Source organism: Lutjanus erythropterus, chromosome 4 (assembly GCF_056507025.1).
Source record: "Lutjanus erythropterus isolate fLutEry1 chromosome 4, fLutEry1.hap2, whole genome shotgun sequence".
NCBI classification, from domain to species: domain Eukaryota; kingdom Metazoa; phylum Chordata; class Actinopteri; order Lutjaniformes; family Lutjanidae; genus Lutjanus; species Lutjanus erythropterus.
In genome coordinates, this window is record NC_139320.1 from 21,492,623 (window position 1) to 21,636,801 (window position 144,179).

A 144,179-nucleotide genomic window follows, 5' to 3' on the forward strand; every position below is an offset into this window, starting at 1 on the left:
AAAAAGAATGTTTCTTTTCCAATTTGAACATTGTTTATTTCATAAACATATGCAAAAATATTCAATAACATCAAGAAGTCACAATTCATTTTAAATTTTAAATTAAAAAGAATTATAAAAAGAATTTATATATATATATGTATGTATGTATGTATGTATGTATGTATGTATGGTCATATATATGTATGTATGTATGTATGTATGTATGTATGTATGGTCATATGTATGTACGTATGTATGTATGGTCATATGTATGTATGTATGCTCATATGCATGTATGCATGGTCATATTTATGTATGTATGCTCATATGTATGTATACATGGTCATATGTATGTATGTATTCTCATATGTATGTATGTATGTATGTATGTATGTATGGTCATATGTATGTATGTATATATGCTCATATGTATGTATGGTCATATGTATGTATGTATGTATGTATGTATGTATGGTCACATGTATGTATGTATGTATGCTCATATGTATGTATGTATGTATGTATGTATGTATGCATGGTCATATGTATGACCATATGTATGTATGTGTGTGTATATGTATGTATGGTCATATGAATGTATGCATGGTCATAAGTATGTATGGTCATATGTATGCATGTATGGTCATAAGTATGTATGTATGTATGTGTATGTATGTATGTATGATCATATGTATGTATGTATGTATGTATGTATGGTCATATCCCTCTATGGTACACATTATGATGCCAGTGAGGGAAATGTGTTTTTACGTCTCAAAATAGACTAAGTAAACATAATCTGAAGAAATTTTATTTTTATTTTTATTTTTGGAAGTTTTTGGGGTTCGTTGCCTGTAGGCAACATTGTACCATAATGGTGCATAAGTGAAAAAGAATGTTCCTTTTCCAATTTGAACATTGTTTATTTCATAAACATATGCAAAAATATTTAATAACATCAAGAAGTCACAATTCATTTTAAATTTTAAATTAAAAAGAATTATAAAAAGAATTTATATATGTATGTATGTATGTATGTATGTATGTATGTATGTATGTATGTATGGTCATATATATGTATGTATGTATGTATGGTCATATGTATGTATGTATGGTCATATGTATGTATGCATGGTCATATGTATGTATGTATGCTCATATGTATGTATGCATGGTCATATGTATGTATGTATTCTCATGTGTGTGTATGTATGTATGTATGTATGTATGGTCATATGTATGTATGTATATATGCTCATATGTATGTATGCTCATATGTATGTATGTATGTATGTATGTATGGTCACATGTATGAATGTATGCATGCTCGTATGTATGTATGTATGGATGTATGCATGTATGCTCATATGTATGTATGTATGTATGTATGCATGGTCATATGTATGACCATATGTATGTATGTATGTGTGTATGTATGTATGGTCATATGTATGTATGCATGGTCATATATATGTATGGTCATATGTATGTATATATGTATGTATGTATGTATGTATGTAATTATGTATGTATGTATGTATGTATGTATGCTCATATGTATGTATGTATGTATGTATATATGTATGTATGTATGCTCATATGTATGTATGTATGTATGTATGTATGGTCATATCCCTCTATGGTACACATTATGATGCCAGTGAGGGAAATGTGTTTTTATGTCTCAAAATAGACTAAATAAACATAATCTGAAGAAATTGTATTTTATTTTTTGAAGTTTTTGGGGTTCGTTGCCTGTAGGCAACATTGTACCATAATGGTGCATAAGTGAAAAAGAATGTTCCTTTTCCAATTTGAACATTGTTTATTTCATAAGCATATGCAAAAATATTCAATAATATCAAGAAGTCACAATTCATTTTAAATTTTAAATTAAAAAGAATTATAAAAAGAATTTATATATGTATGTATGTATGTATGTATGTATGTATGGTCATATATATGTATGTATGTATGTATGTATGTATGTGTGTATGTATGTATGGTCATATGAATGTATGCATGGTCATATGTATGACCATATGTATGTATGTATTCTCATATGTATGTATGTATGTATGTATGTATGTATGTATGGTCATATGTATGTATTTATATATGCTCATATGTATGTATGGTCATATGTATGACCATATGTATGTATGTATGTGTGTATGTATGTATGGTCATATGAATGTATGCATGGTCATATGTATGTATGGTCATATGTATGTATGCATGGTCATATATATGTATGGTCATATGTATGTATGTATGTATGTAATTATGTATGTATGTATGTATGTATGTATGCTCATATGTATGTATGTATGTATGTATATATGTATGTATGTATGCTCATATGTATGTATGTATGTATGTATGCATGTATGGTCATATGTATCTATGTATGTATGCTCATATGTATGTATGTACGTATGTATGTATGTATGTGTATGTATGTATGTACGGTCATATGTATGTATGTATGTATGTATGTATGTATGGTCATATCCCTCTATGGTACACATTATGATGCCAGTGAGGGAAATGTGTTTTTATGTCTCAAAATAGACTAAATAAACATAATCTGAAGAAATTTTATTTTTATTTTTATTTTTGGAAGTTTTTGGGGTTCGTTGCCTGTAGACAACATTGTACCATAATGGTGCATAAGTGAAAAAGAATGTTCCTTTTCCAATTTGAACATTGTTTATTTCATAAACATATGCAAAAATATTCAATAACATCAAGAAGTCACAATTCATTTTAAATTTTAAATTAAAAAGAATTATAAAAAGAATTTATATATATATGTATGTATGGTCATATATGTATGTATGTATGTATGTATGTATGTATGGTCATATGTATGTATGTATGTATGTATGTATGGTCATATGTATGTATGTATGCTCATATGCATGTATGCATGTTCATATTTATGTATGTATGCTCATATGTATGTATGCATGGTCATATGTATGTATGTATTCTCATATGTATGTATGTATGTATGTATGTATGTATGGTCATATGTATGTATGTATATATGCTCATATGTATGTATGGTCATATGTATGACCATATGTATGTATTTATGGTCACATGTATGTATGTATGCATGGTCATATGTATGTATGTATGTATGCATGTATGCTCATATGTATGTATGTATGTATGTATGTATGTATGTATGTATGCATGGTCATATGTATGACCATATGTATGTATGTATGTGTATATGTATGTATGGTCATATGAATGTCTGCATGGTCATATGTATGTATGGTCATATGTATGCATGTATGGTCATAAGTATGTATGTATGTATGTATGTATGCTCATATGTATGTATGTATGTATGCATGTATGGTCATATGTATCCATGTATGTATGCTCATATGTATGTATGCTCATATGTATGTATGTATGTATGTGTATGTATGTATGTACGGTCATATGTATGTATGTATGTATGTATGTATGTATGTATGGTCATATCCCTCTATGGTACACATTATGATGCCAGTGAGGGAAATGTGTTTTTATGTCTCAAAATAGACTAAATAAACGTAATCTGAAGAAATTTTATTTTTGTTTTTATTTTTTGAAGTTTTTGGGGTTCGTTGCCTGTAGGCAACATTGTACCATAATGGTGCATAAGTGAAAAAGAATGTTCCTTTTCCAATTTGAACATTGTTTATTTCATAAACATATGCAAAAATATTCAATAACATCAAGAAGTCATAATTCATTTTAAATTTTAAATTAAAAAGAATTTTAAAAAGAATTTAAAAAGTTTCTTGGCTAAATGTTGCCTGTAGGCAACATTGTACCATTTAGGAACAACCCATTGAAATAAATGTGTAAAGTATAAAACTTTAAACTACTTAAATCAACAAAGATAACCATTACTATACCATTAATGGTTCCCTATGGTTTTACCTCTTTTTTAAAGTATCGCATCATTTAAAGGGATGCATTGTGGAGATGTGACAGGGCAAAAATGGGTTTGTTGCCTGAGGGCAACATGGTACCATAGAGGGTTAAATTTTAAGTTCCTTTACAATTCAAGTTGACTACATTTTTAGATTTTCAGATTAGGATTTCACAAATAAAACAAGTTTATATAATATAGAGATGATAACAATTAATCAATGATCGAGTAATCTGTTATTAAGAATTGTCCTGTCCATTTTTCATATATGCCTTTGGTCCAGATCAGGAGTTGAACCCATGACTTTCTTGCAGCGAGTCAAAATTTCTAACCACTGCACCACTATACTGGTGAAATAATGTCTTTAAAGTACATTTTGCTGATAATATTTTTGTGCTTTTACTTGAGCCAGACCTTGAATCTAACATTCTTATTTGAGAGCATTCTTAATAGTCTTGCCACTTTTCCCCATCACTGCAATGTTGTGATGGGTTGTTAATGTCAATAATTTATGTATAACACTTTCACAACCTGCTCGCAGCCTGCCCATGTGAAATGTCACTAATCTCAATGTGATTTAACCAGCCTCAAATCAAGCAATGTAGGGGAAAGAGTGCAAAAAAAAAAGACTAATGCAGGTGATGTAAGTCAACAACTTAGCATTTCTGTACAAGTTGTACAAGTGTAGATTTTTAACAAAGGAGGAAAAATGGCGTTTCAGCTAGGTATTTATGCAGAAGGAAGTAAAGGAAGGCAAAAAACATCCTGTTTACTTCAAGGGCACACTGACAAATAAGAATAAAATGAAGGGATGTGATGACAACGCCAGGCAATGACAGATGTGAATCAGCTAAGGGGATGCACAATTCAGAATAAGTTAATACTTTTATAGATGATTTCTTAGGATCGCTTATGGCCACTTTTGCAACCCTGGCTGCTGGAGGAAGGAGAATTTCTCTGTGAAATGCACCTATTTCATTATAATTATTTTTTTCTTTATATTTTCATTTTGTTCTCGGTCTAGGTCAGGAACAACTGATGTTCCGTTAATACAGTGCAGAAACATTAATTAGCATAGTAAGGTCTCAGTGGACAGGCTTGTGTGTGTGCAGAACTGCCCTAAATGAGCAGCAGATTAGCAAGGGTGAAGGGAAAATTGCACGGCTGAAGCGTGGTGTCAAACACGTGAAAAAGCTCATGACAAACAGGTGAGATTTTTACGCTGTGTGTCTGTGTGCATGTGTTAGTGAGAGTGTGGGTGTGTGTCAAATGGTGAAACTGACTGTGAGGATCTGGTCAGGGTGCTATTGGGCTGTCGACACAGTAGCTGTGCTCACCAAATGACAGGATGACAGAAAAAGGTGTGTGTGTGTGTGTGTGAATATAAAAAAGCGCAAAGAAATAGAGAAAAATGACACAAGGACACACTTATTTACCGCATTTGTGTCAATTATTTCTTACCTGTATATATGAGAACGAGCTGTTAGGAATAAACAAAAAGTGTTTTTTTTTTCTCTTTTACGGCCAGGCTTGTTGAGTAACAAGTACATGTAATAGCATTACGTATTTTGGATACAAAAAAGGTAACTGTAATCCATTACAGTCCCAGGAAAAAATATGTAATTAGATTCCAGCTGCATTTAGTAAAATGTGGATACACATAATTCCAGTTAGCTAACTGACCTGTCAATACTAGTACTACTACTAGTACTAAGAAACTCAACATCTAATTTAAAGAAACATTTATAGGTATGACCAACCACTAGTGTTAGCTACACAGCCAAACTGCTAATAATAACTGCACAGAAATCCAGTTAGCTTGCTAATCTGCCAGTACTGCTGCTCCTGTTAACACTACTGAAAAACTGTAGGTTGTGATGCTGGTGACCAAGCTGTATTTCTGTTTACTTGAAGTTTGAGTGAGCTATATTACAACATATATGCATATTTAACAATTATGCATTATTACTAATATTAATCTCAACATGCACATAATAAAGGGGGGGAATGCTGGAAAAAAATAAACCAACAACAAACATAAAACATATTAGGCTTAACAATTTCAGCATATTTGGTAATCCAAAAGTAACATAATTGTATTGTAATACATTTAAAGTAACCTCCCAACCCTGTTTATGAGTCATATTTTCAAAAGAAGAATACTGGATTGTAAGATTTATGCAGCAGCAGCTAACACACTGATGTTTTTACTCTGCAACTGTTACATAAGCCTGCACGCACACAGACAGAGCCAATAATCACCTGATGCTTTTATCACCTCTGTTAATATTTGTAACCACTCCAAGGCTTCTCATTAAGGGCACACGCACAAAAGACGAGGAATAACTCAAACACACTAACATGCACAAGCACACAAAAGTGCATCAGCAGCACATTAAGTGTTCATACACACACGCACACACACCAGTCACATCTGACAGTCTTTGAAGTTGTCAAAGTGTTTTCCCTCTCCCTCTCATGATGTTTTATCTTTTTGTTTCCCCCTTCATCTGTGACACACTTGCATCTGTCAGTCACCCCGGTAACAAAGACACATTGTTACCGCAGCTCATTTAAAAAAGCATGTTGTCTGGTAAGACGGCTGCTCTTTCAGAAAATCAGAGAAAAACACATTGATCTATGGACAATGAGACATAAATGAGACTCTGTGAAAAGTTCTAGGCCACATTTATTTCACTGTGTAGAATTTAAAAAAATATATAGATGTTACTTAGAGGAACTGTGAAATTACGTGACGATCATGCCTGAACATTCATTTTTGGACACTATGGATGCCAGCCACATCTGGAACTATAGTTTTTTTTTGAGGCTGATACTGATATTGATATTTGAGAGTTTAAAACATCAGTTAATAGCCTCAGAGCCAGATGAACTGCAAGCTTAGGATTTATTTGCTCTGGCAGAAATGTCTGGCCTCTAATTCAGGCAAATTTCAACCTATCCTGGATCTGGTTGGTCCAATCATAATCGTTTATCTTCTCTCCAACTCCATTCCTAAAATTTGGAAAGCTGCCTATGTTCTCTCTCTACTTAAAGGTGGAGACCCTTCAGAGCTGAACAATTACTATCCAATCTCCGATCTCTCAGTCCTGGCTAAGATCTCCCATGTAAATTTACAGTTAAAACAGTTTTTAGCTGATAAAAATATTTTAAATGATTTTCAGTTGTGTTTTAGAAGTGACCATAGCACTATCACTGCTGCTACAATCGTGACAAATGATATCATTGGTTCATTGGACAGAAATCAGCATTGTGCCGCCTTATTTGTTGATCTTTCTAAGGGGTTTGATTCAGTTGACCACGGACTGCTACTGAACAAACTAAGATCTATTGGTTTCAGTGCTAAGGCTGTAAAAAGATTCTAAAATTATTTTATAGCTTATACTCTGTGTTTATGCAGAAAGCCACAAATCTGAATTTCTTGAGCTAACTAAAGGTGTCCCTCAGGAATCCATTCTGGGGACTATTTTGTTTTCTATTTTTATAAATGATCCGGATAAAGTCATTCAAAAATACATTTATGTGCTGATGATACAGTGATTTACACCCATGCTCCCTCCATAGCAGAGGAAGTGCAAGAACTTCAGACTGCATTCCAGTCTTTACAAACTGATCTGCTGATCTGCTGTTTATGGTCTTTTCAAAAGCTTGCTCACAGTTGCCTGGTGATTTCAGCATTTTCACATCTGAAGGGAAATCCATTGAAAGGGTTCCCTCGTACAAGTACTTGGGTATATGGATAGATGATAAGCTTTCATTTAATGTACACATTACTATTTTAATCAGGAAGCTTAAAGTGAAGATTGGTTTTTATTTTAGAAACAAATCTTGCTTTACTTTCAGTGCTAAGAAAAAACTTGTGGAAGCTACTCTTCTGTCTGTGATTGCTTACATTGACATATTGTATATGCATGCAGCCTTCTCCATCTTACGTAACCTTGATTCAGTGTACCATGCATCTTTGCAATTTATTACAAATGCAAAGTCACTCATTCACCACTGCATTCTTTATGATTTGGTAGGTTGGACATCACTGACCGTTCGTAGACAACAGCACTGGTATATTTTCCTCAGTAAAACAATGTTGGGCAAACTTCCAGCCAACCTCTGTAACCTTCTTTGTGTCAGCTCTGGTAGTTACCAGCTACGCTCCTCCAAGTGGTTACTTTTCAGTGTACCCCGGGTTTGGGGAAAACTGAATTTTCCTACTCTGCACAATGGGCTTAGAATAATCTACAGAAAAATCTTAGATTGGAAACACTCATATCCATTGATAAATTTAATGGCACCATAAAGAATGTGATGATGGAGACATGTACTTGTTTTTCTTGAGAGGCCCACTATGTTTAATAGCTGTTCTTGTTGTTTTATTGTAGATTTCTTTCTTTTGTTTGTTTAATTTGTTACATTTTAATATGTGTGATTGTAATTGGCTGCTACCTTGGCCAGGTCTCTCTTGTAAAAGAGATTCTGAATCTCAATGGGACTTCCTGGTTAAATAAAGGTAAAATAAATCAAATGAATCAAATATGGGGCAGGTCTGATACAATGACTGTCCAGGGGCGCGCAATCCATTCATTAAAAATTCTACAATGGCTGTGGAACTTATCCTGTTGACTCAACTATCTTGTCAGTATTAAATGATCTGGGTGGTGTATTTCCTCTAAAAGGAGAAAGAACGACACTTAAATCTTTTGTTAAATAAGGGGGGTTGACACGTTGTGTGTTGTTTGCTTGGTTGTAGGTCAGTCCAATTGCCTCCAGATGCATTTTGATCAGCGCAAAACTAAGAACAGCTTTTATACATCATGGCTATTCAACTTTTAAATCCTATTCATAATAAACTGACCTTTCACCACTTTTCCAAATATTCGTACTTCTTCAATTTCACTTCTTCATACAAATTAAAGCCAGCAATGCAGTTTAGTCTCAGCTTTTCAACAACCAGCATTTACACTGCAGTTTCTTCAGAAATTCCCTTCCCTAGATTTCAGACTAACTAGGATTACACATCGGTCTGATGATGCCAGGCTAATCCACTAATGATATATCATCCAATAGTACACCTGACATGGACAGACAATCTTGATATGATTCATAAAAATTGGTTCAGCGTGGCCAATTTATCACTGTAGCTTTAATGTCATCCTTATGCATACTGCCTGTAAATTGCTGTAAGAATAGCACATGCAGTTTTTTGTACATATTTTCCCTTCTCCTTAATTTTGTTGTGGTCTACCAACCTTTCTCACGCTGTCTCACCCTCTACAACCGAGGCAGGTCATTTTTTTGTCACAGGCTACAGGCTGCACTCATATTTATACCAATACCCAGCATGAAATGAGTATTTGGACCAAGACAATTCACTAATTCATGCATAAAGAAGCATTTCTTTCTCTTAAAAGTTTGAGCCAAACACATCCAAGTGTAACTAGATGTGAGATCTTCTTGATGTCTTAGAAGAAAGCCAGATTCGACTGCCCCGTGGTGTTGTCTGTTGAGGTAGTTTATGGATATTTTGACAGCAGAGAAAAAATGTTGGAAAAAAAAAAGCCTCTTCACAACAACGCAATCAAACAGAATCTGATGATGATAATGTCAGAGGGCATTCATAATCAAGTTTATTTCTCCAGCAAGATTAGGGATGTAATAAAAGACATAATAATGATAATAATACCAGAAAGACAGATTTTAAAAGAACTTGATTGTTTCAGTGTTTTCTTCTCTCTATGATTTCTTCCGAAGGCAGTGTTGTGACTTCAGTTTAAATCCAGGAAGAATGCCTAGTCAGATCACCGGCGCAATTAGTCCTGCTGGCACTCGTGGGTGGCTGGCTTTGTTTTTGGAGTCAAAACAGAGAACTTTTTTCCCTTCAAAATCACATATTACCTGAAGACAGGGGCTGGAATGAATCGTCACAAATCTAAACTTTTTGGACGCAATCCCAGAAACACGCAAAGACACACACCCGCATACGCCGTTCAGCAGTAAACCCCCTCTGTACATCGCTACCCGTGGAGTGCCGATTACAGTGGAAATCAATTTGAGGTGCCCATGGCTAAATTGATATCATTACGTTTACTGCAGGTTGAATAATGGATGACTGTATCATTATATGGGGAAGTAATGGGACGAGACAAAGCACAGGTAGACAGCTCGCCGCAGGTGAGAGCTATAATTAGTGTCTAGTTCCTGGCACGCCCGCACACACGCACACCCATACACATACAGATGTATGCACATGTGCAACTGCGGGATCACACAGGTGCCAACTCGTAGTGAAAAATGGTAATGCACTGAAAAATTTAAGCTGCATTTAGTAATTCCACTTTAGTTATCGTTCCTCTGTTGGTTACGGGCGTGCTGCAGGGAATTAATCACAGCATCGTGAATTTCTTGGATCAAAGCTTTTGCAATTATCAGCACACACTTCTTGAGATGTTGCATGTGTTCCGTTCCACTGGTCATTAATTCTCGCTGTTTGCTATTTTATCATGAGCACCTGTCCACTCATTTTGCACAGCAGTTGGTTGCCTACTGGTGCTCCTGTGTGGTGAAATAAGGGCCAGAGTAATTTCATAAAATTGCTCGCTCTGCAGGTGATATGTTTAGGACACGGATTAGGTTATTATTTCTTTCCTCCACAAATAGTATTCATAATTAAAAAAATATATATATTAAAATGTATTAAGCGCAACATGCAAGTTGAGTGAACTGAAACTTTTTTATGTAAAAAAAGAAAATATACAAGTTTGCAATCTACAAAGACAGAACCGCATAAAGGCATTTTGAGCAATTCCCACAAAAAGCTGCGTGAATAGGGTGTCGTAATTACAATGTTAATTTGAATTATGGTAGCTGAAACTAACATTTGTTTATTCTAGTTACTCTCCAAAAGTGACATTACTACTTTTTTTTTTTTTTTTTTAATAAATGAATAAATACATTAGAGGATCAGTGTTTAGGATTTAGTGGCATCTAGAGGTAAGGTTGTGGATTGCAAACAACTCCTCACCCTCCCTTTCCAAGCATGTAGGAGAAACTACAAAGCTGCTGAACTCATGGAAAATGTGAAAGGCCCTATCTAAATCAAGTGTTTGGTTTCTCTTGTGGGCGACTGTAGAAACATGGCAATTTAACATGGCCACCTCCACGGAAAAGGACCTACGGCTTTGTAGATATAAACAGCTTGATCAGTAACAAAAACACAATTGTTATTTTCAGGTGATTATACATGAATGAAAACATATATGATTACTATATTCCATTTCTGTCATATTCTGTCAATAGATCCCCCTAAATCTTACATACTGGACCTTTAATACAATAATATTTGAGAGAGGATTTAAAGGGGCTCTGTAGAGTTTTTTTTTGAAAACAAAAGAGATGTTTTCATTCACTGTCACTCACCAAAACACACTGTCTATCTTTGAGGTCAAGCAAACATATTGATTCCTCATACGATCTGTGCAAAGCCAAACATTCATAATCCTGTATTGTTTACATCAATGTTTGCAGTCTTCTTCTTTCCCGTCTCTGTTGCTGCAGTCCTGCTTTTCTAGTCATATTACCGCTACATGCAAATACCTGGAACAGTGTGAATCCATTGGAGAGAATGTCTATTCACGTCACCCACGTACATGTACATGTAAAAGCAAATACACGTGAGTCCTCATGTCCACGCATGTGACAAACAAAACAGAGAGCCTCTCAGAACCAAAGAACGCTTCTAGATGTTTATAACTCTGCAGGAAAACTTAAATATCATGTGACAAAACACTTTTCGGTATTGAGCACTTTCATAATTTGTAGTTCTGTACTGAAGGTATTGAAACACAAAACACAAATGAGTTACCATTCAAAGTTATTTATTGAAAAACATTATGTTGTGTTAATTATTAGAAAAACATCTCTGCCTGTACTCAGTGTAGTGTAATGTTACTGAAGGTTTCATGGTACAGAAACATAAAAAAGAGCTTGTGACATGCAACAAAAATAATAATAATAATAATAATATATATTTAATGGTAGGCTCATCAAGATGTGTGGCAGTACATTAATATGATTTCATATTCAAAAAAACATTGCATTAACTTTACATCATAATTTATGGCAAAGGACCATTATGTACAGGTACTTTAATTATTAACCAGCAAAAGACAAAAACTGTCCTCTGTTGATCAGGCGCCGGTCCTCCATGTGATGCTAAAATTCTGATCCACAGGAACAGACTTTGAAGTAGCATCTATAATCAGCTTCTGTTGATACAAAAAAGAAAGATTTATGTAGTTTCTTTAAGTGTGCACATCCCGTGTTGTAAAACCAGATTATGTCCTGTGTTTTCTTAATTAAATATTGCACAGAAACAGAATTTCGGCCTACACATTATCGGAAGCATCATATGTTTTGTTTGAAAAGCTCATCTTAATTTATGATGTATAATTAGTTCTTGGTGATTTCCGTCTTTTCTTAAAATTACATTTTTCCCTTTTATTGTGATTATGTCAGATAATTGGTTTTCAGATTCCTCAGTTAATTTTGTTTGTCTCTAATTATCCTTTAGCTTATATAGTATTTTGCTAAATAATGTTTTATATATTAGTTTATATATTTTCAAATCCATTGTGTCAGCATACGGCTTCTTGATCTCCTCTGTCACATCTGTTTTTTTTGTTGTTGTTGTTGTTGTTGTTGCTGTAAATAAGAAATCAATGTCCAGATTGGTGATGATTTGGTGATTTTAATTTACAGTTTGTCTATACTGTTCCCACATCCTAAGGCTGACAAGTTCGGTGAAATGGCGACTCTGTGTTGTAATGCCAGACAAATGAGTCTGAGTTTGAATTCTTTGAGACTGCAGGAGCCCCCCCCCCCTTCAACTTCCTTTGTCACAGCCACCTCGATTACTTTGTAGTTTGGAGGGAAGATTGGCTGGTTTGTATCATTTATTCAGAGAACAGGCCTTTTCAATTTTGTGTAAAGATTTGTTGATTTTGAATGGTTATTTATTTATTCCACTAAAGCATGCACAATGTGGCATTGTTGCCTTTGCTGTTGCCTTCTCTTGTGACAAAGAGAAACAGTGAAAGCTAAAGAACATTTTTTGTGGATTTACAATTTTGGAGACTATTATCTGCTGAATAATAAACATCTGTATGATGTATTTAAATACATGCATGTAAACATGTAATTAAGTAAAAGATGTAACTTTATTTTTTATGCATAGTTATGAAAAGGGTGCCTTTTTTACTTCAGCACCCGTCAATGTCTATGCACATCCCTGCTATATACTGTACATAATACAATATATGTCCAAGGCATTCCTCATAAACTAAACTCCCAGTAACTCTGCCCAAGATAAGCAAGTACACTCTTAGAAATAAAGGTGCTAACTAGAAATTTAAACGGTTCTTGGGCTTGTCCCCATAGGAGAGAACTTTGGTTCCTGGTTGAACCTTTTAATAAGGTTCCATTTGGAAATCTTTCAGTGAGTTCTACCCAGAAGTCAACATTAAGGGTGTGTAAGGTTTCACCCACAACCCGCTATGAAAGGTTCAAATGGAGAACCCTTCTATGGTACAATGGTTCCACCCAGAACCCTCTCTGGGGAATGTATGCAGGATCTTTCCCAAGGGTTTGATCTAGAACCCGAACTCTGTGCTCTTCCATGAAAGTTTTTATATTCCAAGGGTTTTATCTAGAACCCACCCAGGGGTTTCTACCAAGAACCCTTTTATATTTCAAAGGTTTTATCTAGAGCCCACACAGGTGGTTTCACTGTCAATTATTTTATATTCCAAGTATTTTATCTAGAACCCGTCCACTTTTATAGTATGGTACTTTCCTTGAGGAAAGTGTTCTTCAAGTATTTCAATAATCCCTTAAGAACGCTTTCTTCTGAAAAGGGTTCTTAATGGAACCCTTAGTCTCTCAGAACCTCAGCCCTTTGGGAAAAACCAGTTTGGAACCCTTATTTCTGAGAGTGTATATGGATAAATGGAAAGATGGAGCTTAAGTTGACTAAATGTAATAAATGTATGAGCATGTGCACAACGTTCCTCCTGTTCTGCTCCATGCCTTGTATCCGATTCAAAGGAAAATAATCCCATTTTGTTTATGCCTTATAAACAGCATGGGACCCCAGTAAAGTTAAACCAGCCTGAGTTTATACAAGTGATGAGGTATTATATATGACAGTATGAAGAGGCCTATACATGTTCAGAATAAAAAGACAGAAATATGTAGCTCTCCCACCTCACTGTATTCAAATGACACAGTGCCAGCTGCTTACTGCTTCTTTCAAGTTGTTACCCTATCAGACAATACTTAAGGAGATGAATGGATTGTCTCACACTGAAAAACCACTTATTACCATGCACATACTGTGTCATCCTCATTCCCTCTTTCTCCTTCCTCTCTGCCCTTCTTCCTTCCCCCCGCCCATCTTTCACTCTCCCCGTTTTATCTCTTTCACCTCTCTATTCCTCTCTCCATCTGTTTTCTGTGATGCATTCTCTCCCTCTCCGCCGCGCTCTGTCCTTCCTTCCCTCCTTTCCAAAGATGGACTGTCTTTCTGTCTTTTCATTATTCTCCACCCATCCTCGCATCCCCAACACACACACACACACACACACACACACACACACACACACACACACACACACTCTCAAAATCCCTCTGTCATTCTGACTTTCTTCATCTGCAATTCTTGCCGTCTCTCCCTGCTTCTCCCTGTCCGTCTTCTCCAAGAACAGTATAAATCAAAGGCTTCCGGGCTTTTTCACCTACGATTATTTATGGAGCTGCTGTAGCTATCATTTTCATGCTCCCGATAAGTGCACTGAGTACAGTACACAACCTCGACAGGAATAGTTTATCACAAGCTAAATGAGGAGAGGGCAACAACACATGCTATCTTCTTAAACTTGGCCTAGTCTTTCCTTTTTCTTCTGCTTCACTCACTCGTAGTGGTAAACTTCCATATCACCCATCCTGCACCTTATAAAACACCTCTACATCCTCCTTGCCCTCTTCTTCCACATGATATATATCCTTCTTTTTTCCAGTTTATGACCTAAACTCTTCTTCCTTACTCATATTTGCATTTGTACATTTCTGGATTCTTAACTGTCTTCTCACCTTGTGAATAAAGAACTTGTATGACTTCAACTAAATACTGTTTTGGTGTCCTTGTGTGGAAAAAAAATGAATCTTTTCAAGCTCTAACTGAACAGTGTAGTTGACCTTGACCCTCTACAGAGGAGACTCCAGGGTTCAGCGTTACTGTTTTTCTTCTCTTGCCCGGTCATGCAAGTGGGCTGGAAATCTAATTGCCCAAAATAAACTTTCACTTGCCCTTGAACAAAATATTTTATTTATTAGCGGTCAAATAACAACATCAACAAATGTTAATTGTTATGTTTAATCTAAGGCTGCAACCTTTTTAAAATACCAGGAAACAGTGAAAATCCCTGTTTTTGTAAGTCCAAGGTGATGTCTTTAAATGTTGTTTTGTCGGTTCAAAAAGATATTCGGTTTAAAATGACAGTTACAGTTCACAGTACACGGTGGGAACTGACCCTTCCTAAGTCCCGCCCCTTTTTGTTCTGTGCTCTGATAACAGTTGCAAACTTGGTACCTCAGTCAACTTTCTGCTTTTCCTGTAAAAGCGATATAATGGGTGAAAGCTTAAGCTAGCTAATATTTGCAAAACGCTGGTTAAAAACTTGCTAACGATTGATGCAGATTAGCTAGATAGTTGGTGTTTAGCTCACATGAGTTAACTTAAGATGTGATGTGTGATGTATGTTTTTTTTTTTAATGACAAGCCTAGCACATGGCAAATCTAAGGAAACAGGGAAGGAAAGAGTTTACCGATGAACCAGGCTTACTCAACTGTCATTGGACCACACAGAGAAAATGGGTGGGACTTAGGAAGGGTCAGTTTCCTTCAATGTAAAGAACTGACAAAATGCCAGTGTTCAATTTTCACACTAGCCACCAAAAACTGTGGCACTGCAAGCCACTTTGGACAATTTGGACAAATGAATCACCATGTATCAAGCTCTGTAACAGGCCATACGTTTTTGGCTTCGTGTTCACAACTCCTCATGATTCACTGTCACATTTCTTTCCGCTCAACCACTGGAGCGAGATGATGGAGCAAGCGAGAGGAAGAAGTGACAATCATTTTACATGAGCAGCTTTAAACCCGCCGTCCTGACTCAAGTCCTCAGCACTGTGTTCATTACAAAACAAAAGTGTCAGGGGGGGAAAATGCAGAGTTGATTACAGCTATTAGATGACAAAGTGCGGCACAGCAGGGGTTGGGCTGTGAACCTGTGTTTTTTTATTGTTGTTGTAGTGACAGTTTTTGACTGGCAGGGAAATGCTCAGTCAACTCGAAAGCTAGGGTGTGTTTATGAATTGTGTGCATGCGGTGATGAAAGAGGCTCACTGAGCTATGATATGAATGTGCAAAGTGAACTATTAAATGCAATGACACTGATTGTATGCATGTTAGACAGTGATTAATATGTTTGTTTTGAGGTTATTAGAGCAGAAATTTAGCTGAGTGCATTTGTGGGATGCAGCGGAATATGCACGCTTGTATACACATTAGCTAATATTGTTCCATTACCATCGAAGTTTCCTGTCCCTGCTAGCAGATGCCTCCGTCTAGTATTTATGTTCTTAATGATCAGTGAATAAGACTTTGCAGAAAAAAAAAAAACTTGTTATTGAATAACAATGTCTACGGTTGATTTTAAGCAAATGCTGTGAGGCATTTCACAGTGAATTGGGAAACTGGAAACATTTTTCAGTTTTCTATTAATGTTTTTCTGTGGCTTTAAAGCTGCACTACGATGCAGACTGTTTCATGGAAAATGAAATAAAACATGAATAAATAGGATATACCACACATTATTGGTTTCTGTCTGCAACTATGTGCACAAAATAACACCCTTTTGCCAAAAAACTGGCATTTCATTTATGTTAAGAGCTTTTGTGGTCATAGACCATTTCCTGCATTTGATGACATTAGCCAGCAATCTGCCGAATTGCGTTTATCATTTTCACAATGGCAGAAAGCTTTAAAAACACAAAATTCCAAGCCTATTTAAAAACTGAGAGGTAGGCTGGCCCTATTTTAGCTATTGTCACTTGTAATGTATTACACATACACATCTAGATAACTACAAACCCCAATTCCAAAAAAGTTGGGATGCTGTGGAAAAGATAAATAAAGCCAAATACAAAAATTTGCAAGTCCTTTCCGACTTGTATTCGGTTGAATACACCCATTCTGAATGTGATGCCTGAATCGCATTAAAAAAAATTGGTACGGGGGCAAAAAAAAAACTGGCAAATTTGTGGAATGCTCAAAAACATTCGACAGGTCAACAGGATAATTGATAACGTGATATATATATATTGATAACGTATCATGACTGGTTATTAATCCTCGCAAGGGTTAGTCAGTAACAAGCAGCACTAGCAAAGATGGGGCGAGGTTCACCACTTTGTGAAAAACTGCTTGGACAAAAAGTCTAACAGTCTCTTCAACGCACAATTGCAAGGGATATCAGGATGCTAGGGCATCAAATTCTGAACGAGTGTATATTTACAAAAAAACAAACAAATTAGTTTGAAGATTAAATATCTTGTCCTTGTACTGTGTTCAGTTGAATATATGTCAACTGGTTTGTATAATAACTACATTTACTATGGTAACTAAATGGTGAACGTCCAAAAACTCTCCTGACCTGAGTCTCAAGGTCGTGCTGCGGGGTCAGCGGATGCGCGGTTCCAGACGTGTCTGTTAGGGTCACCTCTGTGACCTTAACACTGCCTGCACCCCAAATCTCTACCACGCCCAGGGTCAACCGGTCAGCAGCAGCGAGGTTACCGTTGACGACCTGATTGGACAGTTTGTTCTGGAAGTGAAAGAGTAGGAGACAAAAGGGTGAAACAAGGAAACAAGGGTTATTAGAAATAGCAAAAATGTAATACAAAGATGCTCTTGATTCATATTAAGTAGTATCTCCTCTATTCTGTACTTCATCCCTACTGAGGAAGATTGTTTGAGTATCCTTCTCCATGTCATTAGTTTTATATCCACTGTATTATAGTTCTTACACTGCACTTTGCTTTTAGCAGCCCCTTAAAAAACTGAAGAAGAGTAAAATGTTCTCATTTTGTAGAAATGGCCTCGGACTGAAGGTCCAACACATATGGAGCTACAGGAGCACACACAAACACAAACACAAACACACACACGCACACACACACATCTACATTCAGATAGCCATCCAAAATGGCATACGATCTGCTAATCTGCCAGGCAGCACTGGCCTCATTGCCCAACTTATCCTCATCTTCTCACATCTGCCTGTTCACACATACACCCACACACGCGCGCGCACGCACACACAAGTACATTCAAACACAAAAAAACACACACACTTGCGCTCTCTTCCTCGCTCTCTCCCCCTTTGGCTGTCAGACAGTGTGCCTGTTTTATCGCTGTGTGAAATTGCTTTGGAATGAGCCTGATGGTAGGCAGAGGACAGCCACAGATGTTTGGCCATGGCTGCCGTATGTGGGGATGTGTGTACTGTAGATGTGTGCGTATGCGTATGTGTGTATGTTTGCGATTAAACGTGTGGTCATTAATGTGTGTCTGTTTGTGATTGTGCGCCTTTGCTTGGCTAAGAAGCTAATAGGGCTGGGTTAGTCCCATTAGTCCCAGTGATTAGGGAATGTCTGTCATGTCGGACTCAAAATGTGATCAAGCTGTGGCCTGGTAAACACTCGGTTTTCACTGAACTTGGCCAAAAACTTAGGCACATGCTACACAAACTCTTAAGGTACCACTTTCGCGCACATGCGCAATGTCAGCAGAGGTGCAAACACAGGTATGACTTCCTATTTTGTTGTCCGTCTTATGTATCTATTGTTTTTTAATTGATTAGTAATGACTTGACCCCACATAAAAGAGAATGTGCCAAGGTCAGTGGGGTGATGCAGCTGAGGGTTTATTGATGGAGATGCATTGTGAAGTTTTGGAAATAAACAGGCCTTGGTTGCACTTTATTTTACAGGACACTAATAAGATGTAGCAAGCTGTACTTTGTATGAAATTTGACAAAAACTAGAAATGACATGTTGTTTATTGGATAATAGTTTAATCCTAATTAGACACTAACAAGGTTTACTTTGTATCAAAATAGACAAAAACTATATTCTTTAGTGGACAGTATTAGGCCCTAGTATTAGACACTTATCAGACTTTTTTGGAGGGTAATTTTGAATATATCACAACAGAACTGCACTGTAAACTGAAGTGGAAGGTCTCTCTATTTATCCTATAATAATGTCAAAAAAGGCTGTTTGCAATTGTGTCTAATTTGATACAAAGTATGGCTTGTATTATCTTATTGTTGTACTGTTAGGTGTCTGGGGAGTAATAAGGGTTTTGCTGTGTTTCTTTACTAATACAAACACTGTACAAAGTAATATTGTAGGGTAAACGTGACCAGTGATACTAATTAAGGTACCGTTCCATTTAGTGTAGCACAGCCTTTCTAGTCAGCCAAAACGCACAATAGCAGGTCTCTGTCTCTGTTTGACCTGAATGAAATAATATCATTGGTAACACATGTTTTTATCCCACTATTCCCTGTCAGAATGGCTGCTGTGAAAAAGGTCTATCACATCCTAATTTCTGCTGCTTAGACAAATGCAAGCACACAAAATGTTTGTGTCTGTATCTGGCAGACTATTGCACTGCAGTACTAAAGCATTTTGTTGAACCCTTTGCCATGCCCTAATACTAATTAATTAGATTTTTTTTAATGAAGGGAAGACATTCAGGGTATCATCAAATTATAAATTATGAGATGGAGAACATATCATTGATAATGCTGAATGATGGCTACAGATATTTGATCGATACTCACTGATCTGAGCAGAGTAGACAGGTGTACTTCGATACACTCTGGTCCGCATGCACATGTACGCAAGGATATTTTGATATTCCTATCTTAACTTTTTGTACTTTTTTTCACAGAGTGGGCTCATACAAGTGTTCTGCATCCGATTCAGCAAACACTCCTAACTTCAGATGACTGTGTAAATGATCCGCCTGTTAATATTTGAGCGTATTTTTCATGAGAATAGGAAATTTTCATTATTAACACTCCAATAATACGATATAAAAGTAGAGTAAAAATGAGAACTTTATGGGTTTGGAGATTGAAATGCTGATTTTGGAGATCCAAAGAAAGTCTATCATTTTAACAGCGTCAGCAGTTGAATTAAGGGACCTGCTAAAGCAAAGAAATAGGAAAAAAATGTGCAATTAAGTTGTACTATCACTTGGGTCGCGCCATAATAGGTGATGCTGCACTGTCGGTCATAAAAATATAAAAATGTATGTGAAGATACAACCAATAGGCTTGACAGTAGTCAATTTACATTAATGATGATATCCTTAGGCTATTTCAATATATTATACAACTGTAATTGAAACTGTAGAGTCACACAGGATAATATCAACATAATTATACTATGATAATTAGGAATTGTAATTTGTATAGGATTTTCATATACAATATACAATGCATTGGTGAAAAACTGTCAGTGTAGCTGCACATGACAGATTTGGACCTTGTAAATTGTGTTTGTACATAAGAGAACATTCAGAAATTCAAGAAAATTGGTGACTGCAGCCAAGCAGTTCTCGTAAACCACTTGTACACACCACTTGAGAATGAATCTGTTTTGTACGAGGTGTTCTTGCATGAGGCCCCCTTTCTGTATCAATCTGTACTGGGTGAAAGAGGCATGTGCAACATACGTGAGCGGGGATTCATTCATTTATTTATTTGTTTATTTGTCGTTTTGGAATCAGCGTCTGTGCTTTTGCCAACTAAAGCCACAAAATTGCTCTTTGTGCTTGTGTTTGTGATAAGAGGTTGTCTGAGCAGGCAGAAATGCAAGTGCAATTTTGTGCCAAAACAAGTACCAGAAACGCACTGTGATCTGCATAAACAGAAGCACAGCTGCTCCACTCCAACCACCTCGATGAGAGCATGTTCTTTAGCAGCCATGAAAACACTGAACAGGTGTGTGCACAAACAAAAGCCTTGCACCTGATGAAATGACACTGTGACTTCACTCGGACCATCGGCTTCTGGCACAAAACTAAAGGCTGTAGACTCATACAGTTATACTTGGAGTATCTGAGTTTGCTATTAAATTCTACTAATGCACTCGGCTACTTCTATCTATCCGTCTATCTACTCTCTTATTCCGCCTTCTTGAAATGGAAAATAACTCTGTAATGTCACTATGACTTGCACAAGACTTCTAAATCATATATCAAAAGCAATGATGAGAACAGGACAGTGAAACTGCAGTATACCCATAAAAAAGGGCTTCTACCAGGTGTTTCTGCAAATCCTCTCCACTACCTCATATTCAAGCTGCATGACAGACTGTTAAATTATTGTTAAAGCCTTTTAATATTCTGGTAAAAGGAATACTTCTGATTATTTGATGTGAGTGTCTGGCACGCCCTCAGTTAGGAGAAGCAGAGAGGGGCACCAGCGCAAAATTTATGCAATTTGCTGCTGTGGTCAGATTCAGCAGCAAAACGTAAATTAAGCCACCTAAAAAAAGGCCCACCTAAAAAACATCAATATGAAATTAAGTGTACGCTATATTTAGAATATTTTGACCAATTTACTTTCCTGTCAGACAGACAGAAAACAGCCGTTATATAAGTTAATATCTCTCTCTCCAAGCAAACCAAACTGCAAATGCAAAATCAGCCACTTTACCTCGCAGAACACTTGAGTTACTTTTGTACTTCTGCCTCATTCTGGTCTTAGTTCAGATCCCGCAGAGTTACTAACAACAAACTAACAGGTTGAGGCAGTGGTAGACCAGCAACTCCCAGATGCGTTCTGCCAGGTAAAAGTACTGATTTCATGTATGGAGTTTGGGTGCTTTTGAGAGAGCAATATTTGGATTATTGAGGACAGGTTCCAGACCGTCTAATTGCAAAGTGAAGCTGCGAAAGTATTCCAAATATAGCATGCACTTAAACTGATATTGATTTATACTGATAGTGTAAATTTTCCCGTTGTGGGACTAATAAAGGAATATCTTATCTAATTTCTTTTAGGTGGACCCTTTTGAAGTGGCTAAAATACCTTCTGTTGCTGACCGTGTCCACAGCAGATCATTGCTTAGCTTCTGTACTGCTGCTGCTCTTTGCCTCTCCAAACTGGGGGCGTGGCCACCATCTACCGTAGATCATACACTGACCATCAATGAGTACTTAATGCAACCCCACCTCAATTAATCTGGACTATCCCTTTAAAGTGAAATGAAAATGAATCTACTTTAAGATTATTATAATAGTGCCATTATTAAAGTTCTCCACAGTGTGAGCATTTGTACATCATTACTTTGATACAGTTGTCAGAAGAAGAGTTTTTATAAGTGAGAATTCAGCCAAAAGGTGTAAAAGCTACATTCAAATCACCACCTCAGTTATATACATAAATTCTGTGCTAATGGTTTTCAACTGTTAACCTTTGACAGCCGCCTACCACAGCCCCAACGCATGTCAAAGTACGGGCTTATTCTCCATCCTCACTGCATTAATGACAATAATGACGACAAAGGGAAAAAAAAAAGAGATGTGACATGTAGTTGGCCCTTGAACTCACCGATTTTGCTGTGAAGGAGGTCAGCAGATATTGCTTTTTCTCAACTGTGTCTGAGGAGAGAAAATAAGAGTGAATTACATACAGAGCAAGAAATGGAGACAATGTAAGGACAGCGAAAAAAAACAAAACACATGTGACTACCTGACTGAATGACAGAGGGACAGTGACATACGGAGGCTGTATTAATATATGAGCTTTCATATTGAGGAGAGGACTGAGTTCTTATTCATCTGACTGACTGGATGGACAAAACAACAAACACCTGATGAAGTGGATAAATGAGTCAGTCAGCTGGTGAAGGGTGACATTAATGAGTGAATGAAACACTGAGTAGCTGCATGAATAAATTAACAACTGACTAAAAGATGAGTGACTGGACAAGTTAATATCAGTGGTGGAGAAGTATTCACATCCTTTACTCAAGTAAAACCACTAATACCATCCTGTAAAGATACTCCGATAAAAGTACAAGTCCTGCACTGAAGGATTTTCCTGAATATACTGACATATTTTTACTTAAGTAATAACTCAAGTAAAAATACGTCAGGAAAATGTTAATTGAAGTATAAAAAAGCAAAATTACTCATGCAGAAAAATGTCCCCTGTGAATGTATTATGCTATTACAAATCATTACATGATTATTACTCATGCATTGAAAAGCATGATTTACTGCTGTAGTTGGTTGACGTGGAGCTAATTTTGAACTATTTTGCATATTAATGTAACCAGTGATTATTTTCATCATGAAATAATCTTCTGATTATTTTCTTCATTAAATGACTGATTGATTGTTCGGTTTGGATAAATTCTGAAAAAAGTAAGAAATGCCATCACATTTTGTTCATTTGTCACAAGAGCTCAAAGTCATGTTTTTTTTTTTCAAACAAATAGAATTATTAAAAATGAATTGAAATTATTAAAATATTTGAAATGAAAAGCAGGAAATCTTTAATGTATTATAGTTTTTTGCATGAAAAGACTTATAATAAACAAAATAATTCATTTTATGTCAATTTATTAATCGCCACTGGTGCACTCAGAGGTGGGGCGATCACCTGTGCACTTGTGTTCAAACAACACATCAAAAGTGCTGTCTTGGACGCCCCTGTTGGAGATAAACATGATAAAGTCCTCTCTAGGGTGTCCTTGGTGCTGTAAAACAGGGATAGGAACAGTTTCACCATAAATGCATCACAACTTTTGTTTTACCCTGCACCTCGACAGCCTGAGTCCGCTGCTGTTAACTGTCAAATTATTTCAACAGCACTTGCACAGTTTGATATGTTTTGTGTGCAAAAATCTGAATTTGCAAAGTAACTAAAGCTGCCAAAGAGTAGAAGTAGAAGTAGAAAGTAGTACACACAATTTGTACTTATCTACAGTGTTTGAGTTAATAAACTTAATTACATTTCCACCACTGATTAATGTTGTACAGAAGTGACTCATTAATAGACTCATCTACACACTGACTCATCACACAGTGTGACCTCAGCTTATTAAGATAGAAGAATTAGGCTAGTTTGGACATAGGACTGGTTAAATGAATGAGGGAATAACCAATGACTAATGCACAGATGAGTCAGTGTGACTGGCAGCAGAGTGAACAGCCAACCCTCTGAAGTGAAACTCAAACATGCAGAACTCCAGAAAAGCAGATAATACAGGTAAGCACAGTGAGAGGCAAAGCAAACAAGAAAGACATAGGGAGGCTACACTGCAGACAGACAGCGAGACGCAGAAGAGGGGAGCGAGCGAGCAGATAAAAGAGGAGTGATGGAGAGCATATCTCCAGGCAGCGACACGGGGAATTACTGTAATAGTTTCTGTCACTCCCCTTCTCTGTCATCCCCTGTTCTCTCTCTATCTCCCCCCTCTCTTCTTTGTCCCAACACAAACACGCCTTTCACAGAGGAGTGCATCTTCTCACAGGAGCACTTCAGAGACTGATTCTGTACATATATCAGTGTGTGAGTGTGTGTGTGAACAAGTGAGAAAGCGGAGAGACACTATGTTGTAGTCGTCTGTGTCTATCTGATGGAATCAATGAAGAAATTTATATTCAGTAGAAAATAGCTCCATCTGCTTTCTCATACTGTACATAAATTTCAGACATGCTGAGCTGAAGGCGTTCCTCTGGTTGCTTATTTCCTGATTCAAAAGCTGCTTCTGTCTCTAAATTGATTAAAATTCTGCCTGATGCCATTTAAAAACATCATGGTATCTTCATCCGTATATCACAAAATAAATTAAACCTTATGTTCAGTCATTTTTGTCTGAACACCAGTCCGGTAGACTTTTTTTTTGTGAATATATAATACAATAATAATAAAAATTTGTAATAAACTTACTCAGAATTGAAGGAAACACGCTTAGTTGAAATACTGGCTACAGCCATAGTGTTCTCCTTTGAAATTTTAATTTCAGGCCGGAATAAATGTTCTTGTTTATCCAATTCACCTTAATTAGAATTCAAATCAATGCCAAATGTTTGCTGGATGAGTTAGTGTCTGTTTATTCTTAGTCCTATGAAATCATTAATAATCTTTTATATGGAGCAAAGCTTTGCATTGACAGATAACTGATAGTTATAAACAGCTGATCAGCTTACAGTGTAGGACCAATGACTTGGGCAGGAGAAACAACTTGCTTCAACCGTAGATTGCATATTAAATAGTATTTCAACCTACTTAACATACCGTCCATGGCTCCAACTCACTATCTGGACTACAGTACTCATTTTTGGAATTGCAATTGTTACGTATTGCTTCTTTAATTGAACAAAAAATGAAAACACAAAAAGATTGTGAGTTTTAAATACTGTTAGCTGCTGTTGTTGGGACAACTGGATCATGGTAATTGGTCCAATTCTTTATAACATGAGCATATAATATGATGAAAAAGAGTCTACAGCCATGTTAGCATCTCTGTGAGGCTATACTTAGGCAGAGTGGTGCCTCATACTTTATGTTAGGGTAAGCATGCTAACATGCTTATAGTGACGCCATAATAAGTAACACTTCAGCAGTAAAATGTCTAAAACCCCCAAGACATACACTGCATATTGAGCTGTGTAATTAAATTGTTGCAAATGTTCACAACAATGGTCAAAGCCAGAAAACCTGTATTTATTCAAGGTAATGGTGAGTTTCTGACTAGTTGTTTCTAGCTAGTGACTATAATTTCTGGGGAAAGACGTAACACGTCAGATGCAAAAAAAAACTGAGGCTGACAGGAATGTCAACAGCTTTTGGTCATAAAGTTAATTGAACAAATAAAAAATCTGACCTGATGATTGAGCTGGAAGAAAAGTTAACAAGCTACCAAAGTTATTAGAGTTCATTGTTGTGAGGGACATTCATGTGAGTGCTAAATTTCATGGCAATCCACCATTAGCTGTTGAGCTATTCCAGTTTGGATCAAAGTGGTGGACCAACAAGTGACAGACTGACAATGCCCTTCAAAGAACCATGCCGCTAGCATGGCAAACAACCAAAAGTGCACTGAAATCACCGCCTGCAGTGCCTTTGTGCATGACAATCTGTCTACCATCTATGATTTTTAGCCTGCCTGAAATTTTAATTTATTATCACTAATATATGCTTTTATACCAGCAAAAGGATATTACCTGCATGAACTGACTATCAGGGATAATCAGTCCTTAAACACACAGGAAAGAAAATTGCATTTTTATACTATTCTCCATGTGAGTGCATGTGTGTAGGTGTTCAAAGGTGACCCTTTCACTTACCTATTCCTTCTCCATCGTCCCAGAAGAGCGATCCTTGAGCAGTGCCACTGTCGCTCAGGGCAACGATCAGTCCTAAAGGATTCTTCCGACTGAAACAAAACGGGTAGAGAGGGATATAGCATATTGCTAAAGGACAACATCTATTTATACCTGCTGCTGAGGACAAATACATTAACATTCCTGCTGGGGGCATCCACCTGATCTCAGTGCTGCTGGAACACTTATCACCCTCTAACCGTCTCTCCCTCTCATGATCACCACCTCTTTCTGTGACACACACTAACGATCATAGATGACATTCATTTTGTTGTGTGTCGGTCATACATGGCAAAGTCTTTGAAGAGCACTTTATATTAAGAGGTGTGCATACGACTGCCATGACACTGTCACAACCATGCCATGACCTGACCATGACCCTGTCATGAACAGGAGTTTTTATAAATGTTTATGACTACTGTCACCAGGTGTCATTCAGTCAATTATGTCATTTTAAATGCAAAGTTGATTATGCATTGATTACGCAGCACCTGATGAGAGCAGTCAGAAACATTTATAAAGACGCCTTCATGTACAATGTCAGGGTCATGGTCAGGTCATGACATGATTACGACAGTTTAATGACAACCTTATGCACGTCCTTTCAAATAAAGTGTTTCTAAGAACTCAAACACACAGAAAAATACACACATATGTATCCTCTGGCACTCGATCTGACTGCATAGGCATTAGGTGGAGACAGGAAACACACACACTTCACACCACACACACAAGGTGCTGACCTGTAGCTGTTTGCTGTCACGATGCGTCAGCCATGATGTGTGTGCACTTACCTGAAATGTGTGTTGCTCTCTGGTTTCTGCTTGGGTATGATATAATCTCCTCTGATATGAAGGTTAATATGGTTTAAGGGTGTGGGCATCGTCATCATTTGGCCGCGCACTCCAACTTCTTTGCCCTGATGGAAGCAGAAATAATTACATACTATTAAAGTACCAGAAATACTATAGGTAATGAAACTTTGATTCATTTTATTCAACAATTCCTTTGTGGGAAATTGGCATTTCTGCGCCAATAAATCACAAGGCACGTAGTAAAATATGTGACATCTATAAAGGCTACATCGGAAACATTTCAGTAATTTATTACACGCCAAAAGAATTCTTTGAAAACTTATTTCTTTCCCCAGTGTTCTCCACTTTGTCCTTGGTCCTGTCTCTGCCCCTCTCAGTTTGCTGAGAGGACAAGTTTAATGGAGGTAACCACTCCTCTGCACCATCCCACGCCCCAATGCGTACTGTTGTTTCTTGTGTTTTGTTTGGCTTTATGATGCTGTCTAACAGATGGGGAGTCCCCTAGCTAGAAAGAGACAGAGCGATTGGATGTTTGTTTTTGTCATCAAGGCGCCTTCTGCAGTTGTTGAGCTGCAACTCCTTAATGATGTTGTCAAAGATTTCTCTTGTTAATATTGTCATTTGGGCTTTTGTTGTAGTTTTAGTCTCTTTCCTTTTGAACCTGGACATATTTTCATATCCTATCTGCAACATAACATATTATTCACATGCATATTTTGTCATATTAGGAATATTATCAAAGTGCATCCATGTTATGCATACACTAATCAGCCAGACATTTTGTTACCTCTTCCAATAATAGACACTGTAGCTCTACTGTATTTTCAGTTCTATCTGCTGTTTTGTGACACCAGGTGAGCTTTACATTTGCCATTTACTTTTGTTAGAACTGCTCTAAATGTAAGTTGCCTTGAAGAAAAATAAGCACCACCTGTCTTTTGACCATAATGTGATGATGACAGAGCAAACCCCAGAACAAGAGGCTGCTTCTAGCAACAATCCGCGGTCACATCTGGCCACACTTTTTATATCGAAAACTTAACAAGACAGTTACTTGATGACGTGTTTGCTCTGCCTCCCAAAAATATTGAGATATTATTACTTACTTACTTAGTTACTTCCATAAGTCCTCCTTAGTTACTTTGCTGCACCTGTCAAGCTTTCCATTCTAGCACTGTATATATGGAATTTGATGGTTATAACGGTGACAGATTTACACTGAAATTGTTTGCAATTGTTGAAACACAAGGTCTTTGATTCCACAGAGAAGTAAACTGAAGCAGGCTTCTCATCTCTCACCGACAACTGTGGATTTTGTCAGCTAAAATGACGACTCTCGCAAGCAAATTTCATTAGTTTAGCTGGCTATTGTGAGCTACTGCTAATTCTTAAATTCCTTGAGTCAGCTGAGAAGTGTGTCTCCAGCAGTGCTGAGACAAGAACCCTGTAAAAGGGTTTGAAATATGAAAAGTTACTAAATATTAATGACAGAAAACTGGGCCAAAGCTAGCTTACATCCCAGCAAACACTGGTCAGATGGTGAAATCTGACATGTATACATATACAATACACAACAGAAATACACTCATTAACATGGGAAAAGGAAGCGCAGAGATTAGAGTAACCCAGCAGACCAGCATAACCGTGATTTTCTCATCAGGGATAAAAACTAAGCTAACCTGACTTACACCTGAAAGAGTGAGCAAGAGACAGATGCATAGTTGTCGGCCCGCCTTCAAACTGCTCCAGCCCACATCCTCCTCCTTAACGCCCCACATAACAAATTACAATCTACACCCTGAGAATAAGTCACGAGTTTGGTAAATGCAGTGGTATTTGGCTGGAAGCAACGTTACTGCAGCAGCTAGTAAGCCGGTGTTAGTCGGACATGCTAACACTAGCAGCTTATGTTAGAGCAGACAAAGACAAAGTTTAATCCATTCCTCACACATGTGCTCTTGTGTTTTAGGTTTTCGAACGACTGCAAAAAAGACGCCACCGTCTGAACACACGAGACACGGAGTATCGCTTGTCACACACCGCTTCAACATGTAGAGAAATACAAAGCTTGACAGGCGTACGGAGCCTTAGTTATGTGCTCCTTGAACTTTTACTTGAAGGTTTCTCACTTGAATCATTGGTAATAATCAAACTTTACTTTGTGTATCATTTTTCAGTACTCTACCCACCACTAGTCTTTCTAGTGGTTATGGACATGGACTTACCGTGTGGTAGTCATACCAGCGTGTTTTAGGAATATAGCCATCCACAAACGTGACTCCCTGTCAATCACAATGTCAGTTAATCAAAAGAAGTCCAAACAAATCATACAGAAATATAGGCAAAGGAGATGACTACATCTGATGTGACTGAAAAATTATATATGTGATATGTTTATATATAAACATCTATGATATGTTGTTTAAAGCATAATGATATAAGGAAAAGTGTAAAAGAAAAAAAAGCTGAAGAGTGTGTGTATGTGTGTGTATACCGGGTCGAGAGTAGGGGTGATGAGCAGGGCAGGTCCCCAGAGGAATTGCTTGTAGATATCCCATGTAGTTTTGTCATTCACAAACCTAGGAAACACCAGCACAGATGCCACTAAGCCTGACTGAAGAAATGAACGTCGCTGACGCTCTCTCCTGTGTCCTCAGCCCAGACGACTGTTCAAGTACTCATTCAGAATTCAATGGTTTGAAGATGCAAGCCAAATAACCCTGCCAGACTCACCCTGCCAGCTCCTTAAATACCATCTGTGACTTTAGAAGAGTCTCTTAAAATGAATAAATATGTCTTTTTTTTTCATACAGTTTCACACATTCACATCTGGGAGCTGCCAAGTATAGCCACAGTCATCTACGGTTGGCCTCTGAACAGTCTCACTGGAATTGAAACAGAAAAGTGCCTTGCTCAAGGGCTTCTTTATGGCAGCCGCTGTTGGAGGGAAGACACTTGTAATTTGTCCCAGCCTGTCAAGTTATTCAAATGAGCAGTAGCTAATAAGGGAGGCTTCGGTGGTAATATTTCAACAACTAGCTGAAAATTAGTTGTGCACTGAAACAGATTCATGCTAAAAACATCTTGAAGCACTTAAATGAAAGCTCTACCTAAACTGGTTTGTAGTCCAGCAACCACCTCATGTGATATTCTGCATCCTAATCAGACGTAATGTAGTATAAAATCAGTTTATCTTGGCAGTAAATCAAGGGAAACGATCCATCCTGGTACCAACTTAACGATCTGATGATGAAGTGATTACATGCAATGCTCAAGCCATGATGTTAGCAGAAAAAGATAAGAACGGTGTGTGTTGTGTGGTCTGTGCTTACTCATGCAAGAGCGGTCTGACCACTGTGCTTCCTTTGGTGTGAGCCTCGTACATCAGCGTGTACAAGTAGGGCAGGAGGGTGTAACGGATGTTCAAGACGTCCCGGGATGCCTCGGCGAAGGAAGCATCCCAAGCAACAGGATCTTGTCTCTGATGGAAAACAGTATTAAGACAGGTTAACCAAAATGAACAGCATTAAATATGTTATATATGTGTGTTGAAAGAGGATTTCGGCTTTTTGGAATTTGGAACTATCTATCAGACAGCACGTGTGAAGTGCTACAAAGATAACAGCCATTGATTTTTCTGGCCGGAATGACACCTCTTGCTGCCAGATTTCATCAGGTGTACCTTGCTAGCTAATTGAGTTAACGTTAGCTACAGCTACTTAATTCAAAATGTGATCTTCACACACTCGGTAGCTCAGTTGGTAGTGTGTTTTTTTCCCCATGTACTGTGGTGCGTCCTCTGCAGTGGCTATAGGTTTGACTCCTGCCTACAGCCCTTTGTTGCACACTCTCTCGTCCTCCTTCCTGTAATATCTTCAGCTGTTATATGAGTAAAAGGCATAAAAAGCCCAAAAGAATATTTTAAAAAGGAAAATGCACACATGATATTGAGCTGAAAGGGTAAAGTTGCATGTATCAGGCAAAAAGTCAGCATCCTCCCCAGTGATGGTCCATGTAGAATGGAATACTGAAACACGTTTCTTCTTTTAGTTTTTATTTTAGTCCGTGATTATTAAAAAGAAAAATGTAAGATCACACTGCAACCAAACAGCACCATGTTAGAAACATGATGCTAGTTATCTAATGTTTTGCTAACATTAGCTACCAGAAAATATGAGCCTAAACGTCACTTTTGCAGGAAAAGGAAAAAGTTGTCCGAGGTACCAAGTTTGCTTAACTGTTATTGAAGCACAGCGCAAAACTAGCTGGAATTAGGACGGGTCAACTGTTACCTTGCCCTGTAACTAACTATAATGGTTAACTGGGGTTACAGTCTTTATTTGATAGGTACAGCAGAAGATATGACAGGAAAGGGGGTAGAGAGAGGGGATGCAGCAAATGTGCTGTAGGTGGAAGTCGAACCGGTGGCCGCCGCAGAGGACTGATAGCCTCAGTACATGGGGTACATGGTCCACCCACTGAGCTACAGAGGCGCCCCACAATTCACATTTTTTTTTAAAAAAAAGCTCCCCTTTGTGACAGCTCTTCCTGGAGAGTTAAGGATAAGGCACTATCATGCTCTTTATTAGAGCCCCATGCACCCAGCTTGAGAAGCCTTCTGTAGTTACAATTGCTAAGCTATGATTGGACAACTGCTGCTTGAGGGAGATGTTCAGCTTATCAGGCGATCCTGTAGCTGACATACAGGTGGACAACCTGTTTTAGGGAATACAAAAAGCAAAAAGACGAAATACCTGTGCAACATCCACTGACTGAGATTGTTTATGTGTAGCTAGAGACAAGTGCTCAGTACTTGAGCAAACAGATTCACTGTTTCAATAGATACACACTTCAAAAGCTCTGTCTATGGTTCATTTCTCTCAGTTACAAGTACAGATACACACAGACGTGCAGGGGTATGCAGAAAAAAAGCCAGCGGAGGATGAATGTATTACTTTTAGATTTGCCTGCTGTGAAATAAATGTACATTTACACACAGCTGCGTTTTTCCTATCTTGTCATTGTGTTTGCAGCATTGACTCTCCCCTATTTGGATTTCACAACATGCTGAAAATGAACAACTAAAATATTACCATGCGCAGAGAGAGACTGACAGCATCGCTGGCTAGTTTGTAGCACACCAGAAATACTCAAATGGCCTGTGTGCATTTATAGGCTACTGATAAATGATGCCCAAACTACTCTGTCCCACACTGTACTGACATTTACCTCATTTTAATTGGCAACAAGTGTCCCCTTAAGAGACAAGGACAGAAAAAGAGGACACAGTGTACTGTCATTCTGTAGATATGGGCCAATCTAAATGTATTAGCTCATTTTCTGGAACTGTATTGAGGACAATAATAAGTCTGGTCATGTGTACACGTACACACACACACACACACACACACACACACACACACACACACACACACACACACAGAGGATCATGAAGATTTTCTTCTGAAGCGTGTCAACACCATATGCTCCTCCCTATGATACTGTGTGCTTATGTGTCTTGGTGTGTACTGAATTTGCATATAAATGTGTGTGTGTGTTTGGGGGAGAATCTGTTTGCATGTGTCTCCTGTCTCAATTTAAGAAAAAAAAAAATCACAAGATACTATCATAAAAATCATCACAGGGACCAATAAAATGACAGACATTTTCTTCCCAGCTGCAATTTAGCTGGGTCAGATTTGATAATAGTTATTAACTGTAGCCCAGTGGTTACTAAGTACAGCTCTAACAGCACATGATTGAATACAGAACATTTCCATTATCTTATGACCTTAGGAGTTTACCAGATTATCATTTAATTTTCTGAGGAAATTTACAAGATTGTAATTATCTGGAAACCCAGGAGTTCTTCTACCTGCCTCCCTTTTTAGTAACCCTCCTCTTGCACCCACATGCCTTACAATCAGATGTGTTCAACAGGAAGTAATTACCGTGGTAAGTTGCGTGTGTGTGTATGACAGAGATAGAAAGAGAGAGACTGATCAAATGAATGTGAATGAGTATGAGCCTGCTTTGCTTTTACAGTTGAAGGGGACAGATACAGTTCCAGTGCCTGACAGAACCCAACCTGGAGGAGACAAACTATCAGGTTTCAAGTGGTTTTGCTCCATAAAGCGTCAGGCTCAAGTCAGGTTTGTCTGTGTTAAAATGTAATTTATTAAGACATTCCTCTCTTATTTCCCCTCATCTCAATTCCAATCATGCATGTCATGAGTTGCAAGCACATACGCAATACCCAGTGGGAAGAAGGAAGAGAGACAGAACGAAGCACTGAATTAGCCTGGTGAGCTAATCATCAGTACTGGATGTCAGCTGCTAAATATGCAATGACTTGACTTCACAGCTAACAAGCTGTTCTGATTAGATAAAAAAAATCTACTTTTTCAAACTCAAATTTTAAGCATTTGGCAGTGTGTTCTTCATATGATGTCAGTTTTCCTTAAAATTAGATTTAAAAAAAAGTAGCAACATATCACCTTGTTTACAGTATCACAATATATTTAATCAGAACCCCTCTATTGTGATATGTATCGTATCGCCAGATTTTTGCCAAGAGAAAGATTTATTGTCCTCTGATAGAGGAAATTCGCTCTCACAGCCTATACACTCATGAGAAACACTTGAGGAACAACACAAAAACAGCCACAATAGTAGAGTACAGTGGACAGTACAGTACAGCCCTATCTAATATATGATTGGTTGATAAATGGCAACGGTGACAATCAGCGCCTTTCTGAAAAGTACAGAGATTTTAAATGAGAAGTGCTTGAAGCAGCTGCACAAAAAAGGCTGAGCGCTTTTTCTCTAACCAACCTCATGCTGCCGCATACGCTCTCTTCATTAGAAACAACTGAAAAAAAAACGCTCAGAAAAAAGACGCCAAGTGGACACTAAGGTCCTTAGACAGCTGACAAAGTCCAACAAAGGTCAGACGCTCAGTTTAGCGCTCAAAAAGCATTCAATCAAGACGGTCTACCCACTTTTGTAAAAAAGCTAGGAAGTCACAAACAGGATTTTCTCCCAAAAACGCGCTTTGTACTTTTTTAACATTCAGTCACACAAATCTTGCATGACTTGACACTTACACCACTGTCTGTTGGGCCCTCAAGGTAGACTTTTCATCTGCGGAAAACCAGAGGAGGGATTGATAAAGAGATGAGAGCAGGGAGTGCTGAAGACTGAGGAGCAGACAGAGAATCCATCTTATGAATTCTCCTAATTTATAGCCACATTTATAGGTGGCAAAAGGCCTTGTGACACACACTGATTGTAGACAGATATGTTCGTGCGTGCGCGCGCAGACTCGCGCTCGTGGGCCTCGAGGAAAAATGAGGTTATCTGGCTGTGTCAGCCCTTCTCATCTTTTCTCTTCTCTACTTGGTCTTCATTTATCTGTCTGAAATCTACTCCCTCAGCCCATCTCATAAACCTCTGAGTTTTTGTTTTGCATTGCAGAGCTCGCATCATAAAAAGAAAATATATTTAGACAAACAATATACCCCTTTGGGTGAATAACAATACACATGACTCGAATATGACTACACTGCTGAAATTGGCGGAGAATATATCCTGTTTAATTAATTTTGCATTGTTCTGACGTGACTGTGGACACTGCAGTATATTGCTGGTGCAGTGAAATTATCTCAAGGTCAACAGTGAAAGTTGTCTGAGGGCAAAGAGACACTAGGCGTGACGGAGCTCTGGGAATGACTCTGCAAAAACTCCACTCTCTCTGTCTCTCTCTCCACTGTCTCTGACCTTGTGTACCCTCCGGCCCGGTTTGTGGTGTTAATACTTTGTTGTCAAATGCCTTGTTAAGCAGACCGGAGGTTACAGTCACTAACCGTCTGATGATTGGGGATTTTATATGGGTGACTGCAAAAATAATACAGTTTTTACAGTAGACTACATAAATAGCTGACCTTGATTTCCTTTTTCCTCCCATCTCCCAGACTTGGCTTGAGTGTTTTTTTCCTCCTCCTCTCTCACATCCTTTTCTGACTTGATCGCAGGTGTTTCAAAATTGTTTATTCAGCCTCGTCCCAGCTCTCACATCCTTATCACTGCCCTGTGTCGCTACCATTTAACTTGCTAAATTGCCATCTTGTTTTATTCTCTGCCAATTTTATCCCTCATCATTTTTTTTTCTTTTTCTCTGTCTCACAGCCTATGAACGCCTCTTCCCTGTTCCTTTATCTGAAACTGCTTGTCAGTATTTCTGACTTCCTGATCTGCTTCTTCTTTTTACTTCTACACTCTTTGAAACAATGGTTCCAAAGGGGTTCCTCCTGAAGGGCTGTCGTTCCGCTCAGAACCATAAGGGTTAATAAGGATTCCATTAAGAACCCTGTCAATCCACGGAACCGTTTTTGAAAGGACTGTTTTAAAGAACTCTTTCGTTAAGGGTGGTTTTTACCATAATATAAATGTGGAGGTGGAGTCTAGATAGAACCCTTGGGATATAAAAAAAAATCGAAGTAAAACCTTTTGGGTAGATTCTAGATAAACCATTGGAATATAAAAGGGTTCTTAGAAAACCCCCCTGGGTGGTCTCTAGATAAAATCCTTGGAATATACAAAGTTTCTTGGTAGAATCTTTTTCTTAGCACCCTTAAAATCCCCAGACACGGATCTAGGTGAAACCTTTCACAGAGTTCTTAGTGTAACCCTTTATGTTGCATTTAAGGCACATCTCCAGTGGAATCTTTACAAAAGATTCTACCAGGAAACAAAGACGGTTCTCCTACGGGGACAAGGCGAAGAACCCTATAGGACTGTAGTAAGCACATTTATTTCTAAGAGTGCATTTGGTATAAATACCTTCAGTCCTGTCCCACTGATTCCGTCTCTATCCCTCTTACTTTTTTCTCTTCCTGACTTTGTCTCTTGCTCTCAAACTGTCATTTTGTGCCGCCCCCCCCTCTCCTGCCCTGTGTGTGTTTTTCCTATCAATTTTCTCCATGTTTAAACACCCATTTGCAAGCCATTATTAAATGATTGGAATCATGGGGTGTATGTGTGAGTGGAGTGGAGGTTAGGTGGTGTGCAGCGGTGCCCAGATCACCTTGAGAATTCAATTATATCCCTACTCCATGCCGTTAAAAAGCACAGGCACTGACACACACACACACACACACACACACATATCTGTGTCCTGTCTAGTATTGCAGACTCCAGTGCAGAGAAAGTTCGCCCGGTGGGATCGATCTCCGGACGGGCGTTATTGGATTTCTCAGATGTGTTCCAACGCTCTTAAAGGTCACCGCTAGAATGAATGCCACCGACACTACACCACCAAACAGGTCTATCTTTTTGTGTGTTTGTGTATGTCAGCTGCAGATTAAGAGAGAGATGGGTAGAGAAAGCAACATTTTTTTGCAAACAAAAGGAGTGGTGGTAAATCCCCTTGATTTCAGAGCACAAGAACATGCCAGGCAGATTTCTGGTCATCTCATAAGCAACAGTGAGAACCAGCCTGGTGTCATTTCAGGTCACTGAAATCAGCTCTCATACAGTTTGAAAGCATTTGTCCTCTGTTGCCAGGTTGTAAAGAAGAATATGTACATTTAGAATGAATTCAGAAACAATTGTGTTGCCTAATTTGCCTGCTATTCTAAATTATTACTCACTGGAAATATACTGTATCAACCTTTTTCATGGGATTGCTGGAATTTTTCCCCATTAGGGATGCAACAATATATTGAATATTGAAATATCGCAATAAAACAATGTCTCAAGAGGAGTGTGCCAATATATATTGTGATTTTACATGGCTAATCATTGTATTTTATTATTTTTATTTTATTTTACAAAAGCACTCTGCCTTACTGCTGTATTGTTTTTGCTGTGTAATTGTAATTCGAGAACTCACTGCCAGACAATTTGTGCTAATTTTTTGCACATGCCACTTTTATTCTATTTAATTAAAGAAGGAAAGCAGAAGCAATTTAAGTTAAAAGAAAAAAAAATATGTACACATCACATTTATTATTTAATAGATGACATATTTTCAAGTTGTCATTTTTTTTGTTTGTTTTTTTAATATTGTGATTAATATTGTATTGTGTTTTTTTTTATCATGGTATTACTGTACTGTGAGATTTTGGTATTGTTACATCTCTATCACCCATAAATTAAACTTGAAATGTGCAAGAGAAGTGAAAATCTCGCTGCCCACTGATCATCTGGGGATTTCTAAATGCAAGATAGTTGCTTGATCTGTGGTCAGAACGGCCACTAACAAACTTTTTTCAATGACATGCCTTACATATTCTTACCAGAAATCCTCTGCCCTCATTCTCCTCAGTAGTAAGCATGCGATGTGAAGGGGCCGCCCTTAAGACTTTAAATTGGTTTGGCAAAGGTGTTTTTTTTAATTCTCTAATTGTTTCCAACCAATTTTAGTAAGAAAAGCTGGCAGATTGTCCTCAGTCTCTACTGAGCGAAGCTTTCAGAGACTGACTCGTGAGTCTCTGTAGGTGCAGCTGTAGGCACTTCACTCATGAAATGGGAGTAAAATGCGTACATCATCTCAACTCCCAGCATAACAGTAAACCTAACAAAGATTTGTGGACTGGACCATGATTTTAATGATCACTTTGAGTTTAAAAAGTTGGCTTGAATACACAGAAGTAACAGTGGTTGAGTTATGGCTCCTGCTTGGCCAACGGCATGAAACAAACAAACCCAAATAAGAGCAAAAGTAAATAAGAAAAAACTGAATTTAAGTGGGTTTACAGGCCAGTACATCAGCTTTGTGCGTGTCTCCTGATTTGGCCTCACTCACCGGGTTACCCTTGCCGTTGTGGTTGCGTGAGTATGGATAGAAGGCACCCAGCTGCATCCAGCGAAGACACATCTCATAATCAGCCTTATTAAAGAACCCGCATATGTCTGCCCCGGTCTGAAAGAGAGAGACTGAGTGGAACTTTTGTTGCAAGCATCATGTTTCTGCATAGGTGACCCTGGGGCAGAGCTGAGGGCGTGCAAATGATTTACCATACAGGGATCGATAAGGTGTCCGGTTATAATTATTATTAGGAGGTGAGAGACCACAGAAGGACAGTATTTGAGGGACAGAGGAGAGGAGACAAAGAGACAAAGGGGCAAAAACAGGACAACACTGTAGAAAAGCTTATGTAAAGACTAATCAATTAATAACAAATGTATACGGGTCATGACAGACTAGCTTTAGGTCTCTCGGTTGGGGTGGGGCTCGTAACAACATGCTTCACATTGTATCTCAAGATGTCCTTTGATCAAAGGGTCTAGCAAACAAAATAACATCACTCAGGCTGCTGTAATCTACTTAGAGAGGACAAGGTCACATCAATGAGATTATGTCTTGTCAAAACCAAGATCAGATGATGATACTTACGTAAGGGATGCCAAACAGACTGAACTCCATCATGCCTGCAGAACAAAGGAAAACGGGGAGTTATGCCAAATTAAAGATTCCTTTTTTTTTTCTTTTCTACGTCGCTCTTTTTACAACCATGTGTGCATAAGTGTACAAGACCCTGTTACTATCAGATCACTGGTCACATTTCCATCATCACAAGTGTTGTTGTATCCAGAAAAGGATATTTACAGTATATATCTATATGTACCTATAATGGATTTGTGTAGCTGGTCCCAGCTGGCAAAGTTGTCTCCCAGCCAATGTCCAGCCCATTTTCCACTGGACGGATATGTGGACCTGGTCACCACTATGCCTCTTTTACCTGTCACTTCCAACAGGGCACTGCAGAGAGAGAGAAGAGACTCAGGGATTTGTCTTACCCATACTATACATACATAAACTAGCAACAACTAGAATGTAAAAGTGTCCCCTCCCTCTTAAACAAAGTATATTCATTTTAGAGGGGAATTAGCCAATTAATTCTGACGGTAAAAATCAGCACGGTGCTAAAATGAAACAATTCCTGAGCTAAAGCACCTGGGCTCGAGGCCCAGTGGTGTCGAGCATCCCCAGGCTCCTTCATAGCTAACTTTGCAATCTGGCCTCCCCGTGGTGAGAGGAAAATGTCACCGCAAGGACCAATGTAGTTTCACATTGGTGATTATTATCATAAAGATTTGATGAGACTGTATTTCTGTGGATAGCTGGAAGATACCAGTTATGCATCTCCTGTGGCTGATCTTCCTCCTACATGTGTTTGCAATGATAGTTCCTGCTCTTCCTCTTCTCCTTTTTCTTCACCTACATCTAATGTGACTGTCTTTAGATTATATGGCTTTGAGATTATTATGCCAATTTGTTTACTTCCAAATGTGATTTGGTCCAGTTTTTTTTTTTTTTTTGGATCATGCACATCTATCATATGTTGTTTCCTGTTTTTTTTCATTTTAATATAATGATAATATGCTGAAAAGAAAACCCAATTTTGAAGCTGTTTAAAAGATGCTGTTGGGTGATTTGTAAAAGTAAAATACAGTGGCAGCTTAAGTTAGCTAATATTAGCAAAATGCTATCTAACTAGTACGCTAACGATTCATGTTGATTAGCTAGCAAGTTAAATGTGCATTGTGCCAACATACGCTATCAGATCTAACTAGCTAGCTAAAGAATGATACCAGCTAGTGTTTTGCTAAGCTGAGATGTGACTATATGTCACTTTTACAGCCTAGCACATAGCATATGTCAGTAAGAAAGTTGACCAAAGTTGGGAACAGTCAATTATAAAGATTACCTGCCCTCTTACCATTCATGTCTGAACAGATACAGTACTGATACTATTACCTGAAATTAAGTACTCGCTATGTTTTAAATTGAGTTTCAAATTTAGTTGTAAAACAAAAAACTTCTCAATTTCGATCAATTTGCACATTTTGTTGTTTATATAGAACATTTTACATACTACATATAATAAATTCCCTGTTAATAGTACGCAACTGACAATTACTGATTTCATACAAAGGTATCGGACACACTAATAAATCTCACATACTGTTTTAGCGTACCAAACAGCATGTTGGTGAGCAATTTCAGACACAGCCAGAGGTTGAGTGTATAAATGAGATAGTAAAATGCTAAGTTTATGCCAATCAAGATTGCGGGAAAAGCCCAGTTATCTCCTTAACTTATAAAACTAGAAAATCAATCACCTAAGAATGACGCCTGAAGATGTTGATGCCTCACTTAAAGTCTTGTGGTCAATGGCGGGGTTAAACGTTGGTGCTGGCTGCAGTTGTGGTAACGTTAGCTGTTAGCTGCTGCCGGGGATTTGACTTTCAGACAATCAAACACGGCGCGCTCTTTAACTTTTAGACTGTTTGGTAAGATGTGTTGCCTTGACCAGCTTTGCATTTCACTTTACAAATTTGCAGCAAAAGTTGTCTCTGTTGCATTTTGAATAGTTTAACCACACTTGTGACCACTTTCGGCTCACCATTTGCCTGACTCTGATTTACGTAGATTGATTAACATTAATCGGTGCGCGGCAGTACCACTGTATTTTGGTCTGTACCCTTAAAAGTTTTGTACACAATCCTGCTCTTACAGGTGATATATTTACTTGCTGAGTAGGACTAATGCAAAGAAACATGCAGGCAGATAAACACACACATATACACCGACATATGAGTACATATTCACTTACTCATAGGTGGGTTTGGCGTGGGACCAGCCATAGAGGTTGTGGACATCATAGTGTTTGACCTTCTTTCCATCACTGAGTATCTGCTCGCTGTTCATGCACAGAGTCTTATGGTTTAAGCCAAGATGTTTAGACTCCAAGGCTTTTGGAAACATACAAAAAGCATTCAATTTTTTAAAGTCATTCTCTTAATGTTAGCATCATAGCTTAATAATCTATTTACAGCGTGAGGAGAACCAGGTAGAGAATTCTGTGTGTCTTACGTGGCATATAAGGAGGGTTCTCTAAGAGTGGATCACCAAGACAATTCCCTCCAACTGTGCCATGGACAAAACTGGCCGGCTCATTCATGTCCTTCAGATGAAGACATGGTAGTGAAAAGAAAATCATGCAGATTAAGGTTACTTTATAAATTGTATTTCTTTAAGGTTACTCACAATCCAGATGCCATCAAACTTCGTGGTGTTATGATAGAAATCCAGGATCTCTTGTTTCCACCACACTGCTGTCGAGTTACGGAAGAAGTCGGGGAATGCTGTGTATGCCCTGTATTTCTGGAAACGAGAATGTCAAACGATCAGAAAATGAAATGCTGAAAACTTAACATCCCAGCCAAGTCCAAAAGAGCTCGTGCTGTAGTTCCCTAATGATGGGCAACTTCAGGCCATGTCTGAGAATTTTTAAGCATATGTTCCAATATGTCAGAATTTATGAAGTGGTATGTGTCAGGGTGATGAATACAGTACCTCGACTTGGGAATCCCAGTCCAGGGATTCATTTACTATGACATGAGGGTAATCTGGCCAGACCTACCAAAAAAAAAAGAAAAAAGAGGCACAATTACGCCAGAACACATACAATGGTTTAGATCTCTCTTTATTACTACGCTACATACTTGTATATTTGTCCATTTGTTTGTTTTCTCATTCATTCCTTCTTACCTTCCCCCACACAATGTCATCACTGAGGTTTTCAGGCCATTTGATGAAGACGTCCGCTGCTAAACCTCTGTCAAAGGCGGGGTAATTGGTCTCATTGCCTGAGATGGCTGGATCCTGGAATTATAATACACATAACTCTTAGTATTTAATTGTAATTGTATTGAGAGTAGCTATTCAATAATTTAACATTCAGCCTTCACAGATTTAAGCTTTAAATATTTTTAGACATTTAAAAAAATTTATACAACCCTGATTTCAAAAAAATGTTCAAACAGCTTGTTGCAACGTGAAAGACTGCAAAGTAAAAGCACATTCAGAAAAGCTGCCAACTTCTCTGGGCCTGAGCTCATCTGAAATGGACTGATGCAAAGTGGAAAAGTGTGCTGTGTTTCCACATTTCAAACTGTTTTTGGAAATCTTGGACATCACGTCCTACATGCTAAGGAGGAAAGGGACCATTCGGAATACGTTATATGTACTGTAAAACAATAAAGTTTATCAGTTTGGACATTAAACAGATGTCTTTGCACCATATTTAATTGAATGCAAATCATTGCATTCTAGTTTTATTTATGTTTTACACAGTATCCCAACTGCTTTGGAAATACAGTTGTGATATGTACACCTTCCTTGTGGTTGCTGAGTGGTGTCGACTCATGTTATTGTATCAATAGTTTAAAATATAATGGCATTACCAGAATGAAGATGAACCTCATGCCTTCTCCCCTCATGCTGTCAACCAGAGCTGGCAGGTTTTTAAAGTCCTTGTCCAGAACAAAGTCCAGCTGACGTTCCATGTAGTCAATGTCTGCATACTGTACATCCTGCAGCAGACACCAGTCAAAGGTCAAATTAAGTGAAGGTAAACTGAGTTTATTTTATTCAAATATCAGAAACAAACAGTACTCAATCTAACACATAGCAGCAATTTAAACAGCACTATAGGTCTTCTATATTGTGTTACTTACATGACAAAGTGTTCTGGCTGAATGGCTAGGGTTCTATCAAGAATCATTTGCATCTGAAAAACCCTTTTTTGTTTATTAAAGGTTCTTTGTAAGACTAAGGGCCCTATCGTACATCTTTCTTCATTTTTTGCCATGTATCCTAGATAGCAAATGCACTTGCACCGGGTCTGTGTGGCTGTGGGTGGAAGGTCTAAACAAACGTGGCGTGGCCCGGCACGTGGAACTCCCTTGGTGGATTCTAGATAAAATCATTGGAATATAAAAGCATTTTCATTAGAACCCCCTGGGTGTGTTCTTGTCAGCCCCCTTACAAGGTGAAAAGGTTCTGGATAGAACCTCCAGAGAGGGTTCTGGATATAGTTTTTAGAACACAGGGGGGTTGAACCGTTCAGGTGATTCAAGGTAAAACCTGTCACAGATAATTCTAGGTGTGACCCTTCATGCTGGTATCTTGGTAGAGATCGCTGCAAGGGTTCCAAGTTGAACTTTAAGAAAAGGTTCTAACAGGAACCAAAAAGGGTTCTCATATGGGGAGAGTGTGAGAGAGTGTAACGAGACATAACCTTTTTATTATTTCAATTAATTCCTTTACCTCTCAGAATTTTTCAGCTTGTTAAGAGTTGGTACACTATGTGAACATAATTAAAGTTCGAATTAATGGATGACTGCTGTGAGAATATGAAAATGAAGTAATTATTATAAATAATTGCACATTTTGCTTCAATGATGCCAAATGCTGGGATTCTACTCACAGATATGAAAAGTTTGTTTTGACATATGGTATGCAGCACCTGAGATATGAGAGAAGCGAGGGTTTCATTCACTTCTGGATGTTATTGCTTACAGTGAGAACAAAACTTCATCTGCTTTGGTTGCCTGGTGAGTCTGTGGCGCTTTAAGGTTGGTTAGCCTGTAAAGCGAGCTGATGTGTAGTCTTTAGAAGTAGCTGCATTTTCTGCTTCTTTCATTCCAGTTAATGATGTAGGATTCTTTTTGGCTGGCGTCAGCTCCTTGCAGGTTAGGGCTTTGTGGAAGCGTATTCTGGGGATCACTTGATTATCAATGGAAATTCTTATATTCTGCTCCGCATGATGAAGAGAATGGGATTCTGTCCTGTTTTTACATGTGGAATATCTTTCCGTGGTCAAACACAGCGCTCTCACGGATGGTTTTTACTTTCTGTTTTGCTACGGCCTTGGTTCCTTATTCTGTTTGGCAAAAATGTTATTTAAATGCGAAGCCCACATTTGATTGTCAGAGAGGATTACTGCTTCTGGTACAAAACTGGACATGTCTAGAGGCTGTGAAACCTACAATGGAATGGATTTCAAATGAAATTAGTGGTCACATTTCATTAGACTAACCTGGATGGACCCAATGTAATCTGTGGAATCAGTGTCTCCATTTTGCTTCATCCCAATAACTTCTTTTATCTAATTTATTTTTATGTAGTTATTGTCTGCATGTGAATGCAGAGAATCATATTGTAAAATAAGGCTGGATGCTGCACTGGATTTCCCTCAGGCCGAGTGCATGTCCCTGTCCTGCACAACCTACAACCGAACCTACAATAGAAGCTATCAGATTGCATTTGTTCAGATATGGGCAGTAAAATGATTTCTTGTGTTGAGACACTGATTGAATGAAATCTGTTTGGGCCAAAGTAGGCATACATACTGGAATTTAACTGGATAAGGGCAGCACCATCACGGTGGATGGATAGATGATTTTATTTGGTACGATGTCACTTGAATCTAAATTTGGATGGGAACATTTGAGGTAAGGATGTTTTTTTGTAGTGGTTTTTATGCTGACAATATTCTTTGGTAACATTTTATTTGATGGAGTGTGCATAAGATTGTCATTACACTGTCATAACCATGCTATGGCACTTCTCATGAACATAAGGGAGCCTTTATGAATGAATGAATGAATTTATGACTGTTATCATTAAGTGTCATTTTTAATGCAAAGTTGTTTGAAATGTTGTTGTTCATTGTTATGTAATTGTCAAACTTAAAGAAACTGTTTAGCTTTAGCTTTAGCATTACATTATACTGTCATATGTTGCTGGTTTTGACACTGGCCGTCATGAGATCATTTTAAATGTGTCATGAATATTTGACTTCAAGAAATATGGTACATTTTGGATTTGTCATAAAGGTGTCTTTAAATTTTATTACTCCAATCTAAATGCTTTTGCAAAAGTGTCATGAAAAATTTCCTTGACTTCACCTCAAGTGAACCAGCTAATGAGGTGGCTAGCTTCTCTGCTATCTGAGCTAACTAGCTAATGGCAGCTATAAATAAGCCCACGTTACCAACAAGTGAACCAGCTAACTAATATTTGCTCATTAGGTAGCTCCGTAAGCTAAATCACCATGGAACTGCACTCTGTCATCAAACTGGCCTTATAACATTTAATGACATGTTCGTGACAAGTCCAAATGGTACCACTTCAGTTCAGGAAACTATTCATGACACAGTTACAACAGCATTTGACAGTATAACAAAACTAAATGACATGTTTATGACAGAAAATTAAATGATTGACCAAATGACACTTAATAAGAAATGTCAACCATTAATAAAGACAGCTTCATTTTCTTGACAGGTGTCATGACATGGTTATGATATTGTAGTGACAGTCTTATGCACACCCCTTCAAACCATTCTGTTATGTCACATAATTGTAATCAATGGCTGCTGCTGTCCTCATGTCCTCAAGTCTTTGCTGGGAACTTACATAGGGTATACCGGCAGCCTTCATGTCTCTGTATAGATCTGCTATCTCCTGGTCGTTTGCGTAACCATAGCGACAGAGCTGGAACCCAAGGGACCAGTAGGCAGGTAGGACAGGTCGTCCAATCAGCTGTTAAGAAGAAAAACAAACAAGGAAGTCAAAACAGTTCAGGACAGAAAAAAGTTGTTTTGGAGGAAATCGGGACAGTGTCCATAAAGTGTTTGTTTGACTGTTTGTGTGAGTGTGTGTGTGTGTGTGTGTGTGTGTGTGTGTGTGTGTGTGTGTGTGTGTGTGTGTGTGTGTTTAGATAGGCTAAATGAGAGAGCGCAATGAAGCGAGGAACTCCCAGCTGCTGCAGTCCATCAACAGCGGCCCAGGGCCAGACACAAAACACAGGCACACACACACACACACACACACACACACACACACACACACACACACACACACACACACACACACACAAACAGGAAGAAGACTCCAAGAAGACTTACCTCGGTGTACTCTTGCACCACCATTTCAGGCGTAGGTCCCAGGACCATGTAGAAATCCAGGATGCCTCCCAAAGTTCGGTATGTTATGGCTGGAGTGGGCTGGAAAGTCACATCTGGACACAAAGCGAGCATGACATTTACTATATGTCCATTAAAATCTCATATTCAGTGGCATATTTGTGTTTATGTTTACTAACTATGGCTGGGTCACACCGATGAGGATTCATTTTATAATCAAATCTTGGTTTGAACTTTACATTGTTAAACTGTTCACTAGCTTAAAATTTAGAAAGATTAAATTTAAACCAGTCTTAAAACCCTGGTTTAGTTTTTACTCTAAATCTAACTTATTTACTTTTGTTGCACCAAAAACCCCAATTTAAAATGTCATCCAGTAGAACCCAAATGAGTTTTACAATGTGTCTCTTCTTTTTTTCATTCCAGTTGATTATTCAGCCAACAAATTTTTCCCCAAGGAGAAGTTAGAGCATCTCTGCCGAGCCATCATGAGTAGGCTAACTAACTTTTTCAGATAACTAGCAAACAATGTAATATTCTGTCAGCTTTTTAGCTAGCTAGCAAACATTGTAGGCTAACATTTTGTTAACTATTTAGCTAGCTAGCAGACAATGCAATATTATGTTAAGGAATACAGTTTCCCTGCCTCTTTTATACTTACTAGCTGGGTCCCGACAGCACTCAAATTATTTTTTTTGTTTATTAAACTCTATTTTATATCTACTTACATCATTTAACCTGGATTGGACTGGACTGAGATTGCGAATTATAATTTCAAATCTGGATTCACACATAAACCTGTTTTTTCAAAGGTCTGGTTAGACGTAATATTATATAAAAATGAATCTTGGCTGGTGCAGTCCAGTCTTTGTGTGGCACATGCAAGTTTAAATACTTACAAAGTAAGCAAGCAAAGCAGGAAGAGAGGAAACAACTTTTATTCTACATAAGTATGTGCCTCTTATTGAAACTCCTACTTTCTGAAAATCTAAAATTTAAAACTGGTCGGAATATGTTAAAAAGAAAGTATTTCTGTCATTTTTTACAATGACAAAGACAGAGTTGATTTTGATCACTGCTCGGCATACTGTATTGTTAATAAGGTGTTGAAATAGCTTAGAAGGACATTGGCACATAATGAGCAACTCGGCTCTTTGTCATGCAAACTGAGAAGTGTATGCATATAGCAGTATGTATATGTGGGACACATGTCTGTGTTTTCAGTGTGTCTCACTGTTCAATATGCAAAAATACAAAATAAGTGGAGAGTAGTGGAATCTGCTCATTACACTGAGTTGGCTTTGTTTAAGATGTGCTCAAAACATGGAAAACGGCCGCACTGGTGCAGTAAATGCTCACTGCATACATGACTGAGTGTGATTGTGTGTGCATATGAGGGTGGTTGGTTGTATTTGCATATGCATTCAAATAACGGTCTATGGGCCAAATCCAGCCCTTTAATAACCTAAATCAGACCTTTTAATCAGTTATAAATATGAAAAAAGTATATCACTTGGATTTTATTTAAATAACCTGCAAACTTTCTACATTTTTGGTGTTAACGTTAAAAGATCATGTAGGCTAATTAGTCTATTTGTGTCTGCTGTAGAGCGCAGAGACACGTGTTATTATAAAAAGCTGTAATTCAGACTGTTTAAGCACAACAGTACAGCATTACTGTACGTAATGTTCCTTTTCAAGTTGTGAAAACTAAAGTGAAAAAAAAGGTTCATTGCTCTACACATTTCAATTCCCAACTTCACAAGTCAGACAAAGGAAATGTTAACGTCTGTCCCCTTGGCGATGTATCGGCAAATCATTTAATGACAAGCAATTGTGTGTGTTTCTCTTACCCATGGCGTTGCTGTTGAGCAGCAGCACACCGTGAGCATCAGTTGTGTCCTCAAGGCCCATATAGAATGGATGCACACCATAGCAATTCATCTTGTACTGCAGCATTGAGACAGAAAGAAAGGATTGTGTGAGAAGTTTGAGACGGGTGAATGTTGGTTAAAGAACTGGTCTGTTCTGTGGTTTGTACTAATGTTTGCTTGGGCACCACTTTGTTTATTCACGTTTCTGTGCACCTGACAGGGCATTTCTCATTTTATATATGGGTATGACAACAGCACTGCTACAACGGGCTTGCTTCCACTGCTGTCAGCATTCCCATAAGTAGGAGAAAACACTCCTACAATGATCATCTACGCAAATGAATGTGCACTGACTAAAACATGTATTTAAATAGATACTCTCTGTGTTAGTTATAGCACCAGATAGTGCTCCCAATTCCCCCCAAATTCCTATCTGACCTGAGTTTGAAATCATCAACAGAGAACTGGGATGTTATTTGGGGATTTGAGTTGCTGCTGGGTGCTATAATAAAATGAGAAAGTCCTAAATGTGGCATACAGAACATTAAAATTAATGATAAAATTGCAGCTTGGTGGTTACCAAACCCAGCATGGCAAATTATGAGCAGAGCAGTGCTTTTTGTGCTTTTTCAAAAATAGTTTATAATGCCGACAGTACTTAACCACTACTTAAATCAGCTTGTGTGTCATTTATCAGTGTTTCCCCTTTTTCTGTAACAATTTATCACATGATAACCAAAATCTGTCTTTTGCAGATGCAGTAATGTGCTTCAGTAGTCATGCATATGCTACCAGGCTTGGCTGTATCCCATTATAGTTATAGAAAAAAAGACATAAGCAGATCTGCTTAATTTTAAATCTGGATTTACTCATTTTAAATTTAGTTTTTCTATACTCTGATTAGAATTCATCTTAGAAGAAAGTAATCTTGGTTGGTGCAAACCGGTCTATGTGTGGCACTTGTCTGTTTTAGTACTTAAAGAGTAAAATATGTGTCAAAATAATGATATACTACCATGCACAGTGCACACACATTAGGCTGCAACACTTGACAAGCGTCTCACCACTCTGGTCCAAGTAAAACCATAGCTAACCTTACAGCCAATTCATTGTCTTGGCCTCTAGAGAAAAATGCTTCACTGGTTGTGAATTTCACCATTATTTTGTCCAGAAAACCAGAAAGGGAGAACAGCATCACAGTGCAAACAAAGTTCTCCCTTCAGCTATGAAAATGTTGTCATCATCTGAGGACTCATCATATTTTTTACAGGTAAGACCAACCACTAATGTTAGCCACATAGCCCAAATGTTAACTTAAGCTACACAGGACAACTGTTAACATTAGTTACACAGAACAACCGCTAATGTTAGCTACACAGAATTACAGTTAGCTAGCTAACCTATCAATACCGCAACATACTGAAAACTATTCTGGGATCGAAAGTGGTGATACTAGTGACCGGGGTGGTGTGTGGGTAAAAACACAAGCCCCAGCCAGAATAAGTTAACAGCAGTTTACTTGAAGTTTGCATGTCAAGGGTGACTAGCGTATTTAACCAAGTATTAGGCTAAACAAGTTCATCATATTTGGTATTGAAGCGATCAAAAAGTAACAGAAAGTAACCAAGTTACGTTACTTTAATATGGTGATAGTTGGATTGAGTTACTAACTACATTTTTTTTATCAAGTACTTAGTAATTGCAACGAAATACATTTTTTAAGTAACCCTCTCAACCCTGTCCGTAACAATATACTGTTGTAGTGAGAGGTGAGTTTCAGAGTGCAGACCTTATGAGTCTTTCCTCTGTAACTACTTTGAGGGTCCCACTGTTGTGTTCAGTGTTTAGATGAGGATAGAACAAGACAGACCGGGCTAAGAGGAACAGATAGAAAGGTGGCGGGGGACGGGAGATCTGCCACTTTCAGATGTCACCGTCCTGCAACGAAAACTCATGGGCACGTCACACTTCATCAGCCTCCTGCACTTCTGGTACATAAGAGGTTGTTAAACAGTAATGTAATGGCTCTGAGGATCGGCTCTGTCTCTGTGTCAGTTTTGTCGGGATGTGCGCTTTTCTTGCTGTACACGTGTGCGTCCTTGTGGCCCTGCTACATGGTGTGATGGCCTGACTCAAGAAAAAGAAAGGTCATTAGCTCGTCCACTAACAAAGAGTGACAGCGAGGGAGTGCATTCTTTCTGTCTCTCCCTGTCGACCTTTCTTCACTCATTCTTGCTACCTTTACATGGACTGCAATGGTCACACTATTGACACTGTTTAAAATATGCCTTGTAAAACTCCAGTGCCCTCTACGGTGCCCTTTTAGTATAGAAAACATGATAAAGTTTCCTCCAGAGCATCCTTCCAGTGGAAGGGCACCTGTGCAAGAGGAAAAATGTGGTAAAGTGCCCTTTATTTTTTTGCCCCCGCCCCTCAGACAACCTGAGTCAATCACTGCATATATTTTCGTATATTCTCCTTTGTATTACTTCTTTCCTGTTTCCTGTACATAGATATACTATGTGCTAGATTCATATATGCTGAAAGGAAACCAAAATTTTGACGATATTTAAAAGACGTTGCTGGGGACATTGTAAAAGTCACATATATTCACATCTTAAGTTAGCTAATGTTAGCAAAATGCTAGCGAATATACATCAATCATCAGCTAGCTAGTTAGCTAGTGTTTTGCTAACAGTAGCTAACTCTAGATGTGACCCTCTATGTTGCCTTTTCAGGAAAAATGAGAAAGTTTGCTGAGGCGAAGTACTAATTTTGCTCAGCGGAGCAAAAATATGTGGTACTTGGTAAGGGTTAGTTGCCTGAGTCTCCACCTTCACTAACAGACTAGCTTAGCTTAGCTTCGATATATGTAGCACAGGCAATGGAGAGTGACTCTGAGTCTGAGTGAATAGGGAACATAAATGAGTGGTAGGGACGGTGTAAATTTGCGCCAGAAAATTGATTTTTTAAAGATTTTCTGAGGCGCTCTGGAGAACTATTGGATATTCATTGTAAAAAAATAAGTGAGGTGCGATAAAGTGACTTAACACATAATTTACAAACTTAAAAAAAGTGGATTTAGTTTGTCTTTAAATAATGTGACCACAGTTAATGCTCTAAGTATTACTTTTACTATGATTAGTCTTACTATGACCTAATTTAGATTAAGCCAATCAAGGAAGTGTTTATGTGGTGAACTCCTATTTATAGTGTAGTCTTATCCGGTTTTATATTAGTATATCAAATGCTGTGTAAATACAGAGTTCAAGTCATCCTGCCTGCTCTATATTTTTTTCTCATTTCATCCTCTTTCCCTTTTCCCTCTTTTTTTTCTGACTCTAATTCCCTTGCTCTCCGAGGGGCCCCATAACATTAGTCTGAACCCTGTGGAGCTGTCTTGACAGCTCAGCAATTAGGCTTGATAATGCTGATGCAGGTGGAAACCTCATCCTGTCTGGCCTTGACACCGGTAGGGAAAACATGATGACACTCTATAAGCGCCGTTCTTATCAGCAGCATCGCATCAAAGTGACACAAATGTGAGTTTACATACATACTGTGCGGGAAGGTTGTTTACAAGTCACCTCTGCAGTCTCTGGAGGGTGTGACACTAAAGACATTCAGTGCAGAGTGCTCTCTAACATATGCCATAACAAGCAGAAAATTGGTTTTGATGGAATATTCCAATGCTTTAAAAGGAAAGGAGTGAACAATATTTGAGTCCAATGTCAAATTTTGTTCATGGAAACAGGTAGCAGTCAAACATCCCATCAAGCAGATGATATGCTCGAAAAATATGCATCAACAGTGATATAACTGCTTAACCCGATAAACCTGAGTGCAGTGCTCATGTTTTCACATGGGTGCATGTGTGTGAAGTTACAGCTGGTTCACACGTAAAGGTTCAGTTCCTCAAATTCCTGAAAATAAAAGTCCCCAATTGTTTTGTTATTTAAAAGCCAAATCAGGAAATGATGTTTTCATCAGAAGTAACTTAACACAACTCCTATCAGCTGAAAGAGAACATGAAACAATAAAATAAATCAGCCTGAAAGTGCAAACATCAACACAGGAGATAAACTAAACTTAAAACAACGGAGATTCAGTCAGAAGCTACAAAAGTACTGAACTGACACACACTGACTTTAAAAAATGAGATGTCAACTCGAGTAACTGCTCCACTCCGTTCACTGGTGAAGCACACAGAGACCTGACTGACCGCTCTGACACTGAGCTACAATGAAATGCAAATTTACGCATTAACAAGGTAAATAATTAAATATTTGGCTTCTGTCAAGCGGGGCACAATAGTAGGGGAAACACTGAATGTTCACCAGTGATTGTACCAAAACCACCCTTTTGCTCCAGGGTTCGACACAACCGACCCAAACGAAGTTGATGTGAACACGTTCTTCATGCGATACTTACGCCGGGTGGCTGGTCCTTGCTGAACATTCCCCAGGTGTGATAGTTGAGGTTGTGTTTATAGGTGGGATGCTCCGTCTCTCCAAAGCCGTAGACAAAGTCGGATGACAGCAGAGTAGACACTTGGATGAACTGGTTTGAGAATGTTAAACCTGGCACACCGGAGTCCCAACTGAGAAAAGTGACAGAGGATTAAATCAGTGAGAGATGGAAGGAAAGAGCGAGAGGGAATTATTGTCAAAGGGAGTTATTCAAAATATGTTTGACACAAATAAGCATAATAACCCATAGGAACTGCAGGCATCCCTTCAGCATACTTCATAAATTTTAATTAGCAAAAATTTCAACTGACACTTCTAAAAACACGGAGGCTTAACCACAAAATAATGTCACCGTGGCTTAAAGATATGCTTTGAAAAGACTCTCCGATGCTCGACTGCTTCATGTGACATCATCACGACTGCTGAACAAGAGGAAACTACTTTAGGCGCTGATACGCACGGCAACTTTCCTGAGCATATCTGATTGGGTAACAGTGCCAGAGGAGTTGACTCAGCACTGTTACTTTAAGTTCACTGGGGACAAAAAAAAAAGACTTTCCTGCCTGGAAATAGTTGAACAGAATTTTTATCCCATGTCTCACTTTATTGCTTGTTAATGGGAGCATCTATATTGCCGAAAATGGCCTGGTGAATCACTGTCCTACAGAGGCCAATTCAAGGGACAACGAGAAGGGGTTATATCGTGCTTGTGAAAACAAAATGTAGCATGGGATGGATATTCATTTACCTTAATGATAAGGACAGTTTATGATTTATTTATTTATTAAACCTTTCTTTTTTCTTTGTTTTTAAAAGCTGGGGTAGGCGATTCTGGAGAAACATAGTTGATTGAACACTGGTGATTGTCTCATTCCCGGGTCACCAAACACCGTCGTTTTGGCTTTCAAGCTGGCTCTGACGGATTCTTTTTGTTTATTAGGAGCGCTAGGAGGAGGAGGAGAGGAACCTTATTTTTCTCTCTTATTATCTGCCTTATGTTCTACTGTTAGGATCCTAATTAAAAATCACACTGACATTTAATAATAGTAATAAGACAAATTACTAAAAAATCTAGCCTTGGAAAAAAAAAAAAAATTATTGCAGGTGTTTCATTCCATATTTTTAGATAATATATTAAAAAGAAAAACAAACAATCTAATAGCATTTTTTATTCAGCTTTTTTTTTTTTTTTAACAAACTCCATTTTCCATAAGCCCTTCACCATCACAGGTTAAACTTCACATTTCAACAAAAGAGCAAGTCAGAGAGGAGCTGCTGTGATTTCAGACATCACTAACGTGAAGAGTTTTTAGAGATCACATTTAAAATGTTAAAATTATGGACAAAACAAAGCTATGATGACGTTAATACCTGTGTTGCAATTTTTTTTATGCTGACAAATGAATTAACTAAATGAATTAACTGTTAAAATCCAAACAATATTTAATACCAAGTTCTGTGGTGGATGCCAAATTGTCTTAGAATATGAACCAGTGAAAGATATCCTACGAAATAAAATAAATCAACATGAAACACTTACATCTTGTTTCCTGTGCTTTTCCTTATGACCTGGATTCCAAATGGATTATTGGTAAATTGGACCTTGTAAAGCCTCTTGCTCTCATCAGTCTCAGGTGCAGCAGGAACCGACAGCGGCACTGGAACCTCGTAACGATCTGTGGATGGGTCCCAGATCTGGACAGAGAGGGGATGTCAGTGTGTTAAGTGTATTTATATGTGCGTGTGTATATGTGAAGCAAGCAAGCAGGGCGGATGCATTGAAATAAAGACAAAGCATCAGAGAAAGACACTGAAGATGATATGCAAGGGAACGAGCCGTTACAAGCACAAACAAACACATACCTTGAACTGCAGCATGTCGCTGCGGTGGTAACGGATCTCAACGCGGAGTTTGTCGATGTCTGGAGAACCTGCACGGCCAGTGCTCGTGTACTTCTTGTTCCGACTGATATCAATGATCATGCCTGAGTTGTCTTCACTGGATCCTGTAACCGAGTATCCGTAGTCACGTGGGTAGAAGCACCATGGAACACGTTCTAAGTTGCTTGGCTGAATACGGAGAGAAAGGAAAGCGTATCAGAATTTTATAGCTGTTAAACAATAAACTTATGTATGATAATGAATAGTAATATGCGTATGTGTCATCCCTCACCATCCAGATGCAGCCTCTGGCTTTGCACTTAGCTTCATCTGCATTCTCCTCTGGATGGCAGTCAAAGCGATGCTTGTCCTCTGTCATCAGTTCCCACTGCACCACATAGGTCTCCCCCAGTGTCAAGGAGAGGCCTCGCAGGAATAGAACCTGAAGTGAAAGGGTGGAGAAAGGTGGGAGGAAGTAGTGATTATTAAATCCAAGGATGCCTGTGTGAGAACGTTCTTCCCAAGTCGCCTCAGAGTGAACAGCTTTCTTGTGCAAGTGAGCCAAGACATGCTTCCTTGAGACAGAACGTGTGCTTGACGTTGCGTGCGCGATCAATTAAGACACAGCTGTTAATTTCCCTCGCTGTTTCAACAGCCTCTGCCGGGAATTATGAGTCTTTCTCACAACAAATCTTGGGAAGCCCCCTTTCACTCCAGTCGCTACAGTCATCATCTGATACATCCTCAGCTGGTGAGGAGACTTCCGGGATCTTCATCAGTCATTTTGCTTCAGGGATTCTATTGTGTAAAATGCATCAATGCAGGACACACAAAAGCACACAAGAAGGCATATTTAGAAAGAAGAAAAGACCAGAGAGACTGAAAAGAAAGCAGGGGGCAGAGGGATAAATACAGAAAGTGAAGGGAGAGGAATCTGAGGAGGACGAGAAAGAAGGACAAGAAGGGGTAATAATTTATAACAACCATCATTAAAAATGGTAAATAAATTAAATAAATTAAAAAAATAGTTAATTATAGTTTGGCTAATATTTATTTTACTGTCAATCAATCAACGGTAATCATTTTAATCATATCATATTGTAACACTTCGTTAATGGGCAACAAGTGGTTTGTTAATCATCTATTAATATTATTTTGATGCTATTACAAAGTTGTGACTGATGATTATAATACCTCATCATATAATGCACATCAATAAGCATCGTTTGGGTGGTCCAACTATCAATTAACTATTTATTAATGATGAATATTGTAAAGTGGGACTGTGTAGGAAGCAATTTACACACACATTGTGAACCATATAGATGGCCGTGAAGTGGTTAAAAAAGCATAATCGAGTAACAACAACCACAAAAAAAAAAAGGTAATAAAACATATGGAGTCAATGTGACTCGTGTTGTTCTATTCAAGTGTATATGGAACTAATGATGTTTGGCGGCTGTGAGCTATATTCAAGGCCCAGTCGGACCAGGCATACAAAGACTGATGGACATGACAAGCCGGAGTTTAGGTTTAACAGCACATTTACCCTTCACCCCCAGGAAATGATTACCGCTGAGAGTCATTTGATAAATGCATGCTCGCGTGTGTGACCACAGAGACCTTGAGGACATACACAAGCTTAGCACGCAACCACACACACACAAACACGTATGCACACGTAAATATACACAAGTGCACAAAGCAAATCTTTCTAGTATTACTTAACTGAACTTCTTGGCACTTTATAGACTCTTGCCTTTTGCTCATAACCCTGGGCGCTTACTGTGGGATCATCGCTCTTAGTCATTCCTTCTCACTTATTCTGTCTGTCCTCTCACACGCACACACACAAACACACTCGTGCAAAGCTTTTATGATCCTCACCTAAGGTAAACTGTTATCATTTCTTACACTTAGAGGCTAACCTTGAAATGTACAGTAATGGTTTCACTCCCGGTTGTATTGAAACAGATGGCAGACGCCTACAAGAGTAGCCACTGTAAAACTCATTCACCCTGCATCTGTCCTGCATCAGTTCAGCAAGTTGCTCTGTGGAAATACTTGAAAATATGTGCGTGACTATGCACTGTAGTTCAGTTGTGCAATTTGGCATCCCCACATGTGGTTAAGTATATAATGCAGTGGGAATGCAAATTGTTTTGGGCCATTTGAAGGTAGTAAAACAAGCTTTAAACACAACACTGACACATATTATCACATTATGAAGTTGAAGTATGGCAAACCTTCTACACATTCAGCCGACATGGAGCAACATCAGCATTCATTTAGGGATGTACTAATTGTGAAATTCTGGGCCAATATCAATACCAGTGTTAAAAACAACAACCAAAACAATGAACTGAAAGATGTTCAGCTGAGGGGAACCGCAGAATCAAGAGATAATTCTGTGTGGGTTCATCACTACAAGCGAAGACGACACTTTACATTGTTCTTATTGTCAGTGTCATAGTGTAATTTCCCCTGGCATGAAAAAAAAAAAAGAAATTGCATTTCTGCATGAGGATGTCTGCGTGTTTACCTTCTTGTCTCCGTTGTAATGTATGTTGGCGTCTGGCACTGTGGTGGTAGAGCTTCCTTTAGTCACAGAGACGGACAACGGAGGTTGAGTCACACCGAGTACAGTAATGTTCTCAAACTTCAGGTTGTTCGGGTCCTTGTAACCAGCATGGGTCACCTGCATTTTCAGTACTCCCTATAAGGCAGAAGACACACAATTATGTATCTAATTTGAGCCCATTAAAGCTACTGCATATTCTCAAACTTAAAATGCTATTTTTTATTAATTTAATTTACATTCTGCTATAATATTGTTTTCTCTTATTGCTGTTTTGAATAGGCGACTGATGAAGCAACCAGCTTATAGACTCCCAAAACTCTCGTCCATCAGTCCAGCAGCCTTTCTGATTGATTTCTAGTCCGTAAGCCCACTCCCCTAGTGTAATGCTAACGTACACGAAGAGCATCACTGTCATACATTAAACATGCAAGGCAATCCTCAATGCGGAGAGTGAAGTGGGAACATGGGGTACTTGATCCAACAAAGCTTCAGCAGTGTAACATGGATCAATCATGCTTGTGGTTCTGCACTGGAAAAGTCTAAAGTCTCTGGTGGTTTTGAACTTTGAACTTGAGTTCAGATCAGAAAGAATATGTGGATTTAAAAGATGGTGTTGATGTGTGAGCTGGAAACTTACATAGACAGCAGAGAACTCGTAGTGGATGTAGTTTCCTGTTTTAACTGTGTCTGTAGAAAAGAAAGGGGAAAAAGTGGAAGCGTTATTACAGCAGTTTGACACAACTACTGAAGTAACTGAATGATAATGACTGATAGGGATTGAACTTTCCAAATGTAGAAAGTAACTGTGTATTAATATTTTGTTATTGTACTCAAGTCAAGTTTTTACGTTTTACTCTAAGGATGTAACAAGACCAATGTAAAAGACGAAAACAATGTAAAAGACATAAAAAGACAAGTTTGTTGCATGTATTCATTTCAACATTTCTCATCAATCCACTTGTTTCTTTCTTTATTTGAGCCTTTAGTGGATGTTCACATGCTTCATGTGCCTCACAATTTATTTGATAAGTCTGTTCCCTTTTTCAGTTTCAATTTTGCAATTTTGTCATTACAACACACAACTTTTTCACCCCAGCCAAGCACAAAATCCAGCCATCAGGCCATAGTTTAAGGTTCATTCATTTCTGTATTTATTTTCAGTATTTCCACTTTTTTCATGCTCAAATTGAACATGCACTTAAAAAAAAAAAAGTGGATGGAAACCCACCTACAGACTCGTGTGTTGCCTCACACTTCACAAGTTAGGGGCGTCAGTACAGTCCTTTCACACCACACACTGACACATTTGCACACAATACCTCTGGAATCTCCATCGTCCCAGAATAGCTCCCCAGCTGCCTGGAGTTTGTCATCGAGGGCAACGATCAAACCCATGGGATGACGACGACTAGAGACAGACACACAAACATATGCTAAAGTACAAACACCACACACGTACTTACATTTCAATAAATACATCTGTCCACGCGAATGAAAGAAATGAAACATTTCTGATTACATGCAGTCGAGTGAAAATGTGTTTGTTGAACACACATCACACGTAATTACTGTATGTGACAGCCTGTTAAAATCTTTCAACATAATTTTAAGTGGGAACTGTATGTGTGTATGTATGTGTGTGTACCTGTATGTGGTGGTGACATCTGGTCTCTGAGTGGGGAGGATCGCACCACCTCTGATGTGTAAACCAAGCTTCTCAGCTGGCAGATACATATTAATGTGTCTCTTGCGGTCTGCCAGTTGTTCCATCTGATTGGTAGACAACAGACCACATTAACTCACTTAAATTCCCCCATGCGATGTTTTGTGAGCAACAGAATCAGCGCACTGCCCGTTTCAAGGTCGGGACAGTGGTCATAATTTTGCACGAGCTTGGGCTGGAAAATACTGGCTTTGGGCTTGCGTGAAATTGCCGACTCTCCGATGCAGCTGGACTTTTTCTGAGGCCCCGCTGAGACTGAAGCAGAAACACTGGGAAAATCTGTGTTTGCCACTGCTGTAAATGCATCGGTTATTTGTCAGGGTGTGCAACCTTGTGGGTCCAAAGACGCTTTGCAATCAAACACAGCGAACACAGGATACGATACTGATTCTTGCGTTACGACAGGCAACTAAACCTAGAGATGTTGATGATGATTTTTGGCCTTCTAAACTATTAATTCCACTCATAGGAATATCAGATATTTGAATCTGATTGCATCAGCTGTTGCCAGTTTCGTTTCATAAGCTTACAGAATAAAGTCATCAAAAAATGCTTTGAAGGGTTGGTTTAAAAACAACTTTTTCTTCACTGTGGGTGACACAGTGGTATCCATGCAAACAGGCCTGGATTATGGTTTGTTTACTCTGGATGCTCTGCACACTTTTCATTTGGACCACTTTTTACTGAAAAAAATAGTTCCTAGGATATCAAACAACGAAGAAGCACAGGGATTTTTTATTGCAATATTACACACATGTGAGCTCAACAAATAAAAGTCTGGGCCATAGTAGAAAACCTAAGGGAGAATATCTTGCCTGATTTTTAATTAGATATAAATATTGCAGAGTATTAATTAGTATAACATATTTTACAAAGATATGCATACTTTTATTTTGGAAAATGAGAGATTAACCCTTTTTGGTTTCTGTTATTTTCTTAATTGGAGAATTTTAATCACTGATCAATGATGGATATCTTCTGAGCATGAGCCTTCATGGATATAGGTACACAATAATTTATGGACATATTCTGTTTTTTCTTTGTTGTTAGTGCAGTCTCAGAAAACACTTAAATAGTAACAAAACTCTTAAACCTTGAGCCACTTTCTTTAGCCGAATAAAAAAAAAAAAAACCGGGGAACAGGGAATCTGTGACATTACACACTCATTTTCAAATGTGCTAATACAAGCACATTTGTTTTTTTGTGTGTTTTTTTTTTGCTAACACTCTACGTAATGGTAGTTGTAGTTCTGATGGATGCAGAAGCTCCACCTGACTGCAGTCTCGAGCCCTCGACTGACGACCCCATGATAAACAGCACGGCAACAACTCTCAAGTTATGGCTGTTTCTGCAACACTGAGCGCCGTTCAGTCTCTCGGCCATGAGGCCACACAATGTGCTGCGATGCGATTAACATGGCAGTATTGGGGCTAAATTCAGCCTGAAACACATGTCCAAAATTGGACTACATTTGAACAGAACTGGGTGGACTAAACACAAGACAAATTTCAACATGTATTTTTGGACCAGATCGGATGGACTCATCACAGCCCAAATTTCAAAGGGTATTTTTGGACCAAATCAGGCCAACTAAACACAGCCCAACATCTATATTTGGGCATGATGGACCGACCAGATTTAACCCAAAATACAGTGTTAAAATGACGCCAGGTGCTTGATGGGGAATAGCGCTGATTTATGAAAAAAAAAACCAAACATGTTTATACATTGGTGCAGGTTAGGGCATAAAAAATATGTTGAAAAAAAAGAAACAAAGGAAAATCTCAGTGAATAAAATCAAACTCACATGGCTATACTAGTAAGGATAAGTGTGAAACTATGTATTTTTCTGATTTTGGTGAACTGATCCTTTAAATATAAGTTCTCGTTCAACTAACAAATATAGCCTTATTCTGAGCAACAGGCTTGACTGCATGGAAGTTTAGAAAATACTTAAGCAGAACGTTGAATGTGTTATTTTTGGTATTGCAATGATAAAATGTGAGACTGTGCAGGTCTGTGTACTCATTTAAGACGAGGAGACGAATTTCTCTCTGTCTCTGCCCCTACACTCGTTTCTCTCAGGGCCCAGATAGAGCACAGTTAATTTCTGATCCCCCGAGGACTGAGGACCAGCCTAAAACAATTTAAAACTCTCTTCTCTCCATCTCCTCTCACTCTCCTTCTACCTACTTCCTTCTCCACGTCCTGTTATTCTCTCTTGTGGTGCTCTAATTCTTTTTTTATCCCGTTTCCCTCCATTCCCATGGAGGTGTGTGTGTGTGTGTGTGTGTGTGTGTGTGTGTGTGTGTGTGTGCATGTACCATTTTATGCAGTACAGTAGAGTATGGGCAAGTGTGTGGGCTGGAGTTAGTGGAGCGTCTACAAGCAATTTCAGATCTTATCACCCCCTCATTGTCTGCCTTAAGGAGGTCTTCTCTAGCCTTGTCTTCTCTTCTTCTCCTCCTTATTCCTGCTGTCCAATCCTCCCTTCATCCCACTCCTCTATATACAGTAATCGCCATCCCCCGTTTCTTCTTCTCATCTTCTCTCTTGTCCCTGTTTTTCCCCTCTCTTTTCATCTCACGTTTCACTTTCCTGTCTGTTTTTCGCTTTTATCCCTCTGTTTTTGTTTTATTTCTTTCCTCTCTAACTTGTTTTTCATGGTCATTTTCACTACATCAATACCCCCCCCCCCCCTTCTCCTCCCTCCCCACCCTTCCATCCTCCTACCCAGATAATCACAGGGGACCAACCAGGACAAGGGGCCGGCGGCAAGACAGCCAATCTAATCGTTCATCTGATCAGTGGGCGCTTTACATCGCCACTGTGACGCCCAAATAAGGTCCCAAAGGAGCTCAACACCTCTTTTATCTCTCTGTCAGAGAGATAGTCTCTCTCCTCTCCTCCCTGTCCCCTCTTTCACTCTATCTTTGTCCTCGCTCTCGCTCTGTCTTATCGCTCTCGTCTCTCAGTCTCGAACAAAGAACTCCAGGCAAAGACTTTCATGTGATACATGTTCTTTGTGTACGTGTTATTTTCTGTTTATTATAAGCCCCCTTTGCAATCGGTTTTGTTAAGCACTACACATTTATGTTACCAATTAATTAGGTACACCTGCACAATCCAATGCATTCCAATACAATACCCCTGCAATTAATCCTGTTTAGCCTGTTTGTCGTCCCATTTTCCTGTTTATCATATTTATGAGGCTTATGATGTTCAGTTTCTTAAGACTGTATCAAAGAGATGTTGATTCAACTCTATGCTAATTTTTTATGCTTTGTGGTTTTGAATCGGATTGCATTATATTGAAAGCTGTTCATAATATTCTCACTCCTGTCTTCTGTCTGTATGTAAATTAGGGGAAGGAAAACATAAGAAACACCCATACTGTGCTGTCTAATTAAATTATGTATTGAATGTTCTCACACTGCCTATTAGAAAGAATTTCATGGCCATCATGAGATAGAAAAGAATGCTATCTATAGCATGTGCACTTCACATGGAGAACCATCAGCTTGGTACATGCCTTTTTGTTCTCAAGGAGAAAATATTTCAGCAACTATTTGAACTAGAGGACATGAAGTGTCCGCAATATCTGCCCCAAGTATACAGTATTAAAAGGTCCAGTGTGTAGGATTTAGTTGCTTCTAGTTGTGAGGTTGTTGATTACAAACACCTTGTTTCACCCTCCCCTTCTAAACATATAGGAGAACCTGCAGTTGCCATGAAATATACAAAAATGTGTATGCGTATCTAAAGCCAGTGTTTAATTTGTCTGTTCTGGACAACTCTAGAAACATGGCAGTTAAACATGGTGGCCTCCTGCTTTCTCTGTAGATATATCAGCTTATTCTAATGTAACAGAAGCACGGCAATTCCTCTTTTTTGGGTGATTTTACACTAATCTATTCTCTGAATAAATCCCACAAAATCATACCACACTGGACCTTTAATTTACAGGTATGCCAGCAACAATTTCACCAGATGCAATGATCATAATTGCAGTTATCACAGTACTGATCATTTCTGTTAAGACACATGTGAAGAGGAAGAAGTGAGCAGAATAGTCTTACCGTTTCGTAGTCATACCACACAGCGTCTGGGATATATGCGTTTACATGGTCCGTTCCCTGGAGAAAACAAGCACAAAATATGTCTTAATATGTGTGCACATATAAAGAACTATTTAAATCTTTAGGTTTTTTTGTATTACATTAGGTCTGCACAAGACCTGAAAGTCAGTGATGACGCATAACTTATTTATGTAAACTTATTTTTTAAATCATTCTATTATTTTGCAGTTTTCAGTTGTAATTTGGTTTAAGGCAAAAAAAAGTACTTGGTTAGGTTTTGGCAACAAATCTTCAAGGTTAAGGAAATAAAACTACTTGGTTAAGTTTAGGAAAAAAATAGTGTGATTCTTATATCCTGGGTGCAAGTAGCATTGTTGGCTCTGAATACCTGGGTGCTTGTGTCTATCATGCAAGGCTATATACACCTGGGTGTGAATAGTCACATTGACTATTCCACCCCTGGTGCAAATAGCATTGTTGGCTACTGATGCCTGGGTGCAAATAGGTTCTGCCTAAAAGAATCCACATTGCAATTATTCTGACAGACATTGCGATTGCAAAATTGGTCATGATGAGTGGGAATGACAATTTCGGCATCATAAATTTCATTTTAACAGCAACAACAAACTTAAAAACACAACAATGTGACTTTTGTTGGGGTTTGTACCAAACAAATACGTTTTCTTACATCTAGAAAACAAGATTTTTAGGCCAGAGCATCTCTGCAGCACGACAGTACTTCTTTAAAATGCTGTTTTGTCACACATTTTCTCTTTATCAAAAAATTGCAGCTTGTGTGATTTGGATATCGCAGTTGGCCATGTTGTGATTTCAAAAATATTTCAATTATTGTGCAACCCTAAAATACATTATATGCCTCTGACTTGTGGAGAAGACATCAATAGGTTTCAGCTTTGTGTTTTGTGTGAAAGCAAGCCTGTGTTTGATTTGTGTTTGCAGCCTGTAACACCTGCTTTAGCTCACTGCGCCAAGCCTGACACTTTAATCTTACAAGGCTAAACATGAGGAGAGACGCCACAATACACCTCAAAGGAAGCATAGATACGTCTTGCTGCTATAAATCACTGCGACTTAATAATAAATAAGAAGAAGATAAAATGTTTCCATCAAGGAGGGTTATTTTAAAAACTGCCTATCATCTGATATAAAGTTTCCACAAAGCCCTTGTGACATTTCAGACTACAGTGCTATGGTGCAACAGATGATGGGAAAGACAGCATCAAGCGACGACTGATAGGTGACACCCTTTGATGGCTTTAGGTGGTGGACAGACAGGAGCAATCAATAGAAGAGCGCCAAGCCTTTGATAGCGTTGTCACTTCCCTGCTCTTTCTGACAGGGCAGAACAGAGGGGGAGAGAGAGATAAACACAGAAAGAGCGAAAGAAAGAGCAAACCGCAGGTCCTTCTCAGAAACACGCCAAATTGTGAAATACACTATGTCAGCTGTGTAGGCCAAAGCCGTCTGTCAAACTCACACCAGCGGCGCCAACATCTTGCTCCCTTTCTCTTTCTCACTCTTCAGCAGCATGTCCTATTTTGTGGCCCCCTGGGGCCCATCAGCTTTATTCATTCATTCATTGTCTGCAACCGCTTTTATTGTTTTTTTGTAAATATACACTCTTTCTAAATTTGATACCTGCAAAACTTTTCAAAAAAGTTGGACTGAGGGCAACAAAAGACTGTAAGAAAGGCTTATCCTCAAAAGGCTTGTTGAAGCAAGGGATGAGGTTCGCCCAAAAACTCCATGGGAAAATGGTCCCACAGTTTAACAATGTTTCTCAATACACAATTGCAACAAATTTGAGGATTAAGGGATTTCACCATTCGTCCATAATATTATTAAAAGATTCAGAGAACCTGCAGAAACCTATTGAATACCCAGAACCAGGCAGCACTGCACTAAAAACCAACTGCATAAAGAATATTAGTACATGGACTCAGCAACAGTTAAGACTCTACCATGCAAAGCAAAAGCCATAGGCTATATCAACAAACTCCAGAAATGCCACTGATCTCCGTTAAAATGGAAATCTGTGCTGGGGTCAAACAAGGTCACATTTCAAATTGTTTTTGTAAATTATGTGTCCTCTGGGCTAAAGAACAAAAATGACAGTTTGATTGTTACAGATTGTTACCAGCACAAATTTCAAAAGCCAGCATCTGTGAGGGTATGGGGGTGTTTTACTACCCATGGCACGGCTGACTGTCAAATCTGTGACATACAGATTTTTGAACTAACACATGCTGTCATCCAGATGACGTCTTTTTCAGAGACATCCATGCTTATTTCAGCAAGACGGTGCCAATACACAGTCTGCGTGTGTTACAACTGCATGGCTCTGTAGTAAAATAGTGCAGCTACTAAACAGACCTGCCTGCAGTCCGGACATGTCTGGACCTAAACCTGAAAATGTGTGGTGCGTTATAAAGCAGCAAATATGACAACAGAGACCCTGGACTGCTGAGCACCTGGAGTCATATATCAAGCAAGAATTTCATCTTAAAACTTCAGCAATTAGTGTCCTCACTTCCAAAACATTTACTGAGCGATGTTAAAAATAAAGGTGATATAACACAATGATATACATGCCCTCTACCAACTTTTTTTGGAACATGTTGCAGGCATCAAATTCAGAATGAGCTCACATTTAAAAAAACAATCAAGTTAATCACTTAAATATTTTGTCTTTGCATTGTATTCAGTTAAATACAGGTCAAAAAGTATTTGCAAATCATTGCATTCTGTTTTTATTCACTGTTTACATAGTGTCCATACCTACCTCTGTCATGACTGGGGTTTGTACGTGTGAAACACTATAAAGAGGTATATGTAATGGAGACATATTGCTATAATGACCTGCTAACAGGATTAAATGACTTAAAGTCTGCTTTGGGGGCCACATTTGCAGTCTGAGGCGGATCACCTGTCACAAGCGCTGCACAGCCTGTGGGATGACAGCCCGGGGAAATGGATGCTCCCCCTATAGCTCGTTTTCTGGTGTCTGATTTGCTCGCGGCGCCTATCACTCACCCCACTGACAAATGGGAAGGGACTGCAGGACTTAGCATGGCTGCTAACTGTGATTGAGAGGGACAGGGCGTGAGGCCTGTATCCTCATTTAGAGTACTGAAGCTCAGTTAGCCATAAGGTAAGATTTGATCAGGTGGGCCCACGATTCATACTGGCAGAATGATCAGATGGTAGCTGAGGTAGATGAGAGAGGCAGAGAGAGACACAGAAACAGAGAGCGGGGCGGGGGGATGAAATGAAACGGGATCACAAGGGTGAGTTGACAGCAGCTGATTAAGAGAATGCAGATGAGATAAGGGAGCCAACATTTGATGAAAGGATGAGCAAAAAAGAACAGGGAGTAATGGGCAAGAGAAGGGATAGTGGAAGCATGGATGAAGACCAGAGGGGATGACAGAGAGAGAGTGCAGGAGATCTCCCCAGTTTATCACAGAGATCAAGGTTAAAGCTTCGACTGATCTGAATGATAGAGCAAGAGCATCATTAGAGAAAGGGAGAGGCAGGCGGACAGAGCGATAAATAGAAAGAGACACAGAGAGATGAGAGTAATGAAAAAGGAAAGTGAAGGTAGGATGTGAGGGGTTGTTAAAGATCAGCCTGTGACCTTCCTCAAGTGGCTGACACTATCTCTTCATGTGGCCCTTCACAGCCTGATGCATCTGTAACAGATAGCAGGCACTCTGTGCTTAACGCCTGCCCTTACCCTGGCTTAAACCACAGTGCCGTGGCTCAGCAGCACCCTGTCACCACAAAAGATGAATATTCAGCCACATCAGATCTGTCGTTTGGAAAGAATCCTTTTCAAGTGCTGGAGCAGAGGTCTGAAATGCCTCCAAAGCTTGTGTCAGGGTGATGCGCTGTGCTGCTATGTTACTTTTCTACAGAAGATTAAGGTTTTCATGCCAAAATGTAACAGGCCCTGTTAAGTGGTGTGATGTTATTTACACACAGTCCTGGGAGAAAAAAAACTCTATAAAATGTGAGAGAAAAGGTGAAAATCATAATTTGAAGTTAGTCTAAGTGAGACAAAAAATGTGTTGGACAGGTAGACCGAGGTTATATTATCATCTTAAAGGAATAGTTCGGGTTATTTCATGCAGGGTTTTATGAGGTACTTATTGAGAATCGGTGCATTACCTACAGTAAATGCTGGCTGGCACGCTCACAGTCAGGAGAGGCAGAAATGGGCACAAACAGGGAAGCAAAGACATGAACTGCTATAGGTAGTAGGCAGAAAACAAAAGGCATTTAGGCACGTCAAAAAGGTAGATCAGCAGCTCTCGTATTCTGCAAGATAAAATGACTGATTTTGCCTGTGGAGTTTGGTTGGTTTGTAGAGAGCAATATTTGGCTTGTCTGAGGTCAAAGTAAAGCAGTGGAAATATTCTAAAGTTATAGTCCACTTAAACTGACTGCTTCTCCAAAATGGGGGTGTGCCTGCCACCATTTACTGAAGACAATCAGTAAGTACCTCATACAACTCCACATCGAATATGCTGAACTATCACTTAAAGTCTGAGATACTGTAATAATTCACTTTCCTCAAAACCACCTTGACACTAGTTGTCAATAGGTAGGTCAACAGACAGGCCACTTGTGGGTATATTGGTTATATTCTGCCAATATTGTGGCATTTCTATCAAATATTTTACCCGCTAACTCGTACCTTTTTGGTATCTCTCTCTAGCTGTCGTGAACTTCAGTATGCAGAGGTGGGAGGGGAGCTTCAGTATGGGGTCTTGTCTGTATTGATCAAGCAGCATGGTGCATTCTTTGGTGTTTTGCTCAAGTTTGGTTTGACCCAAATTCTGGGCAGAAGAACAAATGCTGTTCAAAAGCTTACACACTCTGTTTGTGGATGATAGGCTGGCCAAATTGATTTTAAATTTGAACTCCTTCAAGCAGAGAAAAAGAATTACTTGTAGTTTTCATTCCAGTGGTATATACTGTACATGTGGCTGTGGCGTGAATAACTGGTTTCCAGCATAGAGCTGTCAAGAGTGTGCCCTGATGCATGGAGGGAGAACTGTGGGGCTGAATGCATCCTATATGTATGTCGGGGACTGGATATTTATGCCCCCATAACCAAACTTTGTAACACTTTATTTGATGGGGTGCACATGAGACTGTCATTAGGCTATCATAACCCTGTCATGACACTTATCATAAGCATGGCAGTCTTCTGGCAGAGTGTTTATGACTGTTATTGTGTTCGATCAGTGACGTCATTGTTAATGCAAAGCTGACATTGTTTGAAATGTCTTTGTTATGACAACTTGACATTAACCAAAACGTCATAACCTGTCAATGTATGTCGGTCAACTTGACATTATCATACATAAAGAAACTCTTTAGCTTTATGTTTTACCATTACGTTAAACTGTCATCTGTGGTTGGTTTTGACACTGGCCAGCATGAGACCACTCTAAGCATGTCATTAATAATTTCCTGGACTTCAACATAAGTTTAGACTTGACATAAAGATGTCATTAACTGTTATAAGGCTAGTTTGACAACAGACTAAGGTGATTTAGCTTATAAAGTTACCTGATGGACAGATTGTGGTTAGCTGGTGTATTTGTAACTTAAGTAGGCTAACCGCTCTTTCCAGACAGACTAAACATTCATAAAGACTCCTTCATGTTCATGACAGGTTTTATGACAGAGCAATGACAGGCTTATGCACACCCTCTCAAATGATGTGTTACCACCGAACTGTCCCTGCAGTTGTTTTCAGTGGCACCCAAAGAGTTTCTAGATGAGGGCTACATGTTTAGCACACATGTGATCTGACTCCCTATTAAGTAACTAATGTACCGTAAATTCATTCATGACATTTCTGCACCACCACAAGCAAGGTCATGAATTTTGCTCTTCATAAGTTCTACTGCAGACATTTCTCTCTATTCAATTATCAGGGCACTTTGATGCAGAGCACATTACTTTTAAAGGTTGGTCATAATTGATGCCAGCCCTGAACACACCCACTGATAATGGATTTCTTTTTATCCTATCCTGTTTTCCGATTACACTACAGTTCAGCTGAGCCTCTGACCTTAAAAGCACCTAAAGGAGGTGCACTTCTGACTGCTATTTGCGTTAGCCTTGTTTCTCTTTTGGATTCACAAAAATAACAACTTGCATAGTCACCTTACGGCCTCTCCTTTTCGCTACCCTAAGGACAGCTCGAACCCCGAGGCACTGCAAGCATAAACCCTCCACTCCTCGTATTAGAAACTTTTCACACTGATTGAAGTTACTTTATCCCCGGCCCCACTATGAATCCAATTCGCTTTCCACTATTCCGTAATTCACAAGAGGCCACGCTAAATTGCTTATTAATCAGGCCACTTTGACATGACCGCAATCGCTGTATATGCACACATACACACACACGTTTACACGTACACACAGGGGCACGCACGCACACACACTGAGACAAACATGCACAAACACACACGCACACACACACTTCTATCTACACTTCTAATCTGCTAGTAATGAGGTCAGTGCTCTCATTAGAGCTGAGAGAAAAGAGGGAGGATATGAAAGAGAGAAGAAAGAGGGATGAGAGGAGGGGAGGGCAACAAAGAAAATCCCATGTCATGTTTTCCCAGTGGAGGTCAGAGTGTGTGTGCGTGTGTGTTTGACTGCATGAGTGTGTGTGTGTGTGGGTAACTCATCTCATCTGCATCATCTGCAAGACACATTTCTCTCTGTACAACATGTACTGTATAGGAAACTTCATGTGTTGAGATATTACAGCACATGCACATACATTTGGAATGACCACATGTATTTGAAGGGTTGAAGCATGTTCACTGAAATTTCTCATTGGATGCTTGGATGCTTTTGTCCATGTCAGCTGTTTCCAAGTTCAGATATGTAAAACAATATGACATTATTTCAAATTAAAGTGTTTCATATCAGTATTACTTTATACCATGTCAATTTTCTTTTGTTTATTGATTATTTTTATGATTTTTCTCATCTAAACGTGCCTGTTTTCACAAATTCCATTGTGACAGTTTTTGTGAAGCCAAACAATTCTAATTTCTATGAAACCAGAAGTTAGCAAGTCACCGCTTATGTGATATGTTGGGCCTTAAACACTAATGAAATCAAGGTCTTTCTTCTGAAATATTACTGTGTGTCCTTACTGCTGAATTTATGTCTATTAGATGCTCAGAGTCGAAGTCAAAAAAGCTGTTAGCAACCATTTATCTGCACAATTAATAAAAATCTAATTTCCACAACATGTCTTTACCACAACATGTTTAGGTTTTGTGGTAAAGACAATTTCAAGGCAAACAAATGGTAACTTCAGTAATCTTCAACCCGGACCTTGGATCCCATGTTTTTGTGTCTAAGTGACTAATGGGGACAATAATTTTGGAAAATTTATCCAGAATTGAGTGAGACTAGTGCAGCCATCAGCTACCTGTCATAAAAAGCAACATGTATTAACTATTGTGTATGTGACAGTTGGCATCTAAGGTTACTGTCAAAATGTTCCATTATGTGGAGAAAATGATGAAATTCCCCATTTTATTTTGTATTTAGTTTTATCACTATTTATAATCATGCACAAAACATGAAATCGAAAAATGTCTCAAAAGTTTATAGCAATTAGAAAATGAAAAATGTGTAAAATGAAAGTTATTGTTATGTTGCTGTAAGATCATTTTGTATAAGAACAAATGGTGAAAACTATAAAAAAAAAAATAAATAAAATTTAAAATAAAATAAAATTCATAGAGGTTGTTTTTTTTTGTAGAGTCAAACATTCCCATGTTTGCAGAAATACACATATGTACTGTATGTGTGTGTGTTCTGGGATGTTTTGTTGTTTGGTTCGTGTGTTGGCTCACCGGGTCCAGTACAGGTGTAATGAGCAGGTGTTTTCCCCAGAGGAACTGGCGGTCCACTGTCCAGGTGTTGCTGTCAGAGTAGAACCTGGGGAGCAACATAGAAGTGTATAGAATCAATTAGATATATACTTTTCCATTTTGCTCTTGTGTAAAAGCACCGTGTCCTTCTTTGCTTCGACACTAAGTACCTGTCTGTACACTGCCGCTGTTCTATGACAACTTTTGGGGATGTTAGTTTGCTAAATGTTACATTACCTCTGTTTCCACGCATCATTTATTATGCGTTCGAGATTTGTAAAGGAAAAACTCACAGTGGCACTTAAAATTTCCACAAAAGCAAAATCTAAGGATGGGACGAAAATACACAACTGTCTTTTTTTCCCTCTTTGCCTGCCATGTCCTTAACAAGCAAATACAGCAACATCTTGAATAATAAACAAATAAATAAATAATATTGATACGTGAAGCATAGTTAAGCATTAAGGTTAAGGGAGAGCACAGAAATTCTGCTTGTTTGTTAACTGACATCAGCTCTTGCAATATGTTTTATAATGATTGACTCATACAACCATAGACCTAATTATGCAGATGTCACAATGGTTATCAATGTTAGCGCCATATTGAAAAGGGCAAGACTGACCTGATATTAAGATAGAAAAAATTTAATTTTTTTTTCCTATCTTAATATCAGGTCCATGTAGATCATGAATGCTTGAATATAGTATAACACAACTCATTGAAATCTGTTAAGTAATAAACATCATCATGCTTTTCATCCAGTAAAAATGCAGACCATTTACACAGGTTACACATGTTCACAGGTCAGTCTTGCCTTTTTCAATATGGCGGTGACATTGATGTAAAGTAGCAAAAAGCCGAAGCGGTCAATAGAGACCCAAAGTACCTCCCCTTCTGTTGGACCACGATGGGACCTTCTTTCAGAAACAATATGAATGTCAGTCAGTGGCGAAGTAAACAAACAAATGTGACAGTCCGCTGGGTGTCAAACAGAAGCAGAGTTCTGTTTTTGCTGTCGGACTGAGATCGCTCTATCAGGAGACCATTTACTGGATTTCCACTCACCATTATGCCAGGATAGGCGGGCTATCTGCCTCTGCACTGCTTGTGCTTTCATTCATGTTTTGGCTAATGGCTTTTCATTATTGTTGGCTATATTTCGTGGTTCAAGATTCACTTAATTTGATTTATGAGTTCTGCCTGCTTGCATGTGATTAGTGCATGCTGTTCACTTTTCTATCCTGCTGTGTATCAATTAGAAATCTCTGTGTATTCATTAGCAGTGTAATTTTGCATTGGTAGTAAGCAAGCACTGAAATCCATGTAGCAGTTGAGCTAATTTCTTGTGGTTATCAGGCAAGTGTTTGCCATGTTGCTAATGTCCAAAATGATCATTTGAACAACGGGCGTATTTCCCCCTTGTGTTCTGGAGTCGTTTTTGGTGGGGGGTTTCTATTACCTCATGCATGCTATTTAGCTGATCCCTTGAGAATATTTTACATACTCTATCAACATAAAGCTAAACTTCTGTTCATTGCTTGTGTTGCACAGAGAAGAGAGCAGACCTGGCTTGAAGCAACATGTCTGTAAAAAGTCACTGTAGATTTTAATTGAGGAATGTTTCCCTCGTATCAATTAGTTGTCAACTATTAAATGAATTGCCAACCATTCTGATAATCAATTAATTGTTTGAGTCACTTTTTTAAGAAGAGATGTATAAATTCTCAAAATTAAGCTTTTCAAAAGGAAGTATTTCCTGGTTTCTTTAGTCCTCTATGACAGTAAACTGAATATCTTTATTTCTAGTCCCTCAGGGCTGTGTTCTCAGCCCCCTTTGTTCACATTGAACACCCATGACTGCAGCCAAAGATACTGAGAAAATGCTATTGTGAAGTCCAGCCTAGTTCAGTTATGTTTTGGGGGATTAGCTCAAAGGATCCGAACGACGACTCCCTCAAACAACAGACCCTTTCCAGCCATATCTTACTTTGTAATGACTGTTTACTATAAACGGTCAACCCTCTGATGCAAAGCGTCTCTGACAGAACTGGTATAATGAGGGCTTGACAGTATTTACAATACAGTGAATGACTTACTCGTGCATGACAGGACGTACAACAGTCTCCCCTGTGGTGTGGGCTTTGTAGAAGAGTGTGTAGAGGAAAGGCAGAAGTGTGTAACGTATCGTCAGGTAATGTTTGGAGCTCCTCACAAGCGCCGAGTGTTCGCCATACACAGCTGGATCCTGTGGCTGGAGGCAGAAAGATGGATTAAAGGGATGGGACTGATGAACGAGCGAGCAGAAGAGGGGAGAGGAAATAAAGATTTGTCTTTTATATAAAGGGAAAAACGAGAAAAAGATGAGAGGATGAAGGGCAGAACTTGTTTGCATGAGGGAAGGAATAAATTAGAGTGAAATGGAGACTTGAAGAGAGAAGATAGGGAGGAGGTATGAGAAGCTGGGAAAAATGGGAGTAAGAAGAACAAGGGACTGTTTTTTTTAACATCACCAATTTATTCATGAAGAATAAGTGGACATTAACCTTATTTATAATGATTAAAATGGAAATTAACTTTACATAGGACTAATCTAAAAGCAGAGTTTGCTAAGAGAATGAGCAAAAGAGAAAGAGGAAGAAATGAAGGGAGAAGTGTGTGAGAAAGAAACAGAGAAGTATGATTTAATTTCTATGATAGCTGAGAGTGAGAGGGTGATTAGCTGCTAACAGGCCGTGCTCCTCTCATCTGGCTAATCATTTATGCCCTCGGCACCTCTGAGAGTGTGATGAGAACTGTGTGTGTGTTCGTGTGTGTGTGTGTGTTTGGACTGGCCTGCATGGCCGTGTGATGAGAGCCATGATTAGGGCAAAGCAAAGGTCACACATTAGCTGTCTCATTTAGTGGAAATCATACTTCAAATTCATCATCATCATGTCCCTGTCCTCCAGCAAATACAGACCCCCCCCAACCCAACTTCCTCCTTGCAACACACACCGTTTCTTACTCAAACCCCCCCGTTCCCTACCTCAACGCTGTTCTATTTTTGCAAGCAGTGATGACCACGGAAATGTCACATGGCAAACGTTGTGAGAGCATCAATTTTCACGCTATTCAACACTGAAGACTGACTTTTCTCCTGTTAGTTGTGTTCATCCTACAATAATAGCTCAGTATGTAACGTCAATATAAGCACTGTTGTAGGCTCAGCAGGTGCCTTCCTGTGTCTTGCTTTGACATTTGCTCTGATCTGCCATGTACCATTTAATTTTATAGTGTGCTTCTTGGAGATGCACCGAGCCACTTTTTTCTGTTCCGATCGAATTCCGATATCTGAATTCGATATCTGCTGATACCCAGACTACTGATACAGTGCTCTTTTTTTCTTTTTTATTATTGGTGCTAGTAAGATTACGAGGCTGAAACTGATGTTGATGCAGTCAGAGGTTTTATACATCTGGAAAGCTTGTTTAGTTTGTAGAATGTAACTTTTGTAGTGGCGTCTTTCAACCCATCTTTTATTATTATTATTACTTATTAAAATATTAAAAAAGAAAGTTTAGTGTTTCATTTCCCTGATGTTATTCTGGACAATAAAGTTTATTAAATGGTTAAATACCCTGCCTCCATTACACACCACTGTCACAAGTGTTAGATAACCAGATTTGATACTGAGATTTTTTATTCTATTTTCTATATGAACAATATCAGCTGATATAGCCTATCGATATCAGAATAGTTTTACCCCATCAGAATCGACATTGGCCCCAAAAATGCAGTATCGATTTGGCTCTACTTGTGTTGTGAGAGAATGAGAAGCTTGATGAGTGTAGTTAAGTTAACTATGGGGGGCAGGGCTTAGTGAGTGAGTGGTCAACTACAAGAACACTTTTTTCTAATGTTAATTCATCATCACACAAGAGATAATACTACCCATTCAAAGGTTAGTTAAGGGTCCGATATCAGGGCCACCAGAGCTTAAACCGCTTTGATATTTTACAATACGCTGGCCATGTATCCACCATATGGCACATCATATCATAGTAATTTAGCATAATTTAGCATTAATGTTATCTTTTACTATAGTGTAAAATTCCAGCCTCAGTCTGGCACCGAGCTTCCACGTTTTACTTCAGGCTCAGATGTTCCAATGCCCGCTGCAGCTGTAATGATTTGCCACAGCTTACATCCCCGGTGTTAAACCCGAAATCAGAGGTCCCACTGCTCCCATTTTATAGCACAGTTGTACTAGTGCCGGTATGATGACAATCTCCATGGATACTGAAAGAAGTTTCTATTTTTAACCACTTGGAGTACATAGCACCTATGCAATGTTATGAAATGAAGGTTATACCCTGCAGCACTTCAGCCCAAACAATGGCTGTGCAATACATAAATCTAAAACTGACAGTCTAATATAAGAATTGTAGAACAAAAGTGCCTTTACAGTACCTTGTAGCCCTGAGCGTTGTGGTTCCGGCTGAAGGGGTAGAAAGCTCCCACCTGCATCCAGCGACGACATAACTCTTCACTGGAGTTGTCAAAGAACCCACAGATGTCAGCTCCAATCTGGAACGCATGAGGGGACGACAGCTTGACATTTTGCCTGAACGTACAGTATATTTCTATTATCTTAAATGTTAAATTCAGTGTATTGGAATCCTACAGTGACACATTCGAGAGAAGAGGATACTGTGGATTCCAGTTGAAGACTGGGTCGCTCTTCATTTTACAGCACACTAATAAGACTTAAAAACTATATATATTTTTTATCAGACAGTAGCAGACCCTTTACTAAACCTTCATTAGACTTTATTAGAGGGTAATTTTTTGACACATTACAACCAAACTTTTTTATTAGACTTTCTCAGAACTGTACTGTGAACTAAAAAGTCTAATAGGGATCCAACTATGGAAAAAATTACACTTCAGTTTCTGTTCAGTTCTGTTGTAATGTGTCCCTAACTACCCTCGAATGAAGTCTTATAAAGGGTCTAACATTGTTTAATAAAAAACATAATATTTAAAATTTTTGTATGGATTGTCACATCTTATTAGTGCACTGTTGGGTACGGCTATGATTGTTTACTGGCTAATAAAGAACGTATTATTTCTAATTCTCACCTAATTTAATACAAAGTACAGCTTGTTACATTTTATAAGTGTATCAGCAAAGATTTAGTGAATGTTGAAACTGTTAAGTAGCTCTTAACTGTTAAGCAGCGTCAATCCAGGCGCTGTCGGAAAGAAAACAACTCAATCTGAAGTCATCAAATCTCCTGCCGCAGAAAAAAAGCTGGCCACATATTTGTCTTTTAAAATGTCTTTCTTGAAGTGCGTTCAATTCAGTCCAGATTTACTGGCAGACAGTAGATGTGGGCAGTGATCTTTATTTACATTAATTGCACAGTGGAGTCCAACAAAGAGACTTCAGTCAAAGGCCAGTCCACGGAGACTGCTTGCTTTCTATTGTTTACTACTGGCCACGTTTTACAACAGACTCGGTGGGGGTGGGATCGATCCAAATCCCATTTCTCCAGCTGTCTCTCTCTCTCTCTCTCTCTCTCTCTCTCTCTCTGTTTGTTTGTGGGAGCGTATGAGTAGGTGTGTGTGCTGAAGAACCCAAAATCTGCTTGACACAGTCCCACCAGGATGTAGTTGGCATCTATAAGACCACCTGACGCGCACAGCTGGAGGAGTGTGTGCGTGTGTGTTAGGGTGTGCGTTCGACTCCCTGTTGTTTTCTTGCCGCTGTTTGGACTGCAGATACACACATGCAAGTACAGAGTGCACTTGGGTACTGAGTAGCAGTTTTTCAAGTCTATGTTTTTTGAACGTGGTGTTGTTCCTGCAAAGAGAACTGGTGTTCCTCCAGACATTTTAATGGATCTCATTCCAGACACACTTTTTCTTGCCTTCCCCTCTGTCTTTATGCCTACACCTGAACATAGATCTCAATTAGCAGCTGAATCCTCCTTTAAAAAGACGAAAAAGAAATGCCAGAAATACATGTTAACTAAAATGAAACACCTAGTAAGATTTACAACTTGCTCTAGCTAACTTTCTGAGATTTTTAGTATGATACCAGCGTTCCACATACCTAATAGCATTTCTGTCTCTTTCATTAATGCTAGATGAGAGGAATCTGAGCCTCGAGTGAAAAGTGCCTGTGTCACTGGATATTTGCCGAAAAAAAATTAACCACACTTCACAGAGCTCTTGGGTGCCTGAATTTCTTTCTTTTCCCCAAATTTATGGGCAACTTAAATCAAACAAAGCATAACTTTTTCTTTTACAAGTGTGCTATGACAATACCAAAGTCTCAAGAGAGAGCTAGGCTACAAGACAAAACTGCAAATAGTACTTTTCTACACAAGTAAGAAGGCTCGAAATAAGGCCCAAATTAAAATGTTAGCACTGAATTTTGTGCAAACACTGAAAAGATAACTTCTCACAGACATGTTAAAACTTATCATGGCAACCAGATAGAACATTTTTCCTGTCAAACTCACTTGGATTAAAGTCAAAATGAATGCTAACATCCCTGTGATCCTATTTAATAATATATGCCAAAAAGATTTGATATCAAACCAGGAAAAATCATTGATTTTTTCCCTCCTGTAAAACAAAATATGGCAGGTGCTTATGTATGCTGGATATTTGATAGCAGATTATGCAAAGAGGCATTTTACAGTTGACGGCCCCAGCAGCTAACATTAGTTAGCAGACAATGGGCTGGGGGCCTGGACTCACCAATTTAACAAGTTTCCTGATACTTTACATAGCATCCTGATAGCTTTACTTGTTGCTAAAGTTGCTAACAGCTAACTGTTGCTAAAGCTAAAGTTGCTAACAGCTAACTGTTGTTAGCTTGGTTAGCTGTGCAGCCACGTTAGCCATGAGGTGTCAGGAGCCAAGCCCAATAAGAAAACCCTGTTGTCAAACCTCTGTTGGTTGTAAAAGGGGGGGGGGGGGGGTATTAGCCCTTCTGTGGAGGTTTGCTACTCACGTAGGGAACCCCAAAGAGTCCAAACTCCAGCATGCCAGGGATGGCCCATTTTATGTCGTTCCAGTTGGCAGCGTTGTCCCCCAGCCAGTGACCCGAATATTTTCCCACACCTGGGAAGGAGGAGCGGGTCAACATCAGGGTACGGTTTGCTCCAAACACCCTCTGCAGAGCTCTGTGGGGTGGAGAGGAGGCAGCAAGGAGAGAAGCAGGGGGAGAGGGAGAGAGAGGTTATTAAAATAAAAAGGACATGGGGGTACAGAGACAGAGCAGCACAAGGAAGAAACAGATATCACACTCTCACATACACAAACACACACATGCTCACAGGGAAGAGCAAGAAACAGAGATATTAGATGGGGACGAAGACAGAACTACTAGTACTTTTCCTTCCCTATTGTACATTATTATTTTGTTTGATGAGGGAAATCGAAGCAGCATTGATTTCCATGACAATATAAAACCCTGATGATGTTTACAAATCGTGTCTCCTGCCAATAATACATTTTAATTAGTGGACAGAGTAGGGGGAAAAAAAGAAGGAGGGAGTGAGAAAGGAGACAAAAGAAAGATGAGCTAGCTTTAATACAAAAACGAGTGAGTCAGCAAGTCGACTTCAGAGGGATGGTATTTCGTGGTCACCACTGCATATGTATGTGCCCTGTGTGTGTATAATGTTTTCCTTTGTGCATGGGCCTACATTTTGTGTCTTTGTGCACCTGTGCATACAATATAAGGAATAGAATTATACACTTATGTCCCAATGCAATACATCACAATACTTGGGCGCTGACTCATTATGTATTGCAATTCTACAAGTATTGTGATTGAATATTACAATCTATTGCAAATTTTATTTGCCTTTTGAACACAAGGACATAGAAGAAAGTAGAATCATACACTTCTAAAGACTATTTCCAAAAACAGTGCACATCACATGCCAGTCAGAATCACTGCTATACCGAATATAAAAATAGTAAATAAAATACTTTTTGAAGTAAACTTAAGCTGTGCCTGCTAATCAAGCCAGTGCCATAAGAAAATAATTAAAAGAAACCTCTAACATCTGAGAAAATGCCAAAATGGGAGCCTGAAAACTGCACACAGCACAAACGTGAGCCTTTAAATTAACATCCTTCACATATGAAATTGAGCTTTGGAACTAATATGAAGGGGCCATCAATATTTTGTTTGATGGTGTTTTAAATGCAATTTCAATGTTTTCTTAATGTCTTATCTTTAATTTATTTCTATGCTCATGTAAACCACATTGAACTGCCTGTCTGAATGGTTCTATTAAACTTGCCTTGCCTTGTGAATTTCGAGTTTGAGTTTTGACCCTTTGGGTTTGCTGTAGCGGACTAGTGTGGAGTGTTGAAGCCAGAGTAAGAGACTGAGTCAACAATGTCAGCAGCTATTTGTTTGATCTCCTCACAGCAGAGGAAAGTATGAACACACATGTAATTCTATGTTACATGTGAAGTAAAGCTGACTGAATTGAATGGTTTGTTAAGAAAATATTGCAACAATCGTAATGATAATTTCTGCTAGTGCATCAATGGGAATTCCCATTATATGTTAGCATCAAGCTATTGGGCTAAGTGCTAGGTATTTATATATATTAAAATCGATTCAGCAGTCAAATAATTGATTCAGGAATTGTGAAAAGAACAGTTTGATTGTGACATGTAATAATACTCTACCAGGAAGTATGCACAAATAAGGAGCACGATATGTAAATTTTACTGCTAACAAAAGATGTAGTTCGATGTCGTGGGATCATGAGATTTTATAATCTTCATTGTTAAACAAACAGCCAGTGCCAGTGGAAATCTATCTGATGCAACTCAGGCAGAAATCACATTCATGGATGAAGGAAGGTATTAAACCTTTATTTATGTTTTGTTTACTCAAGGTTTGCCAACTCTCTGACATATCCAACATATCCCATGTTTTCCCTGAAGTTACAGCAACTAGGGGCTAGCAGGAAACGCACCGATATCATGAATAAGTTATGGATTATTCTGTGTCTGAACATTGTTAGAAACATTTGGGATAATGTAAATACACAGCTCAACAAAATGTACTGTATAACATACGTCTACAACCTTTTAATACAGAAATGTTAAATGTTATTGCTTTAGGTGAAAAGAGCTGCATTTATTTCACCATTTTCTACAACAGTTGGGTATCAGTGAAAAATGTTCACTTTACCTGACGAACTTTTAAACAGATATTTTATTGTTAAAGTCCTTTCTCTAATTATATATCCAAGTGGATCAGTGCGGTGTCTTGCAGCTAAATGTCACTGCAAGCCTTAGAGATGCTATACCACACTATTTGTTTGTTTTTCCTTTCCTTTAGTGTGTTATTTAGCTTTTTTGTGCATCTAAAAGACCAGCCAAGTTACAAAGCCCTAAGTCCACACCAAGGTTGTTCTCTCTCTCACAGAAAACACTTCTCTTAAACTGCCTGAAACGCCTTATTTGTGATCAATCCCTTCTTCTGCTGCTTGGTGACATCACATTGTTGCACATTTGCATAATGTACAGCCAGTTTGGAGCAGAGTTTTGAAGGGGCTTGAGGCCTTAAAAGACAGGAGTTTGTGAAGCGTTGGGCATTTAAGAGACCCAAAATAAAAGTATGAGCTTGAAAATTAGCAAAAATGGCCACTTTAAGATCTCACTTAAATGTAAGAACGTTGTGGGAATACAGCACCACAATGATATAACTGAAAGAATCTCTTTTTCTGCCTCTGCAGACACTGTGCTAAACAATACTGAGACTCCATTCAGGAAAGAAATCAACACCTGAAAGGTTACAGTGGCATTTTATTTAAATGCAGTGATTTTATTGGCATCTGAGGTACACTGACGCACATGGAAGTGATGAATGGACATAAATGAGCTGCAGAATATCCTAATAAGTCGGGGAAAAAAGCTGAAGAAACCATTGTAATACTGGCATGAGATATATAACCTATTATTGAAAGTTGAATGTTATTAATATTTTGACAGTTTAGGCCCTGTCTTACTTTTAATTTCCATATATGATATATCTCTGCATCAAGGGGTGTCTATTGCATTTGTTTAGTTTTATGGGGTGTAATTTTCCATCAGCCAAAAACCCATTAGTGCAGGTGTGTGCTGCTTTCTAATTGATGCAATTTCCCATACCATCACCATTAGTGCATATTAAAATTCTGCAACTGATGCCAACTTTAGCCTTGTGTGAAATGATTCGCTGAGGGCTTTGAGACTATAGAAATTCCTGTAGTAAGATAAACAGGACTGCAGCGTTTATACCTCTGTGACATTTAAGTGGTTTGTGTTTTTGTGCAGCTCTTGCTCATGTGCCAGGCTTCCACAAATTTACTCATCTAATTATCTCGACTATACTATTTTGATGGTCTTTGAAGGATGAGTCTAATGTGCTCTGGTAAACCTCCGCTGCTGCTGTCTTTTCAAATTGCTCTGAGCTTTTTTTTTCCTTTTTTTTTTTTTTTTTGAGGTTTTGTCATTAAAACAGAGACTAGCTACGTGGATTTTGGGCCCGATTTACTCACTCATGCCTGCAACACATTCCAAAAAAGCTGGGACAGGGGCACGTTAGCCACTGTGTTCAATAGCCTTTTCTTTTAACAACACTCAGTAAGCGTTTGGAACCGAGGACACTAACTGTTGAAGTTTTGAAAATGTTATTCTTTCCCATTCTGAAAAGGACATTGTCTATGTTACTTCAATCTCTGTATTTCAGCATTAATGGTGCCTTGACAGATGTGACAGCTGTTTTCTGAGTCCTGCAGAACTTACCCTGTCTTTTGTTGCCACTTCCCCAGCTTTTTGAGATGTGTGGCAGGAGTGTGTACTTATAAAAAACAATAAAGTTTTATCCGTTTAAATATCTTGTCCTTGTACTGTATTCGGGTCAAAAAGTATTTGCAAATTATTGCAGTCTGGTTTTATTTACATTTTTCACAGCGTCCCAACTCTTTAGGAACTGATGGTGTATTTTATGTGAACTTAATGGTCTTTGCATCTATTAATACAAAAATTGGTGTGCTACCTGCATGCATGACACACATGGCATTACCCCTAGCCTGACAGTGTTTATAAGGAGAACAGGCCAAATGTTTACACTCAGTCTAGCATATGTGCACTCAGAGTATCATGCTTAATTGCCAATACATAAAGCATAAAGCAGGTTATATAAACTTTAACCTGTTTAATGCTTCATCAATTTCTATATCTATTTCCATATTCCAATGATTAGATCCTATAATGACTTTGATGCCTCTCTATAGGATTGTGTAAGTAATGGGCCCTTAAACTGTTTCAGTGCCAGACCCAGATGAGAAATTCATCCACTCACCCTGGGAGCCGGGCTCATTAAAACACATTTCTGCACTTATCACATGGGATCCAACTTGAAAATGGCCTGAGAGTCACAGGCCGTGATTTAGCTGAGGGCATAAGTCACGGCACCGCTCCGAACTGACAGATTTCTCTGTTGCGCTTTTGCATGTCAGCTCCTTATTTCTGTTTCAGGGCTGTTTCTCATCTGATTCTACATCTACAAAACTTGATTTCAAAGATTTTGTGTTTTGACATTAGTGCATTTTGAGTCTGCCAATGCCTCATTGCTCTCGAGGGGTGGCAGCAAGTTGGCCTCCATAGCACAAGCTGGCCAAACTCCCTCTGTCATTGATAGTGAATGCACTCACTTTTCAGTAGCCAGCACCATAGAGTAGCCATACAGACTGTGGACATCATAGTGGTTCCCCCAGGCCTGCTTGGCATCCATACACAGAGTCTTACTGTACATCACCTCGTCCAGAATCTCTGGGGGAGAGAAAAGATGAAGGAGGTAAAGACATGGGGGTTAGAGGAGGCATGGAATGAATACAGAACGCAGTGAGAGGAAAAAAGAGGAAGAAGGAGACAGACAGAACGCGAGAGACATTGATATATACTGCAATAGGAAGTGGGAACAATGAGGAAATGAGAGACAGAAAGAGCAATGGAAGAAGAGGATGACTAAGGAGGAGTGCAATAAAAAGGTGGCATCAGGGGAGCATGCCTTTTCCAGTTATGATCATCCTGTCTGGGACACAGTTGGAATAAAAGACATGGCAGAAGAGTCATTTTCAAAATTCCACACTGGGGACCCACTATTCTAGATGAGTTTTCCTCTGGACCTGAACTTACTTTATGAGCTATTGTGGTGAATTTATCAACTTGTGCACAGCGTTTGGGCCACAAGCTGCAAGGCTATGACATCCTCTATTTCTTTGCACCTCAGAGCACTTTGTTCTCATAAACCTTAGATTTCTAACTGTTTTGTAAGCAAGGGCAAACTAACAATGCTTCCATGACAAAGTTTTTAAGACTTGAGCATGTCTCAAGAGGAAGACAGATATTGTAGATATTAAAAGGAAAAAAGAAGAAAAGAAAAGAAAGAAAACAGACAGAAGTGTCTTACTTGGAGTGTAGGGAGGGTAGTTGAGCTTGTTATCAGCACAACCGTTGACAGATCCTTTCTTGAAATTAGCCACCTCATTCATGTCCTGCGAGTGTATCAGAGAACATTGTTTGAGAAAACATAATTGTATGTCTAAACTAATCATTTCACGGACCAATGTGTGGGATTCACTGGCATCTAGTGGTGAGCTTGCAAATTACAAACACCTTGTTTCACCCTCCAAGGGTGTAGGAGAAGCTATGCCACAAAACACGACCAAAATGCTAAAGGCTGTATTTAGAACCTGTGTTTTGTCTGTCTGTTCTGGGCCACACATGGCACAGCAACATGGCAGCCTCGTGGAAGAGGATCCACGCCCTCTGTAGATACATGATCGACTCATTCTAAGGTAATGAAAATGCAATAATTTTTATTTTCAGGTGGTTACACAGTAATGAAAATTACTTACGAATATTATATTCCATTTTGCACATATTTTGCTAATAAATCTCAATATATCTTACACACTGGACATTTACAGTAATTATTGCAACATGCCATAGAAGTGTTGTGCATGTAGATCCTCCAAACTATGCTTCTTTTCTCTTTTAATTCATTGGGTTTTTTGCTGAAACACATATCACCTGGGACAGAAATACACTTGCAGGCATTAGGAAGTTTTGAACCAATCAACAATGCGGTCAGCATCTTTCAACCACACAATCAGATCAGCTGGACGCACCATCACAGACCACCCCAGGAGGAGAGGAAGTGAGCTGCGACATGAGCCACGCTACTCCGGCTTGGACTTAAGGCTGCTCCTGGTAATGTCAGGGCAGGAAAATGAAATGGACAAAATGGGACTCGGGCTGGCCAAGCAACCAAAGACTGTTGTACCAACACGAAGACCTGCTGCACCACAACATTCTGGACAGACTGTCCAAGTTGATGACAAACATTTCCCAGATGTCAAACTTTTAATGTGATGATGTTGACCACATTGTCATCACCATCTTGTTGTTTACATTCAACCTGATGCAAATTTTTAAAAAATGCATGACAGAATTATTTCCTGAGTGTGTACAAGTACACTAAAGAAGAGACTTTAGTGTCAATTCTATTGAAGCTTATGGGAAATCCCATATGTCATTTGGAGACCTACATTAAACAATCAGTATGTTATTCTCTTAAGTGTGTTCTTTCATTTTTTAAAGAGGCATTGTTTCATCAAATGTTTTACAACATAGACTTATGTCCCTTCCTTCTTTTTTAGTTTCCTTGGATGTATATGTACGTATATATAAATAACTGTGTATGTTTTTTCTTTTAATATTGCTATTCTGTTGTGTTTATATGTACCATGAAGGAACTACAACTTTCAATTTGTTTTAACACCCTGAATTGTGTGATGATGCTAAATTACCTTGATACCTTTAGAATCCCACCACAGATTTTACACACTTCTTCCCCTGATAAACAGTGAACAGTAAAGTAACTTGGGTTGAACTAAGGTGTCCGAAGTAAATTATGAAACTGTGTGTACTGCCGCAAGCAGCCTGAGTAATGAGTGAGCCAGATCCAAAATTTTCAGATGAGGAATCATTAAGAGCATAATATGAATTTCAGCCTGTGTTTTGTGTCAGCCTGTGTTTGGTGCTCTTTATTGGCCTTGGTGTTCAACCTGCAGCGAAGTAATTGCCACTGAAAATTACAAAAAATTTAAGCCCGCTGCCCCGGTGCACGTGTAATTGGGTCCAGAATAATGCCAGTTTGAGAATTTTTGCTTAGCGAACAGCTAATCAGTGAATACACACCTTCATTTTACGTGTTTAGAAATTGACTTACAATCCAGAGGGCATCGTGTTTGATCTCCCTGGAGAAGCGCTCGTACTCATCAACCCACCAGTCGATGCAGTTTTGGCTGGTGTAGTCTGGAAACACAGTTTCTCCTGGCCACACCTGTGAAGGAGAGAATGTGAGACATGTTTATAAGCACTTTTTAATAGTTTTTGGAATAAAACTCTCAGTGAACATTAGTTTGGCATCACTGTGTGAGATCTCCTGCTGACAGTATTCACTTTAGCCCATGTGCTGTTTTTTTGACAGGACTTCATTAAAAGTTCTTATCCTTCTTTTGTCTTTAAAGGGACAGTTCACCCCCAAATCAAAAATGCATATTTTTCCTCTTACATGTAGTGCTATTTATCCTTCTACATATTTTTGGTGTGAGTTGCTGAGTTTTGGAGATATCGGCAGTAGAGATGTCTGCCTCCCAAATACAATGGAAATACACGGCGCTCAACATGTGGTGCACTGTCATGAAGGAACTGTTTCCTTTATAGCAGAAAGAAAGTAGTTCTGGCAGATTCTACCGTGAAAAGAAAGTAGTTCCTACATGAAACTGCTCACAACAAGATCTGTGGATTATCTTGAATAACTGGGTCATGATTTCTGGAAAGAGACAGTGATGAAGTACAAATACTTAGTTACTGCACTTAAGCAGATTTTTCAGGTATCTGTACTTTACCTATTTTTCTGACCATGTGTGTTTAGTGCATATCACACAGGAAAGATGTAACAAGATGAAAATTACATAAGACAAAAGTGACGTAGAAGAGGTGGCAAGACAGAAAAAAACAGGGTAACATGACATATCAAGATGAAAAAAATTAACAAGACAAAAATACTAAAAGACACAAGACAAAAATGATGTAACAAGACGAAACTTACGGCAAAGACATAAAAAAAAAAAAAAAACATTTAAAAGACAAAACAAGACAAAATGGGTGAGGTTCAGTTAGCAGAAACAGCTGGTCCTTTAAATGACTACTTTTCACTTTTGTACTTTGAATACTTTTCAGAAACTGTACTTTTACTTGAGTTGAATCAATACTTGATCTAGTCTTTTTTAAACAAGTATCTGTAATTCTTCTTGAGTAAAAAATGTGCCGACTTTTTTCCACCTCTGCTGCTGTTAAATTTTTCAAATGTTTTTTGGTGGTTTGAACACCACAAGCTGAGTGAGAGAGGGCAGACACCTCTATGGCCGATATATCCAAAACTCACTCCAACAAACAATCTAGATGGATAAATAGCACTAAAAACAAGAGGAAAAAATATGTATTTTAGATTTTGGTGGTGAACTGTCCCTTTAACTAGGCGGGAATCTATCCTTCACAATACTGTGCATGTAAACAACATGATTGGATATGATCATCTGAGATGGTGTAGGCGTAGCGAGCTCCACAGAAGCAAGCAACAACAAAAAAAAAAAAAAAACCTATGGAAATGTCAAAGAAAAGCTTAAGAGATGTGGAAATGACAAAGACAAGAGAACAGAAGGGAAGATGAAGTAAGGGAGGGGGCGGACTGATGAGTGAGATGATGGAGAGATGGAAAAGAGGAAAAGAGGGGGGTGGAGAAGACAGACAAGTTGAGGACGGGAACAGAGAAGAGGAGAAATCGATAACGCAATAGAAATCTCCAGACGTGACTGTGTGTTAGAAGTCGTCCTTAATGACATGTATTGGGAAAAATGATTAATCCACAGAGAAGGGAGATTTCGTGTGCATGTGTGCGAACCCTTCAGTAGAGAGATATTAAATCTCAAGGTTGCTTGCACGCTCGCTATCTTTTACGTTTTTACTTCCACTGCCAATAACTTTACAACCCAGTTTGCGGCGAAGGCATGAATCACTGCTCGTGTACGTTCACGTGCCCACACACACACATCGTACACACAGACGTGAGATTTATAGGCGGCTGTTTTTGGCAGGTGGTCAGAACTCCAAGGTCAGAGCTTATTGATAGTCCCTCCCCGCTGCGGTCTCTCGTTTTACAGTCCTTCCCTTTAACTCAAGATTTTGTCTTTCTGACGTCTCAAGCTGCTTACTAATGCAGACGCTCGCAAAACAAATCTGCAGGCATTTGTAGCTGCATATCTCACTCTATCTTTATGTCTGTTTGTCTGTTTTTATGCTCTCCTGTCTGTCAACCTGCCTATCTATGTCATTACCCGTCTATCTTTCCTTCTACCTGTCTCCATCCGTCCCTGCTTCTGCTCCAAAGTGTCTTTCTACCCTCCATCTTGTCTGTCCCTTTTTGGTGTTTACTTGATAATCTGTCTTTTTGTCTCTTGTCTCTCACTGTGGCTGACTTCCTGTCACTCGGGTGCTCAGAGAGACAGCCAGTCTGTCTCCCCGTACATTACTCTCTAATCTATTATTTGTGACTGTCTGTCTGCCTGCACCTGCCTTTTCCTCTGCCCATGTTCCTGTCTGTCATCCCTGCCTTTAAACCCCACAGAGACTCACCCCGCCGCAGTGTTTACTCCTTCTATTTTTTTGCGTCTGCGCTCCGAACGGTCGTGCTATGATTTCATTCGCACGCCGAAACATATGGGCCACCAGGAAAAGCTTTTATCCTTATCTTTGCGAGCAATTAGCTGTCTTAAAAGCAAAATAAATACCAGCCTGTCGTTGTATCTCCTTTATCACTGAAACAGCCGCCGCAAAGGTCGTTCTGTGCGGACCTCACTGTTTTCATAAGCAGTATACATACATTCATATGGAAATAAACCAGAATCAATTATAATCACACACATGCATGCACAGACGTAAAGCACAAGCAACCAGGAATAGTTTCTCATTTGGAGAAATGGATATGCACACTGTAGATGCACACACAGGCTGACTTTTCTTCCACACACGCGCGCTTGCTCACCTAATCTGTGATGCGGCGATGCAGAACATTTTAAGATTAAACACTAATGCGGAATCAATGCATATGTTTGACCTGTTATAAACAGCATGAAAAAGCGATTAGCCAGGGGACTGGGCCTAATCGTGTGCGTAATCAAAGGCAACACCATAAAACCATGGGAGCAACAGACTTTTACCCCCCACCTCCAGCCCTCTCCGCGGGGGAGAGCTTTTTAAACACGTGCTCAGTGGGGAAAAGGATCAAAAATAACATACTGGAGGCCTGAACTTCCATTAGGGATTATGATGGGGACTGCAGAGAGCCAGTCACACATGCACTCACGTACACACAGCAAATGCATGTATTTATGCTTATGTCGCATGATGTGTTGCATAATGCAAAGGCTCAGACACTCAACGGCAAAGCGCGCAGCGGACCTTCACATTTCCATGAGTCATGGAAGCAGCAGGGTTCTAAATACGTTCAACAAGTACCTCACCAACTGAAAATGATAATGTTACTGTATTCACGCTGACTCTTAAATAGCGTATTCAGGCTCTGCGTTTCCCGGAATCATCTTGAGTATCAGTTTCACAAAGGCTAGATTTTGACCTTGTACTTTAGCAACAATATTGAACAGTACATGTGCTCAGGGACAAACGTGTGCCGCAAAAACCAGCCTCTACAGTGACACACTTTTACAGGCCTTTACAACTGATGTAAAGTGGAAGAGAATCAGGATTAATGATGTTTATACTGTATGTACTATAGGTCACCCTTCATTTTACAGAACGCTAATGAGACATAACCAGCTGTACTTTGTATTAAACTACACAAAACAAGAAATGATTTGTTCTTTATTAGACAGTATTAGAGCCTTATTGGACTTTATTGGGTTTAATAGGTCTCTTTATTTTAATTTGGGACACATTACAACAGAACTGTGTTGTAAACTTAAGTGTATTGTGTATAACAGGGCAATAAAGAACGTCTTATTTTTAGTTTTTTGTCTAATTTGATCTGAAGTACAGCCTGCTATGTCTGATTACTGTGCTATAAAATATAAGGCCAGTTTGTGGCCAATCACAGTTTTTCTCTCACCTTAAAGGAACTCTCATATTGTGTTGATTTTGGATGCCCCTGTGGACAAAAGCGGCAGTGTGTCCAACACCAAAACCACAAAATATAACGTCAAAAGTAAAATTATCCCGAAAAAAAATCTCCTCCTGCTTCTTTTGAACTGGCTTAGATACCACTCACTCACAGTTTGACAGGGAAAATGTAAACATGGGCTCATTTCATCTGATTTCGAGGAGAATCCGGCGGCATGCATCAAAAGTAGCCATACAGAAACAGTCAATCGTCCTGTGGATGATCTCATTAACTTATGTAGGTCATATACAGGGATCAGTCATAAACTGAGACAGTTTCATAACCAGCTAAAACTCTGTAGTAGCTTTAACCAACCTAAACTTCATTATAGATTAGATTAATCATATTGTAGTAGCCAGGTTCAAATGTTGTAGTCAGTTGTTGGTCACAATTAAAGTATCCCTGAACGTAATAGGGTTTGTTTTTTTTTTTTTTGCTCAATCTGATATTTTTTCACATACTGTACTTACTGTAGAGCAAGTTTTGGCTCAAGCTACTTGGGACTGTAGCTGACTGATGCTGTTTTTTTTAGTTTGTCAGTTTCTGAGATGCCAAACTTTGTGTACCTTGCAACAGTCTTGCCATGTTAACTTTGTTTAAATAATAAATGGAATCTTTCAAACTTATGTATGGTTTATATTGTACTTTTGCCTTCCAGCATATGAACATGTAACAATAATAATAATAACAACAATAGGCCAATATATAATGATGAATACCCCTTATTACACTAAAGACTTTGCAGCATTAAGGCTGACTCATGAAGGACATGTTCACAACCCGATGACCTGAATATTGCTGTGACAAACCATTTACAGAAGATGCAGACATGGAAGATTGGTGTCAAAGAGACATTACCGTCTGGGAGAGGGAAATCTTTGCTTGGATGGAGGTAAGTATCTAATTAAGCTCACCTCTCCTAACAGAGGAGTTTTGCCATCTGAGTCAGTGACCCAGGCGTTCTTCTCAGTCCCACGGTCATAGGAGCCATATGAAGCATTTCCTACCATCTTACTGGTAGCGATTGCAGGATCCTGTGGACGAAGGGGGACACGGGTAAGAATTTCGGTGCGTGTAGGATGTTAATAGGGCTGGGTTATTAATATATCTTATATTAATATAACATTGATATTGTCATATGAGGCTACATACTGTCCCAGATTTTGGACATTGTTATATTGTGATATGGCACAATTATTGTCTTCTCCTGGTTTTAAAGGCTGCAATTACAGTAAAGTGATGTAATTTTCTTGACTTATCAGACTGTTCTAACAGCTCTGTTATTTTCTTTTACCCACTTAGTCATCATATTCATGTTACTGATGTTTATTTATAAAAAAAATCTAGGTACTTGAAAAAAAGAGAGAATTTGTGGTGTTTTGGTGTTTTATTTTAGATCAAATGAGAGCTGCAAAGCTGCAATGATTAATCGGTTAATCAATTATTAAATTAAACTATTCTGATAATTGAATAATTGGGTTGAGTAATTTTTTAAGGAAGAAAAGTCAAAATTCTGTGATTCCAGCTTCTTAAATGTGAATATTTTCTGTTTTCTTTACGTGTCTCTTACAGTAAACTGAATATCTTCGGGACACTTATGGACGTCACCTTGGACTTTGAGAACCACTAATTGACATGTTTCACCATTTTCTGATATTTTATAAGAAAAGAATTAACAGATTAATCAACAATCTACAGTAAATAATCTTTAGTTGCAGTCCTTAAAATATCTTGATATTATATATAAGCCATGTCACCCAGCCTTACTCTTTATATAAGAAAAAAATTTAATTGTTATTGCTATTTTTAATCCTAGAATAGCCCAGGTGTTCATTTTGACTGTTTTCAAATTTGTATGTGCAATAACTTTGTTGAATTAAAAGGTACAACCTGACCTTTCCTACAAGTGTCTATATTTTTATTTAGAATGTTTTTTAAGGAAATGTTATCATTTTTTCCTGTTTTTTCCTGTTAATATTGTTTCTTTTTGCACAGTTGGAGATGGTTGCTTAGCAACTAACATCATCTCTCTCAATAAAACTTCACAATTTCCAGTTTACAACATTTTCAAATTGAACTTTTTCTTCCGACGCACCTGTCAGACATTTCAGGTGTGCAGAGACCTTCTCAACATTGCTTGCACAGTTTACAACATTAAAATACAAATATTTAATTAATTAGATTCCATTAAAAATAATAAAAATATCTTTTTTTAATAATATTTTTTGTACTTGTTTCCAGCCTTCCGTGGGCTATGATTATATTTTGAGATGATTCTAGGTGGAAAGTTGTTATTAATGTTAAAAAAACATGTTTATAATTGTATAAAATACATCTAACTGTTTCTTGATATGAGTAATTCTAGATTAAACTAAAAATTAAGTTGGATAACTGATGGTTATTGAATATATGCAACCATTATGGTTTACTACATGCGATGGCATGCACATTTAAAATTACATTTTAATGTCCAAAAACATAAACTAAAAGAAAAAATGCATTAATCTCTCAGTCTGGTATTTATAATGAGAGGCAATAGAGTTTGTAAGTCAAAGGTCAAAGTGGCCGCTTATGGCTTTGTAATGGTTATGGAATTTTGGAACTTCAAGTGGTAAAATATTAGAAATTTTCCATTGTGTGGTGAGTGTAGCTGACTGAAGAATAAGAATACAAACAATAAAATAGGATCCAGAAATGCCAGCAAGCTTTAGTGATGTTCAACAGTTAGATTTATCTATCAATGCATCAAATACACAAATTTATTTATTCACAACGAAGTACATCTTACCAGGATCAGGATGTATCTCTGTCCTTTCTCATGAAGGTAGTCGGCAAACTGAGGCAGCTCAGTGAACTTGACTTTGTCGTAAGTGAAATCTTTCTTATCCTCCATGTAGTCAATGTCAGTGTACTGAATGTCCTGCAGGTCAAGAAGAAAAATGCTAACTGCATGGGCACCTCATGTACATGCAATACCTAATTAATATGCCATTCAGAAAATAATCACAAAGCAAATATGATTTGTTTACCGAAAAGTCTGTTTCCTAGTTTTACTTTGAGATGATCTTTTGGAAAAACAGTAGGTTATATGAATAACTTGATGGGTTTACTTCAGACAGATGAAACTTCATTAGATATTCAGAGCTTAATTGGAAATGCTGAAATGCTGGCATGGCTTCCACATATTAAAATCATATTTGCATCTTGCTTCAAAGTAATAAATTAAAAAGTGACTCTTAATACGTCTCGAATGTACCAGCTCTTGCTTCCACCTCTGCGCACTGCTTGGCCACATCCACTCAAAATTCAGCATCCTCATCATGCATCCCCATAACACAGTATGTTCCCATCTCAGCATGGCCATTAAACACACTGTTAAGCATTTGCACTGTGAGCCGCGCTGAAAAAAGCCCTTCTAACTGCGAGCCTGCCGGTTGACCTGCCTTTGCTGGACTTTTGGAAACCTGATGTGAGTGCAAACAACTCGCCTAATGTGCTGCTAAACCTTGGAGGAGGACAATGGGAATGTTAACACATTCTCCTTTTTTGTCAGGGTGTGACTTTATGCTTGCTCCCTGTCTGTCTGTTGTCTGCCAAAATCTACTTCATATCGATAGAGCAGATGGTTTGGAAGCTCTGCCAGATCCTTCCTCTAATGGTAATCAGCTCCAGACATATTAGGGAGAATGTGATAATGCCCTCTGTGGTCTATCTAATGGTTATCAAATATGTCCCTGAGTACAGCAGGAGAGGAAGCAGCTGCATCCTAATGTCTTTGGATATGAAAGAGAGATTGGAGATTATCGGAGTGAAATATTGAGATGGGTTCAAAATTTGTTTGCATTTGATCTTTAAATAAGACAAGTTCAAACCGCGTCCATGATTGGACGGAGTTGTGACACAGTTGAAGTGTTTTAAGGGGACATGTAAAGATTAGGATTAGGAGTTTACCTTAGTAATTAAGAAATAGAAAGTACATCAAACATTGGCGCTCTGCGTGGAAGGGACTTCTTATTGTTAGTAGTTGCAGGCCCAGGCGAAGATAAGCAGCGAGGCTCATTCCCAAGAAAATGTCAACCAGAACTGGTATTTATCAAGTGTCTCGGAGGGGAAGAGGTGTTGGAGTAGTTTTAACATTCAGATCAGGATGAATGAGATAATGAAAGGAACGCGGTCGATTGATCTTTGATCAGCGCTAACATTCAGTGATGCTTGAAAAATAGTTGTCCCGGGATTGAACCTATAGAGCCCGGCAGGCTCTCCATTATTTGACAGAAAGCTGGATTACCCCGTCTAAGCTAAAGGCCATCGCTATCACTCTGACTGTCCGTCCAACTCCCGCTTCAGCCTTCATATCACGTCTTCGCAGATAGTGTAGTGGTTAAGGCTCTTGCCTCTAGAACCACACAGCAGTGCATGAGTGGTTCACATTTAACAAGGGGTGCAGAAGGTGAGGCATCGATTTCCTTGACTTCTCTTCCACCCAAAAAAAGCTACAGCTATTGTGGCGGCATTTAATTATGCGTCATCACAACATGGTTTCAGACAGTTGGTCTTTGAAATGCGTATTTTAACACACTAAGTGTTAAAGTGTGAAAGTGCCAAATACGTGAGGACATGCACCTGAAATCCATTGTATATCATAGATGGTTTTGTGATATTTTTAAAAATAAAAAAAGTTATTTCACATTTTTAACAAGAGAATATGAACACAAATTCTCAGACCTCAGTGGCCTTGATAGCAATTTTAGATAGGCTTGAAGACAAACAGATTGTCAGGCATGCTGAATACTGACAGCGTAAAGAAAATAAACAGAAAAAGAAAGAAAATCTAGCAGACGGGATCTTACATATGGGAGGCCCACGGCACGGTTCCTCTCCACAGTTTTCTTGACCTCACTCAGGCTGCCGTAGTCCCACCGAGAAAGCTGGAAACCCAGTGACCAGTAAGGAGGGATGACAGGCCTGCCAATGAGCTGGACAATACAGTCAGACATATTGTTAATGCAATCACCGCGCCAAGGCAACTCACAGACCACTTTTGCACAACCGACTCGCCCAGAAAACCTTCCCTGGATATTATTGTTTTACAGTTTTTGTGCCTCACCGCCAGGAATTCCTGCACCACTTGTTCTGGTGTGTCTCCAAAGAGAATGTAGAAGTCAAGGACTCCTCCAATCGTTCTGTAGGTCACAGCAGGAGCGGGCTGCAAAATCACCTCTGGAAAAATGGACACCAGAGATGGAAACACTGTAAACTTAACTCAATTCTTACCTTTGCTTATCTTTGCAAACATCTTACAATAACTTTTTCAAAATTAGCAAAGATTTCCCTGCCATAAATGTGTGACTACATAAAGCGAGCCATGCTGGATTTTGCACTCACAGGCCGGCTGCAGCCTGCAGTGCACTGATAATCCACCAGAGGGCAGAAAACAAGTTTCAGATTACATACAGCTGTTTTTATTCAGTAAACTATTGATCATACTGATGTTGTAGAGGTTTTAGAAACTGATGTATTAAGTTTGATTCAGACAGGGCTAATAACACTCTTACCTGTAAATCATAGCCCTAAATGCCCTCTCCAACAAATACTGTCTCTATTTTGAGAGTTTTTTCTCTTCCTTTCACTTTTAGTTCACACATGAACAAACACACATCATCTGTGTATCAATAAAAACAGTCCATGAGAGGTGAGAAAATGCTTTTATACAAGGAGACATGAGAAAAAGGAATATGTCAGCAGGATCTCTCATTGCTTTCAGTCATGTCCTTTATAGAATAAAACAGCCATGCAATATTCTCTTTGAATTGTCAGCACAATTTTTTGATTGAGGCAACGTAAATCCATTTGTGTTAGCAGGATGAGGCATAACTGATGGCTCACGTGCCCTTGAACCATTTTGATACATTTTTTTTTATGCTTTGGATGCATATGTATGCACACGTGTATTATGCCGCCATTTTAAAGTGCGTCTTTTGAGTACTTCCCTGAAGACAATGTCATTGTTCCTGTGCTTGCATATGCATGCATTCATGTACTTCTATGTGCCAGCGTGTGTCCTTCCATGTGTCTGTGTTTCATCTTTACCCATAGCATTGCTGTTCATGAGAAAGACCCCGAAAGACTTTCCACTCTCGTCTTCCAGACAGAGGAAGAAGGGATAATGTCCATAGAGGTTATGGGTTCCCTGTGGGGAGGCGAGACACAGGGAGACAGAGGGATGAAGGGACACATAGGGAAGACATGGGAGACTTATTGAAGCTGAGGCAGTGACACCACCACCTAATCAGCTTACAAGGCATTCAATTATAAGCCCTTTGGGAAGGAGAATACACATGTCGGGAACACATGTAAACACACTACTTACACACACACACACATATACACACACACACCTTAGGTAGACATGTCAAGAGTAAGCCTCTGAGCACACAATATGTTTGGTACAACATTAACAAAAAAAGATATGACATTATAGGGATTGACATGTATAAATGCAGATACACTGTTGACTTTATAGAGCTCAACAGTGACCGGCCACTTTCTCAACAGCTCTGTTTCCAGTAGTGAATTCCCCGTTGATTCACTCCGCTGACATTTCAGGAAATCCTTTAAGAGTTTTAAGCCAACCAACTATGAGATGAAACACAACCATAAAAATTTGAAAGCAAAAAAAAAAGACTGGAAAATGGAAAAAAAAAGGCAAAGGTATGAGATTGTGTAATTATTAACTACTAACAATTATAAACCATTGCAAATTAATAAATTGAATTTTAAATTCTTTTGTCATTATAATAGTGTTTATATTGTTAATGCCAGTGTTGTACTATATTGTGCTTCATGTTGTATGTGCAAAAAATTACATTCACCGTGGCATGACAACTTTATTAATATGACTCATGTTAGCTAATGTTTGCTAGCTAAATAGCCAGCCTGCAAGTGGAAGTGCCCATTAGCAGGTAAACATTTCCATGGTAACAGCGACCTCCACCAATCAGAGATTTCACTGTTACTCTTTAGGATTGTTGGGATGTTGTTGTATGATATCAGTGTTTTAAGAAAAATGTGTTTTATTTGCAGACTTCTACACATACAGGCCTCTACACTAAAAAAAACTGAGGTGTTAATATTTTTAATTAAAACCATGTTCAGGCACCCAAATCATGTCAAATTCAAAGATTGTGACCAATTGTTGAAATACATTTTTCTTTTTTTTGAGTTTCTAAAACTTTCAGTTTATCTACAATAATTAGCTCATCTAAACATTATAGGTTGGCAAAACTTTTTTTTTAGTTTATTTAAACCTTAAAGATTTTGAGTCAGGTTCAAAAGTCAAAAACTCAAAAAGTTAGTTGCCTTGAAATTTTGAGTCATCCAACCTTTCTTTCTTTTTTTTTGTGTTCAGAATCATATACAGTCATTTCACAATCTCAGATCATGTGGCAAGTCTAACTGATTGATTATTTTGACATTATGACTAAAAGTCTAATCTTATATTCAAAATATGAGTGGGATTTTTATCTCTGAAACAGTACTGTTGAGCTCCATAGGGATTTACATGTATTAATGCAAATACACTGCATTTATTACCACATAAATGCATGAATAAGTGTGTCTTACATCACACATTCTGTCAATAATCAATAGCTTTAAAAAACAATTTTATCCTGTTGTGTGTGTCTGTATGTGTGTGTCTGTATGTGTGTGTGTGTGTGTGTGTGTGTGTCCATACTCCTCACCCCATTAGGGAAAGCATCTCTGGTGAAGATGGGCCAGGTTCTCCAGTCTGTGTTGTGACGATAATTCTGATGCACATGCTCTCCCAGGCCATAAATATTATGGGATGGAAGCTTAGCAGACAGCTGAAGGTACTGGTCTGCAAACACGAGTGGAGCCATTGTGGTGTCAAACCTGAATGTGTTAAAAGAAGTAGAAGAACAACAAGAACAAGAGAACATGAGACAAAGCGCAAAAAAAAAGAACAGGTCACCACCAGGATGTGAGAAGACAGACTGATGTGAGAAGGAGCAAAGGGATGTGGAAAAAGAGAGCGAGCAGGTGAGAGTGTAAATGTGAGAGACAAAGAAGTGAGAGCGAGATGCAGCGAGATGAGGGAGTGGGAACGAGACAAGGACGTGTGGAGGAGTTGAGCTGCAAAGAGAAAAAAACAACAGGGAGAAGACAGACCATCCCATCAAGCTCTAATAAGCTCTCTGTGTAGTATTTCTCCAGCTTTCAAAACAAGACATACAGTGGTAGCTGAAATACTAAGCCTGCTGCAGCTGTGTACATCTGGCAAAACGAAGCACAGAACATGCACAGAAACACCCAACTAGAGTGAAATAAAGACCAATCATCAGTCTTTCATCACATGACCTACGTCCACTTGAGTAGGTGCTGACTAGGAATGGCTACATCTGTGTTCAGTGAACGTGTCGGTGGTGGTTTTTGTTATCACAAGAGAACACCCACACATCAAACAGAGAGGTCAAAGAGCAGAAATGATGATGAACTTACACCACGTGCACGCTCATTCGCTTCTTTTATTTATCAGTTAAACTTTGGATATCTCAGTTAATGACACCTTAATAAAAATTTAAAGATAACTTGGTGCATTTTTTTATGGTAAGCAAATATATATTTGTGGCTCATGTGATTATCACTATCAACGAATTATAAAAATATCAATGCAATATTACCCTTGATAACGTTAACAACTGCCAAAGCAGGAACAGCACAAAAACTTGGCAGGAAAAGTTATCAAGATGACAGCTTGTAAAAGAATAAGTGTTGGACCAAATTTCTTACAATAGTTTTACAAATAGTTTTTTATTCACAATAGTTCTCTTTTGTACTTAATAATCTGACCACTTTCCAATCAACAGTTCGTATTAATGCATCTTAAAATTAAGGCAATTTCCACTCAAGCATTTGCTTTACCAGAAAATACTGCCCCTTAACAGCCTCATAGTATGGTTTCAGGAAAAATATTTTTATAGCAACTTTATTTTAGTTTATTAAATGAAGCTCAGCTTAAGTTCAGTCATTCACAGCTCTCTCTCTCTCTCTCTCTCTCTCTCTCTCTTACTGTCCTTCCTGCTTATTCTCAGCCAGCTGATTATGGATGTTCACTTGTCAGTTCAACAACCGGACATAGTGGCTGTCTCCATCAGCCAATCAACTTTGAAATCTGTCCTCCTCTCTGCTGTTGTCAGCAGTCCTTTCAGCGCAGAATTGTCACGACCCTCCTCCTCCTCATTCACCTCCAGTTCTTTATTATCCGAGCCCAGGTTGAGCTCATCAGAAGTCCGCTCCTCGTCACATCCTGATCTTCAGCCACCTCTTCACCACCACCAGTGTCTGGACTCCACTGGGGGGGGATTCCTACATTAACTGCGGCTTCACTACCCCCTCATGCATGAAGATTTCACAATGGGATCTGATCACCAAAGACCTGCCAAATTCCTCATCCAGACTGTGCATGTTTTAAAGAAATATATTATGTACACTCAGAATTAATTCTCTCCTGATTGAAATATAATTAATATAACTGCTAATGTTAGCTTGACTTAACAATATCTGGTTTGGCGACTTTACGACTTAACCTTATTTCTGTGCCACCCAGATAAAATGGCGGCTCAAAGAAAAGCCACTTTTAACCACTACAATATTCACTTGAAAGCATAACCATATAATAAAACTGTTAAATTAATAGCATGATGTGAAAAATTCTATGCCTTTAGCTGCTGCCCCCTGTTAATTCCTGTACTGTAATAGGTTAAATTAAGGTGGTTCAGTCCTCTTTCAATCGAACAAGACCTACTTATAAAAATGCTTGTGTCTTTCTTAAATCCTAGTCAGTACATTACAAAGGACCAGTGCAATGATAACTTTTAATTTGGTGGTGCAGGCGTTCATATAGGTTTTTGTATTCCATCGCCCTGACCTCGAAAGTTAAGTGAGTTCTTCAGCGCTGCCCCGTGGCTGTCCTTTCCTCAAAAAAATATACTCAGTATAATATAAAGAAGGAGAATTTTGGAATTAATAAAGTATAATCTGAACAAAAACGCAGGCTGATGAAAACCTAAGGTCTGACCTATTGCCTGAATACACCACAATACACACTGAGGGACAGCAGTGATTCACATAACAGGCGGCCTCATAAAGACATTTACGATAGCAAAAGAAAGTTAAAATAAATAAATAACTACTAATCTTCAGAGCAATCTCACTGCCTCTGATTGAAGGTCATCATGTGCAGCGTTGAGTAAGACGACAACGCCGCTCGATGCACCAGCAACTGATGTAATACATCGAGACAAGCCAAAGGTTGTCATGTGATATAAGAACATTTCACAATGAAAGTTTAAAAAAGGTCTTTTAGTGTGAAAGCTCAGGCAGTAAAGATGAACACTGAACACACAGAATATGGAGGGAAGGAAAGTATTGTTGATGTTAAATGTTTGGTCAGGTCTGAACAATATGTAAGTCACAGTAACACATTTCAAAAGAGAAGCTTTCATCTTCCTATAAATCATCTAGATTAAAGATAAACGTTTGCTTTGCAGGAAAATTTGTCATGCACCATATGGCATTCAGCTCTGATTTATAACAGAACACCATGACGTGCAGAACATCATTAGCGTAGAAAGTCACGGTTATGGTATGTGCGTCACATCCTTGTGATTTTTGTGCCTTTGTAAGTCCTATTTATCACAAAGTGCCATATTCTATATAGCATCAAAGCTAATAATGGTTTAATGCCTTTTGGTGTTTAACAGGAAGTGTGTGAGCTCTGTGGGCACACACACGGCTCTGAGGGATAGCTGATCGATGCGGTGTCACCCAGGGCTCACCAAGTGGCCTGGATTGACACAAACATAATTACTTATTGCTGTGGGAAACTAACGTATCATAGGAAGGTGTTACACGTCATCGTATGGAAATAACGCATGATAATGAGATTATGCAGGGCGCAGACCAGCATACAGGATTTCTGACATAATTTTGTCACATGAGCCACAAAGAGTCAGTGTCAGTTTACTGACAGCTGCCAATTCTCAATTCTATGATGTGAGAAAACTGTCAAAAAAACATCTGTAAGCGAGAAACAAGAGGTGACACACTGGATCAAATATTCATCAGCTTACAGGCACTTTCTTTTGCCCGTGTTAATTACTGTAATTACACTACTTTTGGCAGTAACTTTACGTGTAACTAATTACTTTTCTCAAATTAATAATGTAATCACAGTTTAAAGGGCTCATTATGTGTTGCTCTTGTCCTACCTGACACTGTAGAGGAGAGCAGACATAGCAGACAAACGCAGCTTATTACCCAATCTATGATGCCACGTCACAGTTCAGGTGAGGTGAGCTCGCTTTTCCTCATAATATGACATAAACTGTTCACCACAGAATTATCTGTTAACTACTGTAGTAACACTTGGTTATCACATGTATGCAGCTTCTTCTATTAGATCCTGCTGTCTAAACCAGAGACAATAGAAGTGTAGCGTACTGGTAGTTGCTGGTGGTTGCTGCCCTCTTGGAGTTGGGAGTATTAATGACTCCTATCAGTGATAATGGCTACAATCATAGATAGAAATTTGACGGTTGTCACTAAAATAATAAATATAAGTATATATATTAAATAAAATAATTGTGTGTGCATTAATGAGCAAATTAAAGCAGACATTTAAAAGCAACAATTATTTTCCCTTGGAACTAATTACTTTTACAATGCAGTGCACGGTAGGTAATTCGATTACATTTTGAGAGAAGTAACTAACGTATCTAAATTTCTGTATTTAAATTTCAGTAACTTGCCCAACACTGAGCATAATACAGGTTGTTTTTATTTATTTTTTTTTTTTTATGGGCAACATTCTGTATGTGGTCATTAATTTATTGCTCTATTTGTGTTTTTTAAATCATAGTTCAAATAATACGATATAAAATTATTAAAAATATCAATGAAAGTTCACTATTTAGTGCTCTGGTATCATTTTGGACGATTCATTTTATTGTTAAACTGAAAAATACCTGGCCTTCATTATGTATCTTTGACACAAGTGTTAACCACATTTTAGGCATCATTGCAAAAAATATGATTTTATGTATAAGTTCTATATTCTGTACGTTTTATTACATATGAAGAATATCAGCCAATATATCTGTATCAGAGGTTTTTAATCGTATCAGTATCTACCCCAAAAATCCAGTGTGGGTCGAGCAGGAGTAAACACACACTACATACCTGAATTCAGATAATATTATTTTGTTGAAATAAACAGTAAGTATAGTCTTCTGTCTATTTCTTTTCTTGTCCACATGACAAACAATGTGATATTGTTGTGCTTACCAAAACCCCCACCTCTCCACTCCATCCAAAACAAATACACACACAAATATATATATAGTGAGCACTCACAGGACTTTTTTGTTCTCCTTCCTGCGCACAATAAGGCCAAAGGGTTTGTTTGTCACCTCCAGTGTGTCGCTGATGGGGCTGGATGGGTCACTGCTGAGGCTGCTGACGTGCTCATGGGGGACCTCGAACCTCTGCCTGTGGGCATCAGAGATCTGAGGAGAGGAAACAAGCGCACAGTCAGAGTGAGTGTGGCCTCATATCTTACGGTCATGTTCGTACTCTGTTGTGTATATCGCTGTTTTTGTCCTCTTTTGTTCCGTACAGCATTCGTGTTAAACATGCTTTGATAAAAACTGCTTTTGAAATTAATTTGACTGGACTAGATTTATCTCACCATTTCCTTTGTTGCTGTCGAAGTGTGTGCGCGCATGTGTGTGTGTTAGGATGCGAGTGTGAATTTGTGTGTGAGCAAAAGAAGGTGTTTAACAGAGAGAGTTGATGTCTGACAGTGTGTACCTTAAATCGGAGTCGATTTTTTGTTTGCATTTCTGCGTGAAATGACAGCTCTTGCACGTCAGCTCCGAATAAAGAAGGAGAGGTCATCCTCTTCAGTTTGGCTTTCATTTCTGTAAAATTAAAAATGACAATAGAGGGGTAAAGATTATAATACAGTAAAATGTATATTTAAAGAAACATATCACATTTAACTACTTAACCCATAAATAAGGAGGAAATGACACAATACTATTATTGACTATAGTGGTGTGGTTACAGTTGGCCCAGTTTAGTCAAAACACAAAGCAGCCAGCAAAGGTGGTGATTGTGTTAGTTTGTTGTCTCTTTTACACACTCCATTTGCTAAAATTGTACAATCATGTACTGAACTAATTCTTGGTTGGACGCAGTAACTTGCTCAAGTGCAGCAATGCAGACTTTGGTGCCTCATTTTGTCGCCAGACACGGGAGCTGTTGATTGAAATACTTTCCCACGGGTGTGGATATTAAAGATGCATCACACAACTGTTAGTTAACATGAAGGCAACACTGCCTCCAGTGCTCTGGTAGCAAGTAACCGAGTAGCTACCATAAACATGGTTAAAATCTTGAGATAAATGTCTAAAGTGTGGCTGTATTTCACTTGAAAGGACTGCAAAGGGAGAGGAAAGGGAAGTGGAAAAGCATCTGGCGTCACATGGGATACACTTGAAAGCAGAGGGATGCACCGTGCTCTGCTGCTTGTGTGACCCCATGCCAAGCACATCTGATGGCAGCGTGGGCGTCCCTGCCCCGAGAGATGGGGTGCACAGATATAAAACTCTAGATGTGATGTGTCACAATGACTTGCCAATTACATCTATGACAGGGAAACCACTGATGATGATGACAGCAGCCTTTCCTCAGGTTAGAAAATATGATCATATTTCTGTAAAAGAAGTGTCGAAGTTTGAAGCTGTAGCTTGTAAAATACCAAGGATACCAATTCAAAACTGTTATTTAACATGAAGTTTTTGTAGTTGGGTTAGGTTTCTGTCATGCAAAGTGTTTTTTATTTATTTATTTAGATTTAATTCAATTAATACAGTGTTCAATTTCATGTCCAAAGTTTCCTTGGCAATGAAAATAACACTCTTTAATGTTGTCGGCCATCATTTTGTGCTTTTCTTCTAAGCTCTCAGTTCAGGCAGTCTGTACCAGTTGCCTGGCAATGTCATGATGACGACAAGACTCCCTAAATGTCAAAATATTCCTTTCACGCTAAAGTACACATCTCTGATGCAATTCTGACCAGTGTTCTGCATTAATATTTAATCTATTTTAATGATCACAATGTGCCCCACTGATATCCAAGGTCAAGAGAGTAATCGTTGGATGAGCTGTGTGCCAGCTGCATCAGTTATTCAGAAAAAATAAGTGCATTAAAAAAAAATATATATCTGTTTAATCATAACACGACGAATATCTACTCCGTTCAATGATGAGCGAGCTGCAGCCATAAAAACAAACTGCAACAGTCGTCAGTTTGAGCCCTCGAGTTAAAATGCATCAGGTGAGCTGGGATGGGAATCCATCCCAACACAGATGTATTCCCAGGTTAATGGTTTACCACTGTGATCAAAGGGTGCAGTATGTTCACAGAGCTTACAGCGTCCTCAGTTGCCTCTGAGGTAAATGTGGGTAATTTGCATAGTAGCCTTGAGCGATGTCATGGCAGAATGCATGTAAAAACATCTGAGGACAGTTGAACTTATATAAGGAGTGCTTTCAATTTTTATGTATTGGTTAAAGTCCCTCTTGAATAACATCAAGCCTTTCTCAGGCAGACCAAAGAAAAAATGATTGTTTTTGATAATGTTCCTCTCAGTGTAAGCATTTGCCATTTTTCAATTTAACCACCTTTGTCACACAAAACAAGCCCATAATAGTTTTTTTTTTTCTTTTCAAAGAAACGTCCTTATGCTATTTGAACAATGTGATTGAAAGTGTTTTAGTTGAGACTTTAAACGTCCAACGGTTCTTCTTTGTGAATAACTGAGTTCACAGAAGGCAGTGAAACCAAGCAGAAAATGGAAAAACCTGCATGCTGCAAAGTCAATCATGTTTTCTGATATGCCATCCATGTCATATTTCACAGAAAACCATGCCTTAGGCAAAGTAAGTGAAAAAGGAAAAGACAGACAGATTGAAGGAATGTGGAGCAGTTAGAATTAGAAAATGAGCAAAACAGAAAGCCAAATATTTTCTTCAGTTGGTGAGAGTACGGGTAGAGAAAAGGGGAATTTACCATAAGGATTCGGTCGCTCTGTGGATTCCACTGTGTAGCCATGGTTGGTTGGGAAGAAACACCAGGGGACATTTCTCTCATCCAGCGGGCTCCAGCAGCAGCCACGCTGCTCACACCGTTGCTGTTCAAGTAGGAAGGTTGTTGTTGTTAAGATTATCATCATCCACGCTGCCATTATTGTCATTGCTCCTACTTTAAACAACGTTATTTATCATTATCACCATTGCCATTGTCTGGTAATCATTACAACCAGGTTGGCATCGTCATTCTAGTCTATTTCAACTGTGACACTCCTGAGACCCGAGAGTTGGATGGGTTTTAAGAAAAAGCAGTCATTATCGAATCATCAGTGTCTTCTCAATGCCCATTTTGATGAAGCCTTTGGAGTGACATTACGTTGCATTCACGGGAATGACGGTGACTCATACCATTGAGGCTCCAGCATCGGGGAAACAGTCGACTCGTTCACCCAGAGGAATGTTGGGACACTGAGGAACGAAGACTTCAGCAGGTTCTGCCAAAAGATTAAATGTTTACTTAAAACAAAAATTCAAAGTGACAGCTCAGTATGAAGTCTATTCAGTAGCTTGTGATTTATACTAATTTAAGGAAAGCCCTGTAGCAAAGCCCTCTAGTGGACATGGTAGTTATGACAGGAGCAACGGAGAAAATGAGATGTTGTTGTTATACAACAACCTCCTCACCTGTGCAGGTCGTGTCTACATAATGTTGGACTCAGACGATCATTACCTGACCATGACCTGAGGCCTGTACTGCAAGGCAAGTTATATATCTTTACGTTATCTGACTTCACTGAGTCTAACAACCGCAATTACTAAGCGCTCACATGACAGTGGTTATCAGCTCAGTAAGCCAACCTGGTTTTTCCCAATCTAGTCATGATCGCGTTCAAACAAAGAGGCAGTGGTTGCAGCATATGACCTGTTGCAAACATGGACAAGTCTGTTGGCAGCACAGCAACATATTTTACAAAGGCAGAGCCGACTCTAATATTAGACGAATATGAAGAAGTTAAATACCTAATCCAAGCTAAAAGCAACAGTTGCAAATGACAAATGCAGGCAGCTGTCAAAAAATCGATGACAGTGAGTGCTTAACTTAAGAGGCTTATCATATTACTGCCCTATAATTAGGGCACTAGTAGATCTGAGTATAATTACAATTAATATGTGGCTTAGATTTATTCATATGGCATGTATGACAATTTTAGCCTTATTTCTTCAGCTGCAACCTCTGCAGTATCAAGCAGGCTTGGGGGAAAAAAATGTATAAAAACATAATTCAAAGCGGAACTCAAGCATATTTTCATGTCTTATAATTAAAATAAGTACAAGGATTTAGTGCTTCAGTCAATCTTTGTTGTAGGATGATATTGGTAGGCGATACAAAAGCACAGTGAAATGGCTTTGATGGGACAAAATAGCTCAACAGCTTCATACTACAAGCCTCAGATGTCATTGCTTCACAATGTCTAAGTTTATAACATGTTTACTGACATCCTGTAAGTCTCAGGAACTGCAATAAACTGCTGTTTTTATCTTGGTTGAAGTCGTATCTCTTAACACAGTGACACTCATGTCAGTTACAGTACAGTTATCTTGTTATCTAGTTGATGATTACCTACAATATAACAATATGTGGTGTAAGTATCTTTTAATGAGCTATTATTTATATATTATTTCAGGCCTTGGACTTGGTGCCAGTGAAAACAAGTTTAAGTAGCTATGATGGAAGGTTGTTTAAGTGATTAATTCCACGTGACTTTTGACTGATGGAAAACAGTAATGATTATTACTTTACTCCACCTAAATTAAAACGTGCCTCTTTATAACTCCAAAGACACAATATTCACATATGCAATCAGGTGAATTTAATTAAAATGTGAACAGGGTTTAACTCACTCGCAACCAGCTTACACACCGGAGCTAATCCCGGTTAACACGGGAGACCAAGTTGCAGCCTTCCCAACCTCACAGTGAATATAATCCAAGTCTCCTGGATATACAGCCCAGGTTATACCCTGGATATAACCCAGTGGTTCTCAAATGATATGCCAAGGCATGTTTGCAACAGGATGGTATTTTTTTCCTTCAGCATCACGTTGTTGGACTGAAGTGAGCAACAACTGCTGGGTCACTGAGGAATCACTGAAGCTACATTCACCACTGACTGTTGGGGAGATTGGGGTGTAGTTCGTGAGTCGGTTTACGGGTCATATATAGTGTTGGGGGACCACGACGCCATGCATGTCACCGAGCCATGTTTTCATTCTGCCCAAAAAATCCTGGACACAGAAATCGTGAACAGCAATTTAATGGTCTAACTCCACAATTCAGTACTACATAGTTCTCAGACTTCTCATATTTTTGGCAACTATTTTCTAACATGCATAATAAATTAAGAAGAAAACCTCTGAATTCCCTTTACACAGATTTTTGAAAATCTTCCATTAAAACAAACCACAGTTTTTCTTGCCAGATGGTGGGAATTATTGGAGTGTGCCACATCAAAGGCCCTGTTTGCCCCCCCCCCCCCCCCTACCCATAGACCTGGAACTCTGATTGGCCAGTAGGCTACTTGTTACCTCCATTGGTTAGGCTGGTCAAAGAGGCTATTTTTCATGGATATGAATGACAGTTTGCCCTTTGGTATGCCTTGAGCACAAACGTTACTAGAATGCATATTTATCCTGTTTTTGCAGAGGCTACAATAAACAGTTTCACATGGTGAGGGTTTAGAGCTCATGTGTTCTAGTTGCGTTTAAGATCACATAATATGCATCTCCGAGTATGTGAGTATGTGTAAATGCTTTCACCTACCCTCTTTAATTCTCCCAGGTTCTCCAGTAGCAAACAGAATTATGAGAGTGATGGCTGCCACAGACATCAATAGAAAGAGGACCATGAGGGTCACCTCCAACCCTGAGAACCGCCTTTTCCCCATCTAACACACACAAACACACACAGACACACACATACAGAGAGAGTGATTACGAAGGCCAACATCATTAACACCCAATAATGACACCAAGTTTACTAAAGGCAAGGTCTCAAAGGTCTCAAAAAACTTCCCTGCTTAATGAGGCCCATTGGCAGGACACACACACACACACAAGCACACACATGCACAAAACAACTAAAATATAGTAAACACAGATCTGACACACACACATATTTTCCTTGCATTAACCTTGGACTCTGCAGAAGCTTTCTGAAGTCATGAAAAGACACTTGAACTGAAAAAAATATAAACAATGAAAAAAGGGAGAACGAAACTTTGAAAAAGAGAAACAAGGAGTTGACAAAGCTGCCCGACAGGCCGGGTCTAGCCTTTGCAAAGGCACCCGTCATATCACTCAAGCAATTAGGCTTCACTCCAATGTACTCTTGGAGACAAAAACAAGGTGAATGTCTGGATGTGTGTGTGGGTATGTGTCTATTTGGTTGAATGAGAGGCTTATAGCCGTCCTGTTTAATGTGCTGTGAAGAGCAGGCGAGGGCACAGAGAGAGACAGAGAGCCAAACGTGTTCATGCCCCCCCTGCACATACAGAAGCACTGAAAAAAGGCCGGCAAACATGTAATGTAACACCGAGACAGACAGACAGACAGACAGACAGAAGAAAGACATACAAACATCCATACAGTACAAACCGTTTAGCCTCTCCTGCCTTCCATTTAGATAAGTGCCTAAAAATAGCTACCACCAATAACAGCATATCATCTTACTTCTCCTAACACACAGACATTCTGATACGTCTAGATGCGCACACACTTAAGAAAAAACAGGGCCACTTAACGGCTGCACTGTTGAGGCTCCCATGAGTACAGGCAGTTTAAGATATTATCTGATATTTCATTTGAACTTTTACTTAATACCTTTATTTCGCTGGTTACTTTGAGACATATCCTTCAAAGTTAATGTCAGCCCAAGAGGAGGTTTGTCACCTGTAATTATGCTCAAGACTGGCAGTAAAAAATGTGGATCGGCGCAGCGTACATCTGAGGAAATCTACACATCAGTATTCAAAGCCCTCCATAGACATCTGTTCCTCGGGGCTGCATTGCAATTTTCTGTGGATTATTTACTCTACTGGCGAAGAGCTACACATAACCGACATTATCATTAACAAACTTGGTCACAGTCTGTCCACAGTGATGTGGATAAGGACTGCATAATGCAAACATCTGCAAGCTGCAGAAAGTTAAAAAAAAAAAGTAAAGGAGGGTGATCTGTTTCATGCAAGTCTATATCTATAACAGGGATGATATTTAAATACCATTTTTATTTATTTATCGTTATCACAGTAGATGTTGTAGTTATTAAAAATGAATCCCACCAGCATCACAATGATTATCTAGCATCAAATTGTAAATCATGCTGTATCATCAACAAAATCTGTAGGCGATATTGTAGAGAACATATACCTACTGTAGAGTATAATAACTGTTATATGAAATAAAAATTATTATTTTCTGAGTTGAACTGCTAGACAGCCTGCAGCTGCAGACTTACCTCAGCTCTATCCGATGTTCGGGGCAAAATGCTTCTGAGTTCAAGTGAGATAGCGCCTTATAATCCACAGGATGTATTGTGGTCATAGGGGATCACCACTCCTTTACTGCTTAGCGAGTGTGTGTGTGTGTGTTTGTGTGTGCTTGTATGTGTGTCTTTTACAGCATCTCAGCATGCAGACACGAAAGCCATAAAATGTCAGATTACCATCTACAGTCTGAGAAAACAACCGCAGCCTAAAATCCCCATATCAGCTTGATAAATGCTGCTATCACGTTTGATTCCACCGCGTTTATCAGGGTGTATGTGTGTACATGTGTATGTTCATGTATGTTTATAATTTACAGAGTGCGTTTGTGTTGTTTTATGTAAGCCGTGACTCAGCACGAGTAATCTTTACCCAACTGTGACCACATCATCACTTGACACACACACTGACACACACGTGCAGACACACCTGCCAGAATTTAGTTGACTGGTTGCAGCAGAAAAAAGCAACTCATCTGAGTATCAGATTGTATCATAATGGTAAGATATTCATAGTGATCGAACTTACACGGTAACTACATGTTGGATGTAATGACTTGCTGATGGATCCAAGATGGATGCTGCATCTCACGTCCTCCCACTGTACAAAACTGAAGCTAAAATATCCCAGATACAAGCGCTGCCATTTTGCATTAGTAATGTCATTTGGATCCAGAGTCTGTGAGGTAGTGATCAGGGTTGGAGCTGTGCTTTCGAGTTCCTGCCCATATAACCGGCCACCTCATCTTTGGGAAAAATAGTTTGATGTGTATTTTGATCACAGTGAACACAGTGTGGCTAAAGTTAGCAATGTCAAAGTTAATGTCACAGTCTGCATTCAACATAATTTCACTGTACTGATTAAAACACTGCCAAACTGTGCCTGTTTTAAGAGTTGTCATCTGTCCTTTGCTGATATAAACATGTGCAGTTGCCTGGCAATTGGGACGCACGTGCATACAGCATGCAGCGAGTGGGGCTGCCATCTGATGAGGCCGCAGCTATGACTAGTGGCGGGCGGCTGCATAACATCCCAGAGGCAACAGATAACTGGGATTGTGCATGAATTAAATATTGATAAATAGTTTAAACAACTAGTATTTCTGGTCCCGACTAGCGAGGGTGCCTACGTATAGTCAACTAATTGCGCACATCCCTACTATATTCAGTCAGTGGTTTGATGACATGCAAATCATCTACTGGGATTCTAATGTTTCAGCACCAATATCTGTGTGCGCAACATTAATTCATCAGGATTTACTCTACACCACTAGACAACAACAAGATCATTTCTTATCCATTAATTGTGTCGGTATGTTCCCACTGAAGTTCTTGTTGCATGGTTGAACAACTGCAATTTCTGTATTTTTTCAAAACCAACAGTCTGACAAGTGTGTCCTCTTGAGCAGCAAATGACCAGTGTGCACTTTTATCCCCATGTTTTTTAAGGAATGTCACATCCAGCTCCTCTGTAAGACCCCATTTACATTTTGTCACTTTGCATAACTGCTGTGGACAGGGTCAGCAGCAAAACATCAAAATCAACATCAGTTTAAGTTTAAGCCATATTTAGAATATTCTCACTGCTTTACTTTGCCGTCTGACAGCCTTTCCCAACGGAGGTTAGTTTGTTTGTGTGACTTGAATTAACTGAATTAACCCTTTAAAACACTGAATTCAGATAAAAACACAAATAAACAAACAAACAGATCGAGGCAGCAGTATGCCAGCAACTGCTGTGTTCTGTGAGGTAAAATTACTGTTTTTGCCAAAAGAGTCTGGTTGCCTCAGAAAGTGATATTTCTATATTTCTGTATTCTATTTCTGATTTGACTTATATAACAGTGTTTTCCAGTCAGAAAAGGCTGTCTCTCGACATTGACATTGCTTAGCTTCTTACACCAGCACTCCTGCTGCCTCTGTAGACGTTAAGGGTCTCAGGAGTGAGCACCGCAATGACAAATATGCGACGTGTATCAGGTAGATAAAGTACGAGCAACGAGGATCTTCAGTCATTCCAGATTGCCTCTGTGGGTCTTATTAAATACCCCAAAATCGTAAGCACAACACATATTTTTTTATACTTGGCTCAGTTTGCAAGAGTCCATCATGTAAAGCACATTCCCACGACTTCAGTAAACACATATTCACTCTGGTCTGTAGTTATTACTGTAATATGCATATTTTTGTTGGCTTTTATGTCCAATAACAACCTTAAGTAAATAAAGTGTATTTGAATACAGTATACAACTGATCAGATATTGCTTTCAATATCAGCATCTCTCAAAATAGACTGTCCCTTAACCATATATTCTGGAAAAATTACAGGCTACTGAAATGTATGAACTATAAAATGTTTGTTACATGTTTTAAGCATATATCTTTAGCAGAAACGGACTGTCACTAACTGTATTCAAAGTAAACAATATCAAACTAAACAATTTCGGTCATCAGCTTGAACAAAGTGCATGTTAACCACATAAACATCATAAAACAATCGGTGTTCAAACATTTACAGTGTACAGGAGCCTTTATAAACACAATACCACTGTTAATTGACTTATTAGGCCAAATTCGCGGCAAGCATGATGACGTCATCGGGGAAAAATCCGCCAAAACAGTTACTTTCTTTTTGTTTTACACGTCAGAAAACACAGAAAAAACACTCCACACTTTTAACAGACAGTAACACAGATACATCATGACCTTATGAAGTAGAAAATTATGGTTCATTCACATTTTACTAACCTGTATCAAGTAGATAAAGTAGGAGCAATGAGGACTCCGTGCATCTTGAGACGTGCATTCTCTAACCGGTCCCCGGAGCAACTGGAGTGGACACGAAGGTTCCGCCTCACTGCTACCCAAAACAAAGCAAACTTTTTTCACTTCATGAGTGCAATGAAAATTTACTTCGCCCTCATTACTCTAAAAATAAATGTGCACAATAGCAAAAAAAATGCATATATAATTATTATCACATAAATGTGTGATAGGTGCGCCACACAGGTACCAGACTGACTATGGATAAGTACCTCACACAACCCATCTTCAAAAATTCCAAACTTTTTCCTGAGTGGAGGGAATAAAGAATGTCAATACAGAGGTCTGCTTTTAATCACAGAACTCGAGTTACTATGTGGAACTGTTCATTTTTACATTGTCTTTGTCCTGTAACAATGCTGCCTGGAGTAAAGACGGATGACTGCACCCTCTGCTGTGACGCTAACACAATGCCACAATCATCTTCATGTAGCAGGTCAGCAGCAATGATGAACAACACTTACCTGCACTCTGGACATCACACAGAAAACCAAAGAAGGTAGTTGCTTGTCCGCCTCAAAGCCCAAACAGAGACTAAATATGACGGGATGCAGTCTGCTCTTGTTCAACAGGGATCTGCCTCTGCACGTTATGTCGTGCACATTAGGTTTACTGGCTCTGGTGTTCGAACCGCTGAGAAAGAGCTGAGGCTCTCTGTGGTCCACCACCACGGGCACTGTGCTGCCTTCAAAAGCAGAGCTGAACAAACTCCACTCTGTCTGCTGATTTGGTTTGCCAGGCTAGGATGGACTGCAAATCTAAGGTTTAAATTGTGTACAGTTTCTATGGCCAGACATCCATCCATGCCAAAAGCCTCTGTAATTTGATGATGGCTTCGCTCCATGTCATCCCAATAAACAGAATGGAGAGGATCAACTGAATGAGCTATTCACTATCTAGAGACACAATCATCTGCTCTTCCAGCACAGAGCTTGATTGCCGTGGATTCCACGATCGAAGAAGCCAAGATGAGCTCTGGGTGAGTGTGTGTGAGTGGGTCCATGATGGTGAAAGACAGAGGGCTAGAAGCGCTTTCATAACAGTCTCCATAATTTGGCTGAGATACCATGCGCGCAGTGATGACACCAGCACGTTGTGTGTGTGTGTGTGTGTGTGTGTGTGCACGTGCATGGAGATGTAGGTGTCCAAGTCCTTCTCCGATCATTCTCCTCACTCTTTTCTCTCCTTACAAATCCAATTCCACTCTGCCACTGCCAATTTCAGGTGCTCTCCCTCTGGAATGCAGCGCCAGCCGATTTCAATAGAACAAACTGAAATTGGCAATTCACTCCCCTGTATTGATCCAGTCACTTTAAAACTAGGCACTCCACATTGAGAGCTGCCAACCAACCAAGTTTATATATGTGTGTTCATGTGTGGGTGTTTCTGTTTGTGTGCATGAGGGTATGACAAGGAACCCAGTATCCTAAAGACAAGGTTCAGATGAATGCACCAAATCATACCAGTAGAACGGGTCTAATCTTAAACTAAACAACTATACCAGGATTTACTTATGTGTGATTTTCTGGTACTTATCCATACTTTAAAAGGAAGCTCTCAACATTATTAGTCTGTATTTGACAATCAATACAGTGGCTATAGATGTAATTACGTGAACAAAATACAGCTAGACTTAAGAGATTTAACAGCAGTCCCACTCATGGTTTAAACTGTAATCCAGCACAAAAATGATACTTAACAACATAAACTACATCATTACCAACAGACACTACGCTAACAAACATTTCCATTTGGAACACAAAAGGGAAAAAAAAACTTTTTCCTAAAATATTCTGATGTATATTACAAGGTTTTTAAGTGTCTTTATTTGTTTGTTTTTTGCAATGAAAGCAAAGTGAAAGTGAGCAAGTAGTTGCAAAAATTTTGTTTGTATAATTCATTAAAAATTGAAGGCACCAGCGAGAGTGAGAGAAAACCCACACTCTCCTCCTGACCTGAACCTGACCAAAAAACCCTCAGAATTACAAAATTCTTTGCTTTATTTGTAAATTGTGCACCTGGGAGGAGGGGCATTGCACAAAGAAGCAAAATCAGTCACACACAAGATTATACAATGTAAAAGTGCACAAAGCATTGATAAATGTCAATAAAAAAGACACACTTTGTGTCCTTTTCAGTACCCTTGACTAAGTAAAACAATAGAAATATTAAAAAAGGTAAATACTAAAACAGTGAATCGGCTCATTAAGGTGTACATACATGACATTTGCGCAGAGGACTGCAGTGATTGATGGAACGCATAGGAAGCTAAGATGCTTAGTTAAAATTGCAGAAAAGTTGCAGTGATTGGACAAAAACTGTAAGATCCTGCAGAATTCACACTGATAGGTTGAACTGCATTAACTGCTGCGTTTGCAACTTCCTGGAGGGACTGATTAGAAGGCATCATGGGAAATGTGGGCGGCCTCTACGGCACTTATAGCAGAGTGCACATCAAAGCTGAGCAGATGGTGGTGGCGAGCTAAATTGCGAACTAGCTTGTGAAAAACATTGCTGGAAAGGCAATAATTCTGTTCCCATTCATAACAAGTTTCTCCTGTGTGCAAGATGTCTGTATTTTTATATGTTTGTATTAGAACTTGGGATGTGAGAAATGACAGATAAACAACTAAGCAATGATCCCATCATTTTTCTTTTTCAATATAAGGCTAGTATAACTCTGTCCCTGAACGCTTGCTGTGTTAGCGCAGTAGCTTGTCAGCTACAGTTTGTCAGTGCAGTCAGTAATGGAAAGGTAAGTTTGATGCCATGTTTTCATCTGCATTAACTGCTAGAATGTTTCTTTACTGGTAGCAATTGGAGATAGAGCACATGTTCTGTTATGATTTTTTTTCTGGATTTTATTACTTTTGCAGTGTTTTATCATCTGCATTCCCATTCTGTAACTCTGTTCTCTCAAAGTACAATAAAACACCCTCAAGGTCTCAATATAATAAATGTGTTTATACTGATTTTTATCTGGGCTCGACTCTTTGACTATGTGCCTCTACACTAAATTATTCTCTCCAGTGATAAATGCCAGGTCTATTAATAATTGACCATAGGAAGGTATGGTGAATGTTCACTCAGGAGGAATGCTGTTGTGATGCATGCTCTCAGTTTATTGCTTGAGATAGGAGACATTTCCATGCTGTGACTTTTTATTTTGTCACACAATCAGTCATGCCATTCCAGCTTCTACAATTACATTTACCCAAACAAACCTCTCCACATATTATGACAAAATAATCACCATGCTGTTGCCAGAATTTCTCTCCTTGTCTGTCATGTTTAAGGGTAAATTCTGTAATAATTTGTTTGCACATATCTGTAATTCCCACCCTTGAAATGCTAAATAAGTGTGCATGAATCACTTAATGTTTTAAAACACTGTCAAATTGTTTTAGAAAGAACAGAAATTAAAGGTTTGTTTGGCTGGTTTGAACCAGTGGCATGTATAAGAGGGACTGAATGAGAGCTCCCCTTAAGTCAAAACATCTCGATCACCCCCTGGTGGCTGGCTGCAGTATGAGTCACAGTCCTCACCCCACCCCCCATTTTTGTACAATGGCAGGAAGCAGAGACACGTCGTCCATCTTTGTACAAACTTTGTTTCTTATAAATTCTTAACAACAAAAGTCACCCATTATTTTGTTATTTAAAAACGTTATTATGAAAGAGCAAAAGCAGGAAGTGTTGGGTCTTCACCTGCAGTAAGACTCCTATCACCTCAAAGCTAACATGAAACAGTAAAATAAAGCAGATGCCTGAAAGTACAAACAGTAACGCTGGAGAAAAACTAAACTTCGTATCACAGAGATTCAGTTAGAAGAGAGAGGTTTTCATTTAATTTCCACAAACATATCATGAAAAGCTATTGCATTGAATCAATTTGTCCTTGTCCCTTCTACACTTTCATTCTAATACATGTTTGCTCTTTGTTAGCTAGCTTTGGCTACTAAGTGCAAAATAAACATAAAGTGGAGATAAAAGTGGACCTATTGATGCTTTGACATCCCTCTGTTTAAGGTATGACAGTTCGGTTCAGTTAAATGTTGAGGCCATCATAATGATCCATGTGCACAAATTTTAACCACGTTACCTGCTGGGGTCTGTAGTTCTCAGCTGTTGTTTCAGTGCTACTCCTTATGTGCTAGATGTCCACACCAGCCCCTCTTTTGTTGAGCCAGGTGTCCTCATTGGGATATATTTCATACATCCAAAGAGTCCAGCGCATGAGAAGCTGTACTTAACACCAGCCTGTTTTGTTGTCATTCTTGGCAGTTACTGTTTCCCATAACATGTAATTTCACTGAACTCTTACAGTGCATGAATAGGTGCAAATACTCAGAGGCTTTGTAGCGCCGTTGGGCTTTTTTGATTGCAAGTATCCAGCAATTTGAGACACAGTTTGACTTTTACTTACCATCAAGGCATTTGCTTAACAAAACAAAATGCCAGTGAAACAATAACCACATCTTTCTGTTTTTGTTTTACCACCCTTGTGGTACAGCACATTCACATCTAACGTAACCCCAATGATGAAGAGCCTCTCAACGTAGGTCGGCCTCCTTAACAAGCACCTATGTTCTGTTGGTAACATAATGGGGAGGATGTAATTACAGTCCATGAAAACATGTTAGTCAGCACTCAGACAGCACCACCACAAATTAACCCGGTGTCCTGGGCTTTTGTATGTGAAAATGAAAGCCTGTTAGCAATGTGTGCGGCTGGTAAATGAGAGTGTGGATGAAATCGATACATCCATATAGAAGGAATTTTCAAATAACAAATGAGGTGAACAGGGGTGCTAATTTGTGCTTTCATTGGCAATTTATTTGCATTTAAGTGTCTTAGATCTCCTACTGCACCACAATCTTAGAGATAAAGGTGCTCGCTACAACAACAAACACTTTTTGATTCCTGTTAGAACCTTTTATATAAGTTCCACTTGGAACCCATTCAGAAATGTTTACCTAGAACCAAACAAAAAGGGTTATACCAGCTGTAAGAGGTTTCACAGAGAACCCCCTTTGAGAGGTTTTACAGAGAACCCCTCTGTGATGGAATAGTTTCACCCAGAACTCTGTCTGGAGGTTGTATCCAAAACTTTTCCACCCTCTAAGGGCGCTAACGAAAACTCAGGATCAAAAGGGCTAACAGGGGTTCCACTGGTTCTACCAAGTATTTTAGCCAGAACCAACCCAGGGGGCTCTACCAAGAACCTTTTTAGGGTTTTATCTAGAACCCACCCAAATGGTTCTACCAAGAAGCTTTTTATGCTGCAAGAGTTTTAGCTGGATCCCACCAAAGAACCCTTTTATAGTATTGACAAAAGAAAAGAACTTGTTTTCCAAAAAATGGTTCTATGGATGAAAAGGGTTCTTAACAGAGAACCCTTCTATGGTGTAATGGTTCCATCCAAGACCCTCTCTGGGGATTCTATTCAGAACCATTACTCCTTCTTAGGGTGCTAACAAGAACTCACCCAAGGGGTTCTACCCAGAACCTTTTTATATATCAATATTTTTTCTAGATCCCACCCTGGAGGTTTTACAGTAACCTTTTTTGTATTCCAAGGGTTTCATTTAGAACCCACCCAGGGGGTTTCCACCGAGAACCTTCTTATATTCTAAGGGTTTTATCTAGACTATACCAAGAACCCATCCAGAGGTGTCTACCAAGAACCCTTTTGGAGTTTAAGAGTCTTTAAATAAATTATTTCCACTTTCTAGAACCTTTAGCTAGAACCTGCCGAGGCAGTTCTACTGAGAACCCTTTTATGGTACAAAGAACTCTTGATGAAATCCTTGACATACTCTTTTTTGTCTGGATGAAAATTGTTCTTAATGCAACCCTTAGTCTTACAACCATTACATTACATAAAATCCCTGACAAACTGGTTCTTCAGAAGCAAATGGTTCTGGGTAGAACCTCAGCCCTTCAAGAAGAACTATTTTGGAACCCTTATTTCTAAGAGTGCAGGATTTACCCACACTATGTTGTAATAAGGCTTGTGATGGCAAAGGGATAACCGTGTCCTGGGGATGTTAAACTGCTGCCGCAGGATAAAGTTCAGTGCTGGAAAAAAATGATTATCTTTGTTCTCTGCCTCACAGAAGTCAAGCCCATCAAAGAAATGGCAATATAACAATGAACTGTCCATGTTGATACAGTCGTTCAACCTCCTAGGAGACAAAGTCATCAAGCAATTATTCTGTAGTGTTGCAATTGTTCTGTGCGCGTGAATGTGTGTGTGTGTGTGTGTGTGTGTGTGTGTGTGTGTGTGTGTGTTACTGCTTTATCACCAATGGCTGCACGAGCCATAATATGCAGGTGGCCTATCTAAGTGTTCCCATTATGCAGTTTTCCCATAAGCATGGCACAGATGTTACACCCCTATGGGGGACAAACAGCATAGTGAATGAAGAGGAAAATGCATATGCACGACGCTAACCACACACACACACACACACACACCCCCCCCACACACACACCAGACTTCTGCTGCGTCATTTCTAAGGGAAATGTCTTCCATCCCTGCTGTTACTCGGCACGTTTTGACAGGAATAGCTTCACACACACACTCACATGGGCACATGCACACACACACACGCTCATAAAATAATGAGTATGCTAACAACTGTCAGTGTTAAGCCTTGATACCTGCTTTAAATGCACCATGTGCTATATCCTGTATAATCATTAACAGGTTTATTATTAATTTATTGTTTGTGTGTGTGGGTGTGTGCGTGTTTTGTTTTGTTCTTCATGTTTGGTGCAAAGCTCACCACCAGTTGGTATTATCTGTCAAAATAAGGTCAAAGTGTGAATATTTCTAATTTATCCACGTCTCACCAGCTTATATCAGCTGTGTTGTGAAACCCGACGGTGACCTTGTGAACTCTAGCAGGCCTGGAGTTCAGTGGAGCTGTAGAATATTACACAGGAAGCAGAAAAGTAGGAAACAAAGGGAAACTCGCTCGCCTTTCATATTTCGGGGTCTCAAATTTACTACTGCTGCTGAGCTGCTCACAGTCTGCGGAGTATCAATATTTCATTATTTCATATCTGTGTGCTGAGCGAAAGGGGAAAGCGTGCTGTGTGTGTGTCTGTGTGTGTGTGCGTGTCTGATTCCTCAGTTCTTGGACGAGTCTTTACTTTACCCCCGCCGTTCTCTCAGATTGTGTAGCAGATTTAAAAGCTAATATAATCTGACAGCTAATTATCTTAAATTGAATGTGCTGACGATGCCAAAATAGTGCTGCCATTAAAGGATAAACACTGCACAAACAAATTTCACAGTCATCCATAGATAATTATTTCACTATTAGTATATTCACATTTTCTTCCCCTACATCTCCACTGAACATGACATATATTACAACCATTCAGACAGATGTCTACATGAAGCATTAATCAACTCCACAATTTGAATGTAGATCCCCACCAGGCATCAGACAGTGAAGCACCTACTGCAATGTCACAAAAACTGCCAAATGCAGCCAGCAGAGATTTGCAAAGTTCCACCAACACTGACATGACCTCCACAACCGTTGTCTCTAGCTGAAACACGGTTAGGGTTTCAAACTGAAGCAGCTGATGATATAAAACAGAGCTGTCAAAAATAGAATAGCCTTAGTACAGACTCATATAATGTATGTAGTGAAGACTGTTAAGGAATTCAGTATGGAACTTATCACTATATTGAACTGTAACCTTTAAGGAATTGAATAAAAGTGTATTTCTTCAAATGGAAGTAATCACTATATTGACATGTATGATTCCAGTGAATAATTTCCAGTAAGAAACATGCTGTCTCCACTTAAAGAGCATTTTTACGGAGGAAAACAGAAAACATTCCCTCCAAGTGTTCCTGAGATATCACATTCACAAGAATGGGACAGACATGATGTCATAATAATCTTGACCTCTGACCTTTGACCAACAAAATCTAATCAGTTCATCCTGGAGTCAAAGTGAACATTTGGACCAAATTTGAAGAAATTCACAAGAAAGGGATTATCTGAAAACATAATGTCTGTGGCAACAGCCGTGTGGCCATACAAAAAAAAAGAAAAGAAAAAAGTTTCATCAAGGTTTTTCAAAAATTGTGAATCACAAAGGTCCTTTGTCATGCAGTCATGGGGTTCACAAAAATTATGCTGAACTGTCCAAAGATCGTGCATACGCGCGCACACACACACACACACACACACACACACACACACACACACACACACACACACACACACACACACACACACACATAAGAGATCACAACACCTGACAGGGATAATCTTGTTGATCTGGAGTTATGACGCTGAGATTTCCAGTAAAGGGAAACTGACCTTGGTTTGTGGAGATACGGAAGGTAGCATTAGCTGTAATTGATGAGGCATAATGATTTTATAGTATGCATAATGACAGCTGTACATGCAGTCACCAGATGAACCTGGACTGAGCTCCTGCACTCGGAGGCACCCGCCCTGCTGAAGTGTTCCCTCCAGAGGTGCTGTTGTGCAGCTGATCCTGTCCTCCAGCCTGCCTGGAAAAGGTATCTTCCTGTGGTGATCAATAAAAGCTTGTTATGACTTTGTAATCCTTTGTAACCCAACAGTATGTCTCCTTGCATGTAGCTTTCTTGTATGTGGATATTTATGCATGTGATGTGTGATCTTTTTCTAGTATTTGACAGTTCTGTTGCATTGTTAAATTTTGCAGTTGCACCCCTACAGATCGTTCACAGCAACTCTACTCCTTCATCGTGTCTTTGCCTGTCAGGCGAACTCAAAGAAGAGGAGATAAATAAAAAAGAGAAACATCAAGAAACGAGGGGAACCTTTTTGACAAGTTGAGCTGAGACACAATCTTTTTGGTTCTGTGAGTTTTATAGGCGTTGCGTCTGTATTTTTTTCACAGTTTACAATTTGTACATACATGGAAAATATGACTATGGATGTTTTAGATTATTCTTCAACTTTAGTTTTATTCTTGGCGCACAGAGATGTCTTACAGTCATTGTACTATTTTATTAACATGTATTAAAGGAGTAATATGTAACAATTGCATGTACAAAAATAAGCAGTGCTGTCCAAATAGCAAGTTCAGCCATAGAAGTTTTATTAAATAGGCTGTTATTTGATATAAGGAGGTTGAAGCGAGCTGTTTCTCTGCACCCTCCTCTACAGATTTCAGGAAGACTATTGCAATCATTTTATGATTTATTACAGTAAATATATATTACAGATTTCTCCTTTAAGTTGTATTAACATCAAAAGAATTCAAATGAAAAATATTTTTCATTTATTTTTTGAAGATATGCAGTAAATCAGCCAATAAAATTCTAGTTATATTATTATGCAGATCATTAATCCTAGAAATGAATCCTGTATCTGCCTGAAATAGAAAATATGTGAATTTGTTAATATTATCTAATGAATCAAATTTGAATGAGGAAACAGTTTATTAATATTATATAATAATAAAAATCCTAAATGGATTAAAGCGAGCAAAACTAGTAACAGAAATTAATTATTTTGTGTAATCTTTTTTGTCAGAAATGGACTGATGGAATGTGGCTCCGCTGCTATTATTCTAACACTCTTAAATATATTATTTATTATAATTAAAACTATTATCTTGATCAGACAGAGGATGGATTGCAGTTGTATGATCCCTGATTGCCGTGCACCACAACAGAGTCCAGTACGTAATGAATGGTTCTGTCCAGAAAAAGCAAAACAGAACAAAAACATATAAAATGAAAAAAAAAACAAAAAACTGCAGCGCATGTTTGATGTTGTAAAATAACATTTTGGTCAAACATTCATTAATATCCACTTAACAAATAAATATGGATTCTTTTTGTAGTATGAGATTCCAATTTGCTCCATTTTCTAATCAAACTAAAATCATCATTTAAAGTTCAATTAGCTGTTTTATTTATTTATTTATTTTTTTTCCTTCTCTTCCCTCTCATCAGGCTGGGAGTCGGGCTGTACGGGTAGCAACAACGAATCTCCTCGTTGCCATGGCAACTCTGAGCGGGTGAACTTTTGTCAGGTGCCAAGAGCTTGCCGCAACAGAATAGTGTTGGTTATGTGTGTGTGCGTGTGTGGGCTTGTGGGAGTGTGTGCGTGTGTGCACACTCGCACGTGATGCCACTGCGAGTGTGAGTTAGCAGCATAGAAAGAAAACAGTGTGCTTATCTTTGAGAAAGACTGCAAATCCCCCTTCGGTCTGTCGCTCTCACTCCTCCAGCAGCGTGACTCTCCTCTTCTTTCATTTTCGGCTCCTCACTCTCTGTATCTCCCATTATCTTTCATTCAGGAATGCCATTGTTGCATACGTCTCCCTATCACCGAAAATGACTTAAAGAGACTCCTCATCTTTGCTCCCATCTGCTCCTGTCACTTTCTCACTCCTTCCCCTCCTGAGCACAAGGAAACAAAATGTGAAAACTTACTGTGTACTTTTCTACACCTACTCTCCACCCTCACCCTGCTCCATGATACGCCGATTCTTAGCTCTCAAAGTACAGACTGTATCGATCTTTTCCATCCTCCCTCTCACTCTCTCTGTCTCTGTCTCTCTCTGCACTCCCTCCATCCATTATCCTCTCTTCATTCTGCTCTTTTTCTCCTCCTTCCCTCCTGCATCTGTAACGACCTCTCTGCTGATTCAGAGGCCACAAAGAGTTACGGCATATCTCTGTTTCTACATGACTGTAACGATAATTAGAAAAACTTCTTAGTCCCTGGTGAATGCTAAACAGTGCTGATTACTGCAGCTCAACACAAAAATATCCTTTTCAAAACATCTTGTGAAGCAGCCTCTGCATCCAGAGGAGGGCTGAGCAATTGATCGAATTTTTATTGAAATGGCAATATGGCGTACTGCAATTTCCAAATTGCAGGAGGTGCAATTTTTGTCAAAGGCAAAATGTGCATAAAAACACCATTTTAAATTAGACACTGTCACGCAACAGAGATGTCCCATTCTAAACATCATGTTCTACAGACTTAAAGGAGCAATATATAGCAACTGCACGTGCAAAAATGAGCACAACAGTCCAAATACAAAGCTGGAGCTACAGACTGTATATTTATTAGTTTGAAATGCTATTTAATATATGATCTATGGTTGAAGCGAGTTGTTTACCACCTCCCTCCTCACCCCTTGTTAGTTTCAGTAAATGTCTTCACATGTTAATAATTATTTTTCCTCCATATTTTATCAAAATTTCTCAGCCCCAATCCAGAGTTTTCAGCGAGCATTTGAAGTGAAACATATCTGTGTATGTGTGTGTGTGTGTGTGTGTGTGTGTGTGTGTGTGTGTGTGTGTGTGTGTGTGTGTGTCCTAAATTAGGTGAATGACTTGTTGTTGCTCTGTGGCTCTGCCTGCCAACACAGAGGCCCTCTCTTCGACTTCACTTAATTAGTATGCAGCTCCTCTCTGCATCACTGTCCTTGTGTTATAAATACTTAGACACACACACACACATGTGCACACACTCTAAAAAGGCAAATAAACACACACACACACCATCGAAATTCCGTCCCTGACTTCATCGTTGTCCCTGTGGTATAAATATAATGTATAAAAAGATAAGGAGAAAACACAGAACCTGGACCGCATGCGTTTTGGACCCCCACACCCCCCAATCCCCCTCTCCCTCTTTGATTTTTACTCATACACTCATCAGAACAAACACTCAAACAGGCTTCTGAGAGGCTCAAATATGTGAACGCGCACACACAAACGCACTCAGTTCAGGGTGATAAATAAAGCAGTGCGAGCTCAGCAGTAGCCCTTTGCCATGTCAGGCTTTACTGATGTCTAGTTCAATCCAGGGGAGTGGTTCAATCAGGTCCCACAAGACCAATCTAATCTGAGACCCACAACATGCACACACACACACACACACACACACACACACACACACACACACACACACACACACACACATGCACACACAGCTGTAAGAGAGAATTTTTTAACTTGCTCTTATGTGCACCAACTTTTCTGTTTCTTTAGTTAAGTCAACTGTAAAAAAAAATAAAATGAAATTGATTTGATCAAATCATCAAAATAATGCCGTCACTGCTGTTCTGGATTGCTCAAAAAAAACAAAAAACAAAACAAACAAAAAAAAAAACAAAGAAAGAAAGCATCTTTTTAACTTCACTTTATTTGACAAAACGTGAGGCTAGAGATGAAACCTGAAAATCAGAGGAAATTAAAAGAAAAATGTAATGGTGTTAAATTATTGGAGCGGTTTAGTATAAACTAGAGACTTGCAAGATGAATTCTGGAATATGAAAGGTGCTGCCTCATGTTTTTCTCAATGAAGATGATGATGGGGACGGTAAAAAAAAAAAAGGAAAGAAAACCTAGGCTCTTCAATTTTAAATGTCCTTTGAGAACACGAGGATGAGTATACACTCGAAAAGCATAAATGCAACACTTGCTTTTGGTCCCATTTTTCATGAGTTGTCACTGTAAACTGTGCAGTTTTATCTTGATAAAAACATGTATTAGGCAACAAACTACTGCTATTTCACATAGGGCTACACATGCAAATTTTTTTTACCCAGGAGGGCAAAACCATGACCTGCTGTACTATGCCTCTGATAGGCTTACCATGATATTCCTACCCATGACCTAACCAATCACGCAAACCTAAAGTACTCACCAATCAGAGAGAAGAAAATGGCATCTGTAGCACTGTGTGAAATAGCCATAATTAAGTGACCAATCAATGTCTTTATTGTTTTTAAACCATGCATTTTACAAAATGTATCTGTTTTATCTGAGAATATTATGGCTAGATGCCTTTGTTGGTTGGGTCGGTTAGGTTTGGACATGAGGAGTGATTGGTTAGGGTTAGGGTAAGAATATCAGTGTAAGCCAATCAGAGGCAGAGTAGGGCAGGTCATGACTTTGTCCTCCTGTGGAAAAACTTCTATCCATAACCCTGTGTGAAATAGCCATTGTTCAGTGGCTAATAACGGTATTTTTTCAAGATAAAACAACACATTTTAGAGTGGCCTTTCATTGTGACCATTCCAAAGCACACCTGTGCAATATAATTTGGCTGTTTAATCAGCATCTGTATATGCCACAGCTGTCAGTTGGATGGATTATTTTGGCAAATGAGAAGCGCTCACTAACAGAGATTTTAGTAAAATGTGTGAACAAAATTTCTGGAAGTCTCAGATTTCTTACTTCAACTCATGAAAAATGGGAGCAAAAACAAAAGTGTTTTTTGTTGAGTATAGGTTGCTGAAGGGTGTGCTGTCATACTGACGAGTAAAACCAGAAGTCACAAACAAGAGATCTCACATCTTTTTTTTTTTTTTTCTTCGCTGGAACCTGAGAAACAGCCATATCCAATCACCAAATATATGAGCCGTTCGTGACTGAGTGACTCACAGGGAGTCCCTTTGGGCTTATTACCTTCACACATACCCTCCCAGTCCTTTAATATATGATTGAGAATCAGCTCACATACAGGTACATGCCAGCAATCAGGAATGCAGACACACAGAAGAAAATTTTAAGAAAGTGCACTAGAGAGACAAACCATTTTAAACATATATATTTCTTTATATGTGTTCATTCCAAATGTGGACTAGGTGCTGATCAGCCCTTCCAGGGCAGTATATTTATTTATTTATTTATATATTTATTTATATATTTATTTATTTATTTATTTATTTATTTATTTATTATGTTTAGAATTTTTGGAAATCTTTTTGGTAAGGTTGCTTGAAAAAACCACAGAAAAGAGTGTGGTTTTATTGTCCCTGGAACAAATTACCTTGCCTCTGTTCTCTATTATCACTTGCTCTGTCAATTTCAGTGCAAAAAACTAAAAATGGTGTAACATGCATCACAATTATTTTGAAAACTGTGTGGAGTATCTTCAAAAGTTTGAAATGTATTGATGACAATGAAGCTCACTGACCTGAACTTGATTGAAATGTGAAAGAAATATGAGCCTAGACGTGCTGCTCTCTGTGACCGTACCTCTGTTATTTTGCATTGTTTCTGTGGCTTTGAATATAGAAAATAAAATTACAAAATAAATTTGTTTTTCTCAAGAGCATCCATCCCATCTTCTGAACCACTGTAGCACGGTTTGTACCGCTTCCCTCTGCCCGCCATAGATAGCCTACAGCTTTTGGCCACAACCTCAATGTCAGTCCTCTCCAACCTCTTTAAGACCCTGGCTTTGTTTACTCATGCATGCATGAGTGTTTATTCATCCAGTTAAGACTCAAGAATGCAGAAAAAATGGAGGGCTTTTGTTTGCCCTCCCTCTATTCCGCCAAAGATGATCAATATGTAAACACTCTAGACGATTTCACTCTTATAAAACAGCGTGGGTTCAGACATGACTGCGCAAACTGAAGATAAGAGCTTGGATATAGATGTTAAGGTGCTATTTTATGAGGATATTTTATCATTCAGACACAAAACACATGTTTATATTAAGTATCCCTGGAGGTAATCAATGATTTTCTGCTCTCAGTTGGACTCACCAGAGATCACTGCAACATAAATGCTCTAAAAAATGCTCCTCGGTATTGTGTGGAAGATTGTGCACTGTTGAGACCACGGTGCTTACATTTCATGCATGAGATTATATATGTCAAAGGGTTAATTGTGTAAGGTAAGGAGCTTTAGGATTAAATTAAAGGTGGAATACTTTCATTTAAGATATGGTACTATAATGTAATTAGCTAACTAGCATTTAAATGAATGTAGAGAGGTATCAGATGGTCACAGTAGAAAAAAGGGCACTGCATTTTGTAAAGAGGCAATATACTATAGGTCTAATGATGATACAATAGCTGCCAGTTACACAAACTATAAGAGACAGTGGGATTCATTTGCTTTTGAGCAAGGATTATTCAACACAGAGTATTATCTATAGAGTAGACTCACAAGTCAGTTTCTTAACACTGTGCTCTTGAGAGACTGAGGACAGTCTCCCAGATATTGTTGCTAAAACTAGGTGGAAGCTGTTGGAGAGTTAAAAACTCCATTGCTGAACAGTCATCAGGGCAGCTCTTCAAATTGGGGTGGTGAATCTGTGTGCTTACTACTGGGAGGAGAATGGGAGGAGAGCTTTGTTTCTGGAAAGGGTATGGGTTTGTTAACAGTCGTTCTCGCTGCCATTCATGCAACTTGCATTTAGAAATCCCCAAACGATTTATATTCGGCAAGATCTCTGACTGTCTGGTATTGCGAGGCTATCTGTACAGTGTAATTTTGTCTTCCTGCATGTACACCTCCTAACACTTTTAGGAAATAGTTTGAAATTTTAGAAAATGTTCTTATTAGCTTTCTTTCCGAGAGTTAGAGAAGATGGGCGCCGCCCTCATAAATGTGTTAAATATGCAGCTATTGCCTGTAGCCGGTTAGCTTAGGTTAGCATAAATAATTGAAGCAGGGGGACCAGCTAGTCTGTCACTCTGTCACTCTGTCAACCTCCTGCAAAAATACAACTTTTTAAACAAATACATCATGTTAATAGAGTGCTACTTGAAACCTTGAAATGAGTTAGCATATCAGCAGTTTCCATTTCAAAATCAGTGTTTTTTTTAATGGATTTTTGGTTATATGTCAAAAATAAGGTCTCTGGTTAATACAAGCTTTAGAGAATTTTGTTTAGTAACATAAAATATAACAGTAAATACCCCACTTGTGAATTTCAAAGGTCATGATGTCATGTCATGATGCTGAACACCAGTCACTTAGTAGTGGTGACATGAAGTAATGCGACCATGGTGTACTTTGTTAACAGTCGACATAAGCTTTTTACTTCTGGCGATTTCATTAACCTTTTAACAATCATAAAAGTGGTGTTCATTTGTGAAGATGATCTCTGCTGAATCAAGCATGTAAGTATCATAAACTTAAGCTTGCCACAGAGCTTCTTTTCTGCACTGATCTAAAACTAATGAAAAAAATCCATTGGCATTTTGTTGAAGAAACCAGAGCAAAGCTAACTTTGTGGTTGGCTCACTAAAATACATCATCTCTGCAGCTCTGTTTTCATGGACTTAGTATTTAGCATACATGAGGGTGGTATCAATCTTCTCATCTAACTCTTGGCAAGAAAGAGACTAATGGTATTTCCCAAAACATCCAACTTTTTCTTTAATTATCTGTAGTTAGTCAATAAATGCTGTTTTCCATTCACCCCCCACTCCCCCCTTGTTTCCCTGCCAGGACAAAGATTTGTGTCAGCAATCTCCTGGTCACAGGCTGCTTCCCTGGCCTCTAGGCTACTGCTGCGTCCAAACTGTAACTGCAAAACAATGACATGATACAGAAAGAGGGAGAGGGATGGGGAAAAAAAACGTTGGGGTCAAAGTGTCGGCAGATGATTTTAGAAGTGCAAAGCATGAGAGCATGGAGGAAAAAGGGAAAAGAGAGAGGGTGAAGGAGAGGATGAGGGTTGCCACCTCTCTCTCCCTCTCCCTTTTTTCTTTCTTTCTTACACCCACACACACATGCACGCAGCGTCTTTCCGTCTCTCTGACTCTTACATCAACCTGCCTGTCAACCCTGCCGACCTGAACGATCCATCAACGCCTGCTGCTGCTGCTGCTCCAGGAGATGGAGGGAGGGATAAGGATGTGAGGTGAAGGAGAGAAAGAAGAAAGTGAATGAGAGACTCTGGTCAGAAAGAGGGACACCACCTTTTAAGCTGCTTCCAAGCTACAACAAAACAATGGACTGGCTGAGGGAAAGTTGGGGTTACCTTTTGCCTAAGAAAGCCTGCAGGCTCCATTAGAGATGGAACAGATCCAATCCAATATTTGTATTGCTGCTCGATATTGACGTCAGGCATTCAGCGGATGTCAGACTTGTGGTGCCGATCCACGTTCACATGCATTCACATTTGCATGTAATACAAGGGAACAGCATTTCAAATTTTCAGACTACAATGTTGCTGGAGTGATGAAATGTACTAGATAACCCACTCATGATGCAACAATAAAAAATGATTATTAATAAAAATGACTATTACCAACATAAGCCACCAAATACCATCTTGTTCCAAACAAACACTCAACAAACACATGACAAACACCTTACAACCAAAAAAGTAACATTTGCATTTTGGAACATAAAATAGCAAACTTGAATGCTCAGCAATGTATCATGGGAAATTTAAAATGACAACTGTGTGTCAGCCTGCACATCAGCTGCACATGTGAAAGTGAAGTTCAGTTTCAGCCTCATGTAATCTTACTACTACTGCTATTACTACTACTACTAGTAGTAATATAATAATAATAATAATAATAATAATAATAATAATAATAATAATAATATTGGCATAGTATCAGCATTGGCAGATTTCAACATTCAGATAATGGAATTGGATCCAAAATGAAAAAAGTCGATCTGCTACACGTTCATCAGAAGACCCTTTTCCACTAGATGAGCTCTGGTTCTTGAACTGGTTCTGTTCAAAATCCTTGGAACCTTGCTATCTGGTAAACCAGCCCACATTTTCACCACTTAAAGTTCAACCATTGCAATCAAGAGCAACAATGGAGCTTTGCGTAATGCAGAACAAACAGTATAATATGACATGCCCCCCTTGGTTCCCAAGAAAAACCTGTTATTTTTAGGTTCCATGTGGGAACCAACTTTTCAGGTTCCAAATTAGGTGCTTAAACCAGGAGGGGGCCAGTTCCATGTTGGTGGAAAAGGGGCCCTCTCATTTTCCGAGGAGTTTCCCTCTCTCATCGTTCTCGCTATCACCCCTCCTTTTCCTCCCAACAACTTGTCTGCCTCCATTTCTTCTCATACTCAGAACTGATGCTAGCAAAAATGCTAAATGCGCCAATTAAATGAAGCAGCAATCTCTCTGTGCAAATCCTCTGTGACATCTTTTTTTTAATACAAAATAATTTGGTGTAATGACCAGTGAAAATTATGATAAATCACCCCAGCTCCTGCCTTAAGTGCCAGTCCAAATTACTGGCTGAGCCCGCGCTGATAGACGGTACAGTATTACAGCTTTATATTTTACAGTTCATCCTCCTCACCCGCCTGTCCATCACCTGCTCTGCTCTTCTCGTCACTGCTCTGTCATTTCTCGAAAACCAAATTATTCATGGAGCCCTGAAAATTACTCAGTCACAGCAGTTAAGCATGCTCATACATCAGACATTTAAAAATAGTTCCTATCCCTAACCTCACTGTCTCCCCTTCTACTCCACTTCAGTTTTTCTCTTCAGGTGTCCATCATTTTGCTTCACGTCTGCGGTGTCTACGCTGTTTATCTCCCCCATCCTCTCTTCTCCTCTCCATCTCATCATTCTCCCCTCTTTTCCCCCTGGTTTCTTATCACACCCTGCCCTCTCCTCTTCAGGCAAGATGGAGAGAAGGAGAAAAAAAAGACCAGGGTGGAAGAGGAGATAGTGGAGAGAAGAGTGACAGCAGCTTACGGGGAAGTGGGTGGGGGCTTTTTTTTCCTTTTTTTTTTTCTCTTTCCTTTTTCCTGTTTTTTCTATCTCACTATCCAACTCTCACTCACACACACACTGCAGGTATCTCCGTTCTTCTCTGTCTAGTTGTGTTTCCTTAAGGGTTCTCAGCTTCACTCATACACAGCTGAGATCTGCCTGGTGCTGCCCTCGCTGCCTGACAGCGGATATACGTGCACGCACACACATGCCTGGGTGAATACGTTGCATGCATGCCTGTCTACACACAAATGCTCACACAAACCTGCGGGGAAACACAGGAATATTCTCCGACAAGAAAGTATCTTCAAAAACGCCTTGCACACTCGCAGGCAAAGCAGACATGTAAGACACACATCTGATTTGCAAAAACCAGCGCCCGCACAGCCACGCAGCGTGCTACTGTAGAGGAAACATAACTGCTTTTGTCCTGCCTGTGACCGTGAATCAGCATTCTGCCTGAATTATAGGGCTGCATTATGGATTCTCTCCACAACCCACATACTCTCGAGACATTGTTCAGAGAAACAAACACACAAGCACACGCAGCAGCAGCAGCTAGTAGACCAACAGACATCAGTGAAACCTTTTAAATAACGAAAAAACAAGCACTTAACGTCAATTTTCCCCTGTTGGTGAGACTGTTTTTTACACCACCGCAGACATTATACAATGCCTGAGCCATGACAAGGAGAAACATATGCTCCTCCTACATTCATACTTGCAGCCAGAGCTCTGTAAATTCCAAACATGATAATAACCTTTTCTTCAGCAAAAAATGAGCACATCTGCAGTTTTAGTTTCCTTTCTGCCTTGGGTTCGAAGGCCCTGGGCTTTGTGGGTTATTACAGATTAAGTAGCGACAGTCATGGTTTTATCTATTGTTTTTTAAGCTTTAGGGACTATTAAGAAAGGGTGAAGGAGATCATGCATTCATATTCAAAAGCATGGCAAGTTGCTTGGTATAGGTTGTAAGAGGAGGAAAAAGCAGTGGTGATATAGATGAAACTATTTCAAAGGATTCGTATAACATTATCAAATATTTGCCGGAGCCATATTCAAACAGCGGTCATTTTCCTCTGACATCACGCTCAGGGTGGAAAGCACAAACACTGTTATCGAAAGGATGATAGCGTGTTGTTCTGCTATAGGTTTCCAAGTCATATGAAATCTGACAAATCATTACTATTTTCCTGCTTCCTGATGATCAACAACTGAAAAGACAATGGACAGTGAAAATCTGGACGGACATTGGGCCGGATTTCAAGGTAGAACAACATATTTGATAACCCATTAGTTACTGTTAGACAACAGCTATCGTTAGCATTCAAGCACTTACTAGCTAACATTTGATAGTTTTACACAATGGGATAGGAAATTTATTGAAGCCTGCAAGTAAAACACATTGGATGTAATCAATGCAATGCAATGCTAACTGTCTTTCTGTATTTTCACCCAACCTCAGAAATATTCGGGTTAAGTCAGTAAAATAATGTGACATTTTGCTCACAATGTGTCCAAGATTTTCAGTGATATTGCCAATTTACTTTACGCCTTACTTATTGTATCATACCAACACTATCAGACAGTAATTTTAGCTAGGTAGTGATTGACTGCTAATGTTAGCTGTTGTCTCATGGTTTTTACCCTGAAATATTGCCTGATATCCCTCCAGATTTCCATTGTTTTTTTCAGTTGCTGATCACTCGTTAAGCAGTGATAATGTTAATGATTTGTTAAATTCCCAGCCTTTGGACGACCTGGAACACAGCAACACATTATCCTTTTGTTAACAGCATTTGAGCATCTCTCCCTGAGCAAACTGTCAAGATGGTGAATGATGACAAAGATGAGTGTCACAAGCTACTAGGCTGTGTTCATACACTGTGCTATACTCATTAGGCATAGCCCAGGAACACATAACCAAATAACCATAGTTTCCTCTTTCTTCTACCCAATAAGAATACATTTTTAAGTAATTCCTAATCATGAATGCTTGGCTAAACTTTTCTGGGTATAAAAATCCTCTGTTGCTGTGGATTTGTGGCTATTAAAATACTCATTACCTATAGAAATGTACGTGTGTAATTGTGTATGCATGTGTGTGTGTGTGTGTGTGTGTGTGTGTGTGTGTGTGTGTGTGTGTGTGTGTGTGTGTGTGTGTGTGTGGGTGGGTGGGTGAGTGCTGATCCTCTAAAAGCAGTCAGGCCTTAATTAAGCTAGCTCCTGTACTGTTGAGCTAACGCTAACAATGCAAGTGATCCCTGCTCATTAGGCAAAAATCTCCACAAATCTCTCCCCCTTCTCTGCAGTAATAGTAGTTACAGACCACTTTCACCAGCACAACAACAGATCCACATCATTACACACACTCTAAATACACACATATGCAGACCCACAGTCACTGCAATACACACATACAGTGCAGAGACACATTACGCATCATTACGCTCTCTAACAGAGCAGAAATGTTTGGCTAACATCAGGTCAGTGGGCGAGGACACGCCAGTGGTCTTCTCTCACACACACACACACACACACACACACACACACACACACACACACACACACACACACACACACACACACCAACATCGCCAACAGTGGACTTTCGAGTTTCTTCGACCCAGAGTGGACTTCAGTTTCTGGGCATTTTAAAAATACAAAAATAGAATACAACATGAACCTTTAAGCTCTTTTACCATAATATTACTGTAAATGTGCTTTTTAAAAAATGTAAATTTTTTTATGTATATTTCTTACAGGTAGGCACTGGTATGTTGGCTCAAGTGTCATCTGACAACTCTGATTTGAAACACAAACCTGGTAAAATTTTTAAAACATCATCTTAAACTATAGCAGGCGTCTCAAAATACGACGAGAAAAAAAAATCACATATTTCAATTATGAACGGCTAAGCAACAAACAAAATACAGATTTTTGATCGAAAACTCACTCTGAAGGTATCTGTAAGTGATATGAACAACAAATGAATTAGGGAATGGGCTTTTAATCATAAAAGGACCAGTGTGTAGGATTCAGTGGCATCTAGTGGCGAAATTGTAAATTGCAACCAACTGAATACTGCTCGCCTCACTCTCTCCTTTCCAAGTGTGTGGAAGAAACTACAGTGACCATGAAACTCACAAGAGAGTGTTTGGTACATCCGTTCTGGGTAAATGTAGAAACAAGGTGGTTCAATATAGCAGCCTCTGTACAAGAAGCCTGATAACTAGGTCAGATAAATGAAGAATAACATGTCATTTAAATCCCATGACTTTGTTTGATTAGTTCTGATTATTTCTTTAAAATTAATCATAAATATTCAGTGGTCATTTCAAACTTAGAAACGTTTATTTTTTATTACTTCTCAAGCCTACATTTCAGGAATGTGCTCTAAATTATTAAAAATAAATTAAAACCATTTAAGTAGAGCAGTGGAACTGGAGACATGATATGTTTTTGCATGAAAAATGACAGTTATCAAGATAAGCATGTGACCTGTTTAGACTCAGAATCAGGATCGGAATCGTTAATTCTAACACTTAATGCCCTACTTACCCTCTCCTGGTGCTACTACCATAGCCAGGGGCAAATGGAAGTTAGCAAACAGCCAGAACCAGCAACACACACACACACACACACACACACACACACACACACACACACACACACACACACACACACACACACACACACACACTGTATATTCATAAACAGAGGCTATACGCACTGTTAGCAACACAAATACATTTCCACAGAAAATGTAAGTCAGCTTTACTCAGTCTAAAAACCTGCTGTTTTTTCCTGTGGAGAGAATGTGTGTGTGTTTGTCCAAGTGAAAACTCCTATATTTTATTCATATGCATAACCATGTATAAAAGTGATTTTGTATAGCTCAAAGTACGATATGACATTACACCTCACTTGACCTCATAAATTCAGCTTTGCATCATGTTGACCCTGCTGAAAACATGAATCATTTATTTCACATGCAAATGTGCTTTGCTGTAGTCCGTGCTGCATTTTTTGAAAGCATTAGTGTGGGCCGTTCCATCCACAGAAACACACACACACACACACACACAAACCGTCTGAGCAGCCAATGAGTGAGTGCACCACAAAGATCGACTAGTCTGCAGCCACAAAGAGCAGAATGAGAGAGACCCAGCGCTCTCCCTTCATCCCTGCTTCCCCTCTCTTCATCGCCTCTTTCTTCACTCATCACTTCTGCTTCCCTCTTATTTCTTTTCCTCTTCATTCACAATCCCAATGTCACTCAAATTTGTAGAGTGTGCTGGCACAGCAGTCTGCATTACACCATTCAGGGCCGGTTTTATTGGCGTAAATTTAAACGCGCTTTGATGCTTTTATTTTTACATCGGCAGCTAGATCTTGCTTTCACTAAATCTCTGAACACTGAAACAAAAAAAAAAGGCTGCTTTCTTTTACATAAGAAGCATTATACACTTTTAACAGCCAGGCACATCAGCTACACCAGCCACCAGCAGGTGGCCTTGGCCAACTAAACCATTCACGGTCTGAGTAGAGCAGCTGAATGTCAAAGCACTACACACAGGCACAAAAGACACACCAGGCTCCTTTATCTCAGACCTAATTTTCTTAAAATAAAACCTCAAAGAATGCAAGATAATTTCCAATGCCTAAAACAATTTTAATTTAAAGTGAAAATAATGTTTAAGCCTGTTTCTAGAGACTGGTGAAGCAGTTTAACCAGTCAGTACGCTGATATTCAGGATAATAATTCATACATGATTTTCTTTGACAGCAAAACAGCAAATTGCAGCCTTCTAAAGGTAACAAATCATAGAATTACCATGATGTGTCATCAGAAATTAAGGAATTAAGTTGAAATGCTTGCTACTCTGACATTACAGCCACAGCGTCTATCTTTGAAATTTCCATCTGGGGCCAGAATCTTTTTGCATGTCCATTTCACATTAATTACAGTTAAAAATTAATGCTGAATGTTCACCAGATTAGTCAGTGTTTGTTTATGAGTCTTTAAGAAATCATCAATAATCTTTTACAATGGTTAAATTAAACAATATGTCAATGGAGTCTGGCAGGCAGTCACTCTAGTCACTCCAGTGTGCATTGTTTTCTGGATAACGGGCGTAGTTTTACATGTAAGACTTGTCATTGCTTTTTATTGTCAAATTATAGTGGTGCACTTGTCTTGTGCTCCTGCAGCTTTGCCTGCCTGAGCTTCACCGAGTCCCAGAAGAGGGAAACAACTTCAACCCTAAATTGTATATTAAATAAGATCTCAAACTGTTTAATATACCTGTGCCTCTGTGCTTTGGATGTAAAAAACAAAAACCCTGAAAGTTCTGTCCCTCAGTTATCAGACTCTTATTTCAACCAGTTTGGCCCATTCTCTTGGGTCACTTGTAGATGTGATGGAGCGCTCTCTAAAAAGCAATGCACCTGGCTAACACACACAGACAGATGGACGCACACACACACACACACACGCACACACACACACACACACACACACACATACGCACAGAGACACAAACATCCCCAGAGAAGCTGCAAAAGCAGTTGTATCGTGTCAGCTAAAGCAAAGCACAGGATACATGACTGAACTAAACCGGTGTCGGTGGAATATTACCCGGCCGAGCACTACATCCAGACTAGCAGCAAGGTCAATGGGTCAACAGTTGGCTGTTTGTCCGTGTACTAAATAAGAGATACATGGAAGGGATGATGTCGAGATGGAGGGCAGAGTAATGGAGGGGAAACACAAGTGTAGAGAGAGGGAGATGAAAAAAGCAAAAGCTAAAGTGCAACTGAGGGAAAAACTGAAGATAAAAATGTGAAACCACATGAAACTAGGAGTCAGGGGAGGATACAGATGATTGACTTTGTGCAAATGTCACCTCATTTGTTATGGCTACATGAAAAAATAGTAAGTGCCAAGCTTATTGCAGTTTGAATGCAGAAATCAGGAAGAGGAATAGGGATAGTTTGTAGGAAATTCACTACAGGCCATCCTAAAGCACAAAGTAGGCCCCACACTGCGGAACAAAGGCAGAGATGGGCTATTCAGAACACCAGCCAGGGACACCATGCTCCATATTTTATTTTACAAAATTATGCCTCTCCTTCTCCCCTCCCCTTCCCTGAAATGAGTGATAACGACACAGATTGCTAATCTTTCTTACATGCTGAAGCTGAGACTGTAGCACAGTGCTGAGCAGCACAAACGACTGCAACTTTTCCCAAACTTGCAGCGTTTTTTTTTTTTTTTTTTCGTAGACAGGAGAGAGGGCCATGATCTCCAGGGACCCAAAACTCACTAAGCAAACAATACGAATGCAGAGTTTTACAGTGCAGACGGCAGCAGAAGTAGCAGAGGGCTGAGAATCACCCCCTCTCTCTCACACATGCTCTCACTCCAGCTCTCCTTCTGCACCCCCTTTTTTTCCTCTCTCATTCTCCTCTCCCTCCACCTCCCTCCATTTCAACATACTGGGTCATTCGAACTCCTGCACTGCAGCACAGTCAAGTGATGTGTTAAAGGCTTTTTCATGAGCTGAGGACTGAACAAATGGTACCAACTGGAGCGTCTCTCTTTTCTCTTTTGGGGTTTTCTTTCGTTAATTTCTCTGTCACTGTATAATGCACCATTTATTCCTTTTAGAAATATTTAGAACTTAATTTTAGTTACGGTAAGACTGTCAAATGACAGTTCTCTGAGGATTATCCCAGTTGACGCACTTGATGCAGTATACTGTACGGTAAGAAAAAAGACTGAAGAAAAATAATTAAAGACCTCTAGAGCTGCAGTGATTAATGAATTATTAATAGACTATTAAATTAATCACCTTCAATTTAAAAAAAAATTTTTCCCCCAAATTTTCTGATTCCAGCTTCTCAAATTTTCTGTTTTTTTGCTCCTCTATGATAGACAACTTTTGAATTTAACAAAACAAGACATTTGAGGATATCATCTTGGCCTTTGGGAAACAATGTTCAACATTTATTCGCCATTTTCTGACATCTTACGGACCAAACAACTACCCATTAATTAAAGAAAAAAAAGGACATATTAATCAGTAATTATAATGTTCATTACTTGCAGCCACAAGGCTTCTTTTATGCACACAAAAGTTTTTTCTCTCAAATTGCTCACAACAGTTCCTCGCAATTTTTAAAAAAATGTGTGTTGGTGAGCACTTCTGCTTTGCCAAGATAATCGGTCCACCTGACAGATGTGGCATATAGAGATGCTGATTAAACAGCTGGATTATTGCTCAGGTGTGTCTCGGGCTGGTTGCAATAAAAGGTTACTCTTAAATGTGCAGTTTGTCTTGAAAAAAGACATTTATTATTCACTTAACTATGGCTATTTCACACAGGCAACAGATACAGTTTTTTTACAGGAGAGCAAAGTCATTACCAGCCCTACTCTAACTCTGATTGGCTTACCCTGATATTCTTTCCCTGACTCTAACCAATCACTCCTCATGTCTAAATCTAACCAACCTGACCAACGAAGACAACGTCTACTAGCCAATCACAGGCAGAGTAGGACACCTCATGCCCTTTGCCCTCCTAGGAAAAAAATGAAGGATGTAGCCCTATGTGAGATAGATAGATAATATTTCAGTACCCAGTAGATGCCTTTTTCAACATGAAATTGCACATTTTAGGGTGGCCTTTTACTGTGACCTCTCCTGAGCACATCTGTACAATAATCCAGCTGTTTATTCAGCATCTCTATATGCAACACCTGTCAGGTAGATGGATCATCTTGGCAAAGGAGAAGTGCTCACTCACACAAATTTTAACAAATTTGAGAACAAAATTTGAGACTGCGGATAGAAGAAGCCTTAGAATTTTGACTTCAGCTCATAAAAAAAATGGGAGCAAAAACAAAAGTGTTGGCTTTATATTTTTGTTGCATACATATAACAGTAAACCTGCACTCTCTTTTCAAATAACCATGGCTATGGCCACACTCTGTCTTTCTACTAAAAAATACTCACAGCACAAAGAAAACCAGAAGTAAGTTGAGCCATCAGCATAATCACACACACCCAAAACTCAAGTGAGCTCCTAGACACGTACACACATTTCTCACAGCACTCAAACAAACACGCATGCACAAAAAGTGGAACGTGCCTTTCTGTATGCAGCACCTGCAGCGTACTGCAACTTCAGCACCATGGTCAGAGACAGATTGGCTTTTTCAGCAAACTGCAGATAATTCCCTGTTTCCCAAATGGAGAAAGCATATCACACACACACACACACACACACACACACACACACACACACACACACACACACACACATAATGCAATATTTAAGTGGTCACAACGCTCTCTCAGTCCCCTCATAACATGTTCTTTCTGCTTTGGACTCTCTGTTTGGTTAATTGGACAATTACAGCTTCTTTCAGTGACAAAAGAGCAAAAAGAATCCCTACTTTCTCTAAGTGGCACATCCTTCACAATCCTCTACTGACAACTCCATGTTCTCTCACCCTTCCCTAAGCCGCTTGTCTGTGCTCTCCCTCCCATCAATAGTGCTCTCCAACTGATCCCTTCCTCCCATTTTTTTTTTTATTCCTCTCACTATTCATTCCGTGCTGCTATTCCAAATCATGTCTGAGCTAATTAAGACTCTCAAATACCCATCAACAAACACACACTAATAGAGCGGAGGAAAACAGGAGAGCAGAAACGCGTTGCAAACGTGCAGCCACCACAATGACAGATGGGCCTATCTGTCTGTCTCGCATGCCCTGTCTGCACACATACACATGCATGCGCACACGCGGACACACATGGCTGCACTGACAATTGACAGCACCCTTCTGTCACTATGCAGTGCAGGCACATACCAGGCAAACAACAGCCAGAGGCCCAAAAATATCCTGAGCAAAAAATGCCAAAGGAGAGGAGAGGAGAGGAGGAAAATATAACACCACACCACACATGAAACCGTGTCCCCAGGGACCACCTGAAAAGTGTACCTGCAATCCACAGAGTCACATCCAGGTGACCGCCTCCACTCAGCACAAAAAAATACCCACTTATATTTACTGACAGCAAATGGCTAGGGCGAATTCTGAGCTGGTATGAGAAGCTTTTCTAACAGGCATGCATGATCTCATATCTCTCAAACGAGCTAATGTGAAGAAAAAAAACTGTGTCATGGTTGACATGTACATAAACCAACTGATATCAAATTATGTGTCATTATGTGTGTGAGTTAATAGGCATTATATCCTGCATTATGTCCTAATAAGACTTTGAAATAAATGCCAGAGGGAAAGCGTGCCAAGCATCCTTACAATTTGACTTCAGCAAGAGCAAAAACAACCGAAGGGAAAAAAAAAAAAATCCTGCAGAACATTTGCAGAATAGCAGTTCACTGTCAGTGTGTTATTGCAGTTCTCATCATTTGATCAGTGTAATGGTGCCAGTGAACAATCAATCAACCATCATCAAACCAGCATAAAAAGTATCTTAATAAAGTAAGTAGAGCTTAAACAGAAATTTAAAAAAATAGATTTTTCCCTGGCCTGTGGTGCTATTTATCCATCTAGATTTTTTTTGGTGCGAGTTGCAGAGTTTTGGAGTTATTGGGCATAAAGACTGCCTTTGCTCCAGTATAATGGGACGAAGCGGCACTCAGCCTTGGTGCTCAAAACACTAAAAAATACATTTGAAAAATGTGTCTCTTTCCAAAATGATGACCTGGTTACTCAAGATAATCTGGAAATTTTGTTGTGAGAAGTTTCATCTCGGAACTACTTTCTTTCTGCAGTAGAATCTACCAGGACTACTTTTCTTTCTACTAGAAACATCTCTACAGCTGATCTCCAACACTCTGCAATTCACACCAAAAAAATTCTACATGGATAAATAACACTAAAGACCAAGGGAAAAACATATATTTAGATTTTGGGGTGAAATGTCCCTTTAATGGAGCAAATAGACCTTAAAGAGACAGCTCACCCCAAAATCTAAAATACAGATTATTAATGAGTCATTTACTCAAGATAATTCACAGACCTTGTTGTAAGCAGTTTCGTGTAGGAACTACTTTCCTTTTTTTACAGTAGAATCTACCATAACTATTTTCTTTCTACTAGAAAGAAAGTAGTTCCTACAAGAAACTGCTCACAACAAGCTTTGTGGATTATCTTAACCAGGTTGTGATTTCCAGACAGAGACATTGCTGTTGAGCAGTTTGAGCACCGAAAGTAGAGCGCCATTTAGTCCCATTATACTGGAGAGGAAGCAGACATCTTTGTGAATGATATCTCCAAAAGTCTGGAACTCACAACAAAAATATCTAAATGAATAAACAGCACTACAGGCCAGAGGGAAAATATGTAGTTTTGAATTTGGGGTGAACTGTCCCTTTAAAGTCAGGGTGTATGAGATGCATGACACAGTTAATTAAAGTATGTGGCGGTCATTCAAAGAATGCAAATCTCAAAGGGTCAAGAGAGTGCAAGAGAGACAAGGTAGACATTTTGTTTGCACAGAAGACAGAAGACAGTCTGATGGAATTAAAATGAAAACAAATAAAACGTTCACACAAAGACAGGCAGCACCGGCCAAAACTGTCTCTTTCAACAAACGAGTTCAAGGTTGACTAAAAAAGTTAAAACTGAAACCAGACACAAGCATAAGGGGAGGCCGTCACACCAACCAACAGCCAGTTCAAGAATGAAAAAAACAGCACAGATCACAAAACAAACTCAGCATTACAGCAGAAAGACAGACATACATTGAAAAAAAAAGAGAGAAAGACAGAAAAAAAAAACCTAAGCTGCAGGGACAGACACACTGAGAAAGCCAAGGACAGAAAGAAAGGCACACGCTGCATTTACCGTGCTGAAGTCTTGCCAACGTACAAACCTCAAGAGAGACGTCGGAGGAAAGGTTAACTCCACTGCGAAATTCAAATATCACTGACATGCAAGAGAAAGATTCAAACAAAAGCAGTGCATGTTTACATTTCACACGCACACAAAAAGAAACATTTAACCACCTTTCAGTCCCGTTGGTTGGTCCCTATCTAATACTCCGCCAAAGTATGAAATCACTTGGAGATATTAGTGCAGGATAACAAGAGGATTTATTGGGATAAAACCACTCAGCATGGTATAACGGGACGAAGCCCAGCACTCATTTGTGAAATATTACGGTGGGTGGGTGACAGGGGTGGAAGATAAAGGGTTACCAAGATATGGGACTATAGCAAAAATCATCAATGATCCCAAAACTTTATTTATTTATTTATTCATTTGGGGGTGATGGTGAGGGTTAGGGTTAACAGAGTAATGCATTATGTTTTTAATCAAACTGAGTGCACACTGAAAATGCTGACCATATAGTCTATCGTCTTGGTCAGGGAAAGGAAGGTTTGTGTGTGTGTGTGTGTGTGTGTGTGTGTGTGTGTGTGTGTGTGTGTGCATGTCTGTGTGTGAGTGTGAAAGTGATAAAGTAAAAAAAAAGGAGCAGACAAATGAGGTGGGGCAGCAGAACATGGGGGTACAGCATTGTGAATCTTTCTGCAAGCAGAAAACAAAAGAGTCTTGACGTAATGCTACCATGCTTACAAAGGCTTTATATGAAGGTGACCTCCGCTCATCTGAGCAACAACAATAATTGTCAAAGAAATGAAACAATGAATACAACACAAGGTAAAAAAAATGTTCCATATTACGCAAGCTTATAGACTGGATCATTGATGATCAATACTGGAGATGACTAGACTAGACTAGCTAAGGGCCTTCCCGTTCAACAGGGAAGCATGTGGTTTGCTACATATCTTCCACTTAGTGTAAGTTGACACATATGAGAAACTATAACACCCAATTTGCAACTGAGGATCACCACTCCTAGTAAACCTACTGAAATCAAAGCAAATTGCATATCATGCCCATTTGAAAACAAAACAGAACCTCCTTTCCATAAATATTCACAAATTTATAGACATCAAGATTGCATCATATTTTTCCCAAATTAAAATTTCACCTTAGGAAAGAGAGAGAGAGAAAAAAAAGAAATGGCGCTATGATGATGTGTACTTTAACACCATAGTTGTTCCACAGCTGCATCGACCTTGTTTTTGTTTTTTTGTTTTTTTTTGTCTGCTTGTACTATTTGGTCCCAAAAATGAATCAGTCTAGGTTAGGGAAATATAAAATATCAAGTGTCACAGCAAAAAAAAAAAAAAAAAAGTTAAGCAATTAGTATTTGATTTTGCAAGAGACGGTTAAGCATTACTTTAACAAAACCAACCAACCAAACAAAAGAATTCAGTAATCAACAATCTGAAAATTAAAGCTACTACAAGGAACTTTCATATTTGTTGATTTTGGAGGTCCTGTGGACAAAATCAGTAGTGTTTCCACCACAATAACATCAAAAGTAAAATTATCTAAAAGTCTCCTCCTTTTTTTTAAACGGGCTAACATACCACTCACATTAAATTTCCCTGGGAAAATGTAAACACAGGCTCATTTCAACTCATTTCGCAGAGAATCCAACCAGGTGACAGGTGTTAAGAACAACTATACCGAATTAACCAGTCCTCTCATGGATGGTCTTGTTAAGTTTTCTAAGTCATACAGAGGCACCGGTGATAAACTGAGACTGTTTCACGACTGGTAAAAAATCCTTGTAGTAGCTTTAAAATACTAATATGCAAATATATGGATAAGCTCTTTCAGATTTTTTGAAAATAATTTGTTAATACAGCTAGAGTGACATGCTTTATTCTGTCATTTTCAAGACAACTGGTTGAAGTAAAGCAATAAAGAGTAAAAGAAAAAATAAAAGCATGGAACGGATGAAATTGCACTGAAATTAATAAAATCATCTTATGCCACTTGTAGGTTTTATATTTAGATATTTTGAAAATAATCCACGATGAATACGAGACTTGATGATCTCTTAGGATAAGCGTTTTGTGCATTACATTATACTGTAACTGCATCCAATCTACTTAATGCCCAGTGAATCTGAGCGCCTTTTTGTCGCCCTCCAGTGGACTGAATCCACACTGCTACTTTGGAGGGAGTCAGAGAAATAAGATGCGCAAATTCAGAGAGCGGCTTCCAATCACGTTTTCACTCCCTTTAACTTTCTGTTAGCCTAGATCAGCAGTACCCGTTTAGATAATTGAAATTGCACCGTGCCTTGCTGATTTGGTATATCCTGTCATATCATCCACTTCAAATCCAGCAGCATTCACTTGACTTGTTCTGGCATTGCGTTTTCTGCATCTTTTACCATCAGATTACATCCAACTAGCACCAGTAATGTAGTGGCAAAATAAAAATTGTGCACTATGATATCCAGCAGGTGAAATCATAGACTGGAAAAGTGAAAAATTATAGTTTCCAGAAAAAAAATTTCAATAACTTAAATTAATTTGGCACTAATCTGAAAATGACGACGAGCTGAACTGAGTTTAAACGTTATTGCCCTCCACTACATTCCTGTCTGGCTCTCTATTGGTTCAGTAGCTATTCTTCCATCTCCAGCAGTATTAGGCCACAGCTTCAACATGCCATGTTAACAAGACACCAAATACACAGCCTGTCAACAGTGCTCCACACACAGGTTCCCGTGGCATCAACCCTTTCATCATTTGATTGAAGAGTTTGTTTTTATTAAGAAGGCTATACCAGACGCATAATCACTATACATTGATTTAACATTACCTTTACAATTAAATTCTTCACTGAAATTACAGAATAAATATATGCACATTTTTCTTCAAATCTTTGTGAGAGAGAAAACATTAAAAGTGCTTCCTACAAAGCCGTTAGTGGGTGACGATGGGGAATCCAGAAGCAATGGAAGGAAGGGGGGTGGTGGGGGAGGGGGGTCAACAAAGTGCATGGAAATATCCAGAAAACCTTGAGCGTTGTCTTATAATAATATTCACAAATGTTTTACCATCCGTACGTCGGCGCGTCCTTTTTACGAGAAGCACCCTGATATAGACAGAAGTCCTCATTGATAGTAATAACCATATTAATAAGATATAAAAATTAAATAGAACACTGAACTGTAAATGCGTTGCAGTATCTCTGTTCATAATGTGATGTGATAGTAATCCCCTCGCTTCCTGCACTGAAGCGAGTGCATGCAGCAAACTGCAGTTCATTTTAATATATGTATTTTTTCTC

The 144,179-nt window shown here is 39.0% G+C and overlaps 2 protein-coding genes across 2 annotated transcripts in view; both read right to left on the minus strand.

The window, feature by feature from the left end:
- Positions 1-11,793: 11,793 nt before the first annotated feature.
- si (sucrase-isomaltase) lies at positions 11,794-108,762 on the minus strand. The gene is made up of 48 exons (XM_084717328.1): positions 108,629-108,762; positions 106,934-107,057; positions 104,522-104,607; positions 104,094-104,214; positions 101,828-101,937; positions 101,372-101,523; positions 96,679-96,850; positions 95,027-95,126; positions 94,044-94,156; positions 93,787-93,912; positions 91,725-91,856; positions 89,851-89,970; positions 84,929-85,042; positions 83,105-83,189; positions 82,347-82,464; positions 77,627-77,798; positions 75,070-75,186; positions 72,717-72,871; positions 70,603-70,687; positions 62,678-62,734; positions 58,520-58,644; positions 58,194-58,282; positions 57,512-57,561; positions 56,836-57,009; positions 54,586-54,735; positions 54,276-54,482; positions 53,953-54,107; positions 52,375-52,543; positions 47,923-48,019; positions 46,052-46,164; positions 45,561-45,686; positions 42,542-42,670; positions 41,847-41,960; positions 41,652-41,714; positions 41,343-41,459; positions 41,169-41,259; positions 40,909-41,047; positions 38,917-39,050; positions 38,685-38,719; positions 38,094-38,210; positions 30,619-30,767; positions 29,781-29,865; positions 29,512-29,568; positions 27,266-27,390; positions 26,436-26,524; positions 22,687-22,736; positions 17,710-17,880; positions 11,794-12,201 (listed from the first exon to the last, which is right to left on the minus strand). Exons 2-48 carry the CDS (start codon positions 107,055-107,057, stop codon positions 12,124-12,126), a joined length of 5,457 nt encoding a protein of 1,818 aa, XP_084573454.1. The 5' UTR covers positions 108,629-108,762; the 3' UTR covers positions 11,794-12,123.
- Positions 108,763-141,093: 32,331 nt separating this feature from the next.
- Positions 141,094-144,179, minus strand: part of slitrk3a (SLIT and NTRK-like family, member 3a) — a 9,541-nt gene continuing 6,455 nt past the window's right edge. Inside the window, exon 3 of the mRNA XM_084717329.1 lies at positions 141,094-144,179. This exon is cut by the window's right edge and continues 3,288 nt beyond it. The gene's annotated coding sequence lies outside the window, so the exon portion shown is untranslated.

Bases quoted from the DNA above. Each gene is read 5' to 3' on its own strand.
- si (XM_084717328.1), bottom strand. From the start codon at position 107,057: ATGGGGAAAAGGCGGTTCTCAGGGTTGGAGGTGACCCTCATGGTCCTC. The intron at 89,971-91,724 runs GTAAGATGTACT...CTTCGTCCACAG, and splicing joins AGAGATACATCCTGATCCTG to GATCCTGCAATCGCTACCAG. The intron at 41,048-41,168 runs GTAAGACACACA...TGTTTCCAAAAG, and splicing joins GAACCCTCCTTATATGCCAC to CCTTGGAGTCTAAACATCTT.